The sequence below is a fragment of the Sinohyriopsis cumingii genome, unplaced genomic scaffold, assembly GCF_028554795.1.
Source record: "Sinohyriopsis cumingii isolate HCF-2022 unplaced genomic scaffold, ASM2855479v2 utg003002l, whole genome shotgun sequence".
In the NCBI taxonomy this organism is placed as follows: domain Eukaryota; kingdom Metazoa; phylum Mollusca; class Bivalvia; order Unionida; family Unionidae; genus Sinohyriopsis; species Sinohyriopsis cumingii.
This window is the reverse complement of record NW_028316363.1, coordinates 57,825-187,500: the sequence shown is the minus strand read 5'-3', so window position 1 is coordinate 187,500 and position 129,676 is coordinate 57,825. Positions and strand designations below refer to the sequence as shown.

General features: G+C 35.5%; 2 protein-coding genes and 1 non-coding gene across 3 annotated transcripts; 2 read left to right on the top strand and 1 right to left on the bottom strand.

The window, feature by feature from the left end:
• Nucleotides 1–14,068: 14,068 nt before the first annotated feature.
• LOC149769932 (uncharacterized) lies at nucleotides 14,069–97,742 on the bottom strand. The gene is made up of 9 exons (XM_089949645.1): nucleotides 97,463–97,742; nucleotides 68,041–68,064; nucleotides 61,612–61,635; nucleotides 57,408–57,431; nucleotides 49,412–49,435; nucleotides 42,987–43,010; nucleotides 17,532–17,555; nucleotides 16,750–16,773; nucleotides 14,069–14,652 (listed from the first exon to the last, which is right to left on the bottom strand). The coding sequence occupies exons 1-9, from the start codon at nucleotides 97,628–97,630 to the stop codon at nucleotides 14,599–14,601; spliced, it is 390 nt and encodes a 129-aa protein (XP_089805771.1). The 5' UTR covers nucleotides 97,631–97,742; the 3' UTR covers nucleotides 14,069–14,598.
• Nucleotides 22,680–30,668, top strand: LOC149769934 (uncharacterized). Its single transcript, XM_089949646.1, has 4 exons — nucleotides 22,680–22,962; nucleotides 25,102–25,222; nucleotides 26,361–27,176; nucleotides 27,881–30,668. The coding sequence occupies exons 3-4, from the start codon at nucleotides 26,992–26,994 to the stop codon at nucleotides 28,131–28,133; spliced, it is 438 nt and encodes a 145-aa protein (XP_089805772.1). The 5' UTR covers nucleotides 22,680–22,962; nucleotides 25,102–25,222; nucleotides 26,361–26,991; the 3' UTR covers nucleotides 28,134–30,668.
• On the top strand, nucleotides 93,434–93,506 carry Trnaq-cug (transfer RNA glutamine (anticodon CUG)). The gene has a single exon. It is a non-coding gene; the product is annotated as a tRNA-Gln (tRNA).
• Nucleotides 97,743–129,676: the final 31,934 nt, after the last annotated feature.

Here is a 129,676-nt window from a genome sequence, read left to right as displayed (position 1 = left end):
CAATAACATTTAAAATAGCTAGTAGATGCAAATCGAAGAAAGTAAATCAATAATAAAATCCATGAACTTTTAAAAGAAAATACCCACCACATTTGATGAATAGTAAATTTATTTAAAACATCGGTTCTTCGCAAATATGAGCTTAACTCTTGACAAAATTAAGTTCAGGTATACACAAATATATCGCAATATTTGAAATTCCCACTCACAATAACATTCTTTATATGACTTTGATAAGAATTATTCTGGAGTATGAATATATTATATCGGATATGTCCATAGAATACGAACATTACAAAATATAGTGATCCAAGCGTAAATATAAATAATGGACCAATTCTGAGAGCCTTGCTTTCCCTACATGCCAAGCATGTAAATATTATACTCGTGTGAGATAGAACCAAATATCTAATTTCACCAGGACAAACGTATATCATATTTAGTTGTTTTAAAAGTATGTTACGGTATAGACTGTTCTCAGTTTACAATGGAAACCAACCGCTCCAATATGAACACACTATTTTAAGTTGCAATTCACACAGAATCCAAGACAAAAACATACCACACCGTTACTTTAAGGGGAATGATTCACCCGAATGTGAAAGAATAAAACAGGGTATCTACAAGATACTAGATCTTTGAAAGATTTTTTTCTCAAAACTTAGTTTTCATTAGAAAATAATTTATACGAAGTGCACAACAATCGCAACTACCAGTCTCAGCAATAAATGCAGCTTAATTGTGATGATATAATAAACGTATTCTTAATTTAGAAACAAAATCTGGATTACAAATTTAAACCACATGTCTGGAATAATCCTCTTTGTGTACTTTGTGGAAACAACGAAAAAGCTAACATATATAAAGTAGGCAAATTTAAAATAGTGTGTGGAACATGATATAAATTTTACTGATATTAGGGTCATCATATATGTCTCTGAATTAATTTAACTTCATTTTGTTTAAACGTATATTAATTAAACAAGCAATTTTATCTAACTCAAGAGAAATGTTGAACTTTATTTTCCACTTTTATGTCCCGATAATGTTGGAGTTATCAAGAAATGGATCACAACATTTGCATTGCTTGCACCTGCCACAGGTAAACGTTCTCTCTCTCTCTTCATTTAATGACCATCGATTCGTAACTATGTGTGTGTGTGTGTGTGTGCTCTGCAATGACGAACATGAACAATTAAACCCTCCGCATTCGTCCCCACTCCACACTATGGTGTTGGTAAAAAAGAAAGATGGAAGTAAATATTGATGTCTATACTATTTTTAAATAACTGCTTTCTCTAAGGAACTGCCGCCACAAATAGAGAATTTGCTTTGTTTTCACAATTGGCAATGTAAAACTATTTCAGAACTGGATCACACCAACTATTATTGGCAGATGACCAACGCAAAGGGCGCCACATGTACAGGTCATTCGAGAAATATAGTTTATTTGCAGATATCTTTGTGTACGAGCATTTCCGGGAATAACACTTTATAGATTTAATAAACCTTTACGACAAACTTTTAATGGTTATAATCACACCGAGCACCACCAAGTGTAATATGGTATATAATGCATGTTGACAATTTAATATCAGTCCGATTAATTAAAACTCAGCCTTGAGTTATTTGAATAAAACAGGTACGAATCTAGATCATAAACAAATAAACAGATCCAATCGATCTTTTGGTTAGTCGGGTTGTACAGGAAATTCGTACAAAATTGTGTCGCTGTTTCTATTCCGTTGACGGATGTGACTAGAGAAAGGCAAATCAACAAGCATGGCATCAAGCCAGAAGAGACATTATAACGCTCTTAGAGAAAAGTGTATCAGTGCATCAACCCTATATTTGCTAGAGGCTCCGACACGTGAGGGTTTTGCAATTGGATCAAGAGAGATTAAAATTACCCGACACTAATGCAAAAAGAAACAGCTTACTCTGAAACAAGACTGGTCTGTGATGGTAAATGAGCGGTATAATGGTGTATAGTAAAAGGTCACAGGTACCTTTTCGGAATGGAATTTGTTATGGATTACGGTGTGTATTGAAAGTGCATTGCAGTTTGCAATTACACAAAGACAGATATATGAATCCTTTTTAATTCGTTTGTACCTATAACTCAATAGTAATGTGCTTATTTAATTATGGATGCAATGAGATTCTAATAAACGTTTTTGATTTCTAGTAGTTCAGTTTCATTAAATTGTAAGCGAATCAAGCGATTCATATTAAGAAATATATTTTATAAAACGCTAGAGTCCGTTTTTTCAATTAGATTACTTGTTTAAGTAAAGTTATTTATTTCTGCATTGAGAGCGAGTTCCTCTGATATTTGTGACATACACCAATACCATTATCTGAAGTATGGTTAAATTGGCTGAAACCAATAGAATTAGTAAAAAGATGTTGTTGAATTTCTACATTTTCAAGTACAAGTAAAAATCATCCAAGATTTATTAAACGAGCCTTTCATATATTACATAATAATTTTTGTCTTTGCTAAATCCAACATATGCTTCAATCTCTTCTAGCAGCATTCGCTGATTATATTACTTTTCTGTAATACCTCTGGGATTTCTTTATAATTGCACAGATTGTATATCGTATATTTCCTTAATGCGTCTTATACAAATTTACATTAATGACAAACACTGAAAAATTATTGAGTATGTATAGCAGAAATTGTTTATAATGTGACTGGAACACAACTGTTTCTGTTGACATACCTTATGACTATTACTCCGTACATACTTTAGAGAAACAACATTTTCTTCATCTGATGTTCACTCATGTGTAATCTTGATCTGTAACTAACTGATCATTGAATGATGTACAAAACGTACGTGGATGTATTTCGCAGACATACCGATTATAATCCTGCAAGATTCTAAAGAACATTCATTCCAACTTGGAAAGATTCATCGATGATGTCTGGAATTTTAGGTCAACATGTGATTGGAATCACTTTAGCATGATACACCTATATCTTATATGGTATCATAAGATAGCACTTGCAAGCACAAATGAAAACAGCTTATATTTCTTTTCTGGTTGGATATCTCTCACGTAGGAGACTTGAGACAATTCACCTTTCCGAAATGTCCAAAGTTAGAATTTTGCACCATTAATGTGATAGGGATTGCCTTTAATGTGATTGCTTTTGCTTTTGTTCAAATCCCTGAGAGACAGTTAATCAAACTCTAATTCTCAATGATAAATCTAAGGGATTATCGTTGGTGCTGATAACATATGTGTATTATAATCTTATTTAATATATTCTTCAACATTTCATTAATATTTTGATTTATTATTTGTAATTATTCGAGGCTGCGTTTTTTGATCTTTTTCTCCAAGTCTTTGACATTGTTGTTGATGACCACGGTATAATAACCTGCTTAAATTGTTATTATATTATGTTTGAATGATGCTGTCACCCGCTTCCGAGGCTGACGCTCTAATCACTAGGCCGCCGGAGTCGTCCCCCGATATATATAATGATAAAATCACAGCGAGACAGCAAAGCAAGATACGATACAAATTTATAACTATTGACAATGCAGATGGTATGAATACAAAGGGTGAGGCCGTATATTGTATATTTCATGTGCGGTATTTGTGTTAGTTCATTATATGCAATTTATAATGTGACATTGTTTGTTGCACTTGACCTTGTCGAAATGAATGTATATCTCCTTTTAACCTGAGTCATTGATTTTTCTTTTTAACTCTGCAAACATATAATACATATCTAACATATTTTATACATGCATGGGGTGAAAATTAGGATGATTAATAATATAAGTATATATTTATTTGGGTCAGGGTCTAGGTTATTGAATTTCCCCTATACATATACTTAGCTATCCTGATACACTCCACAATATTTAATATAGCTTAGTACAGACATTCCATTAAAACTGAGATTATATCTTGTAATCGTTAGGAATATTCTACAAGGATGTGTTCCATCAGGTAAATGTCTTTTTTATTAGAAAATGCTAACTGTGACCTGAGTTAAAGTAGAAGAGTAACTATTCTTGTTTTTCTAGAAATTATGCATTCGTGATGTAAGTTCCTTGCATATTCGGTTGTGCTATTGTTGCGTCCAGCAATTTATTTGGGCTGGAATTTATAATTTTTTTTCTTGTTGCTGGATATACAATGTGGCTATCAAAAACAACAATGTTGGAAACAGAGACTTAACTTTATAGAGAAATTTAAGATAAGGATATATTTTGAATTATATCATTGTGATAAACAAAATAACGTTTGCGCATCACCACTACACGGTCAACCACAGGCACATCAGCACTTCCATTCTTGGATTTAATTTGGATTTTCATTAACGTTTAGACTTTAATCAGTAATTCTAATAATAATTCGGACTTAATTTGCAATAACGAAAGGTTTATATTTACATTTGTATTTTAAGGACATAAATGATTTGTTGAATATTACAAAACATGTTCCTTCTCACTCTTGTCTAATAACCTATCATAATCCTTACTGGAAATCTTAAATCTTAAACCTACCTTATCATGCAATGACAGTTATATATATATATATATATATATATATATATATATATATATATATATATATATATATATATATATATATATATATATATATATATATATATATATATATAATACTCGATTCTAATTGCATTCATCATTATTTTTGTATTCAAAATTTAAGTTTCAAACACTTATTGCATTTTTTAATACTCAGCACTGAAATGTAGGCGAAACTTTATAAAAGTGACGACATACTTAAGCATAATAAAATAAATTGTTGCATACAACGGGATGCCATGTAGTGAGTACAACTAAAAAGCTGGCTCACACTGATCTCCTACAGACATAATATTTTCCAGACAAAGACCCATGATGTTTCACAAACAAACTTCACCTTTGTGCTCCAATATAAGTAGAAACCATGTAAGGGTCAGCTATCTTTACGTACGTAACACCATCATGTATGTTCATCTTTGCTGTAAACATTTACCAACTGAACGGAAAGAAAACTAATGCAATTAATGTTGTATCATTCAGACGTAGTATAAGAACAACAAGTTTGATATGCTGTATCATTATTCAGACGCAGTATAACAAGTGCATGTTCCATATGATGGAGGAACTCAAGCTCCTGCATCACAGCGACCCAAATCAAAATAAATCATAGGGTTGCTATTAGCCAATATTATTAACATAGTAATACAGCATTACATACAACAACTTCATGTATGATGTTGGTTTCCAACATTAGAGCGTTCATGCTGATTTTACTCGGGAGCACCTCAATCTTCACTCAAATAAAGTCTGCACTATGTTAATAATTTGCTAGTATAAACAAAGTGCTCATTTACGTGTTTATTGGGATGCAATATATGTATTATGTTTTTTAATGGGAGTTATTTTATGAGGTTATATTGCATTAGTTCAATCATCAACAAAATATCGTAAGACATAAGCAGTACTGAATATCAGTATATCACGGGTAATGTGCCACAACAATCTATGTTTGGACCACGTCTACTTGTACCATATTAAACGATATTGTCATTTGAATGCATATTGATATAAATTGTTTCCTTCTGATACGTCATTATTAACGGATATCGATTACACAACCCTAGAAGCTGGCGCCTTGAAAAAGGGCCAACATAAACGCAGTAGGTGGTCCAATCAGTGATTAGATCCATATATTTTCACAAGGAATATCAACAACCACAATTAGGAATGACAGGATAATATATTTATTAGGAATATCAGTTATCATCAACAACTGGGATTACCTACTGATGATATTATTTTTTCGATACAAATATAAATTTGATAACTATATGAGTAGTGAAAACATAAATAAAAAGTGATGTTTGACATTCAACCTCACTAGAAAATTGGTATGCCTCCAATATATCACCTTTATAAGATACATGCACTAAGTATGAAATAGAGCAATCATGCAAAATGCAAGCATACCAGGAATGATCATGCGTAAGGTAACAGTGGCTTTTTCATAAAAGAAAATTATGGTGGAAAGAAAATATCAAATAGGTTCAATAAGCAGGTACAAACATAAAAGTCAAACACATTTACATGAAACAAAATGTACTGTGGTATGACATTTAGAAATTTGTGGGCCATGCTTTTATCATATGCTCCAAATGCAAACAGTATACGATATAGTGAGATATAGAACGCAACACACCTTTTACCAGGAACATTCTTTTTCAACAGGAGATTATTTTTCCTTTTATATATTCATAATAATAGCTTTCATGTACACTTACATTGGTTTACGTTACACATCAATATTAACCTAGAACAAAATCATAAAGTGTTACTCTCAAGGAGAAACACATTAGAAAATCGAGGCATTTTATTGATTGTGAGTCTCTAAAAAGAATTTCTTTAAACCTTACATTTACATCAGATAATACGTCAAATGCGGTAAACAAAGAAATCACTAAACACTTTATTTCAATTAAAACTGCATTTGAATGTGTCATTACATTGTAACATTTAGCCTCTGGTTAGAAAGTTGTACAGGAATAACGTAAAAAATCAATAATTGAGGTTTGTATTTGTTACATGGAGATTTGTCAAATTCTAAAACATTTACATTAATGAAGTAAACACTTGCAGTCTGTAACTTTCGGAACCGCGTATCTATGTTTCCTTGTCTGAGAGAGAAAGGAAGATAGACAAAGACAGTATATAGTTGCCGGGAATCATCTTCGCAGACGTGTAGACTTTAAAAGCAGCTAACTAGGAAATGCCAGCTTTCGTACTTAGAGTTTTATAATTTATTACAATTCTGCATTACAAACCTTCCTTATTTTCGACCGATTTCATCATAATTTACAATGGCCATAACGTACACACGTATATTCACATGTAACGATACCAGATCCTCCGCATATTAAGCAATATGACTTGCTTTTGCTTAGCATTGTCACCTTTTTTACAATACTAAACAAACATTTGCAAAGAATTTTTAGGACTTAATAATGATTGTCTAAGACGTTATATTAAAAGTAAATTAAGTTTCTTTGAATCAAAATCATTTAATTATACGGGATTTAGGTGTTAATATCGACAGTGGGCATATTCTCCATAATCAGGGACGTACTGTCCGATAAACTTAAAGTTGCGAAAATAGAATAAAACGAATTAGAACATAAACATCTTCATTATAACCGGAAATATGAGTTATATTTATATTACTTGTACCTGCCAGAGATAAAAAATTATATATGTATGTTGATGGCTCTCTCTAACCCTCTTATGAATTTCATCTTAATGTGAATTCGTTAAAATAAGTATTGTATAATGGGATTTTGATAAATCAAGACTGTTGGCACTTAAGCATATTCCAGGATTTTGGTGGTATATCAGCATATTCGTGACCTGAAATTCGTTCTCGTGATATTCATTTCTAGATTCTTTTTGTCTTAGTCTACAATATTGTACTACCTCTTAAATTCTAATTTTATAGCTTGAGTAATTAAATTATTCGTTGAGTTTTGCAAACCTTGTTTATAATGCTGCTTTATATTGCTTAGTTTAATACCAGTGAGTAGCAACCATATATATATATATATATATAATATAGTAAGTACTCTTCCATAACGAGCCATGTGGAAGACCAAAAGCAGACCAGATTACATAAAGTACACTAGATTACGCCATGGAGTATAACGTAGTATATAGGATCAATACCTGTGTACAGTTTTCTGAAGATCAGTTTAAACACAGCAGGGAGATTATAGATATTCAGCTTTATTTGTGATAGGTCATCATGAGTTAACAAAACTTGAAACAAAATTAAGTAACTCAGTCTCAATGAAAATTGAAGAATGTGGAATACCTTATAATGAACGGCAGACAATCAGCGAGGAAGTAACTATAATGCAGGACCTGGATGTAATTGAACACGCAAACGTTTCGGATTCATCGTGAACCTGTGATGCTATTGAATGTGTGTATATATGTGTTTGTGATTTGGATTTTTAACGTAGCTTTTACAATTTTCTAGTCATATCATTACGATGTCTGAAGAGTGACAGTTTATAGTGATGCCTATCACAGGGGCATCATGGCCGTAGACATTTAACATCATGTCCCAACCTGTCACATTATCCTGACATCAGGCCGACCTGTCATAACATCAACATTTTAATGCTCAGCACCACGAGAGGCAGCTGACTGTACTAATTTTTTAAGTCTTAGGTATTACTCATTCGGGCTTTGAAACCCACGAACTCAGTATCTGAGGCGGATGCTCAGACCACTTAGGCCACCAGAGCGGTGAGGTATTAGTGGCGGGGGGAAAGGTGGATCAAAATTGTGATGTATATAGTTTGTAAAATAACTGTTTTTATGTCAAACCGATGCCAAAATAGAGGGATTGTTTTCAAAATTGGCAATGCACCAATATTTCGAAAATAGATTACACGAAAGAATATTGATAGATGCCCATCACAGATGATGCCGCACGTTTAAGTATAGACATGTTTGCAGGAGATTGAAATATAAAGGTCTAACTCCAAATATAATTATTATTTCTCTCAAGGCCATTTAAATATAAATACATGGATACATTAGAGCATTGATGACTTATGTGATAAATGGCTCGAGTAGATGTCTTGATGTACCAAAAATATCACTTATATATATATATATATATATATATATATATATATATAATATATATATATATATATATATATATATATATATATGTATGTATGTATGTGTGTGTGTGTGTCCAGATGGTTAGTTTAGATCTCTTAATTGTATTATTTGATCATCCCTAAAATGTATTAAGGTGATATTTTAGTATTATTAGAGATAGTAATAGTATGTGTTTTGTTTGTAAGGACATACAATAACATTCAGAAACAAATAATGAAAAACACTCGAATCAAAAATATAAATGACGGAATGCAATGCAAAACTATGTATAAGCTGAAAAAACCCATTGCAAGACCTTTATCTCTTTCAGCTAGAGATATGTTATATGAATGCGATACATTGAAATTTAACGGTGTATATGTTGGTAAATTCCTTGCATACACAGTGAATAGACCCAGGAGTTACAATTCAGCTACAGTTTATAAGTCAATATAAAATGGTAGTATTTGATACAAAGATCAGTTAAACTGAACCATAGTAGAAGGCGGGGCATATGTGATTTCAGAATATTTTATGAAATTGAATCATCACATAGTTGTATGTATTTACAATATTTTATCAACAATGCTATAACATACTTGTAAGATGATAAAAACACCAGTTCACAAATATAACAAATACAATTATAGCAAGTGTTTCTAATAAGCTGAACACAATTTAAACGGGATAACTGTTTAAGAAAATGCAAATATGGATATAACATGTATGGGAAGCAAAAGCGAAGAATATGGTATGGTTCCTAAATCAGCGGAGAATGTAACTTAAAAAAGAATTCATATCATCCACGTCGATTCAAACCTGAAAAGTTAAATGTGATAGTCGGAATATTTCGTATGCTAGCAACGGTTTCCATTGCAATTTACATTTCAGTTACAAGATTTTGCCCTCCAGTTGCGGGAACAGTTACAGATTGTATTAAATTGAATAGGGCTTGGATTAACCTTTTTTGGTTTGGCTGTAAAGGGTGTAAAGGACAATCTACCATACAAAACATTATTAAAGCACGATGAGATTGTAATATCTGCTTAAATCAAATTGAACAGTGCTAATGCAATAATGAGTAAATCGATAAGCGTTAGTATAATAACTCAGGAAGAAGTCGATGCGATATATACGGAATACAACCAATGGTTGCTTGTGCAGTAGTATCGAATAAGGGATTTTAGAGTCAAGCTGCGGATCTAGGTAAGCACATTCTATACCACATGTCTCCGACCCCCAAATATACACTATTTAATCAGCTCGACGATCGTACGGGTGAGGTGAAGTCGTGCTCGACGATTGCATCTGAAGTGCTCGTGAGGGAAAAACACAGTTGCGCCTGGGTTTTCAAAATGTTGACTTGATTGCTACGTCCCTATACATCACATCCCAGCTTGGATCTGCTCCGCCAGCAACTATTCGTGTTTGCCCACAGAACAGTCGGACATTTTATAATTCTGTTAACATCAAATCAAACTCAAGAATCATATATTCAATAGCCAACGGCTTTACTAATCGTGATGAGACTACCTTGTGACGCAGGTAGATGTTTTCCTAATATACATTATTCGCGAATGCAGCATGTATTTCAATCATTTTAGCAGAGCCGACAGCCAAAAGTGCTAATATGTATATGACCCGAACAGCAATTACGACTAGGTTGCCTACAACTGTTATTGTCGTTATAATTATAGCAACGTCTGTGCCATATGTGTCCGCTGTAGCAAGTAAACAAGTAACATCTACTAAGTTACACTTACGCTTATATTTTGCGAGTTTAACGGTTCCCTTGGAGTTCTTGTTCCTCCTCGATTTTTGCCAAGATTATAGTCTTGAGGGTCAGTCACACTTTTTAAATCAATAGTCTGTTAGATTTACTTAGAACAACTTATACGCCGCTCCTTTGTGGTGTCGGCAACGATTGTTCTTGCTTTTTGTCCAAGAACTGTTACACGGTCGAGGATGTTTTACAAAGTATTTGATAGAGATATAAAACGGTTCAGTGTTTTAATGCAAACAAATTTAAAAAAGGACATCAAGCACCAGGATTAATATTCGAAGGAGAGGCAACATAAAGGAGTCTCAATTTAGGCTTGTTTACAATTTTCACACAGGATATACAAATGCCAGTGAAATCGCTATTTCCTTACTGAAAAAAAAAGATATAATGTAAGTGACTAGACTGATTGAAAAAGGGCGGGGGGCGGGGTCGGTTGATTTTACTAAGTCCACTTTTTAACCCACTATTGAGCAGATTCAGCCGTGGAAGCGATACTTAAATGTAATGCGGAAGGAAACACTAATGCAACAGATTTGTGTTGCCTTGAGAGCCTATCGAAGATGCGACCCTTGTATCGTGAGTCCAAGGTTTATCCGTGCATCTAATATATAACAACAGGTGAATGATTATCCTTCAAAACGGCGATAAACACTGATGTATATTGAAAACAGTATGAACTTTATACATTCATGGACATAATGCTAACATTTAGCTGCAAAATAAACAAATTGCATCGTATAGAACCGCATACACCACCGAAACAGACAACATAAACGTTAACGATGTTTTCGTGTATGTCTGTGCGGCTTGCATAAAAGAACAATCAACTGACGATATGATATTGAACTTACGATGATAGTCACCAGAAAGGCAAAGACAGGTCCGTTTGCAAGAAAGCAATTGATCGAGTGAACACTTACGTATCAATAAAATATCGCAATAGAATTGCAGTTAACAGCGATTTTAGTTGCTACCTAACTTTCATCATTTTTATTTAGACTAGAGTAATCATGATACCATATAATTGAGAATATATTTAATCACATCTATGACAAGGCACGAACATACTGTATTCAAAAAATATATTAGTTTTCCCAAATGCAATGTTTTCACCGGATGCTATCAAGTAAAGATGAGAATCGAGGTAGAATATATAAAAATTTGATACATAAATGAATGTTTATGAGATTCTGAGTGCCTACCATCAATTCACTGAGTTACAACAGTTTAGACTATTTTGAATAACCGCCATTCGACAGCTATCTCAATCATAAACGTTCGGTAGCTGTACATTTGCATTTTTAACAACGCAATGTGATTTATAATATATATTCAAATTTGCCCAAAATTAGTTTACCTAATAGACTTTACTTTGTCTTTAATGTCTTTACTTTTATTTATTTGTAAACCAATTATATTCATTTGTCACATCATTTAGTAACTACGTACGCAGTTGTGTCAGCTGTTTGAAAACTATACAACTAAGCATGACTCCGACAGAGATATATTTTATCAAGGAAACCTAATTATATATATATATATATATATATATATATATATATATATATATATATATATATATCCGCTACATTTTAACAGTTTTTGAAAACCATATGAGATAAACAAGCAAACGACTTGAGAATGTGCATAAAGATTACCATGTGATCTTGCTTTAAGAGTTAAATATTCAATTATTCCGTAGATTCTGAGTAAAAAAAGTAAACTATTCGAGCTAACCAACGATATGTTTCTCGAAAACATTTAAAGGTAGCGCAATCGAGAGAGGGAAAACATTCATACAATAAGTCAGCAGAACGAGTAAATATCCAGAACGATCGAATATTTGTAGTAGGGAAGAACACAATTCAAATCTCAAGCATTAATTCACACAGATATCCAGTTGTTGACCACTTGCGGTAAAGGGAAGTACCGGTTTCTGAAGGAAATATTCATCACGCATATCTCTGACATAGCTATGAAAGCAGACTAGTTCCTTAAAGCTCTGGTGTGTACCAAAAATGAGGTCTAAAATACAATACGTCAGTTAATGAATTTAAAGACAAGAGACAGAACACAATAAACCATGTACTTATTAATGGACGTTTTCAGTCCGGAAAGGGTGCTAATCGTAAGATTAACAAGGTTAAGGATTTAAGGAGTGGACACATCACGAAAGTCTGTTATGCACGAAAAGGTTTTGTCCAGAGACTAAAAAATAAAGCAAATATGGTATGCAAGTCCTTTTTCTGTGCACAAATGTTTCAGCATCTTATTCCGTCAATCAACTTAATCTAATCCAAGATACGAGGGTAGTGACGATCGTGGTACCGACAACGGTATCAATGTTATGGTATTACGCGGGCGACGCAATGTGTATTGGCGTCTTAGTAAAGCGAAGTATTGTTATGGATGACCAAATGCTTGGTTGGAAATCCCTCTGCATTTCGTTAGGCTGAACGATGGATCACATTCCCGTCGCTTTAATCGAAACAACAGAAACAATTGAAGCAATACCAATATACGACTTAACAATTCGAATCATCGAGGGTTCCAGACCTTCATCTGTCAAATTTTCAGTTATCCATTACAAAATTGGACTAAATTAAGCCAGGTTTGCAGAAGTGGAACAACACGCTACACAAATATACAATATAGAAGACTTAACCGAAACCTCGAGTGATCAATTTAAGCGTTAGCAAAGGCATAACGTGTCTTCGAGATAAACAGCAGAGCAAATTGTGTCCGGTACCGTTATACATTTTTAAAAGCATGGGGGAGGACAAATATAATGGGTATTGACATCGTCGGTCGGTAGAAACTTCAACTTCTCCCCTATTAATTAAGGTTCAATGTACTTAGAGTGACACAGTAATGCAATGCAGTGGGTGACTTTGATTTGACAAAAAGATAAAGTGTCAGTCGAAGCGTATTGGCCTTCAGAAATATTTTCATTTCCTCGCGCCAGTTTTGTATAACTACATGTATGTATGTGTCTCTTGCATTAGAAATAATTGTAGCAGAATTATCGTTAATATTCCCTTTAACAATACAACTATAAATACAAGATGTACGGACACACTGTGACATTAGCAGCACCAAATAACCTTTTAAAGACGCTTTGTCATGCAAAGTTTAATTATATATAGTTCCACTATCCCTTTGTCATATGTATGTGAGTATATGTTTCTTCTTGTAAACGCGTAAGTTGACACAATATTCCTATTTAAGGTTTGGACTCAATTCTGTGTTGTGTTTCAAGATCTTGCATTACCTGGGGTTTGATGAACTTCCTATAATCTGAGTTGAACAGGACATACATACATATATACATACATACATACATGCACGCACGCACGCACGCACGCACACACACGCACGCACGCACGCACGCACGCATACATACATACATACATACATACATACATACATGTGGGTATTTCTCAACAGAAGAATGCAATTGTTCCTAATAAATCTCAGATATTTTCATTGTTATATTAATTAAAAGGATAGCAATAGACTTTGTTTCCTGGCTATTGTACTTAAATGGAATATATCCCGTTAAATTCATGCGGTGTCCTATTACATTACTTTTGGTGATATTATGCAAAGACAAAAAATAACACCTAGTTTACTTCTTTAGAACAAAAACAATGCTTGAACATAATTAACGATTTATAGCCAACACAACCGAGTGGAAGAATAAAACAACAAGTCTGCAGTCGTTGGAAACTTGAGCATTTATATGTCTGGGAGTACAGCATTATTAGTTATAAGGACAGTTTCAAAATTACCTGGGAAAAAGACAACAGTCTGATCGGTACTTTACTTGCGAGCATACTCCCATTATAATCTGCACTTTCTTACATCTATCTCCTTTGTGTAATAATAATATACGTCTTTGTTATTGTGCAGAAGACACGTATCTATATTATGAAATGCATGTCTTTCTGTGTCTGAGAAAAGAAAACTGCGTTAAAAGCTAAAGAAAAAACAATAAGATATATATCCATATGTGTTCTGAAATAGTGTCACTGATATCTTATCCTAAAAAAAAAATACTTAAGTTGAATGATACATGAATTGAAGGCTTTACGATCAGCCGTTCAGTAGCAATTAACTTCGAGTAATTTATATAATACATAGACTGTTCAAATCGGTACTTACCCAGCGAATGTTCGAGCGCTGAAAGAACACAATAAGCGTGATAATATAAATGGTAAAATATACTTCTCTTAGGTGGTTTCAATATTTATTTTGCAAAACATGTAGGTGTTTAGAGGTCATAGCCTAATAAAATACATACTTTATAATGATTTTGTGAAAGTAGATGCAGTTACCTTTCGGCTCTAAAGAATGCTATTTTTCATTCTGCGCCGTAAAACAAAATAAACGTCATATTCAAAACGAGGAATAAATATCCCGCATTTTCCTTGCAATCTCACGCTATGTCTCTGAAATGTAAAATATTCCGAGTAGCTGTAAATTGTTCTACACATTTACAGTGCATAATTTGTTGGCTGTGACTAATGCCGTTTAACTACCTTCCACTACAATTGCTATGATGCTTAATACCAGCATCCGCTTTGGTATAAAATGTATGGTATCTTGATCCTTACGGTGTTGGTGTGGCATGAACGAAACATTAATAAAAGGTTTCATTTTCGAGTAACCTCTCCGTTATCCATCATATATTTATTTTTATCCATGATATATATCAATTAATGGAAATATCGAATGTCAAGCCATATAAACTTTCTTAGTATCATTATCGTCAAAAGCTACATTTTACTCGCTGTCTACTAAGTAAGTTAGAATGAGGAATTGATTGAATTGTAACGATTTATAAACCATTTTGCACAAGCCATATAAACTTTGTATCATTCGGGCAAATGGTACCTCACAATGATTGTAAATTTATTTTCAAGTGTACACGTACCTCCCTGTATAAGCTGTCTTTCGTACTTATGGATGAATATTCATCTATTGCATCGAGGAGGAGTGGCGATAACAAGAATTTCGATACCGCCATAGTTGATATCATGAATACCCATACTGTTATGACCATCTCCTCAGAAGGAATAGCGATAACATTATTTTCAAGACGGTTTCTGTGGTGGCCATGCTATATGTCCGAGCAGCACAATTGTCATTTAGGAGCAACTAAACTCGCGATGTGTGTGTGTATGCGTGTGCAACGTTTTATGGCAATCATCCACGTATTGTACGATGATAACATATATTGCTGACAGATAGAAGGACAATGGATAACATACCAACCCTTAGTCTCTTCTGGTATACGAAAAAAGACGTTAGTGTATACCACCCGTAAAAGTGTCTTACAATAGTAAGTTTTGTCACTTTGACAAATATATTTTCCTGGGGTATTTATACCAACAGAACGTAAAATAATGAAAGAGTAATTATTAGTTAGTAAACGATACAACTGCGAGGAAACTGAAATGAAATCAAACCTTATTTGCAGGCTTTGAGATTTAAATGTCTGGGAAACACAGCATCACAACCTACAAGGTATAACTCTCACTCTCCTGACAATTATGACAAAATGCCAATCGTTTCTTCAGTAATGGAGAGGAAACTCTAAATAATGTATGCGTCTTCTATTGTGGTTTTCATATTTGTATTAAACATTTACATCTTCATTTCTCTGCAAAAAATCTAAAGTTGTATTATGAACTTATTAATCTATAGCTGGTATCAAACACAATACCCTTTTATTATATGCGAATATAAAGCATTTTGATTACCTGATGTCATTGGAATACTATTGATAACTCATCATAGATAAGAAAAAGGGGCATGATACCTAAACTGTAACGTTATGCTCAGTAGTGTGTGTGTGTGTGTGTGATTTGGATTTTTAACGTAGCTCTAACACTTTTTTAGTCATATCGCTACGATGTTTACAGTGTGGCAGTTTATAGTGATGGTATGCACTGGGGCACCCAGTAACGTTATCCTGACACCAGGCCGACCTGTCCTAACACTAACTTATTAAAGCTGAGCGCCAAGAGGGGCATCTGTTAGTACCATTTTTGTAAGTCTTTGGTATGACTCGGCTGGGGATCGAACCCACGGCCTCCAGCATCCGAGGCGGACGCTCTTACCACTAGGCCATCGGAGGGGTCCTATACTTAGTAGTAAATGATGGCTTAAATTCGATGAGTACATATTTTAATGAACATATGTCTTAATAATCAAATAAAAAACATAATAAATACATATCTTACTCTGACTGAGAGGAGATATATTTATACTTACATATGCTTGTATCTGCTTTTTTTCCTGAAATAATATAACAAATGTGATATTAGAAACGGTGAAACAAACGTCGCCTATTAGGTCTAGAAAAGGGAAACAAACGCATGCGAAAATACAATTACAACTTATGCCGCTACTTTTGCTGAATATTCCACAACAGCTGACGTTTAACCAAATATACTAGTCAACCTTTCCTTGTTGAGACATCAACATTTTAACAACGACTGGACTATGTACTACTGAAGTGACGCATCGCGTATGTTTTGAGGAATATGATACGGAAGTGTTGCCTGTATCCACAAAATTGTATTCCGGACACTGAAAGAAAAGTAATAATTCCATTTTCCTTTGTTTAACCGTGAATTGTAAGATCCAACAGATAATGTTAGTCACATTATATATTTTGGAGAAAAAAATATACACTCATTAACATCTATCCAATGCTGGTGATGTTATGGCATATCAGTCAAAAATTTAACATGATTAACAGGGAGACAATGTCATATTATAATAAGAACATCTTGAAATAAACGCATATTTCGTAAGTCCATAAATACATGTAACTTCTCTTTCCGACGAAAGCGATAAATGCGCGATACTGGAAAAATATCAACCAGAGAAGATTTTGAAAATAATCTTGCCTTGTTAAATGATAACAGATATGCAATACATATGACGAATAATTAATTATCATAAATATATGCGTCTTAGAAATCATAAATTAACTTTATGCAATGCAAAATATTTACCTATTTACTGAAAACACATATAATTATACTTACTCTTTCTTTCTTCTCTCTTTCGTCCTTAAAGAATACAATAAACCAGTTATTAGACAGGGTGAAATATTTTCCGCGTATTTGCTATCAAACGTGAGAGTAGACAAGCATGAAAATATTTGCAAATATAAATGCAGCTTATGTCAAAGTGAGCAGGTAATTATTCATGAAAAAATATAATAAATCTGATATTAGACAAGGTTCTATAAATTAGACTTATTTGCTCTCAAGAGGGAGGAGATACGCATGCACGTATTCACAGATACAAAACTGTGTAAACCACACAGTATAAGTCATTAGATAAAATAAGGTAATCCAAACCAGTTGCCGTTAGAAATGATTTATTTTAAGGCATGTTTCGCATATAAATCTATGAATTGTAACTTTTCTGTCTTTTCGTTATCCTGAATAAATATAAATTAAAAAGCTGTACAGTTTTTAACCATTTAGTACTTTAAAGTATTTGGGCAAAACGTACAGAGCGAAGCTGATTACAAAACCAGACAGCTCATCATCAAATCGGCATGTTCCCTTTTCAGTTTGTGTCTTATTCTTATTTCACTCCTTTTGCCCTCAAACTGTGCATATAATACTATCAAGTCAATAATCCTTCAATGAACATTTGGACCGAAGGCAGAAAACCTACCATGGATGCGGTATGGCGGGCTCGGGGAATTAAATAGACAAACGAAATTTATTTCAGAATTGTATAACGTTTTCAAGGATGTTGAAATATACTGGCTGTAACCAATGAATGATGCATAATGCCACCCCCACCCCACCCCCCAAAAAAACAACAATAAAACAAACAAAGCAAACAAAAGTGTTACATTTTGATGAAATACATGTATAATTAGTGGTATAATTTGTCATTGATGTGTGTCTAATATAGCTAATTCACAATATATTGATGCAGACGATAACATCAGGTCTTGATCTGACATGGCCAGTGTAAGATTTTAAGCATATCCCACTTAACTAACACATGAAGCTTCATAATTCGTTGAAATTCTCTCACCGAAATAAAGGCAAAATATATATTAGTGGTGAATTCATGATGTGTGGCATCAGTTACTTAGACTTCTTTTAAAGACTGAAGCAAACGTGATGTTTCAATAAATCGATCTTGAAGCAGCTAACATTCGACACCAGGTTCACGTGCAGGCTACAAGCACAATAGCAGAATCAAAATCACTAATGCAAACACAATCCACATATCTGATACAATATATTACTCTCATTTGATATACCTTTGTTTCAAATTAAAGTAACGTATTTATTACCGAAGAATTAAGGGATACATAAATATAAGCTGGTGTTGTTCTTTACTTACATCATGATCATTAAATTGAAACATCGAGTTTGCTTCAGTCTTTAAAGAAAGTCATGTACTCTGTCGATGAAATCTTATTTAGGACGGGATTCATAACAGACAGTATCAACACAAAAATATAAAGGTCAAGAATGGGATGCGCGAGATTACAAAAAACTTTCAACATGAAAATCAGAAAGTAAAAATAGAAACAATAAACATTGGGATTCCGCGAGTTTCGAACTCGCGACCCCTCGTTTGACAGACGAGAATCATAAAAGAAAATTTCACCATGAAAATAAAAATTTATTAAAGAAATAGAAAAGATGGGATGCGCGAGTAAAAATGAATTTGTCACCATTAAATTAAAATCAAAAAGAAGAGATAAGTAAGATGCCTTCAGTTCGAACAGGCAACATTTTGCTTAGAAAACGCTAGTCATAAAAAAAGTTTCAAAAGCAAATACAAAAAGTAAATATAATAAAGTGAAACAAAAATTGGGATGCGAAAGCTGAAAACGAAGTTCAAATATAAAGTTATAAAGAAAAGACAATTCGGATGCCGCGAGCTTAGAAATAGTTTAATTCTTGTTGGACCGGCGGGAGTCACAACAGAAGGTTTCCACAAATAAACAGAAAAAAGCAAAACAAATAAAATTTAAAAAATTAGGATGCGCGTGTTGAAAAAAAAAGATTCAATACAAAAATAAATTAAAATTAAAAAACAAATTAAAATATTGGGATGCCGCGAGTTTCGAACTCGTGACTTCTTGTCTGGCAGACGTTGGTCATAAAAGAACGATCCAACATAAAAACTTTTTTTTAAAAGTGAAAAAATAAAATATAAAATAAAAATTGTGATGAGCGAGTTTAATAGAAAGTTTCAACATAATCTTTAAAACATAAAAAAATATATCAAGATTGGGATGACGCGAGTTTTAAATTCGTGACCTCTTCTTTTGCAGATGGGATTCATAAAAAAGTTCCAACATAAAGTTAAAATGGTACAAAGACAAATTTAAAAAAAAATGCATGCGCAATTTGAAATGAAATTTCAACATAAAAATAAAAGTGAAGTAAGCAACGTTTTAAAACCATGAGATGTAGAGTTTAAAATTAAGTTTGAATAACATTTTTAAAAAAGAAGTAAATATAAAATATGAAAGTCAAATTGGGACAATACGAATTTTCGAACTCTTGACCTACTTTTTATCCAGTTGGACAAAAAAACAAATATGGGTGTTTATATATAAGATTGCAGTTGTCGAAAATCGTCAAATATCATTTAGCGAATATTATGGGGATAGTGGTTCAGGACTGGAACGCCATTTTGGTTTAATTTTCGTGTTGCTTTCCAACATTGTGTTGAGTATGCCTAATCGATCATTCTGATCCATTTCATCCAGCTTTTAAAGCAATTTGTAAAATCTTGTATGTAAACAGTATATCGACCATGCTAATGGAAAAAAAGGAACCTATTGTTTGCTCATTTCGAATAACCGGTACATATTATGTTGTGTACATTTTCAGTATCTTCTTAATAATCATACCCACATAAATTATCTTTTGTGGCAAAGTTAAGAGAGACGAATCTGTCTCGTTGTTTTCAAAATACCTTAATTTATGCAAAGAGTACTTTGAGTTTAGTAAATATTAATATTGAACCCTGTTTCTCCACAGCTTGAAATCCTAGATTTATGACAGTATCTGCACATTCAGCAATATCACCATCATTCAGTATACTAAATCGTCAATTATAACAACTATTATATTTATATATTTCTATCTTAATTTAATAATCAAATTAGAAATACATAGATCAAAATCATTGGCCTTAGAATGAAATCGTTTATGTTTCCTATATTAGAATGATAAATTGTGTATAATGCCTATCAACGTAGACATGTACATAAAGACGATTATTATACATTTTGACTTCAATATGCTACTTCTCTACACATTCATAACACTATGAGTGATCTATCGAATCAAACGGCTTGTAAAAATAAGTAGAAGACAAAATAATCTGCTAACAGGATTGCTTAAATATGTATATACCAACGTTTGAAGACTTAAAACAGGTTAATATGGGCGAGCACCCATTTCGGAAACCAGATTGCGCTTCATAGATTATCTCCCTTTCCACGGGCCATGTTGTCAGTCATTTTATTCAAGATAGCACCGACGTTCTTTTTTAGCACAAGGATGCTTGGAACGCCTTGATAATTGCTGGGATCATTTAATACAGTCATTTTGTTTATTTGACAAATAGTAAATTTTACCAAAATATTGCATCCAGATTGAAATACAGAATTAGACAAATGGGTCAATATTGGAGTAGTTTCTGTCACAGTGTGCTCTAATATCTCGTTGAACATACTCCAAAGTAATTACATGTAGTTTAAAGTATTAACGCGTTGAACTAACGTTTAACCAATATAAATATGGTAATATAGGTTTTTAGCCAAGCGCATGCTCGATCTCACTTAAATTTTATATTAGCCTATTATTCCAATATAATTTAATACAATGCAAACATAAACCTAAGAAACGAATTTAGATAGGTCTGCCTCTTCGTGTTTTCAGTATAATTACCGTCTTAAGAGTTTACAAGCAATATAGTACACGTATGACAGGTAAACTGCAAGCAACGATACGAATACGAACTCCTATGGAATTTTTCAGCTCAACACTCTGTCCTATATTGTATCCAAGTCGGTCACATAGTGTGCAATCAAAATAGTTTTGCAAGGGACATTACCTTTCTAGGTTGGTTACTGGTTGAATAATAAGATGTGTGTGTGTTTGTGTCTGTGTCTATATGTTTGTGACTTAAATTTGTAACGTACATTTAACAATTTTTCACTCATAACGCTACGATGACTGCAATGTGGCAGTTCATACTAATGTTCAGCACTGGGACTTTATGCCGCAGACATATATCATCATGTACCACCTGAAACCAGGCCGACCTAACCGTAACCACTTAATGCTCAACGCAGTCATGCAGCTGCTAGTAACATCTGTATTAGTCTTTGGTATGACTCGGACGGGGTTCGAACCCGAGATCTTCCGAGCGGACGTTCTAACCACTTATGCCACCGGAAAGGTCGACAAATACATACATACATACATACATACATACATACAACCATACATGTGTGTGTTGTGTGTGATTTGGACTTTTAACGTAGCTTTAACAATATTTCAGTCATATCACTACGATGTCTGTATCAGACTTGTGGCATGATGTCCCACCCAGTCACACTATCCTGACACCAGGCCGACCAGTCCTAACACTAACCTCTTAATGCTGAGCGCCAAGCGCGATGCAACTTTTAGTACCATTTTTGTAAGTCTTTGGTATGACTCGGCCGGGGATGGAACACAGGACCTCCCGCATTGTGTCAGGATAATGTGACTGGATGGGACATCATGATACATGTCTGCAGCATGATGCCCAAGTGCTAGACATAACTATAAACTGCCACATTGCAGACATCGTAGCGATATGGCTGAATTTTTTTTTAAAGCTAAGTTAAAAATCCAAATCACATCACATCGCATCACGTCATACATTATTTAGGGTATATTTTATTTTATATCTAATCTGCACGAATTATAATTTATGTTAAAGTATGCGAACAGGAATGATGGCATATGGATCATTATAAAAAGTTTAGATTTGACGCACCTTTACATATTTTGAAAGAAAACGTGTGTTATGTGTGTGCGCAATGAAGGATGTAAATGTACACGTTTCGTTGCTTGCGATTTATTTACAGTTCATTCATCTAATATATAATCCAACACGGAGAGACACTTCTCTCTATTCGTGCGCTACCTATGTAACAACGAAAGCTGATGTTTGAAGATACAACTTTCGAAGCCTCCTACGACCTGTCGTAAATGGCCGAGTGCAGTTCCGATCAAGACATGGTTATTCATAAATGTACTAGGCTGGTACCCTGACTGTCCACTAATGTTATTACAATGGTCAGGTGGCTCCTATAAAAACATTATTGTCATGTGACATAACAAAATGGCGGATCATGGAGACCAGGTAGCGTGATTTTCTACTGGATATGACAAATGAGGATCATTTGTCCTGTATTTGGCACAGGTTGGCAGTTTTGACATATAATAGTTTATATGACCTGCATATAACTTTGCAGTTATAGAGAAAGAATGCACCTAGCCACAGGGTGAAAAGCTTGACGTGTATAGTTTTATATTGCTTGCATATAACTTTGCAGTTATGATGCAGGGATGCACCTTGGCACAGGTTGAAAATCTTGACGTGTATAAATGGTACCACTTGCATGTAACTTTGCTGTTATAATGAAGGAGAAAATGAAGCATTTTCATTTCACGATAGTTCTTACTTTGGACCTGTACTTTTGGGTCTTGTCCTCTTAAGGAATTGGGAGAGGAACTAATGACCATGAAGTAAAAAACACATTATGTTATACCTCATGCCATAAAAGTTACCCAGGAATAATGTATTAATGCATATTTGCAGGGAAGGGATCGTTGAGCAAGTTTTCTTACACAAACCATATAAAAAATGTTAGTTATCATCTACTGGAAAGAGCCCAGAACAAGAATCCAAATACAGTGTATTGGAAATGGGTATTTTTTTACATACATTAAGATAAATATTTGAAGTAATGTGTAAAATCTCTCAAACTGACAGAAAAAGGCCAAGAACAGGATTAATTAAGTGTCTCTTTCGTTGCCATAATTTATAATTTTTGTCAGGAATAAAACTAGAGTCAGTAACAACATGGAGTCTGGAGATCAGTAGGATAATCAGATTGATACATGAAAATATTTGAGTTCTATAGTTACAATTAAATTTAAAATAAGTATTATGTTCTTAGGGTCTAGTTGTGATAATTCACTATATAATGTTCTTAGTTACACAGATTGCATAAAATGGAATACAGGTTGATGTCACATATCAGTGTCATGTTGCTAAGTATATTTTCAACCAAATATGATTTGTATATGTACTTATCTATGAACAATTCCAGGAGATTCTGCTTTATTTTCTTTTAAAACAAGAAAACAATGAGTAAGATACAGAGCCTATTTCACTTGAAAATATGTACAATCTTCCTCCATCAAACTATCATTATCTGCTTGAAAAAATCTGGGCAGAAATAACATAATTCTCACTTGCAGATCATGATAGGAAATGTGACCCTTTCCCCCAATATGTATGTATGTATGTATGTATGTATGTATGTATGCATGTATGTGTGTGTATCTATTATTTTTTCTAAATCTTGTTTGTTCTAGTGAGACCTGCCATAATAGAAGAAATTAAGGGTTGGAGGGGTTGTTCAAAAGTCTAAAATATTTTGTAAACTGTTGCATATTCAAGTCTGAAATTTGGTTTATGCCTTCACCAAAGCTGGCTATTTAATATAACTTATGGGATTTCACATTGGTCACTTGGTCATATTTCAGGGTATTGAAGGTGGGAAGGGCTACCCCTCTGTAACAGCAGTTCGGGACATGATGGGACATTTATAGGAATACATTGTGTACCTCAGATCATGCTGCCAGGGATGTCAGTTGTGTTGATGATTAAAAATTCCCACAATATATATATATATATATATATATATATATATATATATATATATATATATATATATATATATATATATATGTATAAGGACAAATATTTAAATGACATAATTTAAAATCACCCTCTTGGTGTAACCCCAGGGTACCAATTTTGAGACTTATCACATTTCCAGCTATTAACTATGTTTTTAAAAATAGCAACAGCACAGGGGGAATTGTTTTGTTTGTTGTTGTTTGTTTATGGCAACATATTATTGTTATTATTATTATTATTATCATTATTGTTATTATTTACACAACATATAATAATAATGATAATAATAATTAGTATTTTTATTATTATTTTTTCATTTACACCAAGTTATTATTATATTATTAGGATTGTATTTTACACCAACATATTATTATTATTGTTGTTATTATTATTATAATTATTATTATTATTATTATTATTAGTAATAGTAGTATTAGTAGTAGTAGTTTTTCAGTTTCCAGATCAATGTAGGATTTATATATTTATTTTTTATACCAACATTAAATAATAATAATTTTATTATTATTATTATTATTATTGTTTTATTTACATCAAAATATTATTATTATATTATTATTATTATTGTTGTTTTTATTCTTTTTATTATTATTATTATTATTATAATTTCAGTTTCCAGACCAAAGAAGGATTTTTAGATGTTTGACATATTTTGAAAAATTGGCAATGAATGACTGTGTACAAATGAAGCATGGGGTACCTATGATTGCAGTTAAAAAGAGGAAAAATTCAGGTGACTCGACATTTTTGTTGTCATTCACATTCCCACAGCAACTATTTTCTCCATTCTCCCAATGGTGACTCTGGCATCATATTCTGACTTTTGTATTTTGTAAGTTTCCCCAGCACCATGGCTTAATACAGTGTATAATTAGTATATATATATATATGCTAAATATGATAGCTCTTTTAAACTTGGTTTAAAAATCTGACCCAGTTTGTATGGTTAGGTGGATATGCAGACAAATAGACAATAGACATATTGATTGGCAGGGGTGGATGGTGGGGTTATTCTTGACATGTATTTATGGTTGTTAGTACCTTGATTGTAGTAGCATCATGGTCACTAGACAGGGTAAAGATTTGTTTTCCTCCTTAGCTACCCAACCCCATTAGATTTTTAAATGAATCGTTATTTTTATATTGGTAGTAGATGTATGATCAAGGTCAGGTTCACTAGACAAGGGGTCATGCACTTTCAGCTGCTAAATATTTGAAACATGCAGAGTTAAATAAAAGCAAAACTTGATGCATTCATGTCATTGGAATATATCTCTAGTTTAATGTACTGTTTTGGAGATTCATGGGTTTCAACTACATGTATTTTTTCCAGATACTGCAAATTCATACAGTACTACTTAATAATAATGATAGTTGTTTACTGGCTGTGGAGTCTTAACTATAAATCAACCATCACTGACTATAGACCATTCATGCCAGTGGTATTACAGATACTTAATCTCATAAAATTCTATATTGGGGACTTTTTCTAACAATATAGAGTATAGTGTTGGCTTAAATATGTGCATATTTATGTTTTAATAGTGTCCATTGACTTTATAATTAGTAAAAGCATTTACATGTTTTCACATTAATGACTCATTTTGTTCAATACTGTATTACTATTAGGACACAAACAAACATACTGCAACAGTTATCAACACCATATAGTGAGTACTGCACCATATAGTGAGTACAACACCATATAGTGAGTACAAAACTGTATAGTAAGTACAACACCATATAGTGAGTGCAATACCATATTGTGAGTACAACACTGTATAGTGAGTACAACACCATATATGAAGTACATAAGTTAGGTTGTATTCTACAGTAGTCATTTATTGAATATACCAGTACATATTTTTCAGGTGCAACGTACAAACTCCGGTATGCAAGAGTAAAAGAGCGGTTTGGATTTACAACAAGCAAGGGCAATGTCGCAATTAGTGACAAGGAGACTGTGATGGCATTATATGTGGAATATCCACACAGACAGATCCAATATTGCCTATTCTACTAACAAGGAGACCATGAAGGCATTATCTGTGGAATATCCACACAGAAAAATCCAATATTGTTTATTCTGGTGACAAGGAGACTGTGAATGCATTACCTGTGGAATATCCACACAGACAAATCCAGTATTGCTTATTCTGGTGACAAGGAGACCATGAAGGCATTATCTGTGGAACATCCACACAGACATATCCAGTACTGCCTATTCTAGTGACAATGAAAAATTGAAGGCATTATGTGTGGAATATCCGCACAGACATATCCATTATTGCCTATTCTAGTGACAACGAGACTGAAGGATTATCTGTGGAATATCCACACAGAACCACTATTGCCTATTCTAGTGACACAGTGACTGTGAAGGCATTATCTGTTATATATCCACACAGACAGATCCATTATTACGAATTCTAGTGATAAGGAGACTGTGAAGGCATTATCTGTGTAACATCCACCCATACAGATCCGGTATTGCATATTCTAATGACAAGGAGATGTGAAGGCATTATCAGTGTAATATCCACCCATACAGATACAGTACTGCATATTCTAATGACAAGGAGATGTGAAGGCATTATCAGTGTAATATCCACCCATACAGATACAGTACTGCATATTCTAATGACAAGGAGATGTGAAGGCATTATCAGACAGCTTTTTCCACTGAGGTTAGTGGGGCTAGGATATTTAGAGGGGGAAAATGGCAACCATTGTTTACAGACTGCCAACACTCCCCCCCCCCAGTGTAACACATTCATATTTCGTAGTCTATAAGTATTATGCATAAAGGACATGTGGTACTTTTTATAAGAAAGAACTGTGAACCAGTCTTAAAATGGGTGAATTAACATAAAGTATAGTATATACGAGTTTGGTGGTCCATAATTGGTTAATAATGAAAAGTAAAATTTTAGTAAAAATAGTTTTGAGAGCTTATCCTATCTGTAATTTTAAAAAGATGTAGACACAGTTATATTGATGAAAGTTTAGTATTTTTACAGATCTGACTTAGGAGCACTCAGTAAGGAAAGTAACAACTGAATCATTTGGTGCAGAATGGATAACATGTGTTTTATGCACATGTAGACAAAAAGATGCAGTGGCTCATATGATCTCCACATAGAAGCTTGCACCAAGGATAGTTGTACATGGATAAATATCAGTCTGATCAGCAGCACCCAGAAATGTTAAGTTATTAAATTTTGAATATCATGGTGTTTCCATATGAGCGCTGAATTAGTACAGTGAATCCGAAAGGAAACTCACTTGTTATTGAGTACAATTTCATGGCTTCCATGACTAGTGTTATAGTATGTTTAGGTGGGGGTGTTTGTGTGTTTATTTAACCTTTTCCCTTTTATTTATCATGCAGCAGAAATCTAAAAGAAGACTCTGCTTTGGAAAAGAAAGAATTATGGAGTTCTGGAAAAATGGCAACAGTAAGGAAGGTGCTTGAGATCAGCTGCATGAGTTCAGACGAGGAAGGGGCAGATGGTGGGCATTCTTCATGGGAATCCAAAGTGAAGAAGATATTGGACCAAAAATATATTGATATGTTCAACAAGATGCAAGAGGCTTCTGTTAAAAAGAACCAGGAGCATCAAACAGGCCAAATAAGCTCCTGAAGTCCCAAAAGAATGAAGTAGATAATAGCCAAAAGCATTCAGAGGGATGATGAAGACAGTGTCAAACAGAGGCCTCCTGAACATTGGGGGGGGGGGATTTTCCCTCACAGAATCATGCTGTATATTAAACAGTGCATGAAGAAAGTGAAATGAGCTTGAACTTGATGCACCCATGATAACTCCTTGTGTATTTTCATCTATGTGACTAATGTTTAGCTCACACATGTTTTGCTTGCTTGCTTTTGGATTTGCGTACAATAATTATTTTTATGATTGTTGCACCTTGTTTAAGCATTATATATATCTCTGACCCAATTTAACAATCATGACATGGGTATTTTTTTCACTTCAGGGTGCATGGATTTTGTTTTCACTTTAGGGTTTATGGGTATTTTTTCACTTTAGGGTTTATGGGTAATTTTTTCACTTTAGGGTGCACTGACAGTTTGTGATATGAAACTGACCCCTGGACTTGTTGCTCACAGTAGGTGATGCATCATAATTTGTTTCTCTCTCTCTCTTTCTCTTGATCCTCTGAAGCCTGTTAGCATGAGTAATGAATGACAAAGTGGTAACATTTTTTCTTCATATATTTTAACAATTTTTACTTTTTTAAAACTTAATTTCATTAATGAAACCCTTGTTAAAATGATCATACATAAAAACACTAAATGCTGAATAAAAATTAAACATCTTAGACATTAATGTACATAAGATGATCATCTATTCAAGCCATTATGTTGAACTGTTTAGTTTTTGGGAAGTCATTTAGCTAAGGTTGTGGGATGGGTGCATTCCTGTTGTATATAACACAGATAGTTTGATTTATGTGAATAAAGAGTGTTTTATGTTAATTGTGTTATCTCTCTCTCTATATATTAATACTCATTTCCATCCATCCAACACATTGTCATTAATGCAACTATTCCTAGAGTTTTTCATAGATTGCCCTGAAAATTGGTAACTATTATGATCATGATTGGAAGACAACCATGTCAACAAATCACTCTACTCCTCGTTGTTTTTGGAGGTCCTGTTCCTTTTGTGCTACTGCTGAAAATAGTGCCAGACAAAATTTCATTGTGAATGCAAGTTATCTTGCTATTTTATTGACTGCAGTTAAACATAGTCTATATTATATAGTCATCATTCATAAATGCACATATTGACAAATCTCTGTGCTTCCTTAATGTATGGAAGAGTTATTGCCCTTGTTTACTTATGGCTTGATGCAGTGTATGTCACAATTTTTAATGCAGCTATTATTGCACTTTTTATTGGACTGTTGTAAAACTATGTATGTACAGTGCTGATCATCAGATGATATGACTCATTATTGTGTTAACATAATTTTCACAAGAGTTGTCCTCAGTTTTGGCAATAGACATTCAAATCATGAGGTAGGGATGCAGGAGAGATAAGAGTATGTTTATATGAACAAAGTAGTCAACATTTGTATGGTTTAAATCAGAAATAGAGTTGGTGTTGAATAATTGTTTGGTTAAAAATTAGCTCATTATAGATGAAATGTAAATTAAATAAACCTTAAGAAAAAAATAGTGTCAGTTTGTACTTGGGTCAAATAATTAATAATAGATGTAGCTGATCAAGTGACCAATTCATGTTATTGTGTGATTCTTCTACAGTACAGTTTTGCACTTATTTTATTTTAGACAACTATTGATTTCAAAGGTATTTATATTTTGATAAAGGTTTTAACCAAAAAATGCTAGAGACATCACAACAAAGTTTTTACTGTGATATGAAACATTGAGTGTTCTGTCAGTGGGAAAGAACTAGATGGCCATTCATATTTTCTACAATTTTTTGGGGGATCATTGAAAAAGATCATTTATTGCATCAGTAAAGAAAGTCCTGTTTATTTTTGTCAGATTTTGGTATTAAGATAATCCAGTTTATTTCTGTCAGATTTTGGTATTAAGAAAATCCAGTTTATTTCTATCATGTTTTAGCATTAAGAAAATCCAGTTTATTGATGTCAGATTTTGGTATTAAGAAAATCCAGTTTATTGCTGTCAGATTTTAGTATTAAGAAAATCCAGTTTATTGCTGTCATATTGTATTATTAAGAAAATCCAGTTTATTGTTGTCAGATTTTAGTATTAAGAAAATCCAGTTGATTGATGTCAGATTGTATTATTAAGAAAATCCAGTTTATTGCTGTCAGATTGTATTATCTTGGTAACAGACAGCCTACCATTTTTTTACTTTGAAAAGTGCGTATGTCTGCAACATTTTACATTGTAACATAAATATCCATAAATATGACAGTCTCTTGTTGTTTAATTGATACAAGCCATTGAAATTAAATATTTTGTAAGGCAATTGTATAAATGGATAAATGTATGCATTATGTTCAATCATTTACATTCGAAGCACATTATAAAGGCAAATGTCTGATAAATGGATGTAGCATAACCACGATGGGAATGTTTTTTTTTACTGTCCATTGTGCATGCCAGTATTTTTTAGTTATTGGAAAAATTAATTTTATAATAAAGGATGATGCTGTTAGTTTATTGTCTTAGTTTGTTCTTTGCATATTTGCTCTATACTTTACACTTATCTGCCCCATACATCCACAATCTTATTCTGTAGTGAACATATGTCTTCAAAGACATGAAGCTGTATGACATAAATTATACATGCATTGAATTACAATAAGTATTGTATTTAGTTAGGTTTGTCTACATGACCTGAATCTGTTAAGGGAATAATGTTGCATAGGATCTATAGGTATATGTTACTTGTGTGTTGCATAGGATCTGTAGGTATATGTTAACTTGTGTGTTGCATAGGATCTATAGGTAAATGTTAACTTGTGTGTTGACAATTGATTATCGTAATCTTAATAGTAAGACTTTTGGCTTAATTTCTCAGGACTCAGATGTGGTTTCAACATTTGTAGAATAAGTATGTAACTTCCCATTGGTTTGGCTAGGTCACATGAATAGGTCAAATTGAAACAAATGAGTAGTGTTTTCTGTTTCATGGGGTCTGTTGTGAAATACAGATGCAATATATGGTGTATATAAGGACATAATTAAAAAATCAGTTTCATTTCAACTTTTGAGACATTCACACTTATTTTGTTCATGTAGTAAGTCTGCAGTTTGTATGTTGTACTTAGATATTATTTGAGAGGAAAAATTTTGGAGGGGTGTGATTTGGACTTTTAATATGGCTTTAAAGATTATTCAGTCATATCGCTAAGTCTGCAGTGTGTCAGTTTATAATGATGTCTAGCTCTGGGGCATCATGCCGCAGACTTGTAGCATCATGTTGCACCCAGTTACATTTTCCTTATACCAGGCCAACCAGTCATAACTCGAGCCTCTTAATGTTGAGCACCATGCGAGGCAGCTGTTAGTACCATTTGTTTGAGTCTTTGTTATGACTTTGATGGGTTTAAACCCCCAACTTCCCACATCTGAGGCAGATGCTCTAACCACTAGACTAAGAGAGCGGTCCCATTTTTGCTCGGACTGTTCAGTAGAAATGGAAAGTGCTCATTATTTGGACTATATTATTATTTGAGAACTGTTATAAATTATTGAAAGGAATTATGGACAGTGCGTCTTGAGAGGGACGTGGTTCTTGGAGGACCAGTGCATTTCTGATTCTCACATTTTCATTTACAACTTTGATAATTAAATTCTTTGTTGCCTTTTTTATGTTACTTAGTTTGTGACTGTAGAGTTGTAAAACCCATGCTCACAGAGGTGAAAATGATTGAGAGTAATGTAAAGCATTATTGCAGGAAATTACACACAAGATATACACTGATGAATGGAAATCAGATTTGCTTGTTATCAAATTTGCAGTGGAAAATACTCATTTTGTTGCCAGTAAAGACCAATAAGAAATAAGGAATAATACTTCATGCAACTTTCATTGTTGTAAACGTAACCATTGGCTACTTTAAAGGCAACTATTGACTGTTAGAAAGGTAACTATTGACTACATTAAAGGTAACTATTGACTACTTTAAAGGTAACTATTGACTACTTTAAAGGTAACATTTGACTACTTTAAAAGTAAATATTGACTACCTTAAAGCTAAATATTGACTGCCTTAAAGGTAACTATTGACTACTTTAAAGGTAACTACTGATTATTTTAAAGATAAGTATTGACTAATTTAAAGGTAACTATTGACTACATTAAAGGTAACTATTGACCTCATTAAATGTAACTATTGACATCATTGTGACATTACCATTTTAACGACGACGGGACTATATTATACTCAAGATATGCATCCGGTATAACTTGTTGAATAGGACAAGAAAGCGTTGCCAGTATTTCTAAAATTGTATTTCGGATACTGAAGTAAGTTTCAAGATTACATTTTCCTTTTTGTGACCGTGAAATGTGAGACATAACAAAACAATGTTAATATAGTATATATTTAGAAAAAGTGCAACGAATTGTCATCTCAAGGTTTGTAAAGTAGTGGGCCGGGCAGTCAATAATTTAACAGGATGTACAGCTGGTCGGACAATGTTGTATTATAATACGCACATCATAAGACAAAGGTATAATACATTATTCCAGAAAAAGTGTCCATTTGAACGTATTTACTAAAAGAAGGACGTTACTTCATTTTCCGACAAAAGCAATAAATGCGCGATATAGAAACAATAATCATTCCTTGGTAAGTGTAGGAAATGATGAGCATTTGGCGAATCATTATTTTTCATTTACATCTTCGTCTTAAAGGTCATATAATAACTGGAAGTAATGCGTGATTTGTGCTTATTTACTCAAAGCAGCTATATTTTTGCTCTCCAGAAAGATAGTAGATACGCATGCACATATTGGTCATATTCGTCAATGGAAATACAGTGCAAGTCACACTGTGTAAATCATTACATGAACAAGTAATCCACATATGTTGTCGTTTTAGCTAATCTATTCTACGGCTTGTCTCGTATGTAAATCTTTGAATTCCAACTTTTATGTTCTTTCTTTATCCTGTAATGTTTCAGCGATTTAGTACTTCTTCGCTTATGGGCAACAAGTACATTGCGCTGCTAATTACAACAACAACATTAAACGGCAGACAGCCCATCATCAAATATGCACTGCCTCTCTGAAGTTTGTGTCCTATTCTTCTTTCACTGCATTCTCAATAAAACTGTGCATATAATTATCAAGTCACTCATCTCTTAATTGTCATGTGGACTGATATAAGAAAAACGAACCGCGAATGCGGTAAGGTGTGATCAGGAAAGTAGACAAACAAAACGAATATTGTTTTATTTCAGAATAATATAACGTCTTCAAAAATGTTCAGCTGCTTATTTTTCGAAGATATTAGCTGTCATTCTGTTTTCTAAATCAATGCTTTTTCTTCAATATTTGATTCATTTATATAATTCAAGTTTTTTTATTGCACAAATGCCTGCAGAACCTTTCTCGTTACACTACAGTATATCAGAAATGATTATTTCCGTTATGTCTATATCATTTGGAAAACAAATGTGGATCAAGCACATTCATAGGACGGCAAATGATATTTCAGTACAATGGTAAAATTGCCCAGTGAATGTTTAATTCTTAATAATTCCAAATTTTATAAATGAAACCGATTTTCTCCAATACGATTTGCTGTAAACGGTCACGTCATACTGATCTGGAATTTTTTACACATCGATAAATTCTGGGACTACTTTCGGTTTTTGTACTGTTTGCAATATAAATATACATTGTAGACAGGTCATTGTGAAACAATTGTTTCATCTTTTAATTTTTTTATTCAGGAAATAAATGTAAATTATACCCTTTATATACTTGTTCCAATATTCTTTGACTGAAATGCATAGTTTACAATTTCGCGTTCGTCTGTTACATAGGCGCGCAAAATGGCCGATTACGGTGATTTTTCACTGCAAATTTCTGCGGAGTTTTTGGAACAATTAGATGACAAGGAGTTAATATAAATAACAGCAGCGATTGAAACAGATAAAGATGGATTTGACGATAATGCGATGGATGTTACAAACGCTGGAAAGGAAACAGAACAACAGAGATTGATAAATTCCCTCACGAGCACCCCATGACCTCAGTCACCCGAGCCATACAGTCAATTTTGAGGCCGCTGAGGGATATAAACCAAGAGTCAAGAAATTATCTCAGGAGGACGTAAAAGCTACAATATTGAAATAAATCAATACTCTGTGGCTACTAAACGAAACACAAAATGAGGCATTGGCGTTTTCAAAGGTATTTTGCTATTTGTTTTATTTTAAGTTTATTTGCTTACTTAAAAAAACGTAGGTGGGTGTTGGTGGCATGGTGTGATATGACCACTTACACAAAAATAAAAACAAATATTTATGAGACCATTATTCAAAGACTGAATAAAGTTTTTAAATGGTAAAACTACTATCTCCACCAATGTGACTTTAACAGCATTGAAAAGTGTATATAATAAAGTTGATTGTTTTGCTAATTTAAATTATTTTGGATGTGTAATCATTAATTCCTTCCAGCACTCACTATGCAACCAAACAAGAAATATAATCGGTTTTGCGAGCAATTCTACATTTAACAACCGCACATCTAATTTCACATTAGATAAATGAAAAGGTCTTTTTTAATTATTAACGCTGATGAAAAGGATATAAAATGTTATTACTGTATAGGGCATACTAAAATTAAAAAAGGAATGGGATTTTTATATGAAAAGAAATGTGCTGACACCACGGGTAGCCATTGCCTAAGATGGTAAGTATGAAGTTGCCGAATAAACGTGACTGACAGTAGTTACATCTCATTTGACATTAGATCACTGAAAGGGTTTTCATAAGTATTAACGCCGTTGAGAATGATATAAAATGTTATTCCGGTATTTATTTAATAGTTACCTTTATGTTAGTAAGGGATAACATCATCTTGTTTATACTTCCATGTTGTTCATTGATAAAATCCATTATGATTTAAGGTTTGATTGGAAATTTAATCTAGCACACTTGTTCATTCCATATCAGCTGTTATTATATACGGTCATGGTCAAATGGCATTAGCAGATGGGACTAACTAAAACTGAACAAGAATGTTGTAAATAAACTAAATGTGTTGAAACCATCGGTAGCCATTGCCTGATATGCAAAGTATGAAGTTTCTGAATAAACGTAACTGTGACAGTAGTCAATATGTTCGTGTGATTCTGTACAGGTTATGTATTATAGGACGATGTGAAGCGGCGAATGAAAGGAAAGTACGCGTTACTTAAATTGGAATTATTGATGGAATAAGTTGATTTGACGAAAGAAAGGACTAAATTGGAATTATAAGGATTAAATGATCATGGCTGGGTATTTATCGATGTGTAAATTGTACCTAATCACTCACAACGTTAACATATAACATTATATATTTCGTGAGTGATTAGGCAAAATTTGCACATCGATAAATACCTAACCATGATCATTTAATCCTATACACAAAATAATGATACAAAAAAAAATGTTGTGTTATGTGCTGGGTAAAAAAAAAAAGTGTATTGTGTATGTGCTGGTGTGGACATTCTTAAAAGACAAAGATAATCTGATTAGAAAACCTTATAAGGAGTCCTTCATGTTCTCATCAAGGGAAATGAATACGTTGTAAATTATGCAACGACGACACTGTTATAATTAAGTGCACATTGCACACTTAATACGTTTTCCAGCCCTCGGTTGATATTTGAATATTAGAAGACTGGAAACATAAAAAAGTTACACTTTTCATAACGGTTCATCTTACACGATAAGTTTTTCAGACCCATCTGTATACACTTCTCCTAAAGTGTTAGGCAACGTCAACTGCAACAATTTTGTCACAGCTGATTGTTTCATTTTCCTTTATGTGGTGCGCATACGTAAATGATATAATTATCGGATTTGTTGTTGTTGTTGAGTTTAATTATAGTGGCGTGCTCACAATTGTGCATGTGCCACTTTTTTCTGACTGCACCGCAGCCTGCTAGTTATTCCTGGGGAAGGGAATGGTGCCACCTCCCCCAGCCTTTTATGGATTCAAGGAACCCTGATAATTTGGCCTCCATCTGTGGGTCCATAGAGGTCCCTTACAGTTGAATGGTTGGTTGTCATTAGTGGGAAGGAGAGCTCGGGAACTGTCCTGGTTGCTTCACATCGCTGGTTTCTTGTTGCATTTGCCTGGTGTTTCTTGCGGTTTTTTTTTGTTTTTTTTGTTTTTGTTTTTTCGTTTTTGTTTTCTTCAAAATGTTCTAAAAAGGGTGTGTGTGTGTGTGTGCTATGCTGTTTATAGAGGTTGTAAGTAGAAATCATGTAGGAAGAGAGATTTTCAAGGTTATTATGGTATTACTAGTCGAGGTGTTTATGGTGTGCTTCCTACGTTATGTTATTTATAAGTTTTTAGATATTGACTCTTTAAGCTATTTATTGATTAATGTTTTTAGAGATTGAATGGTATTTATACTTTATTTAGCAAGAAACCGGAGTCCTAGCCGATTACACGGTTCGTTAAGGAAATCTAGGACATCCGATTTTGCGGTTTCCTTAGTTTTTCATAGGTGCTTCGTAAGTGAATTATTTATTAATATTTGTATAAAATTGAATGATCTGTTATGGGTTTTTATGTGGGAGCTTCTAAATTTATTTAGCTAGTCACTGGATCTTTGGATTTTGTGGGGATAGTAATTAAATCTGTTCCTAAGTCCTGCTGAGTCTATTAATCTATTGATATTTTTATATGCTGATTGTTTATTTTTATTAGAGTCCATAATTAACTCTGGGTATGTGTGTGTTGATCCAATCTCTTTTTGGTTTTTGATAAATATTTTCCTAGCGGGTTGATATTTTGGGCATATATTGAATACGTGGTGTAGATCTTCGGTGGTATGGCAGTTAAAGCAGTTAATGGTTGCTGGTTTGGGTCCTATAAACCTTCCAAAACTGCTTGTTAGTTAAGTTTTCCAGTTATTATCCTGTTTATGGTTTTCTGTTCTAAATATGTACCCTTAGGTAGCTGTATGTTCCTATCAAAGGTTTTTTGGGTTTCATGGTGCTTTTTACCTTTTGTGGAGGAGTTCCAAAAATCTTGCCATTTTTGGTCTATAAATGTTTGTGCGAAGCTTAGTGCTTCTGTAGAGCTATAGTTAAACTTCATAGAGTTTTGATCTCCTGGTTTGGTTTGTGCAACTTTGTCTGCTGTTTCGTTGCCAGAGATTCCAATGTGCGACGGTATCTACATGAGCTCGACTAATTAATATGCTTTGGTGATATCGTCGATTAATTGGCATGCTCTATCGAGGAATTGTTACCTAGAGTGTGTATAGTGTGTATTGCGATTTTGGATAGATTTGATAACGCTTAGGGAATCGCTTATAATGACTGCTTTAGGTATTTGGTTGTCTTTGATCCATTGTAGTGATTCAAGTATATCCCAGAATTCAGTTGTGTAAATGGAGCAATAGTCAGGTAATCTGGATCCCGTTTGTACATTGAATTCAGGGATGACTATTGCTGCTGCTGTTCTTGGTGGTTTGTTTGTTTTTGATCCATCGGTATATATTTTAACAATGTCCGGGTATTTTTGGTTGATTTCGTTTACCAGTGCAGGTTTTAGTAAGTTTTCTTGTCCTTCTTTATTGCCTAATTTGGTAGCTTTGTAATGTTAATCCTTGATGGTTTTTGTAACCATGGTGATTTGTTCTGGTCTGTATTGTTTGTTGCCTGTTTTTTATTAGAGGTATCTTTTCTCTTAGTTCAAGGATTACTTTGCCACTGGGTGTGCAGGGTATGATTTTGGGTTTGAAGACAACTTTGCACTTGTTTATAGCTATTTTGGTGGGATGGTTGACTGGGTGGGTATCTAATCGAATAGAGTATCGGAAGAGCAGTTCTTGCCTATGTAATTTTAATGGGTAGTTCTCCACTGTTTGTAGTTTTTCTAATGATGTTGAGGGGAGTGTTCCTGTGCATAATAGTAAGGCTTTTCTGTGGATAGTGTCAAGTTTTTTGTAGTACAGGTTGCTTAGCAGAGTTATATGCTTGGCAACCGTAATCCAGTTTTGATCTAATTAGGGTTTTATATATCGTGAGGAGGGTTTCCTGGTTGGTTGCCCAGACAGTCCCTGTTATGTTCCTCAGTAAATTGAGATCTTTGTTACAATTCTGGGTGAGTTGTTCAATGTGCTGTTTCCATGTGAGGTGGTTGTCAAAGAACATTCCTAGGAATTTTACTACTGTTACGTATTTGATTAATTGATTTTGTATATAGAAGTTTGGATAGACTAGGTTGTTACTTCGTTTGGGGGTGAATATGATTGCCACAGTTTTTTCATGAGATATTTTGAAACCCCATTTGTCCGCCCATCTCCCTATGTTGTTTAGGCTCTGCTGGATTTCATTAACTACTGTTTTATTGGCAGGATTTCCATTCCTCCATATGCCACTATCATCTGCAAATTGTGACAAGTTTATTTTTGTGGAGGCTGCATTGAGATCAAGGTCGTTTACCATTAGGTTAAATAGATGGGGACTTATTACACTGCCTTGCGGTGTTCCATTTTCAAGTGAAAATTCTTCCGAATGGATGTTGCCTATTCTTGTGGTAGTTTTCCTGCCTGTGAGGAAATCGCCCATCCAGTTAAATAAGCGTCCAGTTATTCCAAATTGGTTTACTTTGGCCATTAGTCCATTGGTCCATACTAGGTCGAATGCTTTTTCTAGGCCTAGAAAAGCCGCTATGAGGTTGCGATAGGATTTCCTATGTGCCTCAAAAGCGAGTTTGATGTCTGTATCCAATCTGAGAAGTTGGTCAGTGGTGGACCGTTTCTTCCGAAAGCCACATTGATTTATGGAGAGTAGGTTATTGGTTTCTAGGTGGTGTTTTAACCTATTTGCGATTATTGTCTCCATTATTTTGCAAATATTGTTTGTACGGGAGATGGGTCGGTACAAATTTATGTTGTTGGGATCTTTACCTAGCTTGGGGATTGGTATTGCTAAGGCCTGTTTCCATTTGGTGGGTAGTTGGCCTTTATCCCATATCCTATTAAAGAGTTTGATTACGGCTATTGTTATATTGATAGGTAGGTTTTTTTTAATAAATAATGTAACCTAACTGGTCCTTACTAGGGGATATTTCGTTTTTGGATCGTAGGGCTATCTCCCATTCATGTACTGTGATGTCGCTATTTAGGTGAGATTTTTTTGTTCCTTGGTCTTGAAACATTTGAGGTTGGGTTACCTCCATTAGTTTGTTGTGTTCTTGAAAGTTTATGGTGTGGTTATTGTTGCTACTCATGTTCGAAAAATGCTTCGCTAGGAGGTCTGCCTTATCTTTATTTGTTATGGCATTTTTAATTTTTGGGGCTGAGGTAGTTGCTTTCCCTTTTATGGCTTTTATCTTGTCCCATATTTGTTTTGAGTTTGATTTTAGACTCAGTTTAGAGCAAAAGCTTTGCCATAGATTAATTTTAGCAGTTTTTTTAGTTTGTTTTAGTGCTTTTTCTTTATCTTTATATTGCTGGAAGTAGATAGAATTTTTTGGTGCGTTTTATATTTATTTAAGACCCTTTTGTGTCTTTATGTGCTATAGTGCACTGTTTAGTCCACCATGGTACAGGGTTTTTATTTTGGATACAAAGTTTTCTTTGGGATGCATCGGTTAGCTGCTTCTATAATTGTATCTGTTGTTATCATAATACATGTCAATATTTGGGCTTTCTAAGTTATCTGGATTTACTCTAGCTAGTAATAATTGGAATTGGTCCTAGTCTGCCTGTTGGTACCTCCATTTAGGTGGGGTTTCGTTTGGAATGTGTTGAGTTTTTGTTTGAATATTGATTGTGATTGGGAAATGGTCACTTCCTAATGTATCTTCTTGATCAACCCACCAATTTGTGATTTGAGCCAATTTTGGGGTAGCTATAGTTAGGTCTATGGCTGAGAGAGTGCCATCCTCAGGGTTTAATCTAGTGTTCGACCCGTCATTTTAGATGACCAGATTGTTCTCAGTTATCCATTTTTCAACCATTTTCCCTCTTTGATCTTTCTTTTCACCTCCCCATAATTCACTGTGTTTGTTGAAGTCGCCACTGATAATTAGATTGTTGTTGTTGTTATTAGTGATTGCCCTTAGTGAGATTAGCTTGGCAGGGCAGAAGGTACCCTCTGGATCGTATGCATTTATTATCTGAATGTTTGTGATTCCTATATTTATTATTACTGACATTATTTCGATGCTATTATTGATGTTTAGGTTAGGGGGTACTTCTATTATTTCATAGTAGATTAGTGTATCTATCAAAAACATTGCTAGTCCACCCCATTTCTGCCCCATTTGGTCTGTTTTTAAAGATTCCCTGGGTATAGCCTTGTAGTTTGGGCAGGCGTTTGTGTTCTTGTGTTATGATGGTTTCCTTTGGCAGATTACGTCTGGTTTACGGCCGTATTATTCAGTTTGTTCTGCAGTTCTGATAGGTTTTTAAAGATTCCTCTGCAGTTCCATTGCCAGATGGTGATTTTATTAGTATAATTATCGGAGCGGATAAGCATAAAACGTGATAACTTGTATGACCATAGTCGCGTGCACATAGGCACGTCGCGTTTTCCTCTCTCTCTCTCTCTCTCTCTCTCTCTCTCTCTCTCTCTCTATATATATATATATATATATATATATATATATATATATAATGGCTGGTGTAGCTTATTCACAATTGCATGATTCTAACGAGAATTCGTTGTAATTTTCCCACCGAAATAATCAATAAACATAACATATATATATTAGCCGTGAACTCAAGATGGATGACAGCAGTTAATTATACACGCGATGTTTAAATAAAATATGCAACATAAGTACGACACCAAGTCCAATGGTAGCTACAAACATTATAGGATAATCAAAAACACTAATGCAAACACTATCCACATATCTGCTAAACTGTATTACTGTCATTTGATAGACATTTGTTTAAAATCAAAGTAAACGTTTTTAGTACCGAAGGGATAAACAAATGGATAAACGATTCCACTTTGAAGACGTCAATGCTCAAATAAAAAAATGATTAAATACAAATGAAATGATTAAATAAAATTAAAAACGCTCTGTGGTTACTGTATATAGTAATGATTCTGTACATACATTATTCAAATTAGAATTTGTATTGTAAGGAACACAATCTAGAATCACAACAAGAAAATGGTCTTCGATAAAATAGCAGATGGAAAAAATGACTGTTTGATTTGATATTATTGTTATAGGGTTTAATGCCATTTTTCAGCGCAAGATAGGCTATACATGACGGCCAGTATAAATAATAGACGAAGAAGCAGGAGAAACCCAGGAAAGAACCACCCCCAACCCACGAGAAGCTACTGTCAAGCTTTCTCACATACCCAATTTGGCCGAGCACGAGACGCGAGCCCATGCAGAGGTGAGATGGCAGTGATCCGTAACGGTGAGCGTTTTAGATCATTTCGCCACTAGGGGCCGCCAGTGACTGTTTGAAATAAACGATATAAATGATTTAATAATCCTGACGAAAAGTCCGTTGGTCTAGTGGTTAGAGCGTCCGCCTCGTATGCGGCAGGTCGCGGGTTCGAGCCCCGGCCGAGTCATATCAAAGAATTATAAAAAGGGTACCAGCAGCTACTTCGCAAGGCGCTCAGCATTAGGAGTTTAGTGTTACGACTGGTTGGCTTGGTGTCAGGATAATGTAACTGGGTGGGTCATGACGCTATATATCTGCGGCATGATGCCCCAGTGCTAGCCATCATTATAAACTGTCACACTTCATGTTTGAAGACTAAACATGTTAATATAGGCGAGTACCCTTTTCGGAAACCAGTTAGAATTTCATAGATTACCTCCCTTTCACTTGTCCAAGCAGTCTTTATACAAGATAGCGCTGACCTTCTTATTTAGCACAACGATGCGTGAAACGCTTGACAATTACTGGGATAATTTAATACAGTTATTTATTTATTTTTTGACACATAATAACTTGACCCATGCATGCCTGCCAGATTGAAACGCAGAATTAGACAACTGGGTCAATATTGGAGTAGTGTATGTCACAGTGTGTTTTAATATCTCATTGAACATACTCCAGAATAATAACGTATAGTTTAAATCATTAACGCTTTATACTAACTCGACAGTTTCATTGGAATAATGTTACTGCACAACTTCTTTGCTAGAGATAAACTCATTTCTCCTTGGTAAATGCCAATATGTTTTAATTGGTCACGTAGCAACAAAAACAGTGCAGATGTGTCATGTTTGGCTTCATCGTTGCTTCAGGGACGTTTTGTTGAATATAATAAGAAAATAAAGTGTCTCCGGCATTTCTAAAATTTTATTCCTGACAGGAAACCAGTTTCATGATTACATTTTCCTTCCTGTGACCTTGGCGTTTGGGATAAAACAGACAATGTTAGCAACATTATACATTTAGAAAAAGAAAACCATTAATTAGCATCTCATTGCTTGTAAAATTATGAACCCGACAGTCAATCCTTAAACAGGACGGACAGTTGGTGGGACACTGTCATATCATTATAGGCACATCGTGAGAGAAACGTATAATTTATTAGTATATTAAAATGTCCGTTTGTACGCATTTATTGAACAAACGATGCTACTTGTTTTTCCGTCGAAAGCAATACATGCGCGATATAGAAAAAAATATGAACTAGACAAGGGTTTGAAAATAATCCTTCCTTGGAAATGGCAAAAAAATGAGGACAATTTGTCTAATAACTACTTTTCATAAATATTGTCATCTTAGAAATCACTTAGTAAATGCATGATTTGTACTTATTTACTGAAAGCAGCTATAATTTTACTTACTCTTTCTTTCTTCTCTCTTTCTTCCTGAAAGAACAGAATAAATTTGATATTAGTCAAGATGAAATATCCCAAATATTTGCTCTCAAAAGAGGGAGTATATACGCATGCACACATTCACAAACGATGATCCAGTGTATGATGCGACCACATTATATAAAGTATGATGCATAGTTTACATTTCGCTATAAAATCCCAAAACTATCAGTACGAACGTAGGAGAGTGGCAATACAATAAACCATCGACAAAGTTATTGTTGCATGACTATGAAATCTTTGAGCACACGAACTAACATTAATTTAAACGTTGTGTCCCTACTTTCAAACAATACAATCTGGCCACGCTCATAAGCTACAAATATGTACAATAAAATAAACTATCGACAAATTTGCTCTTGCATGACTAAGAACTCTTTGATCAAATTGCAACACATCGTCTAATCATTGTGTGACAACGAACTAACATACATTTAAATGTTGTGTCTTTACTTTCAAAAAATAAAATCTGGTCAGGCACATAAACTACAAATATATACAATTTCTGTTGAGGCCATGACGTGGGAACTAAAAACCAAGTTGTCTTATACATAACAAAATATCCTCGTCGTACATTAATGTTAATCAATCATCCAAATTGCGTGCACATTTAAAAACTTAAAGTCTAGACTCCGGAACAAATGACCTAATTACATTCCCTTCTTGTAGAATTGACCAATATCAAGCACGATATGTCACATTATGTATCTGGGTAAAGTTTTCTGTCAACATCTCAATAATGCTTGGAATAGTAAGGACCGACTAATTAATAAGTAACATAGCATATCATGCATTTTTTAAACGAGTACGATTTATCGTTGGTCGGTAAAGCTCACTGCGTACACTAAGTGACTGAGAACGTATTCACACTCTCAAGCGTAGAAAACTACAGTATCAGTGTAATGGGGGTTCTTACACTTTTGTTTGAATGAAAAATTGAGCGATGCCACCTTGATATATGCAACTAGAGTGTGTGGATTTCTGGATCAGTTGTTTGTTTTGTTTGTGCCTGAGAGTGTGTGTTTTCAGTGTCAGTGCGTATATAATATTGATCATCGTTTTTTGTGTGTGTATGTGTGTGGTTGATGGCGAATTTATGAATACCATAGGTGGAGTATCGTTTATCATCAATGGAGCACGCATGTTATGTTAATGAGTAGCGTAGAGATGTGAAGTCGATGTACTGGAATGTTCTCATGGTGTAACAGTGTAGATGTCCTTGTCTGTAGTGATCGACGCCAGCGATTTTACCGACGACATATTTTTTGACGGTGCCATCGTTAAGAGCTATGAAGTACATTTTGGATGGGTGTTCCATTGCTTTCGTTTTTGAACTTTCCTAGGACCTTTTTGTTATCGTCGCAGTGGAAAGGTCTATGTGTGGGATAGTCGCTGAGATCGAAAAGTTCTTCATGGTCGAACAGGTCTTGCTACAAATTCTGTATCGGTCATTAGCAGGTTATTGTTTTTGATAAAATCATAATGAAACTTGTAAATGACCATTTTGGAGAGATCATCAATGGCCGCTCCGACGTAGATGTGTTTATCGAGTTTGAGATTGTTTTTCCCTGGATTCGATGGCGACGAGATATTTATTGAAGATTTTTGTGTGCTGGTAGGCTTCATTGGCGACCAGTTTGTCTCGTCGTTTGACGCTATTCACCATGTCGAATGTCTTTTTATGGTTTTTACGAAGACGCTGCTGCTCGTAAGTTTGGAGACAATTTTGCCGAAGTATGTGGTGGAGATTTCATGTTGTTTCGTGTTAACGTCGATGTAGGTTTCATCCACGGGGATTGTTGAGACTTGAGAGTGCGATTAATTTTATCGAACACAAACCCGTGTTTGATAGCTTGTTCGAGTAGACGATGATGCAAAAGTAATTGTTTTTATCCATGAGATTGGGCACATGTTTTTTCACTTTGGAGTCTCCCAGACCGAACTTATTTTTTATTTGCCCGTGCTGTTCGCGAGACAGGATTTCGTTAGTGACAAGAGTTCATTCAGCGCATAATGGATAACATTTGTGAGCATCGTGAAGATATTCAAGATAAACGAGATCGACCTCGACGAAATAGTATACGTCGTCCGCGAATCCTGTTCGTTTCTCGTGGTAAATCTTAATCATTTCTGTCAATTCAGAATCTGATATTATTCCATCGCTAATGCCTAATTTTATCAACGATGATAATTTGGAGTATGATATCGTCGCTGTAATCAGTTTTATTATCACTCATGCAATTTTGTATTTGTACATGTAAATATATTTTCCCTATGATATGAAGAACACCATTAATTGCTATTGCAGCTGAAGCACAAATTGTTATAACTGCTGGTGATGCCATTGTTACTGTTGATAACAATACGCCTGTTCCAGCGATAACAGCGGACACCAAATGCACAATTATGTCATAGACATATACTCGTCTGCGATATTTTATTTTAACTTTTACAGTATACTCGTCAACGATACTTTTCAGTTTGGTTTGCCACTCACATACTTGTTTGCATCTGTAATGTTTAGCATCGATTGGGCATTTCATTATATTTCGGACAGAGGTGATCGGTAAAAGCAAGCGCTTTAGACCACTCGGTCAACCGGAATTCCTGCATGATAATAAATAAGGTAATAAATCGCACAGTATCATGCAATCAATATATTTTTCGGCTCTCAATTTCCATTGACTGGCTGTCATTGTAACCGCGTGATATCTCATCTGGATAATTATCTAATATGAGAGATTCAATAAACAAAATAAGAGATTCATGGTAGAAAGAGAGCATAATGAACAGACAACATTGTAAACATTGGCGAGAAATGTAAATTATATGTCCACGTTGGTCTGTCAGCCCACTTTCTCCGCTCTTTTCACTACGGATCCCATTGCAATTTCTTTCTACATCTAAATTTAAACAGTTTTATAAAGAGGAACTCCGATTAGAGTAAAATGGAAATAAAAAGCAAACTAGAACCTTTCATTACCAGTTCAACCAGAATAATACAAATAAGTGTGCACCCTTCCTTATAGCTTATTACAAATGTTTGATTTTACCACTATTAGCATGAAATGCAAGTTTAGTCCGATGTAGAAACGTGTGAAATATGTCAACAGGAATAACAAAATAGAAAACATGGATCAAAAACTCAATACCCATTTTAAATTATGCTTAGTATTTCTGTATGACATATTGGTATTAAAACAAAGCTTATTTTTCTTAAACCGCTTTTTTATTCTTTCTTTCGTTTTGCTATCTATATGTTATCATGCCCATAACAGCAGGGTAATTGCCATTTGAAAATTTCATCAGACGTATGAAGAAACGGTTTCATTATTTTCGATCGAGACAACACAAGAATTTGCATTTGTCCTGAACGTTTAGACACTAAACGAAGGAGAACAACTTCATTGTATAAATACGTTTCTTACGTCTGCTGTTTTAATAAAATCACAAAAGTGTATGCACCTGAACGTCTCTTAATGAGTATGCAGTACAGTTCATCCATATAATATACGGTCTATCTATACACCGAAATCAACCAAACATTAATGCATACATATATGCATAGTGATGTCTCAATATTGGACGCTCTGTATATCCACATATGTAAGTGCCTCTCTCTCTATCTCTCTCTCTCTCTCTCTCTCTCTCTCTCTTTACATGTATAGGTTAATGCATTTGTATGGGGAAATAGGAACGAGTTGTTTGGATGGAGATATTGCACGACCTTGGTGGTGCAATATATCCTTCCGACAAAACGAGTTTATATTTTCCCAACAAAATGCCGTAACCTATTTATTATATGATCATTTGTTTATTCTTCCTAACGCTTAATTATGTGAACAAAAATATGCTACACGAAACAAAATAACTGAATGTGTGCCGTATTCCAAACAAAATACACAAGCGTAGATTCATGATTACACAACAACAGCATCATTAATGCGCATTTAACTCCACCCTGATCAATTTGAATTTAATCGCGCGCTAGACATAACTTTCGAAAGAATATTGTGTGTTGGTCTACTTAAAATTGAAAATTGGAGTCATATTGTGAATAAATGTGAATTGCAACAACTTTTCCATTTGATCTGCAATGAATATATTTTGGCATTTTTTGTATCTTCTACGTTGAGGATATTCAGGATGTAAAACTGTAAAACTCTAAGTATAGTTTTTGCCATTCCTATTAACAGCTAAAGGTGACACATTGTGCCGTGTAACTTGCGTTTTATTTGTAGGTACCCACCAATTTTATGAAATCAGGCGTCTATCGCAAAAATTAAAAAAAAACATTGTACGAAAAGGTAAACGCGGAATGTAGCAAAGTAGCTGGTATGTGGCCATCCACGAAAGATCTGCTTTATTTCATTCAGAAACAAATTTAATCAACCAAAACATAAAGCGTCTGCTACACGAGTGTACATGATTTGTTTACAACGTAGCTCCTAATACACTATTGGGCACACGTGTCCTGCACGTGAGTGCAATATGAAGGTGTGCAATATCGAAAAATACCGAACGATTCTGATTATGTAATATTAACGGAGAAAAAGTTGAGTATATAATAAATGCATGTATCCCTTCCATATCACAAAGATTGTAGAAGTTGCAGTATATACAACTTAAATTATGTTTAAATAATCTTAGGGGAGGATATTATATAATTTGAAACTTATTTAGATATATTTATGAGAAGAATTAGTTTGAGTGTGTCATAATATCAAGGACAACATGTAGGTTTAGGGATATATGAATCAGCGAATGTTGCATTGGGTAGAAGTGATGAAGAAACTCAATCAGTAATTCAGTTAACAAGTTATATATAAGCAACAGACTGCTAGGTTAGCAGAATTCAACAGCAGAATAAATCAGCAGTCTATACTCAGAGTAAGAACACTTTCGCAAGATGATTTCTCAGCTAAAGATAAGGTACCTGATTGCAAAAGATCAGAACATCTTATGCGTCTCTTAAAATATTTAATAGGGATAAGCTTGGCAGAATCAGCAATAAATGATATAGAGCTTATCAAAATGAATGGTCCATACTACTCCAAAATAAAATCAGATAGAGGTTTTGGTGACCCAACTATGCATTGTTTTCAGTGAAAAACTGTGACCATGATGTCTTTGACATAAAATCATTTCGAATAGCTACTGACTTTATTACATTGTTTGTTTTCAAACATACAGCAGTCCTAAATGACATGCCATTTCTTTAAAACTAAGTGGATTTAGGAAATTATAAGACGTTTATTTATCCATTGAACATAAGAAGGGAAGCAAAAGCAACAATTTATGAAAAGTTCAACAAACACTTTATAATATATGGTGAACATTTAAGAGATACTTACATTAGTATCAATTAAATCCCAAATAATACTAAATGCTCTATCACAAATATAAAATACAGAATGTTCCGTAATCAATTTCAATAATCTTGCATGTTATGATATTCAGAGTGTCTTGAAATTCCTAACGTACCAAAATTATTGAATGTCGTGATGCACCACAATAATGCAATACAAGCTCTTGTTGAATTAAATCTCACCAGAGCCAAAATAGTTTTTTTTTTGTCCAAACCTTCAATTGCTATCTTGTCTTTGCAATGAATAATTAAACAAAATAATTATTATAGAATTTTATATGAACACAGTAGTAAATTCTGATTCACAAACATATATATGACTAGGCATTTAAAATTTCTTTAACTTAACCTCCATTTATATATTTATGCCGATACTTTACAGCAATAGATTGTTGTGGATTAAAAAAACTTCTGATAGAAAATTCCACTAAGTCTTGAACTCATATTTGAATACGCTTCCTGTTTACTAGTTATAATTATGGCTAAACTTAATCACAATCGGGGCAAAAATCAGGAACGCTATATAAATTAAATATGACCATATGTTCAGCAGGAGAAGCCATCAACATAGTTTACCACTGCATCGGCTATGTTGGATGTCCAAGCGGCACCATGGTCATCATAGATCATTTAGCTCAACAGATAAATGTGTTTAAGTACTTTAGGAAAGGTATCCATGAAAACCTTGAGCTATGGAATTGACCACCAGAGGTAATGCATACATTTTACTCCCTCGGATAGGTTTTCTTTGCTATGTCTGAAATTGACCATGCAAAATAAAAGTAAGGGGAAACATTGTATTTTGTTATTAGCATTGACCTAGATAGGTTGCTACAGTGTACACGATACAGCATTTATTATTGATGATGTATAGTTGAATGGAAGTTCCACCATAAATACATTGTACTTTTAAAGGTAGATAGCCCAATGTGACCTGACATAGTGTCATTATATGTTGCGTCTAAAGCGCTAAAAAGTATAAATTTTGTACGTATTGGATAAAATCAGGGATATTAATACTCACTCGTTCTTTTCTCGCTTTTTCTTCCTGAAAGTATAAAATAAATGTGAAATTAGACGTGGTGATGGTGCACATATTTGCAAATGCATTACCTGAACGGATAAATAAGCAATAAACAAGAAAAAACACTGTCGGGATTTTCTCGTGTTTTAGTCTCTGAATTTTAAATTTTCTTTCTTTATTGTATCATGCTGAGATAAACGAACAACGCGCTGCAAAGGTTTCTGCCGTGAATTGCATCTAGTTGTTTAGGTAAAATGTTGTTATTAAAATATAACCACAAAGTATAAACGCATGATATTCTCGCTAACAGCATGTGGTACAACCTTTAAACTATAGATTGTATAATAAATTGTATAGTGTTACAGTATATGTACATTGATAAACTGAATATACATTTACACACATACGGCTACAGGTTAGCTATGGCACTTAAATTCCTTTCATGTATTTCAAACAGAATATAATACTATAAACTTCGGCGATTCATTTGAAATGCGTAACCACAAAAGCAGTTTTTAATAAATTAAAACTTTTCGGTCTTCTCCTTAGCCGAAAGGGATACGGAATAATGAGCTACAAGGTTAATACGTAACTTCAAATTCCGTTGGAACAATGTGAATAAGTATAGGTCCAGACACAAACAAGCAAACATTTTCAATAATTATAATCATCTCATGAAACTTTCTGGTTACTATGGCAAATACAATGACGAATCTTCAAATCTGCACTTTCTGGTTGAAGAGAGGTATCGATGAGTACCTTGTATTTCCATTTAATAATTTAAATAAATAATAGTTTTAAAAAATTATCTTAACACATTAGTAAATGCTGATACCCAAATACTGATATGAATCAATATTTAAAATCGTTTTGTTTAACCTGCATTACAATGTGAGTAACCGTACTATAAAGTGACTGATGCAAAATTCCACTAACTATTAAACTCAAATAATAATAAACATATTGTTTACTAGCTGCAATCATGGCAAAAAGATATTCACAATGTTTAATCACCATCAAGACAAAGATCAGGTACGCAATACAAATAAAATATACTCAACAACATATATAGGAAAAAATCCAAGTTCTTACGACCATTTGATCAGCAGGAATAGCGATCACAAGCTTTTTGCCACTGCGACGGCAATATTGGATGTTCGAGAGGTACCATGTTCATCAGTGATTAATTATCTCAATGGACAAGTGTGTTTGCAAAATTTCATGACATTCACGTAAGGTATTTAGGAAAAGTGTCCATGAAAACCTTGAGATAACGGATAGGTCAGCAGAGATATTTAATACATTTTCAGAAGCTCAAACAGATTTTCCTCAATTTGTCATTAAGCAAACTTTCAGCAATGACAAGTTTTGCCATAAATATAGTAGAGGGGTGGAGTATGAATACTGGACGATGTAGGCTAGACTGCACTACATACGTTTCAGCATATTTGCATATTTGCTATCAAATATATATATATATTTTGGACAGTTAACATGTATAGATAGGTCAATTGTCACCATATTAATTTTTGCTTGATGTGCTTTGAAGCTGTATGCTTCAGATCTGAATATGAATGTATCTACGACCATGCAATTTGTTGAGGACGTCTCATGATTTTGAGTCCCACCACATCATTCAGTAAATTTTATTGAACTTTGTGTTTCACATTTAGATTGGTTTAGGATTGCTTTCCTGTATGTGTTCTGTAGAAATATGAAAAAAATTAGATATCAATAATTACTCTGTCGTTTTTTCTCCCTATTCTTCCTGAAAGAATATAATTAATGTGACATTAGCAACCGTAATATAAACATCATTTATTTTCTCCCTAAATATAGGACAGACATGCATTCACATATTCATAAATGTAAATATAATGCACGTCATTGCTTGAACAGAGGAGAAGTGTCTCGTATTTAAATATCCTAATTCAAACTTTCTGTCGTTTCATCATTTTGAAGAAATAGCAATGCACCAAGCACAGTGTTTTCCGCCATAAAATAATTTTAAATGTTTAGCTAAGATGTCTTACTCACAAGCACTGACTAGCAACTTAGATGCAAACTGTATACAAACATATTTTCGGTGAGCAGCAATGTCTCTTATAACTGGTACATTGCTCTGTTGGTTATATGGTCATAATAAAGGAACACAAGCCGAACATCCAATACTAGAGTTTTTGTTTTATTTTACTTGCTCTCGTTGCGCCTTCAAACGGTACATACAATATAATAAAGACATGTGAGCCTAAATAGGAACACAGGTGCACTGCATTATACATATACTCATAACGTTATGGTTCGTAGTAGAATGTTATATTTTCCGAATATCTTTTAGCAATGACATAATAAGTTTATGCAAACAATTATGATGTGTACGTATTTACTCAAACATATTTATTAATACTTATTCTTTATGTTTTCGCTCTCTGTTCCTGAAATGATATGATCACTCTGATATTTGACACAGTGCAATACAATTCGCTTATTTGCGCTCAAAACAATAGTAGAAACGCAGGCTCTTATTCGCAAATGGGAATACGCTGTACGTCATGACTTGAAACGATTATTCAAGTATAATGGTTATTTTATCTAATCTATAATATGGTACTCTCGTATTTAAAGCTCTAGATTTCACATTTTCTGTCTTTTCTATACACTGAAGAGACAAAAATCAAGGAGATGCAAAGTCTTCCGCAATACAATACTCCAAATGGTTTATGAAAAAGTACGGCCTGGTGCTGTTTATTACTAGAAAAAATATATTAGACATCTCATTATCAAACATATATTTGTTTCAATTTGTCCTTTATTCTTTCACTCTTTTCGCCTTTAAACGGTTAGAGCGTCCACCTCGGATGGGGGAGGGTTTGATTCCCAGCCGAGTCATAACAAAGAGTTATAAAAATGGTACTAACAGGTGCCTTGCTTGGCGTTCAGCATTAATATTGTTTTATATCGGAATAGTGTAACGGTTTCAAATATTCTTATCTGCTTACTTTATCGTCGACATTAGCTGTCATTCTGTTTTCCAAATCAATGCTTTTTTCAGTATTTGATTAATTTATTTTATTTAAAAATTGTTTTATTCCACAAATGCCTGCAGAACCCCTCTGCACTACAGTATATCAGAAATGATTATTTCCGTTATGTCGATATCATTTGAAAAAAGGAAACAAAAATGTTGATCAAGCACAGACTCATATGACGGCAAACGATTTTTCAGTGCATTGGTACAAGTGCCCAGTGTATGGTTACTTCTTACACAAAATAATGATAAAAAAGTGTTTTGTGTATGTGCTGGTGTGGATATTTTTGAAAGACAAATCATGATCTGATTAGACAACCTTACCAGAATTCCTTACTTTTCTCATCACGGAAACGGAATACATTATAAATTATGCAACGACGACGCTATTCTACTTAGATGAACATTGCACACTTGATACGTATTCGAGAAGACAATCCTCAGTTGATATTTGAATATTAGAAGGAAGGACAAATGCAGATTTGCACTTTTTATACAGTTCATCTTACACTATGAGTTGTATGACCAATCTGGATTCACTTCTCAAAAAGTGTTTGGCAACGTCAACTGCAACATTTTTTGTCAAAGCTGATTGTTTCATTTTTCTTTATGTGTGAGACACAGACTTACATGAGATAATAATCGGAACTGATATATATATATATATATATATATATATATATATATATATATATATATATATATATATATACAACATGATACCTTGTACGACTATAGTCGCGTTCACACAGGCACGTTATCGTCTCTCTCTCTCTCTCTCTCTCTCTCTCTCTCTCTCTCTCTCTCTATATATATATATATATATATATATATATACTGGCTGATATAGCTAATTCAAAACTGCATGAATATGACGAGAATTCGTTGCAATTTTCCCACCGAAATATGCGGATGCGGGAGGTCGTTGGTTCGAACCCAGGCCAAATCATACCAAAGACTTATAAAAATGGTACCAGCAGCTACCTCGCTAGACGCTCAGCATTAACAGGTTAGTGTTAGGACTGGTCAGGATAATGTAAATGGGTGGGTCATGACCGCCATATATCCGCGGCATGATGTTTGTACGTCACCTTTAACAGCAAAACCATTGCATTTATCACGACAAAACTAATGTGCTGAGTACTACGTATGTATTACAAATATAAAAATTACCCGCTACATAACCTTTACTTGTAGGACAAAGTAAGTAGCTTGTGTTGTTGTTGTTGTTGGTCTGGTTAACGACATTCCTCAGTGAAAGATAGGCTATACATGGCGGGAAGTATAACTGGTGGAGGAAGAACTACGGGAAAAAATCTTTAAGAACCACCAACCCAAGGGTTTCAACTAGCAAGCTTTGTCACATACCAACACTGGCCGAGTCTGAGAGTCGAACCCACTCTGACAGAGGTGAGATGGCAGTGATCGGTAAAGGTGAGCGCTTCAGAACACTAGGCCCCTCTTAAGAACCATACTAGTGGAAACCTTATCGCACTATTACGTTTCATTCAGAAGTGGCAATAACAAGATTTTCAAGATGGCTATATTGGTGCCCATATTTGACCTCATATCAGCACCATTTGTATCATAATAAGCATCTTTTTGAACATTTCGTGTTGACAGGACCATCCATTCAGCAGTAGCGACGATGACTAGATTTACAAGATGGACACAGTTTCCAGACATTCAGTGATACATACTATATTGCTGATTTTCCGGTCCAATATGCAGTTAAAATAATTCTTAAATTTCTCATTTGTTCGTATAATATATGTTTCCGTGAATACTTTAACGTCGATTATAAAGAAGGTACAACCCGACCCGTTTTCTTTTATTTGTTTTTGAACGTATTTCATAATGTCGAGGTTTCCATTGATATTTAAATGGGTAATATGGCATTCGGTACATCTGTCTAATCTATGCTTCAGCATCGCACACCTAGAATCTTGTCTTTGTACATAAAGTCTGGTCTTACTTTTGACAATTTAAATATTCAATAAACAATCAATTGTTAAAATATCAGGAGTCAGTTATTGCTATAAATTTCAAAACTAGTGCGTAATTTCATTTTTTAGATCAATGACGGGTCGGATGATACGATTGTGGTGCATACAGTATCTGCTGAAAATTGCCGATTTGTTTTACATACGGCCATTACGAGGGATACCGTAAGTAACGACTAGGATTGCCTAGGAAAATCACAGTACCTACGGCTGGCATATTATACTTGAGGGTGAAAACATTTTGGACGGAATGCTGAGATTGCATATGAATCTGGTGTGCAAAGTGACACCAAACATAACAGAGTGGGGCAATCCATGTACTCTTCCGAAGACATCGTAAAAGTGAAAAACAATGATAACAAACTGGGATGCACGAGATCAAAAGAACGTTTCAACATGAAAATAAAAAGTAAGGAATATAAAATAAACATTGGGATGCCTTAAGTTTCGAACTCGCGACCTCTTGTTTGGCAAGCGGGAGTAAAAAAGGAAAAGAAATGATACAAAATTGGGATGCCGCGAATTTCAGACTCAGGACCTCGTGTTTGGCCGGCGTTAGTCATAAAGAAAGATTCATTATAAACAAATGATGTACCACGAATTTCGAACTGACGACTTTTTGCTTGGCAGACTTTAGTCTAAAAGAACCTTAGTAGATAATGGGGGCGAACCTAGTTTCTTCCAACGTTTCAACGTAAAAACAAAAAGTAAAAAAATGAAAGTAAAAAATTCGGATGAGCGAGTTTCAAAGAAAGATTCAACCTTAAAATCTAAGAAAAATAAAAATTATAACCAGATTAGGATGTTGCGAGTTTCTAATCCGTTACCTCTTGTTTGGCAGACGGGAGTCATACAAGAAAGTTCCAACATAAAATTAAAAGTTTATAAAAAGAAAACTGGAAGCGCGAGTTGAAAAGAAAGTTTTAATATCAAACTAAAAGAAAAAAAAGAAAACAACAAAATGGATGTGCGATTTTAAAAAAATGTATGCACATACAAATTAAAACAGAAACAAATATAAAATATAAAAGAAAAATTCAGATGCCTTGAAGTTCGAACTCTCGACCCCTTGTTTGCCAAGCGGGACACACAAATACACAGATAAATGCGGATGTTTATATACAATATTGCAGCTGTTGAACGAAGATCATAAAGTATCCTTTAGTGAATAGTATGGAGATAGTGGATCAGGATTGTGGTTTCAATTTCATGTTAATCTTGCTTAATAGTTTGCAACATGATGTTAAGTATGCATAATCGATCATTCTGGTCTATTTTATCAGGTTTTTAAAGGAATGTGTAAAGATTCAAATATAAACACGATATGGGCAACATTTACTGGTAGAGAATGCAGAACATCCTATTGTTTGGTCATTTCGAATAACTGGTACAAAAATCTGTTGTGCAAATTTTCAGTATGGTTTTAACATTGATAACCACACACATTCTGGGGCATGAATATGATATACGATTTTTCAGAATACCTACATTTATACAAACAGTACTTTGAGTTTAGTCAATCATAATCTTGTCAAATGTTTCTCCGCAACTTGAATTACTACATTTTTGACAGTATGTGCACAACTAGCAATATCACCATCAGTCAGTATATTAAATTGTCAATTATGGCATTTATCATCTCTCTGTCTCTCTTTCCTATATATATATATATATATATATATATATATATATATATATATATATATATATATATATATATATATATATATATGGTAATCGAATAATTGACAGATTCAACATTAAAGGACGTATAATGCAATTGGTTCTGTTTCCTATGTTATAAAGGTAAATTGTGTATAATGCCGATAAAGGTAGACACGTACACAAAACTATTAAAAACATATTCTGAAATCAGGTCTGCTTAACTAGTTATATACCAATGTTTGAAGACTAAACATGTTAATATAGGCGAGTACCCTTTTTGGAAACCAGTTTGAGTTTCATAGATTACCTCCCTTTCACTTGTCCAAGCAGTCTTTATACAAGATAGCGCTGACCTTCTTATTTAGCACAACGATGCGTTAAACGCTTGACGATTGGTGCAATAATTTAATACAGTTATTTATTTATTTTTTGACAAATAATAACTTGACCCATGCATGCCTGCCAGACTGAAACGCAGAATGAGACAAATGGGTCAATATTGGAGTAGTGTATGTCACAGTGTGTTTAATATCTCATTGAACATACTCCAGAGTAATTACGTATAGTTTAAAGCATTAACGCTGTGTACTAACTCGACAGTTTCATTGGAATATTGTTAATGCACAACTACTTTGCTAGAGATAAACTCACTGCTCCTTAGTAAATGCCAATATGTCTTAACTGGTTATGTAGCAACAAAAACAGTGCAGGCGTCGTATCTTGCGTGGCTTTATCGTTGCTTTAAGGATGTTTTGTTGAATATGATAAGAAAATAAACTTTCCGGTATTTCTAAAATTTGAAGCCGGACACGGAAACAAGTTTCATGATTACATTTTCCTTCTTATGACCTTGACGTTTGGGATAAAACAGACAATGTTGGCCACATTATACATTTAGAAAGAGAAAGCCATTAATTATCGTCTCATTGCTTGTAAAATTATGGACCTGACAGTCAATAATTTAACAGGACGGACAGTTGTTAGGACAATGTCATATCAGTACAGGCACATCTTGAGACAAACGTATAATGTAATAGTCCATTAAAGTGTCCGTTTGTACGCATTTCTTGAACAAACGATGCTACTTCTTTTTCCGTCGAAAGCAATACATGCGCGGTATAGAAAAAATATGAACTAGACAAGGGTTTTAAAATAATCCTTCCCTGGTAATGGTAAAAAATGAAGAAAATTAGGCTAATAATTATTTTTCATTAATATTTTCATCTTAGAAATCATATAATAACTGTAAGTAATGCATGATTTGTACTTATTTATTGAAAGCAGCTATACTTTTACTTACTCTTTCTTTTTTCGCTCTCTCTTCCTGAAAGAATAGAATAAATCTGATATTAGTCAAGATGAAATATCCCACATATTTGCTCTCAAAAGAGGGAGTAGATACGCATGCACATATTCACAAATGAAAATCAAGTGTAAGACACGACAACATTACATAAATGATGATGCATAGTTGACATTTCTCTATAAAATCCTAAAACTATCAATACGAACGTAATAAAGTGGCAATAAAATAAACCATCTACAAATTTGCTGTTGTTATGACTATGAAATCTTTGAGCAAATTGCAACACATCGTCTAATCATTATGTATACACGAACTAACATTAATTTAAACGTGGTGTCTGTTCTTTCAAACAATACAATCTGGTCACGCACATAAGCTACACATATATACAATTTTGTTAAGGCCATGACGTGTGAACTAAAAACCAAGTTGTCTTATTCATAAAAAAATATCCTCGTAGTACATTAATGTTAATCAATCATCAATATTTTGTGCACGTTTAAAAACTTAAAGTTCAGACTCCGAAACAAATTATTTAATTACATTCCCTTCTTGTAGTATTGACCAATTCAAGCACGATAGGTCAGATTATGTATCTGGGTAAGGTTTTCTGTCAACATCTCAATAATGCTTGGAATGGTCAGGACCGACTAATCAATAAGTAACATAGCATACCATGCACATTTGTAGAAAACTACAGTATCAGTTTAATGTGGGTTCTGGCACACTTTTGTCTGCGTGGAAATTGAGCGATGCCCCCTTGATATATACAACTAGGGTGTCGGTGTTTCTGGCTCAGTTGTTTGTTTTGTACGTGCCTGAGAGTGTGTGTTTTCAGTGTCAGTGCGTATATAACATTGATCATCGTTGTTTTATTTGCATGTGTGTGTCCGATGGCGATTGTATGAATGCCATAGGTGGAGTATCGTTTATCATCATAGGAGCACGTCCTGCTTTGCTAATGTGTAGCGTAGAGATCTGAAGTTGATGTACTGGAATGTTCTCATGGTGTAAAAGTGTAGATCTCCTTGTAGTGTACTTGTCTGTAGTGATCGACGGTAGCGATTTTACCGACGACATATTTTTTGACACCGTTAGCTTTTTATTGACGGTACCATCGTCAAGAGCAATGCAGTATATTTTGGATGGGTGTTCCATTGCTTTCGTTTTTGAACTTTCCTAGGACCTTTTTGTTATCGTCGCAGTGGGAAGGTTTATGTGTGGGATAGTCGCTGAGATCAAAAAGTTCTTTGTGGTCGAACATGTCTTGCTACAAATCTTCGGTGTGAATTTTCTACACGAGTACGGCTGTATCGGTCATTAGCAGATTATTGTTTTTGATAAAATCAGAATGAAACTTGTAAATGACCATTCTGGAGAGATCCTCAATGGCCGCTCCAACGTAGATGTGTTTATCGAATTTGAGATTTTTTTCCCTGGATTTGATGGCGAATATGAGATCTTCATTGAAGATTTTCATGTGGAGGTCAGCTTCATTGGCGACCAGTTTATCTCGTCGTTTGACGCAGTTAACCATTTCATTTTTTCGGATGTCGAATGTGTTCCGTGGATTTTACGAAGACGCTGCTGCTCGTAAGTTTGAAGATATTTTTGCCGGTGTCTGTGGTGGCGTTTGCCCGTTGTTTCGTGTTTATGGAGATCTAGGTTTCATCCACAGGGATTTTTGAGACTTGAGAGTGCGATGAATTTTATGGAACACGAGCCCGTGTTTGATAGCTTGTTTGAGTAGACGATGAAGCAAAATACATTTGTTTTTATCCATGAGATTGAATACATGTTATTTCACTTTGGAGTCGCCCAGACCGAATTTATTTATTTGTTTGCTCGTGCTGTTCCCGAGACAGCATTTTGTTAGTAATAAGAAATCATTCGGCGAAGAATGGATAATAGTTGTGAGCATCGTGAAGATGTTCAAGATAAACGAGATCGACCTCGACGAAATAGCATACGTCGTCCGCTTATCCTGCTTGTTTATCGTGGTAAATCTTAATCATTTCTGTGAATTCAGAATCTGATGGACACAATTTCCAGAAATTCAGTGATACATATTAAATTGCTGATTGTCCGGTCTAATATGCAGTTAAAATAATACTTAAATTTCTCATTTGTTCGTATAATATATGTTTCCGTGAATACCTTAACGTCGATTATAAAGAAGGTACAACCCGACCCGTTTTCTTTTATTTGTTTTTGAACTTATCTCATAGTGTCGAGGATGCCTCTGGTATTCTTCTTTATTACACCCACATTTGATTTTGAATGGGTAATATAGCATTCGATACATTTGTCCAATCTGTCTTTCAGTATCGCACACGTACAATGTTGTTATTGTATATAAAGCCTGGAAGTAATTTTGACAATTGAAATATTCAATAAACAGTAGTTGTTAAAATATCAGGAATCATTTTTTTGCTATAAATTTTAAAACTAGTGTGTGATTTCATTTGTTTAGATCAGTGACGGGTCGGAGGTTGCGATTGTGGTGCATACAGTATCCGCTGAAAATTGCCGATTTTTAACATACGGCGTAATGAGGTATAAAGTAACGACTAAGATTGTCTAAGAAAATCACAGTACCTACCGCTGACAAATTATACTTGAGGGTGACAACATTTTGGATAGACTGCTGAGACTGCATATGAATCTGGTGTGCAAAGTAACACCAAACATAACAGAGTGGGACAATCCATGTACTCTTCCGAATAAATCGTATATATGCCGGGAGTAATAAAAGACAGTATCACCATACAACTAAAAGTGAAAAACAATTATAAATTGGGATGCGCGAGATCAAAAGAACGTTTCAGCATGAAAATAAAAAAGTAAGGAATACAAAATAAAAATTGGGATGCCTTAAATTTCAAACTAGCGACCTCATTTTTGGCAGACGGTAGTCATACAAGATAGTTTCAATATAAAAAATGGGATGCCACGAGTTTCGAGCTCGAGACTTCTTGCGAACGTTTAAACATAAAAATAAAAAGTAAAAAATAACGCAATAAAACATTAGGATGCGTGAGTTGAAAAGGAAGTTCAAAGATGAAAAAGTAACAAAAATCAAATTAGATGCCACAACTTTCGAACTCGCGACTTCTTGTTTGGCAAGCGGGAGTAATAAAAGAAAGTTTCCACATAAAAATAGAAAAGGAAAAGTAATGATACAAAATTGGGATGCCGCGAGTTTCAGACAGGGGACCTAGTGTTTAGCAAGATAGCTCTGACGTTCTTATTTAGCACAACGATGTGTGGAACGCATTTACAATTAGAACGCTTGACAATTGATGGGATCATTTAATACATTTTGTTTTTGTTTCTGACAAATAATAATGTGTACCCACGCATGCCTGCCAGACGGAAACGCAGAATTATACAAATTTTGCAATATTGGAGTAGTGTATGCCACAGTGTGTTTTAATATCTCATTGAACATACCCCAGATTAATTACGTATAGTTTACAGTATTAACGCTTTATACTAACTCGACAGTTTCATTGGAATAATGTTACTGCACAGCTACGTTGCTAGAGATAAACTCATTTCTCCTTAGTAAATGCCAATATGTTTTAATTGGTCACGTAGCAACAAAAACAGTGCAGATGTCGTATCGTGTTTAGCTTCATCGTTGCTTCAGGGATGTTTTGTTGAATATAACAAGAAAATAAAGTGTCTCCGACATTTCTAAAATTTTATTCCTGACAGGAAACAAGTTTCATGATTACATTTTCCTTCCTGTGACCTTGGCGTTTGGGATAAAACAGACAATGTTAGCCAAATTATACATTTAGAAAAAGAAAACCATTAATTAGCATCTCATTGCTTGTAAAATTATGAACCCGACAGTCAATCCTTAAATAGGACGGACAGTTGGTAGGACACTGTCATATTATTATAGGTACATCGTGAGACAAACGTATACTTTATTAGTATATTAAAATGTCCGTTCGTACGCATTTATTGAACAAACGATGCTACTTGTTTTTCCGTCGAAAGCAATACATGCGCGATATAGAAAAAATATGAACTAGACAAGGGTTTGAAAATAATCCTTCCTTGGTAATGGCAAAAAATGAGGACAATTTGGCTAATAGCTACTTTTCATAAATTTTATCTTAGAAATCACTGTAAGTAAATGCATGAGTTGCACTTATTTACTGAAAGCAGCTATAATTTTACTTACTCTTTCTTTCTTCTCTCTTTCTTCCTGAAAGAATAGAATAAATTTGATATTAGTCAAGATGAAATATCCCAAATATTTGCTCTAAAAAGAGGGAGTATATACGCATGCACACATTTACAAACGATGATCCAGTGTATGATGTGACCACATTATATAAATTATGATGCATAGTTTACATTTCGTTATAAAATCCCAAAACTATCAGTACGAACGTAGGAGAGTGGCAATAAAATAAACCATCGACAAAGTTGTTGTTGCATGACTATGAAATGTTTGAGCACACGAACTAACATTAATTTAAACGTTGTGTCCCTACTTTCAAACAATACAATCTGGCCACGCTCATAAGCTACAAATATGTACAATAAAATAAACTATCGACAAATTTGCTCTTGCATGACTAAGAAATCTTTGATCAAATTGCAACACATCGTCTAATCCTTGTGTGACCACGAACTAACATAAATTTAAACGTTGTGTCTGTTCTTTCAAACAATAAAATCTGGTCAGGCACATAAGCTACAAATATATACAATTTCTGTTGAGGCCATGACATGGGAACTAAAAACCAATTGTCTTATACATAACAAAATATCCTCGTGGTACATTAATGTTAATCAATCATCCAAATTGTGTGCACATTTAAAAACTTAAAGTCTAGACTCCGGAACAAATGACCTAACTACATTCCCTTCTTGTAGAATTGACCAATATCAAGCACGATATGTCACATTATGTATCTGGGTCAAGTTTTCTGTCAACATTTCAATAATGCTTGGAATAGTAATGACCGACTAATTAATAAGTAACATAGCATATCATGCATTTTTTAAACGAGTACGATTTATCGGTGGTCGGTAAAGTTCACTGCGTACACTAAGTGACTGAGAACGTATTCACACTCTTAAGAGTAGAAAACTACAGTATCAGTTTAATGGGGGTTCTTACACTTTTGTTTGCGTGAAAAATTGAGCGATGCCACCTTGATATATACAACTAGGGTGTGGGGATTTCTGGCTCAGTTGTTTGTTTTGTTTGTGCCTGAGAGTGTGTGTTTTCAGTGTCAGTGCGTATATAATATTGATCATCGTTTTTTATGTGTGCATGTGTGTGTTTGATGGCGAATTTATGAATGCCATAGGTGGAGTATCGTTTATCATCAATGGAGCACGCATGTTATGTTAATGAGCAGCGTAGAGATGTGAAGTCGATGTACTAGAATGTTCTCATGGTGTAACAGTGTAGATGTCCTTGTAGTGTGCTTGTCTGTAGTGATCGACGCTAGCGATTTTACCGACGACATATTTTTGGACGGTGCCATCGTTAAGGGCTATGAAGTACAGTTTGGATGGGTGTTCCATAGCTTTCGTTTTTGAACTTTCCTAGGACCTTTTTGTTATCGTCGCAGTAGAAAGGTTTATGTGTGGGATAGTCGCTGAGATCGAAAAGTTCTTCATGGTCGAACAGGTCTTGCTACAAATTCTGTATCGGTCATTAGCAGGTTATTGTTTTTGATAAAATCATAATGAAACTTGTAAATGACCATTTTGGAGAGATCATCAATGGCCGCTCCGTCGTAGATGTGTTTATCGAGTTTGAGATTGTTTTTCCCTGGATTCGATGGCGACGAGATATTTATTGAAGATTTTCGTGTGCAGGTAGGCTTCATTGGCGAACAGTTTGTCTCGTCGTTTGACGATATTCACCATGTCGAATATCTTTTTATGTTTTTTACGAAGACGCTGCTGCTCGTAAGTTTGGAGACAATTTTGCCGAAGTATGTGGTGGAGATTTCGTGTTGTTTCGTGTTAACGTCGATGTAGGTTTCATCCACGGGGATTGTTGAGACTTGAGAGTGCGATTAATTTTAACGAACACAAGCCCGTGTTTGATAGCTTGTTCGAGTAGACGATGATGCAAAAGTAATTGTTTTTATCCATGAGTTTGGGCACATGTTTTTTCACTTTGGAGTCTCCCAGACCGAACTTATTTTTTATTTTCCCGTGCTGTTCCCGAGACAGGATTTCGTTAGTGGCAAGAATTCATTCAGCGTATAATGGATAACATTTGTGAGCATCGTGAAGATATTCAAGATAAACGAGATCGACCTCGACGAAATAGTATACGTCGTCCGCGAATCCTCCTCGTTTCTCGTCGTAAATCTTAATCATTTCTGTCAATTCAGAATCTGATATTATTCCATCGCTAAGGCCTAATTTTATCAACGATGATAATTTGGAGTATGATATCGTCGCTGTAATCAGTTTTATTATATACTCATGCAATTTTGTATTTGTACATGTAAATATATTTTCCCTATGATATTAAGAACACCAGTAATTGCTATTGCAGCTGAAGCACAAATTGTTATAACTGCTGGTGATGTCATTGTTACTGTTGATAGCAATACGCCTGTTACAGCGAAACCAGCGGACACCAAATGCACAATTATGTCATAGACATATACTCGTCTGCGATATTTTATTTTAACTTTTACGGCATACTCGCCAACGATACTTTTCAGTTTGGTTTGCCACTCACATACTTGTTTGCATCTGTAATGTTGAGCATCGATTGGGCATTTCATTATATTTCGGACAGAGGTGATCGGTAAAAAACAAGCGCTTTAGACCACTCGGTCAACCGGGATTCCTGCATGAGAATAAATAAGGTAATAAATCGCACAGTATTATGCAATCAATATATTTTTCGGCTCTCAATTTCCATTGCAACTGGCTGTCATTGTAACCGCGTGATATCTCATCTGGATAATTATCTAATATGAGAGAGTCAATAAACAAAATAAGAGATTCATGGTAGAAAGAGAGCATAATGAACAGACAACATTGTAAAAATTGGCGAAAAATGTTAATTCTATGTCCACGGTGGGCTGTCAGCCCACTTTCACCGCTCTTTTCACTACGGATCCCATTGCAATTTCTTTCTACATCTAAATTTAAACAGTGTTATAAAGAGGAACTCCGATTAGAGTAAAATGGAAATAAAAAGCAAACTAGAACCTTTCACTACCAGTTCAACCAGAATAATACAAATAAGTGTGCACCCTTCCTTATAGCTTATTACAAATGTTTGATTTTACCACTGTTAGCATGAAATGCAAGTTTAGTCCGATGTAGAAACGTGTGAAATATGTCAACAGGAATAGCAAAATATAAAACATGGACCAAAAACTCAATACCCATCTTAAATTATGCTTAGTATTTCTTTATGACTTATTGGTATTTAAACAAAGATTATTTTTCTTAAACCGCTCTTTTATTCTTTCTTTCTTTTTGCTTTCTATATGTTATCATGCCCATAACAGCAGGGTAATTGCCATTTGAAAATTTCATCAGACGTATGAAGAAACGGTCTCATTATTTTCGATCGAAACAACACAGGAATTTGCATTTGTCCTGAAAGTTTAGACACTAAACGAAGGAGAACAACTTCATTGTATAAATACGTTTCTTACGTCTGCTGTTTTAATAAAATCACAAAAGTGAATGCACCTGAACGTCTCTTAATGAGTATGCAGTACAGTTCATCTATACAATATACGGTCTATCTATACACCGAAATCAACCAAACATTAATGTATACATATATGCATAGTGATGTCTCAATATTGGACGCTCTGTATATCCACATATGTAAGTGTCTCTGTCTGTCTCTCTCTCTCTCTCTCTCTCTCTCTTTACATGTATAGGTTAATGCATTTGTATGGGGAAATAGGAACGAGTTGTTTGGATGGAAATATTGCACGACCTTGGTGGTGCAATATATCCTTCCGACAAAACGAGTTTATATTTTCCCAACAAAATGCAGTAACCTATTTATTATATGATCATTTGTTTATTCTTCCTAAGGCTTAATTATGTGAACAAAAATACGCTACACGAAACAAAATAACTGAATGTGTGCCGTATTCCAAACAAAATACACAAGCGTAGATTCATCATTACACAACAACAGCATCATTAATGCGCACTTAACTCCACCCTGATCAATTTGAATTTAATCGCGCGCTAGACATAACTTTCGAAAGAATATTGTGTGTTGGTCTACTTCAAATGGAAAGTTGGAGTCATATTGTGATTAAATGTGAATTGAAACAACTTTTCCCTTTGGTCTGCAATGAATATATTTTGGCATTTTTGTATCTTCTACTTTGAGGACATTCAGGATGTAAAACTGTAAAACTCTAAGTATAGTTTTTGCCATTCTTATTAACAGCTAAAGGTGACATATTATGCCTTGTAACTTGCGTTTTATTTGTAGGTACCCACCAATTTTATGAAATCTGGCGTCTATTGCAAAAATTAAAAAAACATTGTATGAAAAGGTAAACGCGGAATGTAGCAAAGTAGCTGGTATGTGGCCATCCACGAAAGATCTGCTTTATTTCATTCAGAAACAAATTTAATCAACCAAAACGTAAAGCGTCTGCTACACGAGTGTACATGATTTGTTTACAACGTAGCTCCTAATACACTACTGGGCACACGTGTCCTGCACGTGAGTGCAATATGAAGGTGTACAATATCGAAAAATACCGAACGATTCTGATTATGTAATATTAACGGAGAAAAAAAATGAGCATATAATAAATGCATGTATCCCTTCCATATCACACAGATTGTAGAAGTCGCAGTATATACAACTGAAATTATGTTTAAACAATCTTAGGGGAGGATATTATATAATTTGAAACTTATTTAGATATATTTATGAGAAGAATTAGTTTGAGTGTGTCATAATATCAAGGACAACATGTAGGTTTAGGGATATATGAATCAGCGAATGTTGCATTGGGTAGAAGTGATGAAGAAACTCAATCAGTAATTCAGTTAACAAGTTATATATAAGCAACAGACTGCTAGGTTAGCAGAATTCAACAGCAGAATAAATCAGCATTCTATACTCAGAGTAAGAACACTTTCGCAAAATGATTTCTCAGCTAAAGATAAGGTACCTGATTGCAAAAGATCAGGACATCTTATGCGTCTCTTAATTATTTAATAAGGATAAGCTTGGCAGAATCAGCAATAAATGATATAGAGCTTATCAAAATGAATGGTCCATACTACTCCCAAATACAATCATATAGAGGTTATGGTGACCCAACTACTGCATTTCTTTCAGTGAAAAACTGTGACCATGATGTCTTTGACATAAAATCATTTCGAATAGCTACTGACTTTATTACATTGTTTGTTTTCAAACCTATAGCAGTCCTAAATGACGTGCCATTTCTTTAAAACTAAGTGGATTTAGGAAATTATAAGACGTTTATTTATCTATTGAACATAAGAAGGGAAGCAAAAGCAACAATTTATGAAAAGTTCAACAAACACTTTATGATATATAGTGAACATTTAAGAGATACTTACATTAGTATGAATTAAATCCCAAATAATACTAAATGCTCTATCACAAATATAAAATAAAGAATGTTCCGTAATCAATTTCAATAGTCTTGCATGTTATGATATTCAGAGTGTCTTGAAATTCCTAACGTACCACAATTATTGAATGTCGTGATGCACACAATATTGCAATACAAGCTCTTGTTGAATTAAATCTCACCAGAGCCAAATTAGTTTTTTTTTTGTCCAAACCTTCAATTGGTATCTTGTCTTTGCAATGAATAATTAAACAAAATAATTATTATATAATTTTATATGAACACAGTAGTAAATTCTGATTCACAAACATATATATGAATAGGCATTTAAAATTTCTTTAACTTAACCTCCCTTTATATAATTATACCGATGCTTTGCAGCAATAGATTGTTGTGGATAACAAAACTTCTGATAGAAAATTCCACTAAGTCTTGAACTCAGATTGGAATAAGCTTCTTGTTTACTAGTTATAATCATGGCAAAACTTAATCACAATCGGGGCAAAAGTCAGGAACGCTATATAAATTAAATATGACCATATGTTAAGCAGGAGAAGCCATCAACATAGTTTACCACTGCATCGGCTATGTTGGATGTCCAAGCGGCACCATGGTCATCATAGATCATTTAGCTCAACAGATAAATGTGTCTAAGTACTTTAGGAAAGATATCCATGAAAACATTGAGCTATGGGATTGACCACCAGAGGTAATGCATACATTTTACTCCCTCGGATAGGTTTTCTTTGCTATGTCTGAAATTGACCATGCAAAATAAAAATAAGGGGAAACATTGTATTTTGTTATTAGCATTGACCTAGATAGGTTGCTACAGTGTACACGATACAGCATTTATTATTGATGATGTATAGTTGAATGGAAGTTCCACCATAAATACATTGTACTTTTAAAGGTAGATAGCCCAATGTGACCTGACATAGTGTCATTATATGTTGCGTCTAAAGCGCTAAAAAGTATAAATTTTGTACGTATTGGATAAAATCAGGGATATTAATACTCACTCGTTCTTTTCTCGCTTTTTCTTCCTGAAAGTATAAAATAAATGTGAAATTAGACGTGGTGATGGTGCACATATTTGCAAATGCATTACCTGAACGGATAAATAGGCAATAAACAAGAAAAAACACTGTCGGGATTTTCTCGTGTTTTAGTCTCTGAATTTTAAATTTTCTTTCTTTATTGTATCATGCTGAGATAAACGAACAACGCGCTGCAAAGGTTTCTGCCGTGCATTGCATCTAGTTGTTTAGGTAAAATGTTGTTATTAAAATATAACCACAAAGTATAAACGCATGATATTCTCGCTAACAGCATGTGGTACAACCTTTAAACTATAGATTGTATAATAAATTGTATAGTGTTACAGTATATGTACATTGATAAACTGAATATACATTTACACACATACGGCTACAGGTTAGCTATGGCACTTAAATTCCTTTCATGTATTTCAAACAGAATATAATACTATAAACTTCGGCGATTCATTTGAAATGCGTAACCACAAAAGCAGTTTTTAATAAATTAAAACTTTACGGTCTTCTCCTTAGCCGAAAGGGATACGGAATAATGAGCTACAAGGTTAATACGTAACTTCAAATTCCGTTGGAACAATGTGAATAAGTATAGGTCCAGACACAAACAAGCAAACATTTTCAATAATTATAATCATCTCATGAAACTTTCTGGTTACTATGGCAAATACAATGACGAATCTTCAAATCTGCACTTTCTGGTTGAACAGAGGTATCGAATAATTTTAATAGTCCCATGGTAGTGTTTTTGTCCAAAATGTCGATGAGTACCTTGTATTTCCATTTAATAATTTAAATAAATAATAGTTTTAAAAATTTATCTTAACACATTAGTAAATGCTGATACCCAAATACTGATATGAATCAATATTTAAAATCGTTTTGTTTAACCTGCATTACAATGTGAGTAACCGTACTATAAAGTGACTGATGCAAAATTCCACTAACTATTAAACTCAAATAATAATAAACATATTGTTTACTAGCTGCAATCATGGCAAAAAGATATTCACAATGTTTAATCACCATCAAGACAAAGATCAGGTACGCAATACAAATAAAATATACTCAACAACATATATAGGAAAAAATCCAAGTTCTTACGACCATTTGATCAGCAGGAATAGCGATCACAAGCTTTTTGCCACTGCGACGGCAATATTGGATGTTCGAGAGGTACCATGTTCATCAGTGATTAATTATCTCAATGGACAAGTGTGTTTGCAAAATTTCATGACATTCACGTAAGGTATTTAGGAAAAGTGTCCATGAAAACCTTGAGATAACGGATAGGTCAGCAGAGATATTTAATACATTTTCAGAAGCTCAAACAGATTTTCCTCAATTTGTCATTAAGCAAACTTTCAGCAATGACAAGTTTTGCCATAAATATAGTAGAGGGTGGAGTATGAATACTGGACGATGTAGGCTAGACTGCACTACATACGTTTCAGCATATGTGCATACTTGCTATCAAATATATATATTTTGGACAGTTAACATGTATAGATAGGTCAATTGTCACCATATTAATTTTTGCTTGATGTGCTTTGAAGCTGTATGCTTCAGATCTGAATATGAATGTATCTACGACCATGCAATTTGTTGAGGACGTCTCATGATTTTGAGTCCCACCATATCATTCAGTAAATTTTTTTGAACTTTGTGTTTCACATTTAGATTGGTTTAGGATTGCTTTCCTGTATGTGTTCTGTAGAAATATGAAAAAAATTAGATATCAATAATTACTCTGTCGTTTTTTCTCCCTATTCTTCCTGAAAGAATATAATTAATGTGACATTAGCAACCGTAATATAAACTTCATTTATTTTCTCCCTAAATATAGGACAGACATGCATTCACATATTCATAAATGTAAATATAATGCAAGTCATTGCTTGAACAGAGGAGAAGTGTCTCGTATTTAAATATCCTAATTCAAACTTTCTGTCGTTTCATCATTTTGAAGAAATAGCAATGCACCAAGCACAGTGTTTTCCGCCATAAAATAATTTTAAATGTTTAGCTAAGATGTCTTACTCACAAGCACTGACTAGCAACTTAGATGCAAACTGTATACAAACATATTTTCGGTGAGAGGCAATGTCTCTTATAACTGGTACATTGCTCTGTTGGTTATATGGTCATAATAAAGGAACACAAGCCGGACATCCAATACTAGAGTTTGTATTTTCTTTTACTTGCTCTCGTTGCGCCTTCAAACGGTACATACGATATAATAAAGACATGTGAGCCTAAATAGGAACACAGGTGCACTGCATTATACATATACTCATAACGTCATGGTTCGTAGTAGAATATGTTATATTTTCCGAATATCCTTTAGCAATGATATAATAAGTTTATGCAAAAAATCATGATGTGTACGTATTTACTCAAACATATTTATTAATACTTATTCTTTATGTTTTCGCTCTCTGTTCCTGAAATGATATGATCAATCTGATATTTGACACAGTGCAATACAATTCGCTTATTTGCGCTCAAAACAATAGTAGAAACGCAGGCTCTTATTCGCAAATGGGAATACGCTGTACGTCATGACTTGAAATGATTATTCAAGTATAATGGTGATTTTATCTAATCTATAATATGGTACTATCGTATTTAAAGCTCTAGAGTTCACATTTTCTGTCTTTTCTATACACTGAAGGAGATGCAAAGTCTTCCGCAATACAATACTCCAAATGGTTTATGAAAAAGTACGGCATGATGCTGATTATTACTAGAAAAAATATATTAGACATCTCATTATCAAACATATATGTTTCAATTTGTCCTTTATTCTTTCAATCGTTTCGCCTTTAAACGGTTAGAGCGTCCACCTCGGATGCGGGAGGGTTTGATTCCCAGCCGAGTCATAACAAAGAGTTATAAAAATGGTACTAACAGGTGCCTTGCTTGGCGCTCAGCATTAAGAGATTAATGTTATGACTGGTCGGCATGGTGTCAGGATAATGTGACAGGGTGGGACATCAGGCTACATGTATGTGGTATGATGCCCCAGTAGTAGACACCACTATAAACTGCAACACTGCATACATCGTACCAATATAACAGGAAAATTGTTAAAAAAAAAATCCAAATCCAAAGTCTGACATGGTAACCGCTGCAACCCACTCATCGTAAGTCAGATATGATAACTAATACAATCCACTCATTGCAAATCAGACATGTTTAATACTGCAATGCACTGATTGTAAGTCAGATATGCTAACCGCTGCAACCTACTGATTGTAAATAAGACAAATTAACTAGGGAAACATACTGATTTTAATCATTCTTGCAGACCATGCTTGTAAGAAAGATATGCCAACCAGTGCTTGTAAGTAAGACATGCTAACCACGGATTTTAAGGATGGTAAGACATAATAACCAGTGCTGGTAAGACATCCTAATCAGTACTGATAAGTAAGACATACTAGCCAGTGTTTGTAAGAAAGACATATTCAGTGTGTGTCAAAGTACGACATGATAATCAGTTCTTTTCAATAAGCAATGCTAACCAGTGTTTGTAAGAAAGACATGCCAGCCTGTGTTTGTTAAAGGAAGACATGCTAATCTGTGCTTGTAAGAAAAACATGCTAATCAGTCCTTGTAAAACATGCTAACTAGTGTTTGTATGTAAGACATGCTAACCAGTGTTTGTAAGGAAGACATGATAACCATTGCTTCCTAAAGCAAGGTATTATATTCAGTGATTTAAGTAAGACATGCTAATTACTGACTTAACGTATGGTAAAATATCATAACCAGTGCTGGTAAGACATTATAACCAGTGTTTATAAGTACGTCATGTTAACCAGTGTTTGTAAGACAGATTCACCAGTGGTTGTTAAATTAAGACATGCTAATCAGTGCTTGTAGGTAAGACATGCTAACCAGAGTTTGTTAAATAGTGTAAGTAAGACATGCTAACAAGTGTTTGTTAAAGTAAGACTTTGTATTCAGTGTTTGTAGGTAAGACATGCTAATCAGTACTTGTAGGTAAGACCTACTCACCAGTGTTGTGAATAGGACATGGTAACCAGTGCTTGTAGGTAAGACATGCTAACCAGAGTTTGTTAAATATTGTAAGTAAGACATGCTAACAAGTGTTTGTTAAAGTAAGACTTTGTATTCAGTGTTTGTAGGTAAGACATGCTAATCAGTACTTGTAGGTAAGACCTACTCACCAGTGTTTGTGAATAGGACATGGTAACCAGTGTTTGTAAGTAAGACATGCTAACCAGTCCTTGTAAGTAAGACATGATTATCCGTACTTGTAAAAAAGACATTCTAACCAGTGTTTGTAAGACATGCTAACTAGTGCTTGTAAGCAAGGCATGCTAATCAGTGCTTGCAAGTAAGACATGTTAACCAGTTTTTGTTAGTAATACATGCTAACCAGTGTTTGTAAGTAAGGCACATTTTATCAGTGCTTGTACGTAAGACATGTTAAGAAGTATTTGTAAGTAAGACATTCTAGCCAGTGCTTGTACGTAAGACATGCTAACTAGTGTTTGTAAGTAAGGCATGTTAACCAGTGCTTGTACGTAAGACATGCTAACTAGTGTTTGTAAGTAAGGCATGTTAACCAGTGCTTGTAAGTAAGACATGCTACTCGGTTCTTGTTGAAAAGACATGCTGACTAGTCTTTCCAAGTAAGGCATGCAACCATCTGATTTTAAGTATGGTAAGATATTCTACCCAGTGCTGGTAAGACAAACTAACCAGTGGGTATAAGTAAGTTGTGCTAGTCAGTGCTCGTGAGTAAGACATGCTAACCAGTGTTTGTAAGTAAGACATTCTAATCAGTGCTTGTAGGTCATACATCCTAACCAGTTCTTGTACATAAGACATGCTAACCAATGTTTGTTAAAGAGATGTTATTCAGTGTTTGATAAAATCAGACATGCTAATCAGTGCTTGTAAGTAAGAGATACTAATCAGTGCTTGTAAGTAAGACATGCTAATCATTGCTTGTAAACAAAAATTGCTAAACAGTGCTTGCAAGTAACACATGTTAGCCAGTGTTTGTTAAATGACTGTTTAACCAGAGATGTTAAGTAAGACATGTTAACAACTGATTTTAAGTATGAAAATACATTCTAAAGAGTGATGGTAAGACTATGCTAACCAGTGTTGATAAGTAAGACATGTTAACCAGTGTTTGTAAATAAGACATGCTAACCAGTGTTTGTAAGTAAGACATGCTAATCAGTGCATGTTAGTAAGACATGCTAAGCAGTGCTTGTAAGACATTTTACCCAGCACTTGTAAGCAAGACATGTTAACCAGTGTTTGCAAGTAAGACACACTAACCTGTGTTTGTAAGTAAGACATATTCAGTGTGTGTCAAAGTAAGACATGATAATCAGTTCTTTTCAATAAGCAATGCTAACCAGTGTTTGTAAGAAAGACATGCCAGCCAGTGTTTGTTAAAGGAAGACATGCTAATCAGTACTTGTAAGAAAAACGTGCTAATCAGTCCTTGTGAAACATGCTAACTAGTGTTTGTATGTAAGGCATGCTAACCAGTCCTTGCAAGTAAGACATGATTATCTGTACTTGTAAAAAAGACATTCTAACCAGTGTTTGTAAGACATGCTAACTAGTGCTTGTAAGCAAGGCATGCTAATCAGTGCTTGTAAGTAAGACACGTTAACCAGTTTTTGTTAGTAATACATACTAACCAGTGTTTGCAAGTAAGGCATGCTTTATCAGTGCTTGTACGTAAGACATGTTAAGAAGTGTTTGTAAGTAAGACATTCTAGCCAGTGCTTGTACGTAAGACATGCTAACTAGAGTTTGTAAGTAAGGCATGTTAACCAGTGCTTGTAAGTAAGACAGGCTACTCGGTTCTTGTAGAAAAGACATGCTGACTAGTGTTTCTAAGAAAGGCATGCAACCATCTGATTTTAAGTATGGTAAGATATTCTACCCAGTGCTGGTAAGACAAACTAACCCGTGTTTATAAGTAAGACGTGCTAGTCAGTGCTTGTAAATAAGACAGGCTAATCAGTGATTGTAAGTAAGGCAAGCTGCATGCTACATGCTACTGAATTCAATCAACTGTATGCTTGCAACCACACCTATACAGATTGCAACTTTACATAACCAAGTTAACTATGAAATGAGGTAAGTCAGTTTTATCTCCCTTTTTTATATACTCATTTAAACCTAGATGGTAGATCAGGCATTTGATTTTGATGTTCGGTATGTACTGCCATATCACACATCTAGACTGGAACTAATTATTTGTATTCCCTGACATCTAGGTGGCATTATACTTATAGACGCTGAAGCAGCCTTTGTAATATCAAATTAATTTTGGAATTCCAGCAAAACTGTTAATCTCAAAGTATTAGGGTAGTCTTAAAGAGGAGGTACATAATAAAGGCAATACTACATTCATGTTTTGTTGCAAGTGAGGGGAAGCAGTTCATTTGATACGGTAGATGTTTTATTGTAGGTGAGTGGAAATAAGTATTTTAATATAAAATATGTTTGTTGCAAGTGAAGAGAATAATTTCATCTGAAAAGGTATGCATTGGCTCAATGATGGGAAAAACTCATTTCATATGGCCTATGTTATAGTACAAATAAGGGGAAATTACTCATTTGATATGGTATATGTTTTGTTGCAATTACAGGAAGGAACTCATTGGATAATTGGTACATGGCTATATATGAATATGTTGAGGTTTCAGGGTCAGACATATCTCTGAGTCAAATCAAACTATGTCTCATTCATTCTGAAAAATGTAATAAAGCATTTACAGCAGTGTTCCGTGTTTCTTATTTGAGGTCAGAAGACAAAGAATGTTGTTACGTTTCCTTGCTACTATACAAATGAGTCCAAGAAAAGTTCCATTGGAACAGGTAATGGTGAACTCACTTGGAAATTGTAGATACAATTTGTTAATCCTTTTTTTTAGCTTTGCCCTTAACATGTTCTTCTTCAAAATATCCCTTTAAATTAACATGTAATGAGATGGGCATGAAACTAACTTGCTGATGCATTCAAATGAGTACATGTATTGGATTATTTTACTGTATACAGCAATATCTAATATACCTTTAACTTAGTTTACCTTGACTAATAATAACTGCGTTATAGATGAATATTGTTGTAGATCATTTGGAATGAGATACCTATATTTTATGATGTGCATGGGTACATTACCCTTGGGTTTTCCATGTGTTTTTTTTTTTTGTTATGTATGTACATGCTATATGTGGAAATAATTATACTGAGATCTTGATTCTAGAATTTTTTGTAGTATTACTAGATTCTTTTGCAATATATTCATAGCTTGAATGTCTCAACATGATGTACAAGTTCAGCATTTTTTGTATATAACATATTCTCTCTGTGATGAATAGAACAAAACTCATTAGTTGTATATATTAACATCAATATCATACAATTTGGTGTTTTGCATATACTGTGGTTATAATAACAGATTCCCCGCTGGTGTGTGTGTGTGTGCAGTTCCTAAGCAGAGGTGTTTAATACAGAATATTGCTGTTTGACTGAAAACGATCGTAAATTAAATTTTGATTTTTCTAACAGTCATTGGAAGACAACTGCACTGTTGTTCGTTATTTGGACATACCATAATTAACAAGTATGGATTTAATACCTCAATAAAATATGATTTTATTTTGTGGAGAAAAATTGGAGGAGGTGCATTTATTAGAAGGGCCTTTATTAGAATAACTACAGTGTTCATGGCAGAGTATAACTTCATATTTTGAGTTATTGTCATAGTTTGTAAAGCAATGCATATTTTGTCCAAGTTTTAAGTCTTATTAGAGTATTCATGTTTGGTTGTTGTTGTTTGCTTACTATTATATTTATTTTTTCAATTTCATTGATACATTAATATTTATGGTGAGGTTTTGTATAGACTCGTATTCTTCTTTGTCATAAATATGTCATTTGCATACAGTGTGTTTTAATCTTTTCACTTAATCCTATTATGGTAACCCATTAGTTTCAATCTTAGTTCAGTCCAATTTTTATTGAAACCAGGGCATATGCTATTCATATTTCCATTCATCACTTTCTCCATTTATTCCTTGATTATTCATCCATTTACTTGTCCATCTGTCTAACACAATTTTCCCCATTATGTACTTGTCCATATGTGTAATACATTTTTCCTCATTATGTACTTCTCCATCTAACATACTTTTCCACCCATTCTATACTTGTCCATCTAGCACACCTTTTCCCCACACTGCATGTATCCATCACCTGCCTATTTGTCTAACATATGTCCCACTGTACTTGCAGACAGAGCCACGGTGGCTCATGGTGGCTCATTTGGTAGAGTGTTAGACCTGTAATCCAAAAGTCATGGATTTAATACATGCCCTTAGCCAGCCCAGGTTGGCTGCCTTGGTGGCCTCAAAGGGAATCGGATGTTATAGCAAATAATCAGCTTAAAGTATCATTAGTTTAGAAAACAAATTTTTTACCTGCAGATACTTCATCAGATGCACAATTATGGACTTTGACTGTGTCTGTCAACGTCTAGAAATTCTCATTTAAAGATCTGACTTTGTTTAATTTTGAGATGTGGACTCAGTTAAGAAACTCTATGAGGTACCATCATAATATTGTTTGTCTTTTTAAACATGTATATGTATTTAACTTTTGTATAACATTTAAAGCATTTTAACAAATTTACATATTATTCTTCATCCTGTAGGACATCATGTTTGCAAGAGTTTTTCTTCTTAACTTCTTTGTATTTTTTTATCATGGCATTTTTAAAACTTAACTTATGAGTGGTAATATATAGCCAGTATTGTGCTGATATGCTGCTAAACTCTGTTCATACCAGTTCATTTATTATCATACCTAGTGTAAACAACCATAATCTTTCACATGGTTGATAATTATAATTACATGTTGGACCGTTTCTTTAATTCATACCACATACAATTATAAGTACATACTGTACAGTTTCTTTCACCTATAATATATGATTACCTATTATAATTACATATTGTATATTTTTCAATTTAAATCACATGCAGTGGCTATAACTCATTATAATAATCCATATAGAGTGGTGAAAACACATGTACAAAAGAGAAGGGAGGTAAATGTTGTTGTTTGATTGCTATAGTTATTTCTCTTGCTAAAAGTCTGTTTATTCTCTATTATCACATTTATATTTGGCTAGGTTCAGTAACTGTGTTTCTCATATTTTCACATTACTGGTATGAGATGGTGTTATTAGAGATGGTATACCTGAATAAAATTAACCTTGCCTGAGTCAATTCATGCAGACTATTGTTGCTAAAAAAAGGGACGATGACAGCAAACTAATTAACTGATCAGTGCCCTTTTACTATTCTGATTATCATTATTCTGATTATTATTATTATTAGTATTATTTGAGGAAATTATTGACACCACATGTAAAATGTTGGACTTGATATCCAGCAGAGCAAATGGTAAATAATATGATAGACATGAAAGATAAGATGGACGCTGTAACATGTTGTATGGGTCGGATATGTAGGATTGTAAGTATTTTTTATATGCTAGTATATGTATAACATATACTTATACCACAGGTTATTGATTTGGTCAAGTACTAATTAGAGAATCAAGCATTAATCAGGAAGTCAAGCACTAATGAAGGCATTATTATATTATGTCTACTGATAAAAACTTTGCTACATTATTACGCTCTTAGTATACTTTACAACTATATGGATTTCAAGATCTGAAAATACATTTCAATTAAATATTCTTGGTTTTTTTAGATTCAGAATCAAATGTATGTTTTCATTTTAACATTGCTTTGAAAATTATGCTTTTATATTCAAATTTGTTACTTTATCAGCTTCTCTACTTATTTTTGCAGAGTTATTATGCCCTTCCATTTTACATTTTATCTTGTTCTACATGTATTAATAATATCTCAATATAAGGTGACCTCACAATTAGCCTGCAGTATTCTTGGTATGGATCTCATAAACAGTGTTATAATGAGGGAGTACTATAATGGGTATCAAGATTTATACAAGAGTAGTTACTGAAATTTGACTGTCCAAATTTTACCATGCATGTGCCATAGTTGTTCAGTATGACTATCCTATATTTGCCTTACATGTACCCGGATTTTATAGTTTGAATGTCAAAAAATTGCATTACAGGTACCTAGAGTGTACAGTCTGACTGCCCACAATTTGTCTTACATATATCTAGATTTTACAGTTTTTCTGCCCTAAGTTTTTCTTACAGGTATCTAGAATGTACAGTTTGACTGCCCTAAATTTCACTTACAGGTATCTAGATTGTACATTATGACTGTCCTACATTAGCCTTACAAGTACCTAGATTGTACAGTATGACTGTCCTAAATTATCCTTACAGGTACATAGATTGTACAGTTCGATTGCCCTAAATTAGCCTTACTGGTACTGTGATTGTACAGATGATCTATTAAAGCACCCAACTACCATATCTGTCTGGATATAGATAATGTAAACATAATAAACCCTCCCCTGCCATCACTTGATGTACCAATATATATATATATATATATATATATATATATATATATATATATATATATATATATATATATATATATATATATATATAAACTCTCAGTATATTATCAATGAATCACGTGTTCTCTCTCAATATATTATCAATGAATCACGTGTTCTCTCTCAATATATTATCAACGAACCACATGTTATCTCTCAATATATTATCAATGAATCACATGTTATCTTTCAGTATATTATCAATGAATCACGTGTTCTCTCAGTATATTATCAATGAATCGCATCTGAACTCTCAATATATTATCAATAAATCACATGTTATCTCCCAATATTTCATCAATGAATCACATGTTATCTCTCAATATATTATCAATGAATCACATGTTCTCTCTCAATATAGTATCAATGAATCACATGTTATCTCTCAATATATTATCAATGAATACTATGTTCTCTCTAAATACATCTTATGAATGCTAGCACAAGTACATACAAATCCACATGAAACTGCTATATTCACTAAATTTATCCTGTTCGGTGTTTAAAATAAAAATATATCTGATTCAGAAAAATCTCGAACAGTTCAATCGTACTATTTTACAGAAGCAGCCCTATTCTGACCTTCAAATCTCAGTGAACCAATCAAATTTGAGCAGTTCAGTTGTTGATTTCACCATGATCAGCTGTACAAATGAATTATACTGCAAAGTAGAGACATGCTGTTTTGATAGTATTAACTATTGAATTAAACAATATAAATTGTATGCAAGTATGAGGGTATGTGTGTGTGACTTGGATTTGTAATGTAGCTTTAAAACAAATTTCAGACATATCACTATGATGTCTACAGTGTGTCAGTTTATATTAATGTCTAGCACTGGGACATCATGAATAAGACATGTAGCATTTTGTCCCACCTAGTCATATTATCCGGAAACCAGGCCGACCAGTCCTAACATTACCCTCTGAATGCTGAGCGCCAAGCGAGGCAGCTGTTAGTGTCATCTTTGTATGTCTCTGGTATGACTCGGCCGGGGAATGAACCCATGATCTCCTGCATCCGAGGTATGTATGTATGTATATATGTATGTATGTATGTATGTATGTATGTATGTATGTATGCATGCATGTATGTATGCATGCATGTATATATGTATGTATGTATGTATGTATGTATGTATGTATGTATGTATGTATGTATGTATGTATGTATGTGTTTGTGTTTGTGTGTATGTGTATTTATGCATGTATGTACAGTTTGTGTATTATTTCCAAGAAATCTTTGCAAAAGAAGAATTTTTTCAGCAAATAGATTACATGCTCTCTCACATTATGGGTATTTTGGATATCTCAGCCCATTTGCAGTCCTTACAGCCCTTACATGGGAAACTCACAAACCAGGTCCATATGCACAGTCTTTGCTGTCTTTAATGTTAAACAAAATGATTTATGTGACAAAGATCTTCTGCTTACTTGATAATACTTGCAATACCTTCGATGCCAGATAAGTAAATATATTACTCTTTTAGGCTTAAATCCAACTACAGATCATATAAAACGTTCCAAATCTGATGATGTTGGGATCATACAGTTTCACCATTGTATCCAGGAGGTGAATATTCAGTTGTTTGAGCAGTGCTATAATGGCTCATTGATGAATAAAATTTATGGCTGCGCTATAGATGTCACAGGTTTCCAGAGTAATTAGCTGATTGAAGTCGTAATGCATTTATGTGGCTCTTTCAAATGCATAGGACAGAAACACAACTTGAATACAATTATGCCATATTTATTCCATGATAATATCAGGCATCCATCTGGAAAACACTGTGAACAGGTTTGTGTGGACAAAACATCCAACTGACCCATTCTGAATAGGTTGGAAGGGTCATGGCAACCAGCTGAATAACCCTGTGAATAAGTTGGGGTGCTGATGGCAGCCAGCTGAACAAGTCTGGATACATGTAGCTTGGTGTGGTCAAGGTAGGCAGCTGAATAACTCTGGTTCTAGGTTGGTGTGGACAAGGCAAGCCAACTGAATAAATATGTGCATAGGTTGGGGTGGTCAAGGCAGCCAGCTGAATAAATCTGAATAGGTTGGCAATCAAGGCAGCCAACTGAATAACTCTTTAAATAGGTTGGATTGCCCAATGCAGACGGCTGAAAAAAATCTGAATCGGTTGTAGTGGTTAAAGCTGCCAGCTTAATAACTCTGTGAATGTGTTGGCATGGGCAAAGCAATCAGCTGAATAATTCTGAATGGGTTGTGGTGGTTAACTCAGCCAGCTGAATAAATCTGAAAAGGTTGGGGTGGAATTGATTTTAGAAACAATATCTTCATTAACTATGTGCCAGGTTGTTGTTTTTTTTTTTGTAAAGGAGAGATTGGTTATCTATTATTAATCTTGGCTTGTCATCAGATAAACACTGTAATGCAGTCATCTTACTTTATCTGACCTACTAGCTTACGCTTTGGTCAACCCCGTGAAATACTATATTTGTCCCATAATATGTATCTGCTTGATGATAAAACAATCCACGCTTCTTTAAACTGCATCCAATTTTTAGTTAGTACAAAACTCTGTCTGGTGACAACTTTTGCTTGGTCCTATTGATTTCAACTAAATTTTATACGCAATGTTATATGGACAAGGTCTCAAATGAATGCATACTACATCATTATTTGATTGAGTTATGATCACTGATTGTTGATACTAATAGTCTTTGTGCCCTCAAGGTTCACAAAAAACAACGTGTCCTCTTCTTCTCATGAGATACACACTGTGCCAAGTAAAAATGTTAATTGTCCTAGTGCTCAGATAATGATGATTCACACCCTGAGAATAGTTTTGTATATAATTCCACCATTAACAAATACCAATGTTCAACATTGCCTAATATCAAGGATTTTCATTTAGTATTTACTTTTGCATAGTTTTAGTTTCTGTACCTGTCAGTCAAAGATTTGTTGAAGAAGTGGCTGGTGTTTGTTTGTACACAGGTATCTGACACAAATTTGATACAAACATGGGTCACGAAAATAATGTTTAGAGAGAAGACAAGATTTAAATTGTTTCTTATGTACAATATCTGTATGTAATATATAATATGAGACAATGTTTGCATACTAAATTTAAAAATTTCTGTTTCACACCAAGTCTTCGACCAATGAAGTATATTCTCATTTACATTGTCACATTTCAGTAATATAGGCATAACTCTATTGTTAGAGAAATGTTAACTTTAATGTAGAGAAGCCATGAAATAACTATTTTTGTATATCAACAAATTTGGACAAAAAATTATAAAGAAAGCATCCTATTGACTGAGATTTCCTAGTCAACTGCTTTCATTGGCTAGTTGCATATGTCAGTCTAGTGAGCAATCACTCCCATTTTAATATCTTGTTTGTTTTTTGTCCTGTTTGTTTAATGTCCAAATATGTCAGAGTACTTTAACATATACTTTGCTGTAGTTGCTTCTCGAGGTATGTAATATGACTTTCCAAAAGAATATTGATGTATGAGGATCCAAATAAGGTGAATAATTGCTATCTAAAGGTATGCATGACAAAACAATTATGACACCCGTTACTGAAAGAATCTATATTGAATGCATGCGTGACCAGGTATAACTTTTACTTTAACCATATATAGGTTATTGGACATAGGACATAATTAGACACATTATGTATAAACCCTGGCAAGGGTACCTGCCCCTGAACCTGAATACAAATAATACTATCATACAGGTTAGATAATTTTTAATTCGTACTCTACATATATTTAAATCGAGGCCCACAAGCCTGGGTTTAAATCTCCATAGAGTATGAATTAAAAATTCTCAGGATACCATATAAAGATGAAAAAGAAGATATAATTTATGGACGTATTCTAACTAAATGACATGTACATGCTAAATTTATACATGTTTAAGAGATCCTGAGAGACTACCATCAGTACACTAAATTACAACAGGTAATGTATTTTTGAGTATTCCATATTAGCCATACATATCAATCATAAAATGTTAGGGCAGCACATTGACATTTCTAACAAAACAATGTAATGTATAATATATTCATATTTGCTCCACATTACTTGACCTTCTACACTTTGCCTTATATCTTTAATGTCCTTGCTCTTTTTATCACCTACACATATACTTTCATTTTTCAGCATCATGTATAAATTAAGTGAACACTTTATTCAGTTTGTTAGAGCTAAAAGTGATACATGTTCAATATTGATATTATCCTGCATATACGTAAGATAACAATTGAGAAAGAGTAGTATGAGTGCATTGTATATATACACAATGAGCTATCAAATATGAAGCGCAATGTCCCAAAGGTAAGTAAATACCTCGATCAGTCCCTTACTATGTGGAATAACTAAGCATCATTCAGAGATGAATATATCATATCAAGGAAATCTAATTTGATTCACATATGCTCCAGTTTTCCAGGACGAGATTAGACCTTCAAGGATTTGAAAGTTAATGGTTCGAGAAATATCAACTTGAAAGTGTCAACAATAATTGCCTTATGAAGATATGTATATAAAGCTGAAACAGTTAATACAAATATAATCACCCTAATATTTCTGAATATATATCATATTATCTTCAGGTGCAATCTAAATATATTTTGTTTTTTTTAATGGTCGAGCTAGGTCTTACCAGTTGACTAAGGAACGGAGAAAGGAGTACACTCTTGATTTCTTTTCAATCAAAACACAAGTGATTCAATGATAAAGAAACATTGATTAAAGGTGCAGTTTATAACCATGGCAGTCTTGTTTTTTATACAAGGCCTGACTACCATCATTGTTTTGATGTACAGTTTGGTATATGAAAATGACAAACAAGGTCAGGATATATATTTGCCCTATTCAATTAATTCATTATATAACCTCTTTTGATGGATGGACATTAGATACGGATTAGTACATTTATATTATCTTGAAATAAGGTTTACTACATAAACGAAAATATGACTTGATTGTAATAAGTCAAATATAAAATCTGGAGTGAGAATGATTTTTTATTTAGACTTCAACTATATCGTAATAAGTACCTGAATTGAATTGATATAAATGACAATAAATTGGTTGTCAGGTCGGTGAGGGTAACACTAAGAATGACTTAAACAGCTAGTAAATTATACAATAAACATCATATAATTTATGATTTATAGATTGATAGATTAATTAGGTATTGTTGAATTTAATTCGCATGTTTAGTAAGTCAGGATCACTCTCAATGCAGTATTTTACCGAAGGTCACATTTCATATTCGATATTTATCACATATAATGTGTCTCGGAGAGTGTCTCGTGTTAATTTGCTACTTTAACTTGAATTGCTATTCATTCTCGAGCGGCTTGTCGTCCATGCGTGGAATCAACAACATTTATGTGGATCGTTTGTGTGCGTCCGGGTCCGCGTTATGGCATTTTGCATTTATCCATCGGTCTTATTTAAAAGCAACTGGATTTGTAATGAAATCCACTGATCAGCCTTATGTTCTAGTCATATGTGGTTGATGTTTATATTAACAATGTTTTTTCCCCGTTCATCCACGCGATTGTCCCGGACATTGTTAAAAAAAAAACACAGCTTATACCTATCATCAGTGACGTTTCTAAATATTACATCGGTGACATATGCAGGATCTAAAATATTTGGGAGAGTATTTTGATTCATTTCGATACCACATTTCATACTCCCATTTAGCAATGGCAGCGAAACGCTGTTGATAATTAAAGTATTTGGCATTGATGTAAAATGAACATTCTTTAAAATCATAGGGACTATCTGTCGGGTATTTCTCCCCGACAATCGATGTGTACATAGAATAGTAATATACAGATGTCATACACTATAGTAATGGGAATTCGTATATTCATTTATTTGCGTCACCAATAGCGATTTGATCATATAAATTCGTTTATGAATTTATTACCGCCGTTATTCGCCATCGTCAAAGTACCTTCGACGAGTGGCAACCTATTCGGTGCGATACAATAAATGCACTGCCGTTGAGTAATGACGATAAAATCAAGTACTGACTCTGCATTAGGACGCACGTGTTTGGGAACGGCGTCGAATATGTGTAAATTGCAGAGACTAACGCTAGTGAAAATATATAGAGATCCGTTTATTACTTACTTGCCAGGTTGGTTTCCAAAGAAAGTATTGGTATAGTTGTTAATGTATTGTTGTTCATGTCAAATGACTCATCCGTGGTGCCAACATAAAGACTTATAATCGACATAATTATGCATATATCACAATAGCAATTTCCCGAGATATCTTTGATGACAAAATTCAACATGATTTTCGTAAATCGTATCGTGACCTCGATAATATAACTTGATCTTAGCCTACACCACATCAAGATTGATACTATTATAAACTCGCTCCTTTCCGAACACTTCCACACATACATTCATGCTTATCACGTATATATTAGAAAACTTACTGAGACTAGTCTCGAGTTTACTGATTTGATTTACATGGACATGTATTTGAGGATAATTTCTGAATCCAGGTGAAGCTGTTGATATATATTCATATGAGGTAAATATAGTTTTAATCAACCCATACAAATTCACCAACGATCCGAACTCAGTCAAGTTTGCATTATGGTCAGTATAAACCACGCTGATATGTACCATACATAGTTGTATCTACGCTGGCAGTCAATGTCATAGCATAATTATGGTCTTTTATAATCACTTTGAAATGTAACACCCGTCGTTGTACTTGCCGTTTATGTGTCTCTATGTTTAAATAACCCGCGGAAACAGTCACAACAAGGATAGTAGAAGTGTCAGTTGGATAACTTGAAATAGGCCCAGAAGAATATAGACACGCGAAATTACTTAAGGGAATCCCCTCTAAGAGATTTTGAACATGGCCAGCACTATTTCGATTGTTAAACATAATTCACCCAGATCTCCCAAGGTAACACCGTTCAGAGATAAGTAAAACATGTTGAATAAAATTCATCATATATAGACACATGATGACAGTGGAGAGGGACAAATGTTATGATACACTTCCCTACGAGGATGCGGCCAACATGTAGCTGCATACAAATTTACCAACGTTGGCTGACAAAGGGAAGCCGCCGCTAAGACAATCGAATAGGACCTTACTTCAGGAACGTGTACATACTGCGCAACGTAATCTTGATTAGATTGAATACTACACGACAACTAATCGCTGCAAACTCATTGGTACATAAACCATATTTGTTGTCATCGTCGGCGTGGTTTATCTCGTTATAATTTCCACGTGGTTTAGCCTGCTGATATCGGTATGATTAACGCCACTACTGCATTACAGGCAACTATTACGACAGCCTCAGCGGCCATTTTAACAGATTTCACACCATAGCTCAAATTATACCCAGACAACCTCTTGAAGCAGCCACACATTTTAACAAGCAGAGTAAGAGTATGTTTATCCACGATTGAACGATTTCCCACGCAGACGATGCAATTCCTGATGATGCAGGTGCAGGTGGTACAGGTACTTTGGATGAAATTGTTGGTGCCGAGGAATGGACAGGTAGTGCTGGTTACTTAGTGATTCATTTTGTGGCTGATGCCATTTTTAGATGATACATCTCACGGCTATAATGCCTATTACCTTCTAGGTAGATATAAACTGACAACCGCTATTCCCTCTGAGAAATATAGTCCCGGGAACGAAATATTCTCGCAATATGCCTCCATAAGTCTCATAATAAATGGCATATCTTTCTGCTAATTTGTCATGTAGCAGAATTACGCCTGCTCAAACGTGTTCGATATCTGCAATTTCTTCTATAGGGAACTTATTTAATCTAGTTCTACTTGCATTTCCTCAAGACACGATCCACGGTTTTCAAGGTCGGTTGTTTTATCTGTGGGAATATCTGCACTCATCCGTTCAATAAATTATAAACAGCCCAACAAGACAACTTAAAATCAACTTCAGCTATGATTGTGTCGTCGACAAATCCTGATATATTCACGGGATCAGCTATGGCATTATCTGAGATAAATAATCTTGTGGTGAATGCTTGTTTGTGCGTTGTTGTAGTGTCGTATTCCTCGGGATATAACTCGTACAACTCTTCTACGACGGCCTGACCTTACGTGTGATTTTCCATACATTAAAAGTGGTTGTCTGCTTTCCAACACAGTTATCTACAACTGTTCCCTTATCTGGCTATGACGGCTATGACATATAAATTCACGTTGGTATCTGTACCACATTTTGCAGAAATTCCCAAAGTACAGTTTTCAGTGTCGCGATTAAGTCTGTTTCATCCAGTTAATATATTTCACTTTGTATAGGAGACCGTATTTTTATAACCATGCAGCATTTGTAAAACGTGTATTATGAGATGCAGATGCAATTGACAGTAAACTATACCATTGAAATGTACTGAACAACTTTTGTTTCCTTTTCCTCCACGTCAAAACTTTGGTGTGGCTTTTGCTGGATCGTATACATGCTGTGTATCCACATATTTGTACGTGGCAATGTCCTCTTTGAGGTCCTTTTGGAATATGTCCACTTCAGGCGTGGGATGTTCTGTGTTATACATTGTGATTTTGCTATTTCTGCCATTTGTTTGCTTATCCAAATAAATTCACTTAATCGTATAACCTTTGTTAAAAATGGCATAATCAGCAATGCACCTAGATCCCTTTAGAATATCCTGACGTATGGATCACTCATCTGCTAGCGGAGACCTGGCTTCAGGGACATACGGACTCCCCACTGAACCGATTAATCTCCTGATTAATAAATAACAATAAAACATTACAAAGTTACATAGTTTAGTCGTTACAGCATGGAGAGAGCCAAGGTGATTGTTCAGTCACATTCCGGCGAAAGTGAATTTGCGTGTAATATTTTCAAGGACAATTTGATAAATAAGTATCATTTGCACGACTGGTAATATAAATCGCTAAAGACACGCTGCAGGACCGCTGATACATGAAATGGATACAAATCATTGAAATTTTGCCACATTTAGAAAAAAGTTAAATGTCTAATATTGCCGATCCCACAGAAATAATAATGATCATAATCTTTCTAAGATTCATGTCAATCGTAATGTAATCTCGTTGCTGACATTTATGTCAATATACTCAAAAATCAGTGTGTCGATATTTACACAAAAGGCAACCATGTGTCCTAATTGTTTCGAGAACAAACATCATTCTTGGTTATATTTAACTATAAAGATCAATTTCGTTCGATAAAGAAATACGTGAAACTAATGTGGTTTTGGTGTTATTTTGTTACATTGTTTGTTTTCCTTTATTTGCAAGACTATATTAGGCGACTTGACAATATTTAGAACAAAATAATTACGCGGAAAATTATAATTAGAACCGCTCTCCCTATTGGATATGGATGAATATGACTGATTTTCTCGAGTTGTGGATAATGGCGCCAACACATATCAAGGTAGTGTTCACGGTAGTCATACATACGGTCACTAAAGTATTATATATGTAAACACAATGACTGAGTTCGACGCGAACTGTAGAGTGACAAGAAGACCATGGATGATAAGCGTATTATATTAGCGGCACGTAATAACATACATAATGGCTTCGTCCACGGAACGTATCGGGAATATATTTGTAAAAATATGACAGCGGCGGGTGCCTGTGTAAATTATCTGACGACGAAGTGATTTTGTAATCATATCGTTTCAATACCATACTCTGTGCCGCTATGATAATATCACTTGGGTAAACCCTGTTGGTCTGTTATGCGACATTGATTCGTTGCATATTAAACACAGACAATATAGAAAACCTCTCCGTGGATCTGACAAACATTTAAGTAATATGACCCACGTTGAAATTCATGTCAAGTAGTCTTGTTATTGAAGTTCGTTGTACTTATCTCATGAAAACTGTAGTCGTGGCTGGTTGAAGATAGCGCACCAACCTAACGACAATTTATGAAGGATGTTATCACCGGAAGAGCAAATATAATCTACTCAAACTTGAGATGGACGTTAGTCCGAACAGACGTCGGCCCGCATCCAATGGATGTCAACCATATATTCGCGAGAGTGACGGTAATGACTTCATCAACAACGACAACCCCCCCCCCCATTTATACTATAGGCAATCTAAGCGGCTCATTAAAATACATACTTTATTGTGTTATTATCGTACACAAGCTCATTCAAACTATTGGAACTTCAGCACATTTAATGCATTGTACGTCATCACTTTGCGGACTATTGGTACATCAGCACATTCAAGAATTTTGAAATTCATTCCGAACCATTATTTACTATTGGAATTATAATAGGACATTTGAAATTATTTGGAATATAAATCACAACAATGTTTGTTTGGAATATTCACATTTGTAATCTAGATAAATGAAATGTCTTTTGTAATTTCCTTGTTTAAATTGTTTACTCTATATAGTTAAAGATCTAGAGTCGTAACAACAGCAATGACAAGATGTTCAAGATGGATGCGATTGTGCCATACTTCATATAAGATTAATAACATTTTTAGTTAGTATGTATATACTATACATTGTAAGAATGATTTGAAGGAAAGCACAATGTAGACTTGAACAGTCATGAGGAATACGTAGTTGTTCCAAGCTTGTCAAGATGCCAGTTAGCAAACATATTACCAGCACCGTGGGCATTTTTTTAATTTAAAACCAAATAAACATCAACATTAGTATTTCGGCGAAATCGCTATGCTGATAAAATCACTGATTCAGGAAAAATATTGATAACAGGGTTTTCAAGATCACCACTGTGACAGGAATATTCGATGCCTGAATGGCATCGCTAGGACCAACTTAATTTCAAATGACCATCCATCCAGGAAGAGCGGGTTTCACAAGAATGTTAATGATATCCGGTATTTAATATTTTTGAAGGAGTATCAGCAACAATTTCCTTCTGCTTATTGACGAAATAGCAGAGTTAACGCACATATTTGGACTACAAACGATATATTTTCAGCGAGAAATTAAACATACATTTAGAACTAGCATACGTTGCCATCAAAGATAATGGTTAGAATGTATATATTTGACAATGTTCTGTACAGTGTTTTAGACACTATTTAATACCATTGAAACCAAATACACTTTAGAAAATTTACCAATACAGAGTAAGTATGGTCACGAATTTGAGATTTGGCGGCTGTTTTGAAACATATTTACGCCATTTGTACTGCTCCGTCATATTTTCAGTGGAAAATCAAGCGGACATTTAAATATAACAAATGTTGCCATGAAAGGGAGGGTGTAGAATGTATATATTCGATAATGTTATGTGCAGAGGTTTAGACACTATTTACTATCTATTTAATGAAGTACATTTTAGACAATACACCATTTACAGAGTAATTGTGGTCACTAATTAGATTTGTGCCTGCTGTGTTTTGAAACATAGTTGCGCAGGGATAGTTAGGTCTTATGTACATATAAACTAAACGTTCAGTTAATGTTAATTTCATGTTTTGGCGCTCAATAATCAATTGTAGATTAAACAAAACTGAAGTCATTCAAGTAAATCGGTAATTTTTGTGACATTATCATTTTAACAACGACATGACTATATTATACTCTAGCTACGCATCCCGTATGTTTTGTTGAATAGGATAAGAAAGTGTTGTCCGTATTTCTAAATTCAAGTTTCATGGTTACATTTCCCTGCTTGTGACCTTGAAATGTGAGATATAACAAAACAATGTTAATCATAGTATACCTTTGACCTTGAAATGTGAGATATACCAAACTAATGTTAGTCATAGTATATATTTAGAAAAGTGCAACTTATTATCATGTCTAGGCTTGTAAAGTGCAAGGCCGGGCAGTCAATAATTTAACAGGATGGACAGCTGGTCGGTCAATGTAGAATTATAATATTCACATCATGAAACAAACGTATAATTAATTAGCCAATAAAAGTGTCCGTTTGTACGTATTTGCTGAAAGAAGGACGTTACTTCTTTTTCCCACAAGAGCAATAAATGCGTGATATAGAACCAATATGACAAGGGTATGAATATAACCCTTCCTTGGTAAGTGGTAAATGTGAGGACATTTTGGAAAATAATTACTTTTCTTAAATATATTCGTCTTAGACATCACATACTAAATGTAAGTAATACATGATTTGTGCTTATTTATGCAGAGTATCTATATTTTTACTTACTCTTTCTTTTTTTTCTCTTTCTTCCTGAAAGAAAAGAATAAGTCTGATATTAGAGAAGATGATATTAATCCCTTTAATATGCTCTCCAGAAAGGGAGATGATACGCATACACAAATTCGTCATACTCGTAAATGGAAATACAGGGCAAAATACACAAAGTAAGTCATTACATGAAACAAAGTAATCCCAAATAGTTGTCGTTTTAAAAAATATATTGTACTCTTTGCCTCGTATGTAAATCTTTGAATGGGAACTTTTCTTTCCTTTCTTTATCATGTAATGTTTCATCAATTTGGTACTATATAAATGTAGGCAAAAAGTGAAGTGCGCCGCTAATTACAACAACAAATTAAACGGCAGACAGCCTATCATCAAATATATACTGCCTCTCTGAATTTTTGTGTTTTATTATTTGTTTCACTGTATTTGCCATCAAACTGTGTGTCTGATTATCAAGTCACTCATCTCTCAATTGTCATGTGGACTGATATAAGAAAAACTTACCGCGGATGCGGTAAGGTGTGATCAGGAAAGCCGGCAAACAAAACGATTATTGTTTTATTTCAGAATATTATAACGTTTTCAAAAATGCTAATCTGCTTATTTTTCGAAGACAATAGCTGTCATTCTGTTTCCAAATTCATGCTTTCTCTTTCAATATTTGATTAATATATATAATTAAAGAGCTTTGTTACACAAATGATTGCAGAACCTTTCTCTCTACAGTACAGTATATCCAAAATGATAGGTCAGTACATTGGTATAAATTGGCAGTGTATGTTTAATTCTTACATAAAAATGATACCAATGTGTTTTGGGTATGTGCTGGTTTGGACATTCTTGAAAGACAAAGTTAATATCAGGTTTCCTCACTATTCTCATCAAGGAAAATGAATAGGTAGTACATTACGCAAAGACGACACTGTCCTAATTAAATGCACATTGCACGCTTGATACGTCTTCCAGCAGATAATCCTTTGTTGATATTTGAATATTAGAAGAAAGGAAATTAAAAAACTTGCACTTTTCATAACAATTCATCTTATACTATGAGATTGTTAGAACCTTTCTCTCTACATTAGATCATAAAATATTATTTTCGTTAATCGATATAATTTGAAAAAGGAAAGAAAAATGCGGATCAAGCACAGTCATAGGACGCAAATGCTATTTCACTAGATTGGTATAAATGGGCAGTGCGTGTTTAATTTTTATACAAAATAATGATAAACGATTGTTTTGTGTCTGTGCTGGTGTGTACATTCTTCAACGATAACGAGAATCTGATTAGAAAATCTTACACTATGGGTATTTCAGACCACTCTGAATACACTTCTTTGGAAGTGTAAGGCAACGCCAACTGCATCATTTTTGTCAAAGTTGATTGATTCGTGTTCATATATATGGGGCATGGACTTACATGCTATAATTATCGGAGTGGATAAGTATAAAACGTGATCATTTGTATGACAAAACAAGATGTCAACCATAGTCGCGTGCACATAAGCACGTAATATATCTATTATTCTAACTATCTATACACTGGTTGAATCAAATGAACCATTCTTAATGCCAAAATATGTATTATATGTTGATGATGTATCTGTAAGTTTTGTATCATGCGTCATTTATATATCGCTGATACAGCTCATTCACAATGTCATGATTCTGACAAGACATGGTTGTAATATCTCCACCGAAATAATGAATAAACATCAAATGTATTTTAGCCGTAAATTAAAGATGGATGACAGCAGTTAATTCGACTTTATTTAAAGATTGAAGAAAGTGCGATGTTTAAATACAACGATATTGATGCAATTAACGTATGACACCAAGTTCAATGGTAGCTAAAAGCACAATATCAAAATCAAAAGTACTAATGCAAATATGATCCACACATCTGCTAAGATATATTCCTATCATTTGACAGACTTTCGATTAAAATTAAAGTAAACGTTTTCGGTACCGAAGCATTAAGGGATAAATAAATTAATAAACAGTTCCACTTTGAAAACATCAACGATGAAATAAAAATGAAATGATTAAATACAAATGAAATGATTAAGTACAACTAAAATGATTAAGTACAAATAAAATGATTAAGTACAAATTAAATGATTAACTAGAAATAAAATGATTAAGTACAAATAAAATGATTAAATACAAATAAAATGATTAAGTACAATTGAAATGATTAAGTACAAATAAAAAGGCTATGATGATACTGTATATAATATTTGTTGTATTCACGCATCATTCAAATTAAAATTTTGTATTGTAAGGAACACAATCTAAAAAACACAATAAAATGGTTTTGGATAAAATAGCAGATGGAAAAATGACTGTTTGATTTTATGTTATTATAGGGTTTAACGCCATTTTTCAGCACAATATAGGCTATACATGACGGCCAGTATAAATGGTGCAGGAAGAACGCGCGGAAACCCAAAATAGAACCACCGGCCCACGAGGAGGTACAGGCGTGAGATAGAAGTGATCCGTAACGCTGAGCGCTATAGACCACTCGGCCACTAGGGGCCCTCTGTGATTGATTGATATAAACGATATAAATGATTTAACAATCTTGACGACGGGTCCGGTTGCCTAGTGGTTAGAGCGTTCGCCTCTGATGCGGGAGGTCGCGGGTTCGAACCCCGGCCGAATCATAAGAAAGACTTATAAAAATGGTACCAGCAGCTACTACGCTAGACACTCAGCATTAAGAGGTTAGTGTTAGGACTGGTCAGGATAATGTAAATGGGTGGGTCATGACGCTATGTCTGCGGCATAATGTTTGTACGTCATCTTTAGGAGCAAAATCATTGCGTTTATCACGACATAACTAATGTGCTGAGTAATAGGTATTTATTTTAAATAATAAAAAATTGACCCCTACATAACCCTTACTTGTAAGGGAAAGTAAATAACTTCTTTTGATGTTGTTGTTCTTGCTCTGGGTTAACGCCATTCCTCCGTGAAATATAGGCTATACATGGCGGCAAGTATAACTGGTGCCGGAAAATCTACGTAAAAAAGTCTTCAAGAATCACCGACCCAAGAAATTCTACTAGCAAGCTTTCTCACATATCCACATTGGCCGAGTCCGAGACTCGAACCCACGCGGACAGAGGTGAGATAACCATGATCGTTAAAGGCGACCCGTTTTCATTTATTTGGTTTAGAACTTATCTCATAATGTCGAGGTTTCCTCTGATATTATTATATATTACATCCACATTTGATTTTGAGTGGGTAATATGGCATTCGATACATCTGTCCAGTCTGTGCTTCAGCATAGCACACCTAGAATGTTGTTTTCGTACATAAAGTCTGGCCTTACTTTTGACAATTGAAATATTCAATAAAGAATCAGATGTTAAAATATCAGGAATCAGTTATTGCAATAAATTTTAAAACTAGTGTGTAATTTAAAATGTTTTTTTAGATCAATGGCGGATCGGAGGATGCAATCGTGGTGCATACAGTATCTGATGAAAATGCTATTTTTTTTTTACCTACGGCCTTACGGGGGATACCGCAGGTAACGACTAGGATTGTCTAGGAATATCACAGTACCTACCGCTGACAAATTATACTTGAGAGTGACAACATTTTGGACAGAATGCTTAGATTGCAAATGAAGTTGGTGTAATATTGGTAACCACACAAACTGTGTTCTGTGGCATAAATAGGATAGACAATTTTTTAAAATACCTCCATTTATACGAACAGTACTTGTGTTTAGTCAATAATAATTTGGAAACCTGTTTCTCCTCAACTTGAATTTCTAGAGTTTTGATAGTATCTGACAATTAGCAATATCACCCCAGTCAGTATAGTACATTGTCAGTTGTCAATTATGTAAACTATTATATATATATATATATATATATATATATATATATATATATATATATATATATATAATTTATTAATAAATAGAGATAAACAGTTTTAGTAATGTTTGTATTATGTATGATACACGCTTATTAGAGGTAAAAATAGAAGAAAAAAATATCAATACAAAAAAAATTAGAGAGATAAATATATAGAACATATATTCTAATATAATCTTTCAAGCTATCAGAACTCAATTTATATAATAAAAATATGGTGTGCAAAACGCTTACTATCAAGTATTTTATAAATAATTAATTATTTTGTACTGAAAATTAATTTACAAATTCACTTTCATTTTTAAAGAATTAGTAAGCTTACTTTTATGTTATTAGATTATACTTTTACTAATTAAGATTTTCTGCAAAGTAAAATAATATGAAATAATCATATCTAATTGTAAACAGGGGACATAATTCAGAAATTTTTTTTTACTAAATCTCATATAGTGTTATTGAATTTAGACCTTTTGGATGTACCGTATTAAGACGGTGAATCCAATAGGTTTCCTTTAGTAGACGTTCCATTTCAGAATCAGCTTTAACAATAGGTTGGAAGGAGAAATCTTGCAATGTATGGGAATTTTTGTTAAAATGTGCGGCAACATGAGATGAAAATGATTGATCGATATAATTTTTTATATCTGATCTATGTTGGTTCATACGTTTAGATATTTGTTGACTGGTTTGTCCAACATATTGGATGCCACATTTTGTGCATGTTATCAAATAAATAACATTTGATGTTAAACAATTAATGTCACAACGCATATTAAAAGTTTATTTCGTATTATTACTATTGAAAGAAGTATTTTCATTAATAAATGAACAGTGTGAACATCTAGGTCTATTACATTTAGTTGATGATCCTATTTTATATGATGGTGTATCTAATTTGGAATTAGTTAGGAAATCTTTAAGATTTTTAGCCCTTTTATAAGCAAGTGTGGGTTTGCTTTCGTGTAGCGATTTAATACTTGCTTTACATGATAAGTTTAATAAATCCCAATATTTATTGATAATCTTACCTATATTAGGCAAACTTGGATTACATTCAATAACAAAAGGAATGATATCTTCATTTCTATTTTTGATTTTATATTGTAAAGATTCAAGCTGTGTAAGAGAAGATACTTTTTGGAAAGCAGTATTAATGATGTCAATAGGGTAATTTCTATTTAAAAAATGCTGACCTAGCTCTGTCAAAGATGATTTAAAAATAGCATCATCCGAAATAATTCTTCTGTATCTTTTTGCTTGACTATATGGTATCCCATTTTTACATGATTTAGGATGGCATGAAGAATATTCAACATATTGATGAATATTCGTGATTTTAACATGAACCATGGTAGTAATTTCATTATTTTCATTTTTCATGACATCAACGTCCAAGAGTGAAACTTTAGTTTCAGAGACATTGAATGTAAATTTTATTGTTGGATGTAATTTGTTTAAATTGTCTATAAAGTAATAAAGGTCTTCTAATGAATAACTCAAGTTACAGTATTAACGCCTTATACTAACTTGACACCTTCATTGAAATATTGTTACTGCATAATTTATTTATAGTAATCGAATATTTGACGGATTCAACATTAAACGACTTATAATGCAATTGTTTCTGTTTCCTATGTTACAAGGATAAATTGTGTATAATGCCGATCAACGTAGACACGTACACAACAACTATTAACGTACTATTAACATACATTGATTATACTCAACGAAATAACTTTATTCGATACCCTAGTTCTCTAAACATTCCTAACACTATGAGGGAGTATCGAATCAAATGGCTTGAAACAAGTCAGTAGAAGACAATATAATCTGAAACCAGGTCTGCTTAACTATTTATAGACCAATGTTTGAAGACTAAACATGTTAATATAGGCGAGTATCCTTTTCGGAAACCAGTTTGCGTTTCATAGATTACCTCCCTTTGACTTGTCCATTCAGTCCGTCTTTATTCAAGATAGTGCTGGCGTTCTTATTTAGCACAACGATGTGTGGAACGCCTTTATAATTAGAACGCTTGACAATTTTGGGATCATTTAATACATTTTGTTTTTAGTTTTGACAAATAATAACTTGACCCATGCATGCCTGCCAGACTGAAACGCAGAATTAGACAAATTTTGCAATATTGGAGTAGTGTATGCCACAGTGTGTTTTAATATCTCATTGAACATACCCCAGATTAATTACGTATAGTTTAAAGTATTAACGCCTTATACTAACTTGACACCTTCATTGAAATATTGTTACTGCATAGCTACTTTGCTGGAGATAAACTCCTTGCTCCTTATTAAATATCAATATATCTTTACTGGTCACGTAGCGATAGAAACCGTGCAGACGTTTTATCTTGTGTGGCTCCATCATTGCTTCAGGGACTACGCATCGTGTATGTTTTGTTGAATATAATAAGAAAGTGTTTCCGGTATTTCTACAATTTTATTCCGCACATGGAAACAAGTTTCATTATTACAGTTTCTTTCTTGTGACCTTGACGTTTGGGATAAAACAGACAATGTTAGCCACGTTATACATTTAGAAAAAGAAAGCCACCAATTATCATCTCAGTGCTTGTAAAATGTTTGACCCGACAGTCAATAATTTGGGCTAATAATTATTATTCATAAATATTGTCATATTAGAAATACATAATTGTAAGTAACGCATGATGTGATATATTTACTGAACGCAACTATAATTTTACTTACTCTTTCTTTTTTCTCTCTTTCTTTCTGAAAGAATAGGATAAATCTGATATTAGTCAAGATGAAATATCCCACATATTTGCTATCAAAAGGGGAAGTATATCGCATGAACGTATTCACAAATGAAAATCCAGTGTAAGGCAGGACAAAAGTATATAAATGATGATGCATAGTTTACATTTCGCTATAAAATCATAAAACTATCAATAGAACGTAGGATAGTGGCAATAAAATAAACCATCGATAAAGTTGTTGTTGCATGACTAAGAAATCTTTGAGCACATGAACTAACATTAATTTAAATGTTGTATCTATTTTCAAACAATACAATATGGTCACGCACATAAGCTACAAATACATACATTTTTGGTGAAGCCATGACGTATGAACTAAAATCCCTGTTTTGTACACAACAAAATTTCCTCGTGGTACATTAATGTTAACCAATCATCCAAATTATATGCACATTTAAAACCTTAATGTCTAGACTCCGAAACAGGTTACTTAATTTCATTACCTTCTTGTAGTATCGACCAACGTCAAGCACGCTATGTCACATTATGTATCTGGGTAAAGTTTTCTGTCAACATCTCAATATAGCTTGGAATGATAAGGACCGAATAATCGATAATTAACATAGCATAGCATGCACTTTTTAAACGATTACGATAATTCGGTGGTCGGTAAAGCTCACTGTGTACACTTAGTGACTGAGAATATATTCACACCTGTAAACGTAGAAAACTGCATTATCAGTTTAATGGGGGTTCTGGCTCACTATTTTCTGCGTGAACAAGTGAGCGATGCCCCCTTGATATATACAGCTAGGGTATCGGGGTTTCTGGCTCAAATTGTTTGTTTTGTTTTGTGCGTGAGAGTGTGTGTGTGTCTTTTGTGTCAGTGTGTTCATAATATATATTATCGTTTTTGTATACATGTGTGTATTCGATGACAAATCTTTGAATGCCATACGTTGAGTATCATTTGCCATCAAAGGAGCACGTCATGTTGTGTTAATGAGTAGCGTAGAGATGTGATCTCGATGGGATTGGGATGTTCTCATGGTCTAATAATGTAGATGTCCTTGTAGTGTGCTTGTCTGCAGTGATCGATGGTAGCGAATTTACCGACATTTTTTTTGTTTTTTGTTTTTGACACGTTGGCTTTTTATTGACGGTGCCATTGTCAAGAGCGATGCAGTAAATTTTGGATAGAAGTCTGATAAACTCTACACTGAAAGTTCCATTGTTTCTGTTTTTGAACTTTCCTATGACTTTTTTGTTGTCTCTGCAGTGGAAATGTCTATGTGTGGGATAGTCGCTGAGATCGAAGAGTTTATTTTGGTCAAACATGTCTTGCCAGAATGGTTCGTCTTGAATTTTCTACACAAGTAAGCCTGTATCGGACATTAGCAGAGTAGCCCTATCTCCGTATTGTGTTTGATAAAATCATAATGAAACTCGTAAATGACCATTATGGAGAGATACAAAATGACCTCTCCCACGTAGATGGGTTTATCGAGTTTGAGATTGATTTTTTTTGGTTGTGGATTCGATCTTCGTTGAAGATTTTCATGTGGAGAAAGGCGTCATTGTCAACCAGGTATACCACTCTCCGTTTTCTCTGGTGTATATTTATAATTCTCTATAATTAATTATACATACCTTGATTTCTTTTATAGGAATCCGGAATGAATGTGTAGATACATGAGAATTAATTACTAGGTCGTCATGCGAGTGTGTCTGCTACGCATGAATGCATATTACACCGATTGAGTAACATCATGTTTTTGGTGATGTGTGCTTAGTCGTGAGGGAATACGGGCTCGTGTGTGCAGGCAAGGCAATGGGTGATTTACCAGCTGACCTGGGTTCGAATCTCCGTAGATTACGTGTTAAAATTATCTAACCTGAATGATAGTATTATATGTAACAAAATATTAATTCTTCCTAGTAATATCAAGCATTCTTCTATATGAATCCAGAGATAGCACTTTCCGTTCTGTTAAATCGTGAGTATGTTCGGACATATTGCAATGTGTATTAACGCCACGGCTAAAATCTGCCATGATTCCGATTCGAATATTGTGAAATTGTAACCTGTTACCGTCGGAGTTTGCCGTCTGAGGCACCAGCGCAATGATCTCCCGAGAATATCTACATCGCTGTAATCTCTGCTGTCAAAGCTCAGTGTCGCCACGGGTTGACATTATAATGAACATAACGGACACATCAGTGTGTCTGACACTAAATACCCGTTGGCAAGATCTTTGGGGAGCGAATGATGTTTTGATTTGGTTGTGGCTAATTTCAGGATAAGAACCCTCGAGTAGACATCAATTGTAGATATAACTCACTGTTGAAGCTCAAGTAAGACTGTATATTTTCGCAGTAAATGTTTTATCCAGGCCTAATATGTGGTATACTTTTGTAGTTCTCATCGCGTTGATACAACTGCGTATTGATCTTTAGTCGATATAGTTTGCTTGGAAAAATCAGGCTCATCGTCGTAGTAAGTGTTAGTGTCCGGGTTAAACCGTCTTGTCGTGCCGTAGGTACGCAACCCAATATATCTCCGTGAGTACCTGTATAGTCAGTTGTTGAATTTGTTGCTTTCGGTTTGTGCTATATTTTGCGTTTTCTTAATAATACGCTTAAATACAATCCACGTCTCCCAACATGTGAACCTTTCGCTTGCCTACATCTGCTGACGTGTCGTGATCTGGTTAGAAATATATGTTATATTTGATTACGTCGACTTAGGTTCGTGTCTAATCTAAATCGATACGAAACCGAGGGATCTCCGAGATGTTATGTTTGGCTGTTGTGACTATCGTTCGTGTCATATCTACGTCGGCACGAATCCTTGTGATAATATCCTCCATAGATACGCAAAGGACTTCTTCTAATCGGGTATTATTTATATTGATAACTAAGAGTACTTAAGTTTGATTGTAAAAGTATATATTCGCATCAAAACTAATGATTTTTCCTCGTTACCTTTGTCATCCATGGTTTTATTTTATTTGATATTTAAATGCGTCGTCAGCGATGTGGAATCTTGCAATTCTACCCTTGATTATTCGTATCGATCTGAGCAACAATTTACCCGATGCTGACTCGTTATAAAATATACCACAAGAATAGGATCCAAGCATGATTCTGAAAGACTCAAAGCAAATTATACTGGATCGTTCAACAATATCAATTATTTACGTACTACTTACTTTTTCCTTTTTTCTCTTGTTCATCGTGAAACAATATAAAAATATGATATTAGAAACCGTGAAGGAAATTTCGCTTATATGTTCTCAAAAGAGAGGACAGACTCTCATGGGCATATGTTCGAATAACAATACGTGTATATCATTATTTGAGCGGAGTATTCAACAATCGACTTCGTTTGAATTAATCTACTTTTAGGTAAGTTTCGTGCTTGTCTCCAAAATTAAACTGCATGTCGTTTCTATCCCATCATTATCCTGAAGATGTTGAATTGAATAAACCACACATTTTTTTGTCATAGGCTAATTCTAATTGTCTGACAAAAGGATTATACATTGGTGGTTAGACACCAATGAATAGACATACACACAAATCCTGAAGGATTGTAGAAACTCCATCACTAGTACATTATGTTGATTTTTACAGCAAATATAATGGCAGACATGCCCTTCATCCAATTTCCAGTTTCAGCAGTTTATGTTTTGTTCTTGTTTCTCCTTTCTCGCTCAGACTGTGCATTTAATAGTGTAAACTCGCTTCTCGCTAATGGCCTCACGGAATGATAAAATAAAGCCGTACAGTGCAAAATGTAATGTGTGCTGTGCAATGTGGACATATACAATTAAATGTTTTTAAATAGTATGACTTTTGAAAGGATTATCACCTGTTTATTCCTGCTAAAGCCTTAACTGTCAATAGCGTATGTTTTATTTATTCGTAAACCCATGACATATTCTTAGAATAAATGAATAAAGTATTCATCAAGAATGTGATGATAAGATTATGATTATACATTAGAACAAAAATGGTCACTGTCAGAGGTGAGTGAGTGGATGTGATCCCCACTCATCATGGTGCGTTGGTGTTGGTTATGTAGGAGATAATTGACGTTGGTATTACTGACAGGATGAAATATGAAAGTAATGGATGGAATAACAGAGATATGAGCAGGAATATATAATAGAACAACATGAGGCACCGTATGTAAAATATAAAAATCAAATCAATTACATCAACTAAATTAAACTGAAAATTACATTTGAATTATTAACTTCTCTTAGACATATACATACTAAATTTACGCGCAAGTCAATTAGTGGTCCTGTCATACCAATAAAACAAATAACATCAAATAATCAAGTGACTGTTCGGACTCAAATTTCCGTCATCTCTGCATAAACTGGTTGGTTGCCGATACTTTCCAAATCACCGTTTGTGACAGGTCAGCACCCTCTCTCTCTCTCTCTCCAGCCGCTTCGGATCATCAGCCCTAACTTGGTTGTAGACTGCGCACTTTCACACTATGCGGTACAAGTAAATAAACGAACTGCAGATGGTTCCACCTGACAGTACAACTAATTAATTAGGTAGAAAGTGGTTACTTGCAACATAATCACAAACTTGTATCTCGCTATGACCATGTGGTACAGTCCCAACACTATATACATTATAATGCAACAGTCTATGCACATAAATCATCCCATTCTGGATGCCCTTCCTTATTGCATACCTTTTAAAAGGTGCATTAGGGATGAGAAGTATTTGTACTTACTGTCTGAAAGAACGCGTCGTAATACTTACTTTTTCTTTTTTCTCTCTTTCTTCCTAAATAATATAATAATTTAATATCAGACAATGTGAAAGAAACGTCTCTAAACTGCTTTCATAAGAGCGCTTCGACACATCCTCGCCAATGCCAACACACATGTCATTACTTGAACAGAGTATTCAAGAATCAATGTCGTTAGAACGAATCTATTTTACAGCTTGGCTTGTATTTAGGTCCCTGAATTTTAACTCTTCTCTCTTTTCTGTATCCTAAAGTGATAACCAGTACTGAGCTGCAATGTTTCCAGCCATAAAGTACATTTACTTTTTTATGGAAAAAGTGCATGAAGCATGCGATCAGACATAAATAAGCAAATAAATAGAGAGATTTTCGGTATTTTTCATAATTTTCTGTAACTTGTAAAATACGCACATTTGTATACAGCAATTAAAACAGAAAGCTTGTCAGTCATCAAGTATGCCACATCTGGCACAAAGGAAAGGAATATTGTGTCAACGTAATGTATCCTTTTCAACTGAATACAACATTTATGATGTCATTCTTAAGAAGACAAACCAAAATAATCAGATTTGTTTTTAAGATAGTATTCAAGATTCTTGCTTTCATTACGGAAATCAGACGAGAACAAACAGTAAATTATACAATGATGACACTTCATAAAAATTAAGTGCATATACGATTTCTAGTAGATGGTAGTTTGGATTGCACGTTTCGAATCAATACATCTTACACTAAGATATTTCATGTTGATCTGTTTAAACTTTTTTTCTTGAAGAGATAGGTAATGTCAATCGCAGCTTTGCAGGTTTCTTTTTCGTTCTTGTTGTGCTTGGCTTTACATGATAACAATGGCTCAGTGTATAACATATAGTGAATTTGTTATGACGAAACGATGCCAAGGGCCTGGCATTAAAACCTTCATTACCATTGACTTAAATAAAAGTACATTAAAACATGCAACTTCTCCTATGCATTAAGTAAGCAGTGTGGTCTCACCCTTTTTCAGCTTGAACAGTATAACAATGATAAAAGGTCTACAAGTAACTGAGTGTAAATACACATTTAAGCTTTCTCTTTTGAACATGTATTAGAGGTAAGGACACTCTGACGTAGCTTATAAATAGCACCGTGTAACATTTTCTTTTGTTCCTGGGTAGAATGTGTTATTTCCTAATTGTTTATGCCTCAGAAGTATAGAAAATGGATAGTATTCCCAAATAAATTCTGATTTTGTGATCAAGACAGTAATATTTTCAAACTTACCTATTTTCCAGAACATTCAGATAGATACAGTGCTGCGTAAGCTTGGAATAACTTCTAGAACTTTCTAAAACTGTCCAATAATATAAATAGTAGTATAAGTAGTAAATGGGGTGAGATTAGCGACAATGGGAATTAGCATTACAGAGACCCCTGGGTCAGATTAGCGACAAGGGAAATTTAACATGGCGAAAAATCGTGGGTCAGATTAGCGACAAGGGAAATTAACATGGGAATAAATCGTGGGTCACTCTAGCGACAAGGGGAATTTAACATGGAACTATAGTGTGGGTCTGTCTAGCGACAAGGGGAAATTAACATGGGGAATAGAGTTTGGGCTTTTGGGATTTTTTTTTTTTTTTTTTTTTAAATTTTTTTAAATTTAAATTTAAATTTAAATTTAAATTTAAAAAAGGGGTAGGCAATGGAAAGGCTATCTCTTTTCGAGAAATATGGCTGGCCCTGAAAAGGGCCTTTGGGTTTTCTTCTGCTTCTAGTTTCTTCTTTTTCTCCACCAAGTTCTTATTTTATCTCCAACACTCTTTCTCTTCTTTTCTTTCTTTTTTTTCTCCTGCTCTTCTTTCTTCTTCTTCTCTTCCTCATCTTCTTTCTTCCTCTTCTCATTTTCTTCTTCTTTTTCAATCTTTTCGTTCCATTTGCTTATTCTTATTCTTTCCTCTTCATCCTCCTTCTCCTCCTTTATCTCTTTCATGACACCACTAATCTTGTCCTTTACCTTTTTTAAGTTATTAATTTCCATCTTTACACGATGGGGACTATAGGAATAATGGTCTTCAACCAGTCTTATCAACATCTGCTCCATCATTCCTAAGTTGTCTAAAACGTCTTGTAATGTTTGTATTTTGTCCATTTGGTTAGAAGCCATCTTCTTTTTTTATTCTTTGCAGAATGGTTTGAACGACGAATACTGTGGATTCTTATACTTAAAGCGCGTACGTGAAGGAAAACATCCCCCTAAAACGTAAAATTGATCTTACCTAGATCATGACCAAACAACGCGCGGACGTGAAGGAAAACATCTCCTACTTTTTCATTTCATATAATAAAACCCAAACTATACTCTCCACATACGCTAAGAAACAATAAACAAATCCATAATCTACTATCCACACAATCGTACGTGAGCGGGTACAAACACAAACACACAAACACAAACACACAAACACATACGCTAAGAAACAATAAACAAAATCCATAATCTACTATCCTCACAATCGTACGTGAGCGCTTACAAAACCAAAACTATACTCTTCACATACGCTAAGAAACAATAAACAAATCCATAATCTACTATCCACACAATCGTACGTGAGCGGGTACAAACACAAACACACAAACACAAACACACAAACACATAAACACATACGCTAAGAAACAATAAACAAATCCATAATCTACTATCCACACAATCGTACGTGAGCGCTTACAAAACCCAAACTATACTCTCCACATACGCTAAGAAACAATAAAGAAACCCATAATCTACTATTCACACAAACATACCTTAGCTCTTACAAGCACCAACACACAAACACATACCCTCACACTATCTTAGAAAAGAGTTAGTGTTTATATTCACACTACTCTACCTACACATTGGCAAATTGATGGTTATTTCTTTTCTAGAGTATTGGGTAGCCCTGAAAAGGGCTGTTTTTTTGGAACTTCATGGACACCTGGTTAATGGTGGCACCTTCCAGGCCTGGCGCCACATACACATGTTATCCCCCAGTTACTTTTTACTTTTTTGGGGGGAGAGAGCAGAGGCAGGATATGTCGCTTCAGAATCCCAATTTTCGCTCTCTGGGATTCTGAAATTTATTCTTCTTCTCTTCTTTTCCTTCTCCTCCTCCTCTTCTTTGTTTCTTCTCTCCTCCTCTTTGTATCTTCTTTCCTCTTCTTCTTCTTCTTTATATCTTCTCTCCTCCTCTTCTTTTTTTCTTGTTTCCTGCTCCTCTCTTATCCTTCCCTCCTCCACAATGGCTTCCGCGGCCAGTTCATTCAACAGGCGCCTGGCATATTCCAGATGCACATGAAGTTCCAACAGTTTAGACAGTCTCGTGTTCATTTTTGGTGTTGATCAATCAACAAAGGTAGCTAGACTGCCCAGCGAGTTTCAATTTATAGTGAAAGCGCGGACGTGAAGGAAAACATCCCCATAAAAAACATAAAATTGATGTTACCTACATCATGACCAAAAACAACAACGCGCGGACCTAAAAGAAACACTCACTCACTTTTTTATGCTACCCATCACTATTTTAAAATTTTTTATAAATCACTTCATTAGACTATCCACATACGCAAAGCAATCCAATCTAACTCCAAATATACACCTCAAACACCAAAAAAAAACCATGATTTTAATCTACTATTCATACCAACTTACTTAAGCACTTACTAACACACAAACACATACCCTCGCATTTTTTAAAAAAGAGTTAGTGTTTATTTTCACACTACTCTACCTACACACATTGGCAAATCGATCGTTATTTCTTTTCTAGAGTATTGGGGTAGCCCTGAAAAGGACTGGTTTTTTTTTTGTTTGCTATGGCATTCTTTTTTTTTAGTTTCTAAGAATGCGATGTCCTCTGAGGATAGACTTTCTGGCGATAGGTCTGCTTCTTCGGAAAGAAAAGAAGAACTCTTTGGTGTCGATACGGCAATCGACAAAGCCTCTGTCAGGTTCAGGTTGCTGCTGCTGTTGCTCTTGTTGTTGTTGTTGCTGCTGTCTCTGAAGTCTGTACTTCTCTGTCCATTCTTCTTTTTCCCTGTTCATTTCTTCTCTGAAGAGCTCTTCTATCAGGTCTTCAGTGATTTTTAACATTCTCACATTCTCTATTTCTTCTGGCTTCGGTATCAGACTGTGTCTGACCCTATGCAAATTCACGTAGGCTTCGTTGAGTTTAGCTAGTTTGGAGCACATCTTCTTAGGAGGATGAGTCGACAATGGATGGTTAGACTGGAAACAACCCGGTTCTTAAAGTTAAAGCGCGGACGTGAAGGAAAACATCCCCCACACGGTTTTTGAGTCGCAACGTTTAGTGAGTGTCATGAGAGGGATAGTAAGAAATGAAAGAGCATCAATCCAACATTCTTATAGCTAAACAAAAGACAAAGGCATTTTTTTTGAAAACACAACATTTTTTATTCAAAAATCACTTAACACTAAACAACAACTCTAACATTTTTAACAATAATCCAACAATATAACATCAAACAATTTTTTTCAAAACACAACATTTTTTATTCAAAAATCACTTAACACTAAACAATAAGAACTCTAACATTTTTTAACAATAATCCAACACTAAAAGTTTCTCCACTAGGTAAAGAGGGATAACAGTCTTCCATGGTTTCTAGTAATCTAGGATGACTTCTCTCAAACTGTTGATTTCTATGGTATTATCGAATTCTGCATACAGGATGACGTTCACCGTTTCATCAGGGTCTCGGTCTTTAAACTGAATTTCCACACGAATCTGGCCGGATTTTATAGGGTGGAAATGTCCCTCGTCGCTGCCTTGGTCTGGAGTGAAATCGAAAGCCCACAAAGCGTAGCCTCCTGCATAATCCTCGTACGTAATACCGTGACTGGTATTGGTTCCTAACTGTCCGGTGGCTTCGTACAGGGACAAGTACGATCTCAAGTAATTCTTCTTGGTAAAGTCAGGTTCGAAAGGTCGGGTACACAAGGTCTTGCCATCGCGACTGACTTCGATTTTGGACACGCCAAAGTGTTGAAAGTAGAAAGGATTTTTTTCGGCAGCTCCGTTGAAGGCTGTATTCTCGACGATACCAACGATCAAACGTTTGGGTAACTGTCCTTGGAACAGATGATCTTCGATCATGGATCGCTGTCCCTTGGGAATGGTGAAGGTTTTCACTTCCACGCGTCGTATGGGATACTTGGCGGTCGTTCTACTCAACGTCTGACTGATGTTGTTTCCCACTTTAGGTAACACTTCCACACGGCGTACGTAGAGTCTGGCTTCTAGGATTTTGGTTTTGTAACCGTCACTATCAGCCATCAAATGGAAAGCGGTACTGCTACGATTCAGTCTCAGGCGGACATCCACCCCGTTCAGCAAATACTTTTCTTGCAACCACATGTCCAAATGCAAACGATCCATCAGTTCTAAACTTGTGTCGGCTCCCGTGATTCTCTTTCTTCGTTCTACAAATCCATCATTGTTGTCTTTCTTTTCATCAGTTTCCAATATTTCAAACTTGGTAGGTTCGTCAGCTTCCCATAGCACACAGGCATCGAGATGAGTGTTCTTGGCGTCTATTCCGTACGTCAAGAGATTTTCCAGGTAGGCACGATAAGGGTAAGTATCCATGCTGCTACTGACCAGTTTGTTATTCAAGTACAAGTCCACTCCACTGAACAAGGAATGCATGAAATTGTTGACGGGAGCTACTGCTTCATCGTCTATAGCACCTCCAGTCTTATCTAGAATTTTGACATTCAGGTACAAGTAACTGCTATTCAGATCGATGTAATCTTCGGGCTGTCCTTTGATTTCAAACTCGATGGGAGCGGAATCGGTCAGTGAGGAGACGGGGTGAAATTCCACCCACTGGGATTCTTGCATGGTCATCATGGTAGGGGGCATGGCAAACAGATCCAGTTCCGTCTTGGAACAAGCGCAAGATTCTCGGTGCATCATTTTTTGTCTCTTTTCTCAATAATCGAAAACGTCTAAGTCTCGAACGGTTCTTGTTTTCTTGGCCTTTCTCGCTTGAAGTCTGGTGAAAGGGTGTTTTCTTCGTCGTCTCTTTCTGCCTTGTCCTTGCTGAATGCCTGACTCGGTAGCGTGCAGGGTATTTATAGGTGTTTCTCGTTGGCCTAAAATGTCTTTGCCCGTTTGCAGCAAGACATTTTTGCCTGCCCTCATGAAGGCTTCTTTAGGGTTTTGTTTGTCGATGATGACATTTTGGAGAAATTCTTTGCCTTGCGTCAGTGCCGCATCTTTCAAGGCGTGCAATCCGCGTGTCACCATTGGTTTCAACACCGGGGCCACCGAACGAAAGGCCGATTTTAACATATCTCCTAAACCGTGTCCTCGCTGTCGAGTAACCCCTCGGTACACTGGATACATGACTTACTTACGAGTCGTGAGAGAACCGTTTTCGAAAATGGAGTTTCACCGTGACTTTTCCTTTGGTGAATGGAATATTTTGTCCCAGATCTCCTTTTATAGCAATGTTGACCGTGTCCAAATACGACTTACTGACAGGCAAATAGTGAGGATGTACAAATTCGCGGTGGACGTGGTAAGTGTTTCCACCTTCCTCGTCAGCGTTCGTGGCAGAATCTACTTTGAAAGGAATGACACGCAGTAACGGTACGGAGGTGTGTCCCACCACGTTGTACTCCACCACATCGGAATACACGAACATCAAATTCAGTCCTTGGTTCAGTTCTACCGGGGCACGAAATAACTTGCTAAAAGACTCGTTGTCGTAAACGATGGGTAATTCGTTTTTCTTCAGCATGGCCTTTCTCATGTCCATGTCTCCGCCCAACATGTCAAACAATTCAGGACAAAATAAAATGGACACGATTTTACTTCGTTCAAATTTCATCAAGAAGCGACGAGCTGTTTTGTGGTACTCCATGGTGACACTTTTGTTGTTATGCTCCAAAGCTTTCAGAAACACGACATTAAACCTGGAGGCTATGGTGCTGACCAAATGTTGACCACTAAAATAATAGCCTGGGGGAATGAACAAGTGATAGGTGGTGTACTTTTGTGTACGGGTTTTCTTGTCATATTTGACATTGCTATCCATCCACTGTTGCATTTGCTCGTCATGAACTTCCACATCAAAAAAATTTTGATTGGGAAGGACATTGAGGACTTGGGTCGGGTGAATCATTTCTACTAAAGCCACTTCCCAATGGGCTTCGTGATCTAACTGGATGGCTTGAGGTAATTTGGCCGTGTAACAGCACAACGTGTTCTTGGGAAACACCTCCATGGAACTGTCACTGGGTAAAGTTCAGTAAAATTGGTTTTGGTGACTCATAATTCCAGAGTTCTGTGGCTGTCCGAGGGGATATTACTGGACGTCAGAGGCGTGTCTCCGTCTAAAATGGGGTTCTGATTGTGGTTGAAGTGGTGACTGGCACTGGCACTGGACACAAGGTTCCCGGGGTTCCCGTTCGAGGAGAATTTCAGGGAGGGATTAGGAAGCAGGTAACCGATGCAACTGCTCAATAAAATGGTCCACAATTGTTTGTCTCCTTGTTGCAAACTCAAATTGGCAATGGCTGCCCCGATGACACAATACACCACGAAGATTTGGCAGAAAAAGACGATTTGCGTTTTAGGCACACGTTCTCCACACCACACCCACAAGGGTTGTTTTTGTAAATCTTGCACAGAAGAACTAGGTGAAGGAGGAGTGGTCGACGTAGCTGCGTCTGCTGTGTGAAAGGGCATGATGGTCACTTCTTTTTATAGTCGATGACTTGCGAAGCGTCGATCCAAGAATCAAAACTGGGTGGATATCCTTTCCAACGTACTTTGACTTCTTTGACACGTCGTTTGCCCACTTTACGGGTTCTGCGTTCGAGAATGCTTTCGATGTCGTACACGTCGTCTTCTTTTTTGGTCACACGTTGTAACTCGGGCAAATAAAACGTTCCTTTGAGCACTTCTCCGTTCATGTCTTCCAATTTATAGACGGCAGGATGACGGCCATGCACTCGTCCAGTGACGCGAAACAATTCGGTCGTCCAGTTAGGTAAGTAACCTTTGTCGAAAGTGCGTTTGGTTTTGCCAATGCGCACCCAATCTCCTACGGCCAACATTCCACTTTTCTCGGGGACAGCCCTCGTCGGGGACGTACCAAACAGACGCTCAAACACCAACACTTCGTTGTCGGGAGTCACGTCTTGCGGGGCACGTCCGATGCTACGATGGTAAGATTGGTTGTACGCTTGCACCAGGTGCGGTAAGATGTCGATGTACTTCAGAGTGTGGTGATACGTAAAATATTTCCACATGCGTTCTTTCAAAGTGCGTTGAAAACGTTCCACGATGCTGGCTTTGGTTTCGGGATTCTCGGTGGTAAAAAAATGAATGTCACGTTTCTTTAATTCTTTTTGGAAAGCTTGGTTCAGAAATTCGGTGCCTTTGTCCGTTTGCCATCGAAGAGGGTGACGACCGCTTTGTTTCAACACCCGTTGCAGGGCTCGCACTAACTCGCTGCTCGATTTGGAAGTCAAGGGCACGACCCAGGCAAATTTGGAAAAGACGTCGATGACACAAAACAAAATTTGTAGCCACGATTGTAGCTGGCCAAATGAGAGACATCGGCTAAATCGGCTTGCCATTGATGATCGATGCCTTCCACTCGGGTGCGACTTCTGGCAAACTTGCGTCGAATGGGTTTGTGTAAAGTGTAGGTAGCTTGTTCTTGTAACCATCGTTGCACTTGAGGTAAACGGAGACTTTTCAGTCGCGTTTTGGCAGCACGATACAATTTTGAACTCCTGCGTAACCTGCAGGATGCGAGGGATCGTAGTAAATGCTGGCTAAGACTTTTTCCATTTTTTTGTGTTGGTTGGTGTGTTAATAAGACACCCACTCTTGGAGGATGCTACTCTTTTTCTCTTGGGGTATTTTCTTGGATTGCAATGCTTTGCGTGTGCGGCCAGCAATAGGTGTCGAAGAGGAGAAGGATGTCTGAGCGGGGGATATCGGTTCTTGTTTCACTTCTGTCTTCACTTCTGTCTTCACTTTCTTTTTCTCTTGTGAGGAAGAAGGGGTGGCCATCATCTTTTTAATCCATCCAATTCTGGAGGTAAGTGGTGTTGTTAACTTGCGTACTTTTTCTGGTGGAGTTTGAAACCCTTCCTCTTCTTCTCCTTTTTCTGTCTTGGTCACGGGTACTGGTGGTACTGGTACTGGTACTGGTACTGGTGATGGTGCTGGACTTTTCATCAAGGTCTTAAAATCTTTCAGAGTGGGTAGAGCTGTTTCGTCTAAAGCTTTCTGGTGAAAGAGTTGCAGTCGTTGCAAGAGTTGACCGTACTTTTGCGATTTTTCTGTTTCGGACAAATCTTGGCGATCCATCAAGGACTGCAATTCGTGTTGTAACTGGGACATCTCGCTCAAATGGGGATTGGGAGGTAAATGCGGGGTGTGTTGTTCTTGCCACCGATGGTATTCCATCCATCGTTTGTAAGGCACTAAAGCTAGTTTTCGTCCTTCCATGGGTTGTCAGGGGTCGATTCTGAGATCTTGGGACTTCCGAAGGCCTTTTTATCTTGCTCCCACCAGTCCTCCCAACATGGTTCCCAAGACTCCTTTCAGTATGGGGCCTAACAAGAGAGGTAAAATACCTCCACGTTGCACTAACATCTTCTTTTTTTGACGAATGGGAATTTTCTTTTGAACCATTTGGCGAAGAACGTGACGATGTTTGCTTAAGCATTCTTTCTGGTGTTTGGACAAAGGGATCGTGCCTTTCAAAACGTTCAAACAACATTCGCACACGGTATCGATGACCTCTTTGGAGGCCGTTTGAATGAGTTTTTTTCGTAGGGGTGGAGAAGCTTTGGACAGGACAGATAACATGTCCCCATGTTTGGCTAAACGTGGTGGCAGTCCTTTCCTTTTCTTTCCTTGGGGTTTTCTGGAGGGTGACATCTTTGAGTCTTCAGGAGCAAAGAAAAAACACTGATACCCGACTTGGTCACAGGCCTTTTTTATACTGGAACGCGTCGCCATTGATTGTCTTTACGTCGTATCAGTTTGAGGACAGGCATGACACGTCGTGCAGGGGTACGCAACGGACTAAATCGAGCCAGTTCTTGCTTGGACAAATCCAGTAAACTTTGTAACATGCCCGATCTTTCTTGAACTTTGATTTTGGGGTACTTTGTGAGCAGCAGCCACTGCCACTAAATTGGAAGGTCCTGCCACTGGGGAAGTTCTTTTGGGGGTCATCAACGGAGAAGTTCTTGGTGTGATCAACGTCTCCAAGTACTCTTCAGTTCTGGGTGTCATTAACGGAGAAGTGGACAAACGTGAAGCTGCCGGAGACGCAGTCACCGCTGTGGCAGGTCGTAGTTTGCGAGTGTAAGGTTGCGTCCTGGCCGAAGTGCCTCTCTTGCGACTAGTTTTCTGTGGACTTTTCTTTTTCTGGGGGCTTCTTTTCTTTTTCCGGGGTGGTGTCTGGTCAGAGGAGGGTCCTGCCACTGGAGAAGTTCTCCTTGGGGACCTGGTCTTTTTCTTCTTGGGGCATCGTTGGACTTTTGTCTTGGGTATAACTTTGGGGGCATTAGGATCCCATCTTAAGAGTGAGCGAATGATGACCCCTCCTAGAGTACCGCTCCCTCCAGGTTTCAAAATGATTTGTTTTTTTGGTTTGAGTGTCGATGCGGGGATCGGCCAGTTGAACCAAAGCGACTTTGTTTCGATCGAAAAAGCGTTTGGTTTGATGAGGAATCTGAATGATTCCTTGGAGTAATTGACGTGCCGTCACCGTGAACCATCATAAGACTTCTTTGAGACTAGCTTCTAAGACACGAGCTCGTGTTTGTGGATCTTTTTCTCGACTGATGCCACACAAGGCACGAATCAATTTGACGGGAAGATGCGACTGAAGGGACGTCATGTTCGCACTGAGAGTGAGACAGACGAAAAAGGGTCTGAGGTTTTTATAGATTTTTTTATGGGGAGTGAAATGAAGTCGAGGACGGAGACGTGTACAGGACAGGCCCTCCGTCTTGGCACCAGTGGTGAAACAAGTGGGTACGAAATCGCAAATCCTCGGGAGTCGTAGGTTTCAAATCGACGAGTAAATAGGCGTGTGGAGTTTGAGTGGCATCGTCGTACGCCTGAGTCAGCCAAGGCGTTCCTAACTGTTTGGCTAAGACTTGCACTTGCGATTTATCTCGAGGGCTTTTAAACAAGACCACGTAATGCGCATTGAGACTGATGGTGCGATGGGCTTTACTTTGTTGAAACAAATTTTGGGTGATGTAAACGACACTGGCATTACGGTGATGCCCTTTGCGCGTGAACCACAGTTTAATTTCTTCTTCGTCTTCTCCTAACATGTCGTCGAAAATGACCAAATGGGTTAGACGGGAGTCAGAGACGATGCCATCGTCTTCTTTAGGAATGCCTTCCACAAACACGATGGAATCGCCTTGACTTTCTCGCAAGAGGTTGTACGCCGATTGCCACTCTTTGTAACACCACACGATTCGTTGAGGGGGCCGATCGATCAAATGATGTTTATGTTCGATCAAACGTTTGACGAATTCGGTTTTGCCTGAACCGCTAGGTCCAGCAATGAGCATGTTAAAGGGATGGCGAAGATACAAAGCCTCCCAACTGGCACGATCTAAGTGTTCGTCGATGACTTTGACAGTAGAGGAAGAGGGAGCAGAGACAGCAGAGGTAGCCATGGTGTGAGAAATGTCACTTGTGACAGGAAAAACAAACAAGACAAGAGTTTATATACTTTTTCAGAACACGTTTATTGAATGTTTCAAACATGAATACGAAAGACAAAAATGCATAAAAGCCAAAGGCTTAAGTACAAGAATAAAAGGCACATGATAACCATGAAAGTGGAATAAACACAAGTGTCTGTACAACATGTTTTGGGTAAAGTTCTAACCAGTTCTATAGTAGGGGTAAGGTCACACAAGTGTCCTCCCGAAAGGGTCTTTCAGGCCTGTCCACGACAGTCCTGTCCTGGGTGACGGGTTATTCTGGCACCGTCACTAACACAGGTTGAAAAGTAACTTTTCTCCTTGAATAACTCTCGTGCATACTGGGCCACCTCTTGTGTCCAAGCCTCAAAACCCTGGTCTCGGTGATGTCCAACATTTGACTCCTAACCAATTTGGTTTCTTCTTCGTCAACGACATGGTAAGTTACTTCAATGAACAATGAACTATCGATCTTGCCTAGGGTTCCTTTTCATATACAGACCAATACCGACGTGACCGTACGGTAAGGTGAAGTGATTGGGAAGTCGCACTCGCTTCTGGTATACAATTTGATAGACCTTTTCCAAGGGTCGACTGACGATGTGGTGAGTGGGTAAACGTACAATCTTGTTCGGTTGATAGGTGGTCACTTTAAAGTTTCCATCCTCTCCCGATTGCAAGGCTTCTTTCAATACCCCAAAGTTGACCACTCGACTGGTACGATGATTCAGAGTCAGTCCTTTCACTTTGCACGTCGTGTGCACTTCTCCTTGTTTGTCCCGGTATTCGTAGCCGTAATTTTTGGGACCACCACTGACGAAACTTAGAATCTTGTCGTCGGGATGCTCGTCTGTCCAGGCCCCTAAACGGTCTCCTTCGATGTCAGGGTGCTGTTGAATCGGGTGATGGATGTAAATGCAACTGTCCGTGTCAAAGTACAGGACGCGTTCTTCTAACAGTTCTAAAGCTTCGTACAATTTTAAGCGAGCATGAGCTGTCACGTAAGCCGCAATGATGACATTTCCAAAAGGGTCGTCTTGTACAAAGTCCAGATCTTCTTCGTAATTGACCAAGATCAAATCCTCTCGAACGACGTCCACGTGTTTCATGTATTTGGTTTTGTCGTGAATCATCTGGAAGTAGCGGGAAGGTTCTGTCAAATATTGCGTCTTGGGTAAACACGGTCGTTGTGCCATTTTACCCCACAAGCAATTTAACATCACTTTGGCAAACGATCGCCTGCCTTCGTTTTTTTCGATGTGGTCTAAAGAGATGCCTTCTTGTGCATAGTATTTCTCTTTGAATTGTATTTGGTCTTCGGGAGTGTGACACCAGGAAGGATAGCCGCTGGCTTCTTGTTTCAGTTTCAAAAAGGCATCAACGTAGTCGGCGAAAATGCCTTTCTGAGTAGGGTCACCCTTGTGGTACTGTTGTGTCTTGGGAAAGTGGCAAATTTCGTACACTTCTAACAGTTGGTATCCCATGTCCAGAGCTTTGAACAATTCCACGCTGACCCAGGTTCCCGTCAAGGCACGTTCTTCCTGGCTGTGATGGCAAGGTTGGTCCTGGTTGCACGTTTCGGCACAAGTACGGCACAAGGGAAACATCAGTTTGCCTTGACAATGGTGAGGTAAGACGGGATGGTATAGGTTCGTGGGAGGCAAAACTTTACACTTGATCAAGCCTTCGTATTGTCGAATGTTTTTCAGGTCGATGTGTTCCGTCAGCAATTGTGGGTACCCTACAGGAAAGCGACAATATTTGCACACGTAGGGATACAGCGAACACACGTCCAAGTATTTGATTTCTTCTCCTTTCTCTTCGTCCGCTTGGTACAGCAAACAGGTGGCATTGGTCCTTCCTCCGTACAAACTATCCCTCGGGTTCAGCGGGTCCATGAACTGGTAACTTTCCACGAGGCGTTTAAACTCGGGATCGGTTTTCAAACGGTGATCGTACTCGTGTTCCCACATTTCCACCACTTGGTATCCTTGCTGTTCCAACTTTAGGCGTCGCTGACAAGTGTCCTGGTACAAGTCTTCCATGGTTCGTTGCAAAAACTGATTTGTAGTGTCACGGTCAGGGTAGCAGACGGGACATCCGTGAAATAAGCAACCGTTAAACTCGTACACGATCTTGGGGTTTTCTAAGTCCCAGCCATCGACCGAATACGTTCCGATGGTCTTTTCGCCTCCTCCGTTGCAGGCATGCTGAATCCATTTGTCTTCCTTGTCGCACAAGTAATGTAACCAACGTAGGGCTTTGACCGAGTATTGACGCTTGACATAGTGGGTCGTTTGAGGACTGATGACAGCAACGGTGTTTTCAGGCATGAATCGTTGGCGGTACACTAAGGAACACGCTTTGGCAATGGTGCAAGCTTCTTTCAAAGGATCGACCCCTCCGTGTTCCATGAACAGTTCTCGAAATTTTCCACAGCAACGCCGTAAAATGTCCACGTCGGAACGACAATACTTTAACATTTCTTCCTGAAAGTCGAAAGGGTCCGAGGCGTGAGCCTGGTACCAAGCGTAGAAAGCTTCTCGTTGTTCGGTACGCATGTTGTCGGGGTCGTAATAGTGAGCCTCAGGCAAATGGGGTAGAACGGCATGTTGATTGGCTTCCGTATTGAAAAAGTGTGGAAAGTACCCTTTAGCCATTTCTGTCATTCCAAACGTTTTAGGCATTCGGCTCAAAGGCATGGCCAAGTAACTCATCGAATCTTTAAACTGTACTTGTCCCACTTGCATGAAAATGATTTTGACTCCGTTCAAAGTCACTTTAGGACGTTCGGTGCCATGTTCCGTATAGTATCTGAGAAGAAACTGTCCATCGTATCCGGAGAAATTGTGAGCCATCACCGTGGTATGACGATGACAATCTCCGTAACGTTCGATGTCCTCTTGGCTCCACGTCTTGTCGATGGGGTCTAAAACCCATTGGGCAAAATCGGCTAACGTGTTTGGTCCCCGAAAGATTTTTTCACGTCCTCCAGGAATCTTGCTGCAGTGAGGGCAATGACTGAAGATAGGTTCTTGAATGCACTTCTCGCACGCTCGATGAGCCACGCAGAAATTAGGAATGTGAATGCCAGTCTCTTGCATGCATTCGAAATCGAAAAAGATGAAATTGCCTTTCTTCTTGTGACCGTCCTCTTTCTCTGGTGGGGCTTGGTATTTTTGCACGTAGCATTGGTGTTCCAAGTCCACGATGTGATGACAAATGTGACATTTTTTTTTTTCCTGAACATACGTGTGCCTTGGTACTATTGGTACGTATGCCTTGTCTACACGTAGGGCACAATCTCAAGAGTTGACAAGCACATTTCTGCTGTGGACCTTGCGTCTTCAGATGTTGCTGGTAACAGGTAGGACTGACAAACGTGCGCAAACAAGTGGAACAAGGCACTGGTCCTTCGCTCAGACAGGGTGGAGAGGCCAAACATCCTGGGCATTTCATTCCACAATGCTTGTGTTGCTCTCGATTGTTATAACCATAGTCACATTTCTCACAATAATAACTGTATCCCAGGAATCCAGTGATACTGGTAATGGTATCGAAATGGTCATCGTGATGATAGACATGAATGTATTTTCCGTCCTTAAAATCTTGGCCTCGAAACAACAGAGTTCCACGCATTTCTTGAGGGTGCACTTTCAAGGTGTAGCGTGGAGCTAGGGCATCTTGCAATTTTTGCATCTCAGGAATGCCACAGGGTGTGTCTTTGGACAGTCCGGCTTGTTGCAACAGGAGTTCTGCTTCATTTCGTTGTTTGGCTCGATCGCATCGTTGAATAGTTTTCCAGGTTCTTTTCCATTCTACCGTGTCGTTCTTGTTGGCATAGGTTCGTCCCACCACGATGGCACGGGCTAAACACATCTGGTCTTGAGGGTTGTTAATTCGGACGAGACTCTTTTTGGTGTTGCGAAGGTCGTCCACCAATAACATCTTTTTGCATCCAGTTCCTTGAGGAGGAGAGACGTGGGCCATTTTCAGTGTGGCTTTACCATCGGTGATGTCAAACTGGTCATTAGATTGTTGCACCTGTTGTATCTTGTCCATGACTTTGGAAGGGGTCAGTTCTGCGGGTCTGCTAAACTCGATCCAAACAGGGGATTTCAAACCGTCGTGATCTATGGATAGTGTCAAGCGATCGTCTTCTTTGGCTTGACATTGTCGCTTGAGTGCGGTGAACAAAGAATCCCACATCTCGGTGATAAACCCGTCTGCTTTCTCCAAGGGTACGTCGGCCTTGAAATCTTTAAACTTCACCGTGTAGGTGTAAGCCGTGGTTCTAAATTTTCTAGAGGAGCGCTTTTCCGTCTCTCGAATGGAATAGTACTTTTCAGGGTTGACTAAGGGTGGTGAACTTGGTTTAGAGGGTTCGGATTCTGGTTCACTCATGTCCTCTTCAAAATCACTGGCATGAATTTGTGCCAAGATTTCGGCCCTGGTACGAGGCGATAGATCACGTTTCTGCCTCTTACTTTCTTCTTCTTCTTCTTTCTTCTCGAATGAATGGGATCGTTTCATCTTGAGTGCAAAACGTCAAATGACTCAAGTTTAAACACCACAGACTAATTTATAGTCTTGGCAAACCAGCGTATATAAAAAGGGTGTGTCTTGTCCTTTCACTATTCATTTCACTCTCAAACCGAGGAGAACGATGGAAGAGACTACCCAGATGGAACGTTTCGTCAGAGCTTTGCGAGGGGTCATTAGAAAATTCTCTTCAGACCAGCCGACGGACTACTCTCCTTCCTTTCGAGATAAGAGTCAGGATACTTGCTATATCTGTCAGAAGAAAGGGCATTGGTCTTCAGAGTGTCCAGACCGTCAAAAAAGAAAAAAAACAGGGGCTAAAAAAGACAAAAGTCAAGATACCTGTTATTATTGTAAAGAAAAAGGACATTGGTCTCCAGATTGCCCAAAAAAGAAACAAGAGGAGTCAGAAGAAAAGAAGGATTCTTCAGAAGAAGAGAGGGATTCTTCGGAAGAAGAGAGGGATTCTTCGAAAGAAGAGAGGGATTCTTCAGAGGAAGAAGAGGAAGAAAGAAGACAATTCTATTTAAAAGAAGCAAAGAAACAGGAGAAGAAAAGAAGAAGGGAAGAAAATGAAAAAACGGTGAAGAAATTCAAAAAACAGAGAGACTAAACAAGGAGAAAGAAGAAGTCAATGAACTTTTAATTAAAGTGTTCTGTGGTGAATTGTGAATTGGATTGTAAAAAATGGATAAAAGAATACATGAATGATATAAGGTAAGTGTCTTTGAGTTTTGATTTTAAAATAAGAAGCTACACTCACGCACTCATACACAGACACGTACTATAAGGGTAAAATGGGTGGGGTTTATTTTTGAGTTATTGGCAAATTGAAATTGTATTTCTTTTCGAGAAATGTGGGTGGCCCTGAAAAGGGCCTTTTTATTTTGGTGTAGGGGTGAGTTTAACCAATCAACTTTAACTGCCTTAAGCCTTTGCCACGGCCAAGGCCTACTTCTGATGATTGGGTTGAAATCACTAAGGCTGGTACGATAGGCTTAGTCACAGGGTTGGCGTGTTTAGCTCGGGAAGGTCGTATTCTCTTCGGTCGTGATAAAGAGGTCTGATACATTTGTTTCAGACTTCTTAACTCCGCTAAAATGTCCAACAGTACCGTAGCCGTTTGATTTTCACCCTCTTGTTTCTTTGCTGCTACTTCTTCTTGCTGTTATTGCTGTTGTTTTTTTCTTACCTCTTCTTGTTGCTGTTGCTGTTGCTGTAGGAGAAAAGCTTGTTCCGCTTCCTTTTGTCGTTGCATAAATTTCTCCAATTCTTCTTTCTGTCTCTGTCTAAAATTCTCCACTTGCGGTAATGAAGAAGGTAACGAAGGTTCCGGAACAAATTCTTGCGAGGTAAGAAAATCCACAAAATCCCAATGTACCTCTTCTGAAAGTAAGTCCGGGTTCCCTTGGGCAGTCTCCCCTGCTGGTGCACCCCAATGGATCGTTTTCTGAGTTTCCGTCATGTTGAATCACTGTCGCATAGATTGACTGCACACAAGCGCTAGCGAATCTATATAGACCAACTGACGTCACAGACTACTCTCTTCGGATTGGATGCGGGCTGACTGAATTTTGTAACGCGTGTTTGGATTGGTGAATGAACTCAATCCGTTTCAATCCTGCCTCTACCTATAAATAAGCGCAGTTCAGTGCATTGATTCACTTGTTCTCGTCGCTTCAAGATGTGGACCGATGTGCAATCTTCTACGCTTGTGTCTTCCATGATGTTCCGGACGGACATACCCATGTATGTCCGATCCAAGTGGACCGTTGTCCACAGGACAAACACCAGCCTGTGGATACGTAGGATCTACGTTGAAAGACAAGGATGCCTGAAAAGAGTGCTGATTTACGGACCAACAGTGAGACGTAGCCTAAGGACAAGAAGAAGACCAATGCGGTACCATTTATGTTAATGAATACATTAACATAAACCCAAAGGCCCTTTTCAGGGCCAGCCATATTTCTCGAAAAGAGATAGCCTTTCCATTGCCTACCCCTTTTTTTTAAATTTAAATTTAAATTTAAATTTAAATTTAAAAAAACTTTTAAAAAAAAAAAAAAATCCCAAAAGCCCAAACTCTATTCCCCATGTTAATTTCCCTTGTCCCTAGACAGACCCAAACTCTATGTTAAATTCCCATTGTCCCTAAAGTGGCCCAGCGTTTTTCTCCATGTTAATTTCCCTTGTCGCTAATCTGACCCACGATTTTTCGCCATGTTAAATTTCCCTTGTCGCTAATCTGACCCAGGGGTCTCTGTAATGCTAATTCCCAATGTCGCTAATCTCACCCCATTTACTACTAGTATAAATACAGGGGTCTTAAGCCCACCAGTTCAGTTTAGTTCCAGCTGCTTAAGTGGATACATATCTACATTTTTCTGAGATGGCATCAAGAGGCTGCAAGAGGCTGTAGTACGTGTTATTTCCTAATTGCGTTTTACTATGTCTGCAGATAGTGTATCTAGGCAAGAGCGAAAAAGTACTCCGTGGAATCTCTTCACTGACAGCTCATCCACGAGCTTCAAAGCCGTGCTGCTCCAATGGCGAAAAAAGTACCCGTCTCTTCCCTTGACTTAGTCCGTGCACCTCAAAACAAGATTACAACAGCATCAATACCTTGCTGGACGCCTTGACGTATGATGAAAACGGATGAGGTCATCGAATGCTTCAAAATGATTTCATTCCTGACAGGCTCCAATGCGGCTTTACCAATTTTCACGCCAAGGCGCACCACCACAGGCGGGACTGGCCACAGCGCACCGAGTTCTCTGTGGGGAGGAACAACGTCAAGTGGAAGCCATAAGTGGACCCCCGGAAGGTACTAATGATCATTATTGGACCTTATTAAACAATTTGCCAGAGCTCTAGATAAGGAGTCGGCAGCCTTCAAGTACCTTGAAGACTTCTTCCCTAAGCTATCTGAGGCAAAGATCAAAGCCGGTGATTCGTTGGACCACAGATAAAGAAGATCCTGAAGTGCAATGAATTCCCCAAGAAGCTCACTAGTAAGAAGAAAGCGACTTGGAACAGCTTTGTCGCAGTTGTTCGGGGCTTCATGGGCAATCACAAGGCCGAAAACAATGTGGAGCTGGTTGAGATTGTGGTGAAACACTACGGCACAATCGGCTGCAGGATGTCCCTCAAAGTCCTTATCCTTGATGCTCATCTTGATAAATTTAAGGATAAAATGGAAGCGTACTTGGAGGAACAAGGCAAGCGCTTCGAACAGGATATACTGGATTTTGAACGCCGCTACAATCGATAGTACAAGGAATACATGATGGGAGACTACATTTGGGGGCTGAGGCGTGAACGTAGTGTACAGTATAACTGTAAATCTCGAAAACCTACTCACTTCTAAACCTGTTGTAGTTATTTTTGCATTATTTTAGTATAAATACATGTTAATTTTGATTCATGTGTTTTGGGTTTTTTTTATTTTATGTGAACGAAAAGATACATATACTCCCGTGTTCTCATTGGAAATAGGTAAATTTCAAAATATCACTGTCCTAGTCACAAAAGCAAAGTTTCTGGGGAATGTTCTATAATTTTTTTAGGCAGATGCAATTACGAAATAACACTTACTCCCCAGGAACCAAACTTGTGTTGCATAATATAGTTATAGAGTTATGTGTGTAATGTGAATTGTTTATGTAAGCGAGATAATCATATCATACTATGCACGCATAACATTTCTTAAGAATGAGCATCTGCTTATTTCTTACAAAAGCATAACGACGATTGTTTCTGGTGTTTGTTTCTTCTGTATCTTTCCTTTATTCGAATCGTCACTACTTGTATATTATAAATTATACAAACTGAGTATAATATTCTCCTGGCACCATAACCTGCATTTAGTCACAATAGTTTGGACACAATATTTATTACAGAAGAAAGTATTGTTTTGGATGTGTTAATGTCATTTGGAATTTTAAAAAATGACGAAACTATGGACAAAGAAATGGGTCAGAAAAGACATAGCTTTTTCCAGTACATTAGAAAAAATGGTACTTAATTATACTTAATTCCTAAACTAACTAATGAAAAATATCTTCTGTGTAAGTTCTGGAGTGGGCAATCTTCAAAGATAAACTAGTATAATCCGACTATAAAATTATCTGACATTTGAGCACTGTTTTGAAGAACGAAAAGTGAAAAACGTTAGTATTGAATTATATATTTCCTTCTTCTGGGGCACGGCTTTACATGATAAAATTACCTGAGATGATAAGTATCCACGTGGTAATTTGTATGACAAGGTGTAAGCAATGTATTGTCTAATACTTGAGTTTAAGGCCTAGCCTTGCTTACCAGTTAGAGGAACTTTTCATTGGAATGGTCACGTTCCCATAATATTTTACTGCATCGTAGGCCAATACTTGAGATGTGCATATATAATGAGCTTGTATGCAAATGATTTTCATTCCAATATTAGATCAGTTTCTGGGAAACAATTATGCTGAGTTGTGATGGAATTAAAAATCATTTGAAAGGAAATATTGTTAAATCATTCGTTGAAATTATTAACGATCTCATTGACTTATCGGATTAAAGTACATTAATTTTGATTTTATTTTAAATTCATTCCAAGACCTTCTTGACTATCATTAATATATGCAGACGTTCAATACTATTGCGCATCAGGACATTCAAAACTACTTACTTCGAGACAACTGGAGTTCATTGGGAACATTAAATATTATTGGACATTCCGACGGGACAGTTACGATTATTTAGACTTTGATTCACAAAACTGTGTATTTTTACCGTTTTCAGTGTTCTCTATTGAAATAGTGAGTTTGTTGACTTATATTTCACTTACTGGCTTCACTTGTTTGTGTTAGATATTTTAGGACCTAGAACAGTAACCATTGCATGTGTATCGTTGCTTCTTTTTAATAGACATCATGGTTCTAACTGTGTCTAACTGTATTCTATAAATTCAAAAGCCACATCACAATTTTCTTTATGTAAATTAGATTAGCCGCAAATTATATCCTGGATATTTCACTATTTCTAAAAGTAATTATAGGTTTTTGGTGAGTAATAAGGAAATTGAAATAATTACTTATATAAAAATATACAGGCTGCAAACAGATGATAATTTTACTTGTGCATATATATCTTTGTATAATGTTCTTGGATTAAACCTTTTGTTTTCAATGTTCTAAGGCGGTGTATCAAGAAAGATTCCTTTTCTTTCCTGGCCTCGGAACTCCAGTTGGGCTTGTGAGCAATTGCAATAAGTGTCAGACTACTGAAAGTGTGCCACGGAAAGAGAGGTGTTCTGCAACTGGACTCGTGTACACCTTCTTTGTTATCGAATTAAATCAGCAGAGACATCCGTATGTGTAACCTTTTAGTTTCTCCGACATAAACAAAGCTACAGATCTTACACGTGATGGGATAAATTACATTCTCTGTTTTACACGTTCTGTTTGGATCATGTCTGTTTATTTTCTAGCAAGTCGGTTTGCAAGAGAATGTGTTGGTCTTTGTAACTTATTCAATGGTTTAAAACTTTTCATCGCCACAAGGGCCATATTTATTAGGGTGGTCTTATGTAGTGATTATCTTAGCTTTGCCCAGACTTTGACATCTTTGACGCTTTTTGGTCTCCTGTAGGTTACTATTCGTTTCTTTGTGGGAGTATTAAGTTTAGCGTGTCAAATGATTCGACCATGAGCCAGTGACTATGCGTATAAATAGTGATTTGGTCAAACAAAAATTCATTCCTGTTTTAGATCAGTATGTGGGGATCATTTTGTGATCAGAGTTTATTGGGTTGTTCTTGCAATAAGAAGCAATTGGAACGGAATCATGTATTGTATGTGCTCACTGACCGGTGGATTAACACAATACGTCTGATTTGTGTAATGATAGTTACAACATTATCAATGCATAAGAGCACTGGCATATCAGCACATTCATGACTCCTTTAGTTCACTCTGAACATTCTATATCGCCGGACTTGTGATAGTACAACTTGTAATCTATGGACCTAAATAGATTGTTGAATTTCGTAAAGTTGTTGTTGTTATGGGGTTTAACGCCATTTTTCAGCACACGATAGCCTATATATGGCGGCCAGTATTAGTGCTGGAGGAAGAACCCTGGAAAACCCCGGAAAGAACCACCGACCCACGAGAAGCTACTGGCATGCTTTCTCACATATCCACATTGGCTGAATCTGAGACTCGAAGCAGCGCAGACAGAGGTGAGATGGCAATGATCCGTAACGGCGAACGCTTTAGACCACTCGGCCACTCGGGGCCCCAAGAAGCAATTGGAATTTCGTAAAGTATTGGTTTCACTATATATATATATATATATATATATATATATATATATATATATATATATATATATATATATATATATATATATATATATATGTGTGTGTGTGTGTGTGTGTGTGTGTGTGTGTGTGTGTGTGTGTGTGTGTGATCTGTGTCTGTGTGTGTCTGTATGCGTGTGTTTGGACAACGTTCTTTTGCATACTAGGGCCCAGCAACGTGGATTGAATTGCCCACTGAACATAGACACAAAGACACAGTGATCCCATTCAAGAGTGCTCTTAAAACTCACTTATTTCGACTGCAAGCACAAATTTAAAGACCTAAGAATCTTTCCTACCTCAAATATTTTCAGCATGTTTTTTTATCGTTTCTAGTTTCATGATGTGTTTTTTTTTTTAATAATATCATTATATATGTTTGTTATGTTATAGGTGTTGTCTAATGTTGTAAAGCGCTTACGGCTTATACAGATTAGGAGCTCTACAAAGTCATCATCATTATTATTATTAGTTGTATTAGTTGCGAGCGTGCTGTGTTCATGCATACGCAGTTTCGTATATCAATTTGTCGATTAAATGTTGCCATTTTCAGAATAACTTAAGTCGTGCCTATTTTATTTTAATCTGATTAATAACCTAGCCAGTCGATATATAATAAGCCGTGTACTTGATTAAGAGTGTCCAATTCAACCTTATAACGCATGTGTGTGCTAACTTAACAATATCTTAATGTGGGATATAGTATCCAAAACAATCAGTTTAGCAGACTGCTTCAGTCATCATAACAAATCCCAAGTATAACATAATAAGTAATTGGCAAAGACCATAAGTGATGATACTGGCATGCAACAAAGTTGGTTTTCAAACTTAATAAGCCTCGAGTTCTACATTTCCTAACCAAATCCTCAGACACGCTTATCTTTACTTCGTTAATGATGAGGGGAATCGAAATTTAATTTCCACCTTCTTCCAATACTACACACTATTAATATTAATATACGTCCTGCTTGACTTGTTTACCATTTCGACTTGTATCACAAACTGTTCAGGTGATATTCACTGAATACACAATGATCGTATTGATATTGAATCACCAAAACATATAGAAGCATTAAAATGAACTAATAACCTTGATGTTCATGCCATAAGGATGAGCCAAAGATGAGCCGAACAGTTTATGATACCAATACATATCTAACAGTCACAGAAATGCCATCAGGAATACACAATTTTCTAACTTTGACTGAAAGCAGACATATTGATACTTGCCATTTCTTTCTTCTTTCTTTCTTCCTGAAAAAGCATAATACATTTTGAATTAGAAACGCAAAACAAATTTTACAACTTTGGTCTCAAAAGAGAGGTCGTGTACTCATACACATATTGGCTAAAGTAAATACAATATACGTCATTAATGGAACAGAATTTCAGCTATAATGCCCCTTTGGAGTAATTAACTGGTGTTTCAATCTTATAATTTAAATGTTTCTTTTTTCATGATACTGAAGGAATATAATAATTCAAGAGCTGCAAAGGTTTTTTCTTTCTCCTTTCAATGCAAACGGCATTACTTTATATTGGAAAAGTGAATCTGGAATCATGAATGCCGAAAATCCATTTGCTCTTTCCGATAGTGGAATTTGCCAAAATCTTTTCAGAAGGTCAAATTAAGTGTAATATTTGACATTCCCAATCTTAGCAATACAGTCATCGATTTTAGCAACGGAAACAAATCTATTTTTGTCACACTATTCACCTTCTTATAATCAATGCACAAACTGAAAGTTTCGTCTTTTTCTGGAACAAGTATGCACTCTACACTCCACTCTCTTTTACCAGGCTCTATAAAATCGTTCTCCAGCAAATATTAAATTTCCTTTTTCAAATATTTCTGTTTCAGAGGAGTCATCGTTTTTTGGTGCTGTTGCAAATGTGAAAACGTCTTGTCCAGATAGGTCATAATTTCTGAATTCCTAAGATTTGCTACCCCAATGTCAGTAGAATCAGTTATTATTCCTTCACATAAATGTTCACTGATTGGGACAGGAACAACTAAATGAACTGCATGTTTAACCTGGATATCTCTTTCAATATAATGGTGTTCCTCTAATTTCCTTAGGTCCCAGGAGCACTAATATTATCATTTAACTCATACATTTTCTTCCTAACCTTGTAAGGGCCATAATATATAATCTGAAGAAAAATCTGAAGAATGAACAAGAGAGACAGAACTCGATTACTACAAAAATCTCAAGTTCTCTCCACATAGTTCTATCAAACCATAATTTCACTACTGAATTGAAGAGCTGAATGCCAGATTCAAGCAATATAGGCTGGAAAGGTCTAAACTTAAAATTAGACCCTTGACCCGATTGGACAGAGTTGGAAAGACCAAACTGAGTCAAAAATCTTTATCAAAGTTTTAATATTCATCAAAGAAATTGCCTCTTGAAACCTTGTTGGCGCACACATAATGGTCAACATCAATGGTTAACTGACTTGGTCTTAGGTAAGGGACCAACACATTCTACCATAATTCTACTAAATGATTCGTCAAAGGCAGGTATTGGTTGGAGATAAGCCTTGGGAATTTTCTGATTACGTTTTTCATACAATTTGACAAGTATGACAAGATCTACAGTATTTACAAACGTCACATTTGAGTGTTGGTCAATACAGGTGGCTTAAGATCCTGTGATAAGTTGTATTGATCCCTAAATGACCAGCCAAAGGAGTTTCATGGACCAGACTAAGTATTTCTGTCTGTAATGTTTTGGAGCTACAAATTTGATAGTTCACTTTCCATTTGTCATCAGCAGGTACATCGGGACGTCTCCATTTCCTCATAAGAATTCCATTTTTATTGAAATAACAGACAGAAAAATCAGTAGCGTCAGTTTCACTAATGGTCCTTTGAAACAAATAGGAGATCTCAGGATCTTTTTCTTTTCGACGACAAGTGATTTTTGTCTATTACCCTGATTAGAATAAAGACAACGAGTTGTTAAAAAAGGACAATTGTGATCAATACATTCTGATTGATCCAAACAAGAAGTGAAAGTGACCTCATCAAAAGCTTGACCAATACATGTGTCAGCTAAAGGAATACTTTCCTTATCTACATCATTCTCAAGAGCTTTATTTGACATAGCTCTGGTAATTGCACAATCTGGAAATAAATCAGGGAATTTTGGTTCAACTGGATCGACTTCCTGATCCAAGCAAAGCCTGTCAGTTACAAGTGGATTAAGCACAACCTTGTCTCCAGCTAGGTCGTTGCCTAGTAATAAATACATGTCCTCAACGAGTAAAACAAGTGTTCCTACTGTCAAGGGTCCTGAGACTAAGTCTGATGATAAATTTACACAATGGAGAGGAACATTAGCAAAGCCGCAATCTACTCCCTGAATAAGAACACTCTCATTAGAAGAAGGCTTCTCAGAAAAACGCAATGTACCAGACAATAATAGACTCCGAGAAGCTCCTTTGCCCCTTAATATATTAATAGGGATATGATGGCCAAATCACCCACGATTCTTAAGAGCATTGCTATATCAGGACATTCATGACTCTTTGAGTTCACTCTGAACATTCTATATCGCAAGACTTGGAGAGTACAACTTGTATTATACAACTTGTATTATATGGACACAGATAGATTGTTGAATTTCTCAATGTATTTGTTTCACTTTATATATATATATATATATATATATATATATATATATATATATATATATATATATATATATATATATATATATATGCATGTATGTATATGTGTATGTGTCTATGTACGTATGTATTTGTGCGCGTGCTGTGTTCATGCATAGAAAGATTCGTATATCAATTTGTCGATTAAATGTTGCCATTTTCAGAATAGCTTTAGTCGAGCCTATTTTATTTTAATCTGATTAATAACCTAGCCTAGTCGATATATTATGGGAAGTGCACCTGATTAAGAATGTCCAGTTCAACCTTATAACGCATGTGCTAACTTAATAATATCTTAATGTGGATTATAGTATCCAAAACAATCAATTTAACAGATTGCTTCAGTCATCATAACAAATCCCAAGTATCACATGACTAGTAATTGGCAAATACCATAACTGGTGATACTGGCATGCGATAAAGTTGGTTTTCAACCTTTTGATGCCTCGAGCTTTACATTTCCTAACCAAATCCTCAGACACGCTTATCTTTACTTCGTTAATGATGAAGGGAATCGAAATTTAATTTCCACCTTCTTCCAATACTACACACTATTAATATTAATATACGTCCTGTTTAACTTGTTTACCATTTCGACCTGTATCACAAACTGTTCAGGTGATATTCACTGAATACACAATGATCGTATTGATATTCAATCACCAAAACATATAGAAGCATTAAAATGAACTAATAACCTTGATGCTCATGCCAAAAGGATGAGTCAAAGATGAGCCGAAAAGTTTATGATAGCTGGACATATCTAACAATCACAGAAATGCCGTCAGGAATACACAATTTTCCAACTTTGACCGAAAGCAGACATAATGATACTTGCCATTTCTTTCTTCTTTCTTTCTTCCTGAAAAAGCATAATACATGAATTAGAAACGCAAAAGAAATTTCACTACTTTGGTCTCAAAAGAGAAGTTGTGTACTCATACACATATTGGCAAAAGTAAATACAATATACGTCATTAATGGAACAGAATTTCAACTATAATGCCCCTATGGAGTAATCAACTGGTATTTCAATCTATTAATTTCAATGTTTCCTTTTTTCATGATACTGAAGGGATAGAATAATTCAAGAGCTGCAAAGGTTTTTTTC

Excerpts from the sequence above, each read along its gene's own strand:
- LOC149769932 (XM_089949645.1), bottom strand. The coding sequence starts at position 97,630 with ATGCATCATCATTTATATACTTTTGTCCTGCCTTACACTGGATTTTCA. Across the intron at positions 61,636-68,040 it reads AAAAAGCGAGAAAAGAACGA|GAAGAAAGAGAGAAGAAAGA; the intron begins GTGAGTATTAAT and ends CTATTCTTTCAG. Across the intron at positions 49,436-57,407 it reads AGAGAGCGAAAAAAGAAAGA|GAAGAAAAAGCGAGAAAAGA; the intron begins GTAAGTAAAAGT and ends TTATACTTTCAG.
- LOC149769934 (XM_089949646.1), top strand. The coding sequence starts at position 26,992 with ATGACAAGGAGATGTGAAGGCATTATCAGTGTAATATCCACCCATACA. Across the intron at positions 27,177-27,880 it reads AGACAGCTTTTTCCACTGAG|CAGAAATCTAAAAGAAGACT; the intron begins GTTAGTGGGGCT and ends TTTATCATGCAG.